The sequence below is a fragment of the Leptidea sinapis genome, chromosome 22 (assembly GCF_905404315.1).
Source record: "Leptidea sinapis chromosome 22, ilLepSina1.1, whole genome shotgun sequence".
Lineage (NCBI taxonomy): Eukaryota > Metazoa > Arthropoda > Insecta > Lepidoptera > Pieridae > Leptidea > Leptidea sinapis.
In genome coordinates this window covers 141854-250370 of record NC_066286.1, presented here as the reverse complement: position 1 = coordinate 250370, position 108517 = coordinate 141854, and the positions used below count along the sequence as shown (strand labels likewise).

Sequence of the window (108517 nt, the reverse complement as noted above, 5' to 3'; positions counted from 1 at the left end):
AGGTGCTTTCTTCCTCGTACTACAAAGCTGTGGAATGAGCTTCCATGTGCGGTCTTTCCGGGACGATACGACATGGGTACCTTCAAAAAAAGCGCGTACACCTTCCTTAAAGGCCGACAACGCTCTTGTGATTCCTCTGGTGTTGCAAGAGAATGTGGGTGGTGGTGATCACTTAACACCAGGTGACCCGTACGCTCGTTTGTCCTCCTATTCCATAAAAAAAACACTACCTACGAATGGGACGAAGAAATTCCTTATATTCTCCCCTTGTCTATTTTCATCGAAGCACAGATGTCAATCCTGTAGGCACCAATATAGATCACCATAGCACTCAGTCAATTAGCTTTGATTATGTTATTTTTATCTCTTTCTAAGATTAATAAGATAAATAATTGAGCTCCCGATCATGCCATCCACTCTACGACGATCCACGATCATAGCATTATATTGCAGCGAAAATATTGGAAGTAAATGCAAATCTTATTGCCCAAAGAAGCCCAATTAAGGGCTACAGCTGTTAGATACTACATAATACGAAACAGCCTTGCAAATAAAAGCGGGAAAAGTTATACGCCCGACTAAACCAATCCTGTACAAAATGTCTATTTGTAACTTTATAGCAAGTTTATCTATAAGGCTGATTATGTACTAATTTGTTGTGCTTGTTACTTGGCCAATTATGATGTATTGTAATTAGGAGCTGTCAAAATATGAGCATTTATCAGCCTGTGCCCACTCACCTCCATTATTTGCATAGCATTTTATAAGTTTTAGGTAAATTCGAGATCAGTATTTCAAGGCGCGTGGACACGTAAAGAATGATCAAGTTTATTTATTATTGTCACATCTATGGACAATCATATGAATACAGTTAAAAAAATATCCCAACCTGGAATACGGATTTGAGTGTTAAGTATAATTTTATTTATTTATAAAGCAATATGCATGAGTTTTAATTGTTTTTACAGGTTCAAAGCTTAGCGTCCATGATACTCATGAATCTGATGTGGATTGTCAACTTTTTCATACTTGGAATATTTCCCTTTATGATCAAAATCTTTGGCATTCATGGATCCTTTTACATATTCGCTTTGTTTGGAATAATCAATGTACTGGTTGGAATATTCCTAGTGCCAGAAACTAAAGGACTCACGAAAGGAGAAATACAAGAACTACTGTTAGGAAGGCGGAAGACCATGCGTTAACTTTGTTACACAATCGTAACTCATCGGCAATAATAAAGCCCTGAGCAGACCGGATGCGTGGCGTGTGTGTAACGTACAGTCAGCGACAAATCTATCTACGAAAATCTGTGAAAAAACCACAACTGATGTTGATCTCTATGCGTTTGAAATTAGGTTAAAATTCAGTTGCAGAAATTTGACAGATAAGGGTAGGTCGATATGGCGCTGACTGTACATGCATACTGTTGTAATAATAGGAAACTATATGAACCGTGCCCATGATCATAATCTTACTTTTTATTGTTAATGAATTAACAGGCCGTACTGGTTTTGTTCGCAACACTAGCGCCATAATAAAAATATACATTAACATCTAAGGCCTACTATAATGTGAAATTTATTTGAATGATAAAGATAGTTGGAATTTATGTTGTAAATGTTAATGAATACTGTTATACTCATTTGAATGCTATTGTGATTTCATTCATTTCATACATTCGAGTGCTATTATGAAGATTTTTTGACTTTGACTAAGAAAGTAGCTGAAATATACAAGTCTAGCCGTTTCAACATCTGTAAGCTGCCTAATTTTTTTTATCGCAAATACTGCAGAGCTAAGTCGATTACATAAGTTTTTTTATATGAGCACCCCATTGTAGCTTAAAGTCTAATGTAATGCCTAGGAATGTAGTCGTTTCTACTACATCAAGTTTGTCATTATTAATTTTTATATGTGTTGATTGGTGCTTTATATTTGGAAGTGTAAACCTTACACATTGTGTTTTCCTTTCGTTTAAAAGTAAGTTATTAACATTAAACCAATTTACTACTTAAGCAATGTGCTCGTCAACCTGACAGGATATTTTAAGCTGGCGGTTTATTTTAAATAACAAAGATTTATCGTCAGCAAACAGTATAATATCATATTTATTTTGAATAATATATGGTAAATCATTGACGTAAATCAGGAACAATAACGGACCCAAGATTGAACCCTGTGTTACACCCGTGGATATGATAGAGCCAGTTGATCTTTTTCCATTAATTTCTACTCTTTGAATCCTATTACACAAGTACGATTTTATTAAATCTAGAGAAACATCGGAACATAGTGTCATGTCTTACGGAATTATATTGTGGGGTAGGGCTGCAGATATTGACAACATATTTGTGCTGCAGAAAAGAGCATTTCGAGCAGTGTAAAAAATGCGTTTAAGGGATTCATAGGGAGAAAATTTTTGTGAAATAAATATTATGACAGTACACTGCCAGTACATATACGAGAACCTCCTATACGCTCATAAACATATTAGCCAATTTAAAAAGAATTGTGACGTACATAGTATCAGTACTCGAAACAAATATAAACTCGCAATTCCATCTACAAGGCTCCGTAAAATTGCTAAATCTTTTAAAGTGGATTGTGTTTTATTTTATAATAAACTCCCAAATGATATTAAAATATTACCTATTAAAAATTTTTAATGTATCGTAAAAAATAAATTAACATCTAAGGCCTATTATAATGTGAAAGATTGTTTGAATGATAAAGATAGTTGGAATTAATGTTCTAAATTTTGTTAATGAATATTGTTATACTCATTTGAATGCTATTGTAACTTTTGTACTTCATCCTGACTTGCACTGAATTGCTTATTAAGTTTTACAGTGAATAAAGATTTTTTGACTTTGACTCATACGTAAAGTATTTTTGGGGCTTTTTGGCGCCTCCTACCTCCTTTCTTGGCAGCCAGCGTCGTGGCGGTGACCCAACTCTACTGGTTGACGAAGACGATGTCGACCCGCCCTAATGTAAACTTTTATCATGCACGTTTTCGTCACTCTCCGACATTATCACGATTAACATGTAGGTAACAAAATCTTTTAATATTTTTGCACAACAATTACTAAGAACGAAGTTTGGTAACACTTAGTGCAATTTTATTAATAGGTACATTGCTATATAATAATATTATTTTTACTATTTATTATATATATATATATTATGTATATTATTATACATTAAGAATAGTTTTATTTTTCAAACAAAAATAATTTATTTTCAAAATATCAAGACGCCAATGAAGTCCAATGGCCGATGGCGCACACCTGGTGAACAAGGGGGCCGGAAGTTTTTTTTATGAAAATAAGGGACGAGACGAGCAGGACGTTCAGCTGATGGTAATTGATACGCCCTGCCCATTACAATGCAGTGCCGCTCAGGATTATTGAAAAACCCAAAAAATTCAGAGCGGCACCACAACTGCGCTCGTCACCTTGATATAATATAAGATGTTAAGTCTCCTTTGCCCAGTATTTTCACTAGCTACGGCGGCCTTCAAAACAAAACACACTTATGCTTACACATTACTGCTTTACGGCAGCAAAAGACGCCGTTGTGGTATCCATAATCTAGCCGGCACCCTGTGCAAAGGAGCCACCCTCTGGTAAAAGGTAAGGTTGCCGAACTTTTTTTACTCGAATAACGGCGGAAGAACATAATAGTCTATCATAAATCTAATATTATTGTTTCAACAATGACAGTTAACTTGTGAACACCACCTAGCGAAAATCAACGAAACGATCGATCGATACATGCAGACGATTTGTTATGATTTTTCCTCTTATCACTAGAGGGCACTAAAACGAAGCGACAAACGAATTAAATGAACATCAGAGTCAAACTTTTCTGAATTATATTAATAATATTCAAAATTAGTATTAAATAGTGGAATATTATTCGACGATGTCTTCCATCACCGCTAGGAAGCTAACATCTCGACAACTGAAGAGCAAATTAGGGCAAACGCTAGACGAACTAAAAAAATACAAAAGTCAATGTGAACAACTTTTAGAAGTTATCAGTAGAAGAAGAAGAAGTAGTAGAAGAAGGAGTAGTAGAAGAAGGAGTAGTAGAAAAAAGAGGAGTAGAATTAGAAAGAGAAGAGAGCAAAAAATAATTTCTCAAAATTCAGGATCAAAACAAAACTTTGAAGATAGAAATGGCAGACATATATACAAATCTCCTGAAATTGAAGAACAAAGAGATAATTTACAGAAGCTGTTGGATAAGATCGAGCAAGACAGCAATTTATCTGACAACACTTTACAACGCTGTAACTTTCTAGAGTTAGAGCTAGGCAATGCCCGTAGGCACATATTGGCATTTGAGGCTCAAAGCGAGGAGTACCAAACCTCACGAAGACTATTGTTATTAGATGAGCTAATTGATACCGCAAATACTTCAAATAAGATAAGTTAGGGCAAACCTTTGGGGCAAATATCCAACAACGACAACTGCTTATAGAGCTATTTATTGCTCGGCAAAAATAAACTCAGAAAGTACTCTAGAATAAATAGACATATAAAAAAAAATAAATAGGAAAAAGGACAGAATAAATAAAAAAAGGAAAAATCAAGTTTTCTGTAATAACAAATATTTACACAAAGAGAAAAAAATTAATTGAAAAACATGAAATACAATTACAACTGCACAAAGAGAATAGCCAACGCAATATACTACAACTTGAAGAAAAACTAAATACTATGTCGGATCACTATGAGATCCAAAAAAGTAGATATGAGCAAGGTCAAGCGGAGACCTAAGAAGATATTCTTACAATGACAAATCGTCAATCTACCACACAGCCTACGCATCCTGTTGACAGACCGTTGGTATCCAGACAGCCGGTGAATGCGTCGCCCATTACTAACGACGAATCATCTTTATGTAAACCTATTAGATGTAAGGACCAACTCAAAAAGCATAATATTGTGATTTACTGTGATGAAATTGGGTAAAATTTAACTCACAACTTCATCGAGGGAGTAGTATCTCGACTTTAAACATCTGTATGCCAGGGGCTATCTACACAGGTATATTAAATAAAATTTCTCATAATTCAATTAAACTCCATCATGCGTCGCATAGCGCTAATGTTATCTTCAGTAGTCGCTGTTAAAGGACGTCCCTCACGCGGATCATCATTGAGATTGCTACGTCCACGCTTAAATTCAAATTCATATTAAAATATTTTTAATTAAAAAGGGATGTGATATCACTTATTGAAAGTCAAAAAACTACCACCCATTCCAAATAAATGCCTCAGACCTGAGAAGAAAGGGCGCAACAACTCAGCGGGTTTTTTTTTCATCGAATAAATATGTTTACAAAGTAATATTGTACAATAAAACTTATTATTTAATAGCCTGAGGGCGGTCACTCCATTCCCAATCTGTGGTATCATTAAGAAAGTCATTTATGTTATAGTAACCTTTACCACACAAACGTTTTTTAACAATTCTTTAGAATTACGTAATACTTTTGTTTTGAACATTTTCTGGGATTTTGTTGTAAAAGCATATACATCGCCCCACAAAAGACTTACTAACTCGACTTAGCCGAGTAGTAGGCATCATAAGTTTATGTCTGTTCCTGGTGTTAACATTATGGTTATGACAGTTTCAAGAATATATTGAGAAGCAACATTCAAGATGTTAATTTCTTTGAATTTTGCTCTCAATGATTCTTTAGAACCTAGGTTATAGTTAGCGCGAATAGCCCTCTTCCGCAGCTCAAATATTGTATTAATATCGGCAGCGTTGCCCCACAGCAATATACCACAGGACATAATTCTATGGAAATAACTAAAGTAGTACTAACTAAACTAGTCGCGCGTATCTATGTCAGTTAAGTGTCTCATCTTTTTAACCGCGTATGCTGCAGAACTAAGTCTGTTCGCCAATTCATCAATATGGGGGCCCCATTGTAATTTGGAATCTAGAGTTATGCCAAGAAATATAGCAGATTCCACCGGTTCTATCACCTTTCCGTTTAACAAAAATGCAAATCATTTACATTTTTGATTTAAACTTGTTAAACTAATTGTAAATAGTAGCATGAGATGGGGCTTTATTAAGAAACGCTAATCGCAGCCTATCATAGCTTTGTTGTTGAGTAAGTCCACAACGAAAGTCACAATAAATCATTGACTGAAAATTTTCTCGCGTTAGGTTCATTTTCACGTCGTGTAACAAGAGTTTTTGATTTGCCGCCAATACACAAAAACAGATGACAAATGAATGCAATATACTACATTATGTTACCAAAGAGTTCTAAAATTGAAATTCAAAAAAAGTTTTCATTAGCAATGTTTCTAACTGGCCAGTTCTAAACATTTTCAGTGTTACCCACGTATATTCGTAATTTTTATTTAAATAAAAATTTATACAATTTACCTCGAGCTACTAACCTACGTTTAATACAATCCTTGTTCTACTATATTTGTAATTCAAGTGACATCAAAATGTCAATCAAAATGTAATCGATAAACATGATACTTATCATAAAATTAATTAGCAAGGCAAAAACTTTACTGACTGATGAACATTCAAAGGCTCTCTTCAAAACTCTGGCGTTGAAACTATTAATAAGATACCTCCCAAAACACTCTTTATTTATTAGGTTTATTTACAATCACTTACAATAACACACACAAATATAAAAAATAGAACTAGAAACTAGGAACTAAATTTAGTGATTACTTACAAATACACAGCATGCACAGAAATAATTAATTTAAGGTATTGTATAGAATAAGAATTAAACAGTTTTGTTTAAATTAATAAATGAGTTGGTTACATAGTTATATACAGTTACATTAATTTTCTAAATTATAACAGTATTAAAGATGTTGATGCAAATGCTCTTGCGGAATTTGGCTTATGAATCACCAAATATGTCAATATCAGCTACCGTGGGACTGGAGAATAGGTATCTAGGATTGTTCGACGAAGAAGAGGACAAAGTGGAGTAATAGGCTTACGTGGAATTCTTACTGGTGCTCTTAAACTAAATTTATTTAGTAATTCGGGGAAGTCGAAGACGGCACTTAAGTTATATTACCAAAATATTCAAGGATTTTCTAGTTAAGAATTACTAATAGAATTATTTCTAGAATGATATAATTACGATATTTTGTGTTTAGTTTAACATTGGTATATTACGACCTGTATAGCCAAGGGGTTAGCGATCCTTCCTACTAAGCTACAGATCCCGGGTTCGAATCCCGGTAGGTGCAAGCATTTATATGATGAATATTGATGTTTGTTTCCGTGTCATGGATGTTTATATGTATTTATGTATGTTTACCTATGTTAATATGTGTTTATGCATGTTTAAGGAAGTATATTGTATTAAATATATCGTTGTCTTGTAACCCATAACACAGGCTATATGCTTAATTTGGGGCAAGATAATTTGTGTAAAAGTGTGTCCATATTATTGTTATTCAATTATAATAATAATACAAATATTAGTTCATTCAACAGAAAATGAGCTACTCGTGGTGGATCCCTTATATTAGTCCATAATAATATAAAAGTAAAAGAGAAAAGATATGGCATTTTCGATTCAACAAACCATAGAGATCTCATGTGTGGAGCTAGAAAATTACTTAATAGTCTGTGTATACAGGCCACCATATCAAAATAATATTTGTAAATTTTAATTGGTAATGGACGATATGCTAACAAAACTCTCAAAAAATAACAAAACTTTTAATGGTTTGTGGAGATTTTATACTAATATTATGAATATTTGTAAAAGGTCAAACGACTTATTTAACTTGTTTAAATCTTTTGACTTTATTTCATGAGTGGACGAGAGCAACTTTAAGAACTGCGACAAGCATTGACAATGTGTTTACTAATTTTATTTCCCTTGATTGTACATTTAACAAAAGTTTACAGTCTGATCATAGCGGGTTTAGTGTATCTCTACCTTTGTCTCAGTTTATACAGATATTACATACATACAGTTTACATATTACATACATACACACACAGTTTATCAGAGTATTATCGTCAAAAGTAGACCAATAACTAAGAATCAGATAGTAAAGCTTAACTCAATCTTAATATAATATTTCTTTTGTGTATCTGTTGTAACTGAACTCCTCCTAAACGGCTGGACTGATTTAAATGAAACTTTCTGTGTGTCTTCTGTTGGATTCGAGAATGGTTAAGAGTCACAATTGAACTACCTCCTAAACGGCTGGACCGATTTTGATGATTTTTTTTGTGTGTTCCAGTGAATTTTAGATTGGTTTAGATTCTCCGTCCATATAATATAATTCGCCTGCTCATGTAAATGTTAGTGAACACCTACTAACGGCTTGAACTGATTTTGATGATTTTTTTGTGTGTTCCAGTGAATTTAAGATTGGTTTAGATTCTCCGTCCATATAATATAATTCGCCTGCTCATGTAAATGTTAGTGAACACCTCCTAACGGCTGGACCGATTTTTCAAATTTAATACATGTGTACAGGACAACGTCTGTCGGGTCCACTAGTATTATATAATTTGTTAAAAGAACAAAATTGTTATAACAGTAATCCGAATAACCATTATAATAACTTTTTTGATATAGTGCAGCTTGTATACGCTGAAAATATTATAAAAGGAAAGAGACAAAAACATACTCGAAAGAAAAATTTAATGATTGTCAAATTAAACAATATTCGCTTTGTTTTTTCCGTTGAGTGATTTAATATAAGATATTTTATTCGAGAGGAGGAAAATACAATTACGTATTGAAGACCCCGAAACGGGGCCCATATGTCGGACTCGAGTGTCGCGGAAGCGGACATTCCCTACCGACTAAAAACCTCCTCTATGCTGTTAGCCCTGAAGGCTTTTACAGCGACATAGGACGTGGGCCGTAGAGTCCGCAAGGAGATTTGAACCTCGGACCGGCTGTGTGCTTGTGGAAAGGAGAGAGAATGAAGATGAAGATGAAAAATGAATAAATGAGAAGAACACACTCGCCGGCGAGTGCGGTATTGTAGTGTGTAATGTATGTAAGTGTGTACACTGTACATACACAAATACATATGTGTGTATGCATGTTTGTATGTAAAATTACGAGACTGTGTACTTATAGAGGCCTGGTTTTTAATACCTTTTACCGTTAGAGTTGCATCGCGATATCCCCAGCTTATCACTCAGGTCTGAGTAAGAAACTTGGCTGTGCTACCGTTGTCAAGCAGCACTCGCGCATTGAACCTCTTGCCTCCATTCAAGACTTTCACCGACGCTGTGGAAAGTGAAACATGCATCCAAGTATGCTGTAAAGAAATGTTGCTTGATAAGGTGACATTTTCTGCGTGCAAGTAAGTAAGGAGGCACCTCCAGAGGTGTCAGTATATAGGGCAACACTACTAGGCATAGAGTCATGCAAAGAAGAACAATTATGATCTCCTACATGCAAAAGCCACGGACGAGTAAAAAAGAAGGACTCCGTGCCGTGATATTAGCAAGTGAAGCACCGTTATGCTAGTGTGTGTGCGGTTACGGGGGATACTAGTTACACAATTTTTTCTTCCTTAAATAATCATAAACGGCCACAAATACTTATATAGTATCGTTTTTACACTTTTTCACAACGCACGACGGCAAGTTTAAAATTTTTTACTAAGACGATGACAATTCTCATAATAGCCGCCTATCGGCCTGTGACTTACACTACAAGTGTATGCGTGGGGCTATGTATTTTCACGTTAATCCGCTTGTTTTGGTGCTACACTGTTATGTTAGGTGAAACGAAGTCCTTATTTTTTTACTAGTCCGTGGCAAAAGCGTATTATGTCTGCTTTGACAATACTTACAGCGTGATAATCTACATCGTTTCGTAAGATGACCTAAACGTAAACAATTAAACAGACTTTTAATTCTTTTGTCTTATTAATTATTGAAACTACAGGCTTGTGTTGCGGAATTTTCGGACTGTATGCGCTGGTTCAAAATAAGAAGTAGGTAATAAGTATATTTTTTTTTATGATAATAAGGGACGAGACGAGCAGGACGTTTATCTGATGGTAATTGATACGCCATGCCCATTACAATGCAGTGCCGCTCAGGATTCTCAAAAAACCCAAAAATTCTGAGCGGCACTACAATTGCGTTTGTCACCTTGAGACATAAGATGTTAAGCCTCATTTGCCCAGTAATTTCACTAGCTACGGCGCCCTTCAGACCGGAACACAGTAATGCTTACACATTAGTGCTTCACGGCAGAAATAGGCACCGTTGGTACCCATAATGTAGCCGGCTTCCTGTGCAAAGGAGCCTCCCACTGGTATACTTAAACAAGGATTATATATAGCGGAAATAAAGGAAACTTACCTACCTTATTTGATGAGTTCGTTCTCTCTCCATCTGATCTTCAAGTAGGTAACACTATGACTAGCACTAAATACACATACACAGGTATTCAATTATTTATAAAGTTAATTGCGCGAATCTCAATATATTACCACGGACGAGTAAAAAATAAGGACTCCGTGTCACCGGTAAACGTGTAAATACATAGCCCCACGCATACACTTACTCTAATACAAGCCGATCGGCCCCCATTATGAGATTTGCCATATTCTGTGACAGATCAGTTTGCGTCGCAATAAAATATTTTAACTGGTATACCCCGTAACCGCACACACACTAGCATAAAGGTGCTTCACTTGCTAATATCACGGCGCGGAGTCCTTCTTTTTTTACTAGTCCGTGTATGTTCGTTGCGGCGGCGCGGCGGTGTCACTCAGCGGCACTTCAAAGGCAATAATATCCGTTCTTCGATTCACCTCGCGTAATTTGCGTATTTGAAGGCTTTGCGAACGTTTAGCGCCAGCTCTGTGGCCTTGTATGCTGCCATTAGGAAATGGAATAATATTAGACGTATAGAAGTGGTAAAGAGGATACTGCAGGAGGAGTAGGATAGTAAGAAATATTAATACGTAATATAAATAAATATATTCTGCGCAACCACAGGCAAGCCTTTAAATGTTTCACAAGTATACAATGAATGATCTTTACGACTTAAGGGGCATGTTATATTATTATTCTTTTTCATATATTTTATATTTTCTTTTATTTGAAGTAAACTATCGCTATTATTATTTGTAACTATATAGCTTTTTGAACTAATTTCTACTTTCAGTGACTGTGTTACCACCTGATTTTTTTTCTATGGGTTCTAATAAATCAGCTTTATGTACAAATGTGGAAAATTGTCATAAAGTTTGTGATTTACTTAGAGTGTTACGATAGTCTTTTCAACACCTACTTATTATCGTATCTAATTTATTGGATATCATAAATACAATCAGCGTGTCCCAATACTCCGTGGGCTCGTTCAATGTTTTAAGCGCTCTTATATTTTTTTTTATTCCATCTATGAGACGACGCAAAGATACACTTCATTCGTTAGGTATTTGTCCAATATTGAACAAAGCCTGGAAGTGATTTCTAACAAGACGCGAGATTGTGGAATGCCAGACATCTACGTGATGCGGATGGTACTTTGCACGTAATGTCCGATGGTGGAATTCGGCCGCTGGAATCAACCCGAACAGCTCCTCTGAGCACTCCCCGTGATAAATGCGGTAGAAGATGCAGAGAGAACCCACATCTCTACGCAATGCCAATGAATCAAGCCCATCGGAGATGATATGATCGTCGATGATTCGAACCGCTCTTCGTTGTATGCGGTCAAATGGAAGAAGCTGGTACTGGGAAGCACCCGCCCAGAGGTGAGAACAGTACTCCATGTGAGGCTGAATTTGAGCCTTAATCTTAATCGTTTATACATTATTTTCTCAAAAACTTTTGATAGAATGTATATAAGAGTTAATGGTCTATAATTAATAAGTTCCGTATGAGTACCTTTTTTGTGATGATAGATGACAAAAGAGTTGTGGGGAAAGGATTTGTTCAAATGATAAATTGGTTAAATATGTCAGTTCTGCAACTATGTTTTTATTGTTATAGCATGGGTTGTTATGTTTTTTTATTATTTGGGACACAAAACAACTACACACTAGATGATTACATTAGAGGAAGAAATAACATAATTAGTGCTAAGTAAAAATGTCCACGGGTTACTATAATATAAGTGTTACATTACAAGAAAGAAAAGAAAACTCTAATAACAAAGTAATCAAGAGATTATTACAAGCAGATGTTCCTCACAATATTATTATTAGGATAGATATTATGTATAAGTGAGAGAATGAATATGAGAATACATAATTTAATAACAATGAGATTTAAGTTTAAATTAAATTTAATAACATTAATTGAATTTATGCTGTTTCAATGTGCTATTAATTGCTGATTTGAATTGTAATTCTGATATACCTATTATGTCAATATCTGAAAAGATTTCATTAAATGTGCTAACTAGGTGCTGCAGAGGCGCGCGTTTGCCGGAATTGGTCCGAATTGGGCTAACTGCAAAAGCTTTCGTACACTGCGCTGACATACAACTCTTGGGACCAGGAAGTTTTATATTGTGTACTAAACCACTGCAGTTATATATGTTGTTATACAATCCATATAATGTTTTAGCCCCGAGAAGTTTCCTTCTGGACTTTACTTAGAGTCTGTAAGTTATATTTTTTTAGCTGATCGGGGTGTGATAATTTAGATCGGTTTGTTAACACCAAGATGTTTTCATGACCGACAGCCTTGGTGTTATTTAAAGAGTTGATTGCAATTATTACCTCGTTTTCCGCTAAGGCGCTGAGGATGCTAAGAAAAGTCTCAATCTGTATAAATTGGTATTGTATAAAATACCTAGGCAATGTATAGAATCCCAAAATGGTAATGTATGAAATATTATTTATTTTATACTTTGCCTAGGTATTCTATACAGTACCGAATTCGCAGCTGGTAATTTATGTTAAAGACACGATCAAAAGTTACATTATTAGAGTTTCATATCAGAACGTGAGGAATCATTGAATTCTGCAATCGTGTGCTGTCTTTGTTCCGGAGAGACAACAGATGCTCATTCATATAGAATGTGCAATAGACTTCTTAAGCTGTTTGTGCTTCTCCAGAAAAAAATATTGCAGAAGTTTTTAGTTCTGAAATTGCTTGCCCCTATGGACAAAGAACGCCTTAGCTATAGAAAATCGCATCAGTTCCAAAGATAATTTGATAGAGCAGGCTTAAAAAGGCTTAAAACTTCTGAAAAAAATCCCACCCTAAGCATTGGGTACTACTGTACGAATTTCTGTTTCAGAAGGCGATAGAGGTCGTGGTGATGCTTGCAATATACTAGCTATAGTATAACAAAAACGGATAATAATCTTTTTTAACTTGGCACCAAACAAGGTATCGTCAAGACATTGTATTCAAGACAACAGTTTGCAGTTTGTCATCAAGAATTACTTAAAAAGTAAGACGTACTTAGTCTAGAAACGACACGCCGTAGAGTTGCGACTTTTCAATCTCCCGTAAATTCATCATCATCATTCATTCATCGTAGACAGGTCAGGGATTTGTCAAATGTAGTTGCAAAAAATACTGCGGAAAAAAAAGTTGTGCACTTCGAAGAAAGAAAGAACAGTAGTAGCTCGAAGAAGTTACAAGTAAAAGTAAGGTACTATTAATAATAAAAACTTATAAGGAGAACACTAATTGTTCATTTTAATAAAGTTGATTTTGTTCTCCTACCCATCTCCACATTTCTGAATCGATCTCGCAGGGAAACTCCAAGCAAAGCCCTCTCCATTGCCCTCTGAGCGACCTTTCGCATAAGGCCCAAGGTTAGCGACCACGTCTGCGTACCGCAAGTCATCATTGGCAACACACACTGCGTGAAAATCTTTTTCTTCAGACAAGACAGTATTTGGCACGAAAAGATTTTACGGAGCTACCTGAACGCTGCCCATCCGAGTTGGGTTCGACGAGTGACCTCTTTCGCGAAATTGGACCTGCCTAACTGGATTGTTTGTGAGGTAGACGTTTTATTTTTTTTAAATTAAAAGAACAAAATTTTAAATTTATTTTTTATTTTATTATAACAGGAAAACTTACTTACAGCTAACTAAGAGTAGGCACTCAGAAATATAAATTTAAAGGCTTCATCATCGTGTGGTATGTGGGTGGTAGGTACTAAGTAGAGGCGACGCTTTTAGTGAAAAACACAAATAAGTATATATATGATAATATTTACTTGAAACTTTCTGATAGAATGAGTATCGCGATTGCGAGGTATGTTAAAGGGCACTATAAAAGATTAACTATTTTAAGACAACTTTTTAAAGAATTCAAAGAAAATATCTAAAGTACTACTCGTATGTTGACATGTGTGTAATACTTATAGTTGTCATTAGTTACTTAGTTACCCATCGTTGGCAAGAATTAGTACTCTTCGAATAATTAGTCGCATCAAAATAACATGCATTTCAATCGTTCACCATTCGTTCACGAATATTTTCTGTGGTTGCGAACTTCGTCGATGTGTTAATAAACAACATAAGTACACCAGAAATAACATAAAGTAGGGTCACTATCGAAACTTCGTTTAAATTTCTTTCGTTTACGAAGTTTCGTTTCGGTGAAAAGGAGTAGACCCCCTGGTACTGTGGGATTTGTACAAGAAAGCGAGTCATCGATTTCTATGCGTTTTCAGAGAACGGATAGATTATGTCCTTCGAATGTACTCGAGAATGGTTCTGTCGTTTAAAAATATAATTTAGTCTTACCCCCTTATTCATAATGGTCCGCTAACTTTAAACAGCCGCTAAGGAGTGTTTTTTCTCATTCCGACTTAGGTCAATAGAAGAAGACAGAGTGAGAATTAGCAATGCTTTAAGTTAGCAGACTATTATGAATAATGGGGTTAATGTTTTTATAATATTTGTAACTATTTTTTCTCCAATAAATAAATAAACCAACCTTTTTATTTACTTATATTAAATTTGACACTATAAACCTCATAATCATCCTAATTTAATTGAAAATTAACATTTATAGAATACCTTTTGATTAGATTGTACGCATTCAGCAAGTTTTGAAACTGGTTAAAATCGGATATTTAAATTTGACCAGTTGTGAACGAGTTTTTTTACATTTAAGACTCAGGCTTTGATCTATCAATTTGGATGAAGTGACGACTGGAGGACTCAAGAAGGTTTTGGGGGCGAAAAACCGATTTATAACTGAGTCCTAAATCAAATATTTTGTAAAAAATACAAAGCTAATTTCTAAATAATTTAAGTAAACAATCTTAGCATATAATTAATCATTGTATTTGAAATATATGTTAATTGATTCACCAACGTATAAATTGGATTGAAATTATATAAATACTTGATTGTCTCATTTTAGAGACAGTATGGTTAAAGTGGCTGTGTGATACAAGACGCAATAATGACGAAGATCAGGCAATTTCAAGTCACTCTGGCGTGTAAGTATCATTATTTATTTATTTACTTTATTAGGACCAATAAACAGTAACACAACAATAATATTTAACTATAACTTATACATATAAACCTTAATTAATTGTGAAACCAACTACATTAGCCACAGATAAAATATATGAGAGAGAGATAAACACGTACATCTATATAAACAAAAAATAAAATTTATGTGCTTAGTAACAATTAAAATAGAAAAGACAAAAAAAAAAGATCATCATAATAAATATTATTGTTTATAACATAGGTATCGGTTAGAAGCTTTCATTTACTATATCTATTTAAATTAAATTATACTCTAACATAAAGTTGAATAACTAATTTAAACTTTTCAATCTTACTAAGTGGTTATCTTTTAATCATACTACTTATTTATTTTTAAAACATCAATAACTTCTACTCTAAAAGAGGAAGCACGTTTACTGAAAATATCTATGTGTGTAAAGTACTCATTATAATTTTTAAGGAGTATAAATAACGGTGCACGGAAACCAGCGTTTGTGGAGCATGTATTATTTGCAAATAAGTATTTCTTTCTTATAGCACGCACATGTGTGCGAACCGGCACTAAATAGCGTATTTTATTAATAAGATCAATACAATCGTAGCGATTGTGACAAATGTCATATAATAGCATCACTTCAAGATAAATTCTTCTAGATTTTAGATCCAAAATGCAATACTTTTTTAACAGTTCATCATAAGAGACGTGACTGTTATGTTCTGTATACGTTCTATACTATGAATATACTATACTTGTCATTTTACAGTCCAGATGCACACCCAGGTCTCAAACGATGTCTACTTTTTTCAGAACAGAAGCATTAAGTTTGTAGCAATAGTTTGACTTACTGATTTTCCTGGTAAAGACAATATGATGACATTTGTTTATACTGAGTTCAAGTTTATTCAATTCACAATAGATAGAGAGACGACCAAGATCTTCTTATAAACGTTGGTGATCTTCAAAACTGTCAATAATTTGGTATATTTTGAGGTCCTCCGCGTACAAAAGAAATTTAGTGAACTTAAAACACGTGTGAATGTCATTAATAAACAGGATAAACAGAAGCGGGCCTAGAATTGAGCCCTGGGGTACACCAGATGTAACATTAATAGAATTAGACTCGAAGCCATGTAAAACTACCTTTTGTGTTCTGTTAGAAATTAACGTACTTGAACCATCGCCAAAGATTACCACGGATTCCATTAAATGCAAGTTTTTCTAACAGTTTTTTATGGTGCACTCTGTCAAAAATCTTTTCTAAAGTCCGTGTATATACTATGTGTTTCTTTGTTAGCATCCATATTTTCAAAAAGATCAGTCACATATAAAATTAAATTACTTACTGTAGAGCGTCTGTTGACAAAACCATGCTGCTGGGGTATGATGATTGGGTGCAAAAATTGGTAAATTGAGTTATATACTAGTCTCTCAAAAAGCTTAGACAAAGTGGAAAGAATTGAAATAGGACGATAATTTTCAACGTCTTTTTTAGAGCCCCCTTTGTGTACAGGAACTATGCGTGCATTTTTCCAGATATCGGGGAAATCAGATTCCCTCAAACATTTATTATAAACAATATACAAAGGTTGACAGATTGCATTAGCTGTGGACTTCAAAAATATGGGGGGTTTTTTATCATTACCAGAGCCTTTAGAAGTATCCAGCCTCCGTAACTCATTTAGTATGTTGTCTTTAGTTACTATAACGTCGCATAGATTTACTTCGGAATAATTAATGCCCTCCGTATTAATCATGTCTATTTTAAAGTCAGGTGTTAGAGTTGATGGTTCAAAAACTGATTGAAAGAATTGCGAAAATAAGAAACATACATGAATTTGAAATACCAGCTGATTTTTTTTTAATTCGAAACGTAGATCCAGAAGTGCTTAACATTAGTTTTGATACTGTCTTTTACAGCGCTTATATATTTGTTATATGCCTTATCAGTTTCAATCTTTAGAATTTCTCTAAACGATGAAAATCTATTGTAATCTGCTTTTTTTGCAAACTTTTTCCATTTAATCCACGCTTTAGTTTTAAGTTTATATATTCGTCTTAGGTATGAGTTGAACCATACAGGGAATTGTGAAGATTTGATTATTTTTAATGGAATAAATTCACGTATAATTCCATACAGAGTATCATACAACAGTTGAACAGACGTTTCGGCTGAAGCATCTTTAAGTAAATTATCCCAATCAATATTTAACAATTTTTGATTAATCATAGTATAATCAGCATTTCTAAAGCAGTATTTTGATGTTATTAATTTCGGTAAGAACACAAGGTACAAGAGGAAAGAAGCAGGAATTAAGACCGATTCTGTTATAGAAGTCATAAATAAATCTAAGAATCTATTTTTAATATTTTTAATGAAGTTAAATTGCATAAGTCCCATTAAATGCATATAGTTGACTAGTATTTTCGAGTGTTCAGGTGAGCTGTCTGAGATAATTGGTTTCATTCGAGTATTATCTATAGATTATAGTGGAGATCACGGCGGTTGAAGTCTCCTACTATTATTGTGTCTAATTCATTAACTGGTTCCAAGATAGCATGTAAAAATTCAAACAATGATAAATAGATATATTGATCGAGGTCGGGGGGAATATACACGGCGCAAATGATGTATTTATTATTACTTACGCTTAAGTTAAGTAAAACAAAATCAACGATGGGAGGAGGGCGAGGCGGGAGGTGCGAACGCATTGCGGCGGGGGGCGACAGCTGTGCTGCAGTGTACTCACGCGCCACGGCAATCAACACTCCGCCGCCATCTCCTCGCCCGCATGCCGTACGGTCCCTGTCCGAGCGAAATATCTTATATCTCGAATCGATAATTTCGTTGTCAAAGATGTCTGGATGCAACCAAGTCTCTGTTAACACGATAACGTCATAGTCATGTAGGATAATGTTCATAAATAACGTATGTAATTTTGTTCTGAGACCTCGGCAGTTTTGATAGTAAACAGAAAATTCATTTTTATTACTTCTAGCCATTTTTAACGTTTATAATTATATGAAATATTTATACATGAATACATTGATAATACTATTACGGAATATTGCTTGAAATCGTTGTTTAATGTTAAGTATAAGCATATGAATTTATTTTTAATGTACACTACGAGATACATATAATTTTGTAGTAATGAATAATATAATGAAAATAATATGAGTAGAGAACTCGACGAATAGATTTGAATAAAGTTATTTTTTTTTGTTTTTGTAAACAGATTTTGTATGATATTGGTTGTAAATGAATTTTCAATTATTAAATGAAGTGATGCGATTATATTATATAGGTTATTTATGTATTGTTTGATTATATGTAAACGGTCAGATAATTTGAAAAAGAGATGGTTTTTTTAGACTCCTTTACATAAAAGATATATCCTACTAATACAATATAACTAATAATTAACATAGTACTATTATTTTGTGAGTTTGTTGACGTCGCTATTATTCTTGATAACCAGGACAGGTGACACATCAGTTTTACGAACGAGAATAGTTCCGTGCTTACACCAAACATGTTTGTATTCGTACTTCTTAGCCATTTCCCTGCATATGCGAAATAATTGCTTATTTTTTAGAGTCAGATGTTCATTTATAAAGATATTTTGTCGTGTACCCATAATAGACAGATCCTCTGTGGTAATACTTTTCTTCGAGCGACACGAGTACAAAAAATTATCTCGCAAAATTTTGGTAGCAAACTTTACGATAATATTTTTGGGGCGATAATCCTTGGCGTCAGCATAGGGAACTCGATGCGCAGCCACAATGTCTTTGGTAGTTACTGACTGATTAACCATTGTTCCTAATTTGACAACTAACTGCACCAAGCTTTCGCCGCGCCGTTCTGGTATATTTGTAATTTCGACATTGCAGTCGCGCGCTTGCTGCTCCATGGAGGCAATTTTTTGTTCGAGTGTCAAAACCTATTCACTAAAATTATTGCAACTGTCGGAACGTTTTTCCAGACTTACTAATCGTTTTTCTAAATCTTTCTGACGTTCGTCACAAAAATTGATTGATTCCTCCATTTTTGAGAACCGAAGATTTATTTCATCCATAGATATTTTCAGTATATTATTGTCGGCGCGTAACCCTCTAATAGAATCGTTAATGTCAGTTAAAGTCTCGGAAATGTTTTTTAATTCTGATGACAATACCGATCGAACGGTGTTCATGATAGATGAAGTTATTAAGGTGTCAATTTTTTCATTCCAAGATTTAATATTATTTTCAATCTTTTGGTTGATAATTATCTCTATACGTTCCGAGTCAAGGTCACTTGGGCTTACGTATATAAGAATTGGCTTCACTAATTATCGAAGTTGATGGCGTATTGAGGTCCGGATTAGATGCACACTTAATTGCAGTAGGCGGTGTGCGTTGCAATGACATGTTGAATTAGTGCTATAAGGATGGCTTATAAACAAGTAGGTACTTCTCCACTACCGTACGCAACACAGCACAATGCCTAAAACTTAGAAATCACTTACGGCACTTGCACGCAAAACTACACTTTATTTACTTGCAAATAAGAATAAATGTCACACACATAATTTTTTTAATATTACGGAATTAACTTGTACGTGTCCACTCTCAACTGAATATCGGAGCTAACTGCTCACTACATATTATGCTCGGTCCTGCGCCGCGTTTATCTGTAGGCGATAAATTAAAAAAATACTGCTCTGATTTTTATGCTGTTTTCATCATTCGACAGCGTGGTGTTCGAAGAAGGTTTAAGTACATAATTTGTTAAATTTTTTTCTATATTTTTGTATATACGAACGATATTAATTGGAGATGTCGGAAAAAAATAAGCCGTCTGGGAGCTTTCAACGAAAACGCTATCTAAACCCTTTCAGATATAACAATACAATACAAAAAGTTCTTAAATTATTACAAAAAAACTCAAAAAGTAGTTATTATTGGATTTAGGTCTGAAAGTATAGATGTCACTTCTGGCGTACATCAGGGCTCCATACTTGGACCTCTCCTTTTTATCAGTGTTTTGTTAATTGTAAGTTTTTACTTTATGCTCATGATCTTAAATATTCAAGTCAACAAACCTCAATAATTGTGAGTTAATCCAACAGGACCTTAATAGATTATTTGATAATTGCAGAAAAAAATTATTAACATTGAGCCTACATAAATGTTATTCTATCAACTTTTCAAAAAAAAGGTATCGTATTGGCATCCTCTTTAAAAAAAGATACTAAATTACGAAATGATATAAAATGTCCAACGTAAATTTTTAAGATCCTTGATTTACAGATGCTTTGGCAATTACAATATGTCGTACGCAAATTTGATAGATCAGTATAAAATACTATCCCTTCAGTCAAGGCGCAAACTTCTTCAATGTATGTTTCTGCACGGCATTATACATAACAAATTTGATTGTACAGTATTGACCAACAAATTAAATTATGTTATTCCCAGAACACCCCATATCCGAGGACTGTGTAATCGTAAACTTTTTGCAACTGGTAAATTTCATACTAGTGCTGGAATAAGATCACCTCTGCATGAATTAGTTGACAATTACAACAAAGAATTTATTAGTGTTGATATTTTCCATTTATCCACAGCCAGTTCAAGTGCAAAATTAAGAAAATACTGGTTAATTTTTGATTTATATACATACATACTTTTAAATATTGTATATTTTTATGCATTAATTTTTTAATTATTTTTTTACTTCTAAGTCTTTTATAGTTGTAATATTCTGTGTGGTTTGTGTTTTTTTTAGTAAAGTTTTCATTCATTCATTCATAAATACCTCCTAAACATCATAAGTACTTTAGGTTAATATCATTGTAAGTATAGTAATTATTTAGTGTACATTTGTGTAGATAATTATTTCTTTTGTTTTCTTTTTTATGTTTATTAGTTGTTTGATTTTTATAAATTTAATTTACTCCAACTAGCCATAAAATTAAGAACATTGTTCATTTCTCTTTAGTTTCAATTAGTAATACAAATAACTTTTTTTCTATGCATCTAACATTGAATACCTCAAAATTTTACATTGTAAGAAGTGGATAGCGTATCTGACTACAATTCTATTAGACTTATGTGTTATTTCTAATATAATATTTATAATATAAATTTTTAATAAATCTTTATTTGGCAATTTATTAATACCAATACTTCTTAATCATTTTATTATGAAATTGATTAATTTTTTCAGTCTCTATAAACAAAAACTCACTCTTTCACTTACTTCAGTACCTACTCGTATATAGTGTTGTACTGTTGATTCAGGTTGAATGGTTTCATCGGGGTTTTTGGATTTGGCTTAACGTCTTAGCTCATATTTTCGATGTTTTGAATAAATAAGTGATAGTAAACGCCTAATTTAACATATCGTATCCAAGACATAATTTTTAATAAATTTATTCTTTGTTTTGAAAAGTATGATATTGTACCCACTAGACGCGAGGCCTCACTTGAGAGGATCACATCATGTACAAAAATTAAGGTTGTCCAGTTTAACTCCCAGAAAACTTAAGTTTGTGTGTTTATAACTAACAAAAACCATTTGTTGTATCACCGCTTTTCGACAACACTTCCCTCAATACATCACTTAGTATCATAATATTAGGTTTCAAAATCGATTGCCAATTCCGCGGTCATCTGGAGGGCAAAGCCGTATTGGCTTCGAAGAACCTGGGCGTCTTAAATAAATTACGGCAATACTTCATCTTCTTTAATTATGGAGTATTGTTGTCATCTCTGGTCTGGGGCACCCTGGTATCAGCTCAATCATTTGACTACGTGCGACGTAGAGCTGCTTCAACTGACAGGAAACCAGTGCTCTGTAAATGACAAGATCACCTAGCGTTGCGATTAGGCGTCAACAGGTCAAAATCGACCAGTGCCATTTGGCACTAGATCTTTAATCAAGTTTTGTTTATAAAATAGTTTATTTTGCATGGTCTTATAGCTTGTTTCAATAGCTTTCTTAAATGTCTTTTCATTACATTCTAATAATAAACAATCTATTAATGCACGTAAAATAAATGCGCTAAAATATACGCTGCGGCGCGGGGCACTTGCCGATCGTGGATGGTTAATTGTATGTTCCTCTACCGCATTCATCACCGGCAGTGTCCCAAACCTACTGACCTGATTTCTGACGCTAAATTCCACCTTCGCAGAACGCGCTACATATTAGGATATCATTCCTACCTTCTCGCGATCCCCTACAGTGCAGTTTCAAGGAATTTTACTTCCACATACAACTAAGCTATGGAATGAACTTCGTTGTGCAGTGTTTAATGGACGTAACGACATGGGTACCTTCAAAAGAAGCATGTACACCATTCTAAAAGGCCGGTAACGCTCCTATGATTCTTCTAAAGTTAAGTGTTCCAGTTAACATTAGGACCCGTAAGCACTTTTGTATTCCACTTCCTTCAAAAAATAACAAAATAAAATGATTCGAGAATCTTCTCCTGTTTTAAAGTTGGTCATAAATACATTTACATTAAACGGTTACTATAATAACTATAGCAAGGGAATTTGTGTTGTCCACGGCAAAATCATCTTTAATATGAAAATTTTCATTATTTTCAGGCACTCTAGGAAACTTCTTAATTGGTTTACTATTCGTATGGCCGTCATATACCCTTAATTTGTACACGTCAAAGAATACAACACTGCTATCAAAACCCATGACTGAAATTGAAGGTTCATTGTTAGGGTCGCTGCCGTGTTTAGGAGCATTGTTTGGAACTGTGTTAAGCGGGATTATAATCAATGGTTTTGGAAGAAAAATAGGAGGGATAGCAATTGCCATGCCATACATTGTAAGTATTAAAATCAGACATCTATTAATACATAATTATGTACCAAGAATACTGGCAGCAATTTTGCCACGGATCAGTTTATCTATCAAACTCAAAAGTTATTGTAATAAAAAAAACTACGCTTAAAAAACCGACTTCAAAAACTGAAAAGTATCAAATAACTAAAAATTAAATTTAATAGACCTTTACCTTTAATATTAATAAAATGCTATTATTTATATGTGCTACGTATTGATAGTTTGTAAGTCGGTGCCAAGCCCTAAACAAAACAAAATTTAATATTATAAACAGCTTACTTATTGTAATTATTAAGGTTGTCTGGCCAGGCGTGTCTGTCCGCTTGGGTTGTTTTGTTCTAGAATCTAGACGAAGCTATCCCGCTCAAAGTCACGCGTGGCGAGTGTAGGTACTTACTACATTTACATTTGACTTTGCACCGACTTCAAAGCTATCAATATGTAGCACATACAAGTAATAGTATTTTATTAATATTAAAGGTAAAGGTGTATTAAATTAAATGTTTAGTTATTTGATACTTTTTAGTTTTTGAAGTCGGTTTTTTTAAACGTAGTTTTTTTTTTTTTTACTTTTTAGTGTCCAACTGAATGAAATCTCCTTAAAAAAGCCGTACACAAAAAACAATTATATCGTCGAGGTAAACGAAAATTTAAAAAAAAATGTTCACAAAATTAAAATTACTGGGCCAAACTATATAAAAATAAAATTTTTATGGGACCAAATGGTAAAAAATTACATAAATCAGATCATAAATCTCAGAGTAATCGGTGTACATACATAAAAAAATACTAATCTGTTAAAAAATTAAACTTATTAATGTTTGATGACACTTTAAGTAAGTTGAAACCATTTAGTATTTTGTGTTGCATCATTTTGTAAAGATTGGATTATTTATTTGTAAAATAATGACACTGTCAGTTAATTAAGGCTGAGGACCTAGTCAATGTCCTTAAGGTATCGAGCAGAGGCTACCTCTCCTTTGCGATTGGCAATGACTTTATTAAAAAAAAAATATTGAATTAGACGTTACTTTGCGGAAATCCATAATTATACAAATTATTTAAGTTTTCTTTAGTATTTTCTTATGTGTCTCTTCCGGGGGTAATACGTCACAATAGCCGACCAATCACAGCGCGTCATTTCATGGGACGAGGGTATAAGAGAGCGGCTTCCAGCTCATTTGATTCATCCCACAAGCACACAGCCGGTCCGAGGTTCGAGTCTCCTTAGGAGACGCCCCACGACTGTTGTTGCGTAGTCTTTGTGGCCTCCACGGCCCTTGTCCTATGTCGCTGTAAAATCCTGGCTAACAGCATAGAGGAGTTTTTAGCTAGTATGGGGTGTCCGCTTACGCGGACACTCGAGTCCGACATATTACGCCCCGTTACGGGGCGTAAATACGTAACTGTATTTCCTCCTCACAAAAAAAAGATCATTTGATTCAGTCTGGTGCCAGATTTTGGCGAGACAACAAGTCCTGAGGATGCCTTGTGTAGAAGCGAAACACGTGTCGAATTGTTTTTAAAAACAAATTTTGGCGGAATTAACACTAAAGAAAACTTAAATCATTTGTATAATGACTTTATTGCCACTAGTTCTGATTAAGTTTAACTTTGCCGAAGTGCCGCAAAATTATAAAATGTATATTAATATATCCAGAATTGTAGTTTTTAGACTTAAAGGAATTAATGTGTCTAGTAAATAGTAAAAAAATTTTCTTGAAATTTCAGGCATCATGGCTAATGATAGATTTGAGCTCTTCAGCCATAGTCGTGCTGATCGCAAGGTTCCTTGCTGGAATTTCGTGCGGCGCTACTGTTGTTCATGCTCCGATATTCATATCTGAAGTTGCTGATGAATCAGTGCGTGGATTATTAGCGAGTGGTAATATAATAATTTTGGAAAGAATGGCCTTACCGTGGCGTACTGTGAGGATAAACTCATAGAAATAGTCAGAATATTAGAACATTACCTTAATTTATACTTTTATTGGCGTTTTTTCTGATACATTTTTTCATATCTAAATATTCCCTGAAAAATTTAATTTAAGTTTTTAATGTTGTGATAATACTCGTAAATCATTAAAAACCCCGAAATATCTATAGGAATAAAAAGAACAGTCTATATAACACGTGTATACTCCCATGTCTAACATAGTGATGTCAAACTTGGGCTCTAAAATTCAAAAACGCACACAAGCTCTGTCAAAAGCAAAAGTGGAAATGGACTGGACACATTCTGAGGGCAAAGAAAGAGAAATGGACAAAAACCTTTACAGAATGGTATCCAAGAGACGGAAAACGAAGGAAAGGTTAGATTAGAAGGTGGGTGGACGATTTTAAAAGGATTGCAGGACCGGACTGGATGAGAGTAGCCAGATACCGAATAAGGTGGAAGTCTTTAGAGGAGGCCTTTGTCAAGAGACAAATTACTAGTTAAGATAATTTAAGTTTTATTTATAAGAAAAATTAAGTCACTAGTAATAATAAAGGCTATTTTATTTATTTTATTTTATAATACTCGTAGCTGTTAATAAAATAACTTTTCTCTTATTAACTACTAGCAAGTGGGAGGAAATTAAGAAGTCTTTCTTGTAACTGACTTACTGCACTGTTACTATTCTTTTGGTAAATGTCATCCCTATCATATTGTATAGTAGGAGATTCATACAAGTCATTTTAAGAGTTTGATTTATCACATAATTTTTCTCTTACTGAGGGCCTACCATCAACTTTTAATAAGCAATGCAAATCCGATGCAATTTTAGGTACCTAAACTGAATCACTAAAATTCGTACCATGGCGTACCTTTTAACTGAATGGCGTTTGGATCGCTTATGAAGAATGAACGAAATAAAATTGCGTTTCGAAACCTAAAAGATATGATTTTAGCGGTTTTTTTGCGCAGAAAAATACTAAAAATACATTTTAAAATTTCGCAATTGCGTCAAATTATACACTATTAAGCCCTTTTTTATACGTATTAAATAATAGTAATATAAATAAATATAGTTTTTTGAATTACAAATTAAATATTTGCTTATGTGTTTTCGTAAAAATAACGAGTTATGAACGAACCTCCATTAATTTTTGATTTGACAGGACCACAGATTATTTGTTGTAATTCGTTCTTGCAAACAGGCTATAGCCTATACCTCATCTTTAGTATTTTCATTTTTGGTATTTATTTTCAGTATTTTGTTTTACCAAAAAGTCCAATAAAGTATTCTCATCTCATCTATAATCAATAAAAATTTTCTTTTGTATGTTTTCACTATTTTTTAAAAGTTACTAACAACACGATTCACTTTCCTCTAAGGAAGTAGCAACTTTTTTCGAATCGGTCACTTTGACAAATAAGCTATCCAGTTTAGGTTGAAATAACACCTCATGGTACGAATGAATGAACGAACTAAATCAGTTTGTGATTCAGTCGATATCATTTTTGACATTCAATTGACATCATTGCGATTTAATCATTTGATTTGACGTCAACCTAAATTAGATAGCTCTAATCACTTCGTGGTACGAAATAGCAGAGCAGTTCATTTTAGGTTGTCAATTGAATCGCAATAAGAGTTCATGGTAGGCTCGCTGTTCATTCATTCTCATTTACATCTGTCATTTCATTATGTGGACTGTGAAATAATGGTTTTTCTTAATCTATTATGTTTATATCGCTATCATCCTTAATATTCCACTATGATAATATTTCTTGTTTTATTTATACTTTTACCCTTCGAATTGTACGCAACCTTCAATTTTTAGGCTATCCAAATAGTTCGTTCGTAATCGTTCTTTAGCTATGTGATGTATCAGTTATTATATTTGAAAATAACTGATATATCATTTCCGGTCCTATTACAATATGTAAGGGGTGGAAGTATTGGACATCTCTCAAGTTTTGTTGTATTTGCTTTCCATTCTCTTCAATATCTTTCAAAGCAGAAAATAAGATATTATAATATGTTCCTATAGCAGTTCAAATAATAATTTGTTTCTTTAAAACTAATGGCTATCTTTGATTTTATACATGGCGGTGGCATCTAGATTGCAAATTCATGCTTTTCATTTAAGCAGCATTTCTTTAATAAAATTAATTATAGCCTTTTTTTGCAGCCATAGCCTTCTTCTACTGTTTTGGAGTGCTGGTATCATACATTTTCGGATGGGTACTCACATTCAGATATATTGTGTGGATGAACATTCTATTTTGTATTTTATACGTGGCCTTATTACTGTCAATCATGGAGAGTCCTGTGTTCTTGTTGAAGAAACGAGGACCAGAGGTAAAACTTGTTCAGGTCAAACATAATTTGTACAGAAATATGATATTCTCTGAATGGCCGTCTCTAAGACACACGTCCTTACTTACTGGTAAACTTCTTTGTATACCATAGTGAAAAGAGAATTTCCACGAATTCGCGCATGCAATTTTTTTTTGGGTTACTAGCATAGAAAGGAATACGTAAAAAACTAATAATGATCCATAAATTATATTAAATGTAGAAATCGGATTCTATCCTTAAATTGAACCAGACCTATAGTCATTCCAAATTAAAATTTGATTTCACACTTTTTTATACAGTCACGATCTATTAATGCATCTATTAAGTTGCAGATTGAATTTTGCTAATAGACACTTTAAAATGTGCTGTAAGTATTAAAAATTATTATAATTTGTTATGTTTTAAAGTGATAACCCTCACTTCTAGGATTAATACGCAAATAAAATGAGAGTTGAACAAAGCATCTTATGACGATATGTCACTCGAAGGGTTAGCTCAGTTGGTTAGAGCACCGGCTTGGAACGCCGGAGGTCGTTGGTTCGATTCCCGTATCGTTCATAAAATGTTTTTCAAATTTTATTAATATAATTATTCATATCATATAACATTTTTTGTGAGAAGTGAAGCACCGAATTGAAAAAATCTTGTTTTTGACTTGATACAATCCAATATCGATTGGAGATTTGTAACAGGTTTATCATACATGTATTATCTTCAATGGTGGCATGTATTGAAATTTTATTACTTTGTTATTATAATGAGTTCTTAACTATTTTAAATCAGCTTTTATATAGACAGAGTTCAGTCTACATGGGCCTGGGCTCTCAGTGGAACGATAAGAAACTTTTTCGAAAAAGAAAATAATGACAATTAATACATTTTATATGATCTTAAATACTCGTAGTTTAACTATTACTAGGAAATATTTTACAAACAGAGAATTTGCTTTACAGAAAAATATTTAAAAGAAGCTATATATTGAAAATTTACAAGAAAATCTAATATGCCTTATTTTAGGGACCTTTTAAGGGTATCATGTTGATTTTTTTTTCATGCCATAATTGTTTTTAAGAGATAACGCCGCAGAAGATAATATCTTAGTTTGTCTTCATAATTGATGCTTAGCATTTTTTCATGACAATAAGGGACAAGACGAGCAAGACGCTCAACTGATGGTAATTGACACGCCCTGTCCATTACAATGTAGTACCGCTCAGGACTCTTGAATAATCCAAAAATTCTCAGCGGCACTACAACTGTGATCGTCATCTTGAGACATAAGATGTTAAGTTTCATTTGCCCAGTGATTTGAATAAATAAAGAATAAAAATTATATATTTTGAAAACATCAATAGTCGCTCAATATTTTTTTAATTTTAAAATTTTTAATTTAGTTTGGTTAAAGAAAACTGTGGCAAAAAATTTATTGCTCTATAGTAATTTAACTTTTACAATATTCATAATTACTTTGGTTTTTGGTCTTCTTTGCCTGGTCATGCTCCCGTAGTCGACTTGAACCGACATTACCCGAACAAGCATTACATAGCCGTAGATGTTTTCACCATAAAATATTTGCCTTTTTTTTCTCCATCTCTGGATATTCATTAAGTAGTGGTTTTTTTTCATGTCATTTGTTCTCAATGCTGGATTGATACTTTAGATTTACCTAAAATCTGTGTTAGTACAGTTAACAGAACCGACGATAAAAATTACTAATGTTCTATTTGTGTGTCTTTAGGCAGCTCGTGAATCAATCGCCTATTACAAAGGCTTGTCTTCCAACTCAAAGGAAGTCACAGATGCACTGGCAAGGCTTAAACAAGAAATAATGCCTGCTGTGGAACTTATTGCAATATGTGGTAAGACTGTAACATTAGGGAATTCATTTTACACAGTATATGTTAAACTTAAGGAACAGAAAAAGATGAAGAGAGATGAACGTCGCTTAGAGAGGTTAGACGTTTTTTGAAATACCGAAGGCAACACGTGGCCAATCCAATAGACAGAGTGGCCATCCTAAATGCAAGGAACCTTCTGAAAACATTTATGATAGTGATAGATAAGAATAGATGGCAGCCGTGCATTAGGGCTGAGTTTACTATCACCAACCATGACCATAACTAATGATGGATACGACCAAGAAGACGGTGAAAGAAAATGCAGTTTTCGTGTATGCCCTGAGACTTCTTAGCAGTTTATAACTGTTGTTAGAAGTACTTTATCAACTCAACCATAGTCTACTAAATATCTTGTTTTTTCTTTTCACGATTGACATCCTAGAGCTAATAGAAAAACAAAAAATTTGCCGGCCTGTTGATGGTTTATAACTCTGACTTGAACGATATGAAAATTTCTATGATAGTCCATCTTATGGAGTATATTTTAGAATTAAATTCTCTGTTGTCTAAATTACATTGTGAGTTTAGTTTAAGGCTGCCAGTCCACCAGAGCGGAGCGAGGCAGCGGAGCCGAGAAACGGAGAAATATTAACCAATAGGATTGCACAAAATCTCCGCTCCTCTTAAGTGGACAGGGACTTGCGAGCTAGTTTAAAATTTCATATAAAACCGGTATGCGGAGCGGGGAAACGGAGCGGGGAAACGTGCGGGGATGCGGAGCGGGGAAACGGAGCGGGGAAACGTGCGGGGATGCGGAGCGGGGAAGCGAGTGCGGGCGCGGGCGCACTTTGCGCCGGCAGTGTGCCGCCGTATTCCGACCAGTGCGTATGTGACCGAAGATAATGGATGAAAAACTTATTGAAAGTGTGAAAAAGTTTCCGTGCATTTGGAACACATCTTCAGAATTTTACAAATGCAACGAAACAAAAGATGCTGCGTGGGACCAAATTATCATTGAAACAAACATATCGGATGGTAAATAATATGTATCTTTATTCTATAATACCTTCTAGTAGGTACATATTGATATCTTTTTTTTTATTTAACAAAATAGCCTATATAATGTAATAGCCTAAATAGTTAAATAATGTCCGCAGCTGGCCAAATTATCTATATCTGTCTCACATCACTGACTATTATAGATTCTTTTCAAAATTCGAGTATCTTGCCATGGTACCTTCCCCTGATTATTAAAGTATGAACAATACATTTCACGAACTTGATAACCATCGTTACTAGAATGTTGTGTTTCTATAATATCACCAACTGATAATAATGATTGCTCCATGTTATTTTCAATATTGTTTATATAATTAGGTTGTCTTTGAATTAAATAATTGTGCAAAACACATGTTGCTTTTATTACCTTGTCAACTGTTTCTATTTTGCATTCAAAATCTTTATGATACACGTACCACTTTCTCGTCAATACACCGAAAGTTGCCTCAACAATACGACGTGCTCTTGATAATCGGTAATTAAAAATTTTTTTTTCTGCGTTAAGTCCATCACGTGGGTAAGGCCTCATAAAATTTTCCATTAATGGAAAAGCTTCGTCTCCTATAAATACGAACGGCATTTTTGCTCCACCTTGATAAAATGGTACCGGCTGAGGTAAATTCAATCTCTTTTCTTTTAGACTCTTTCCGAAAATGCTGTTATCAAAAATTCCTGCATCAGAAAATCTTCCCATAGATCCCACATCAGCCATTATGATTTTCCTTTTGGCATCAGCTAAACACATCAATACTACAGAAAATCTCTTTTTGTAGTTGAAAATCGAGGACCCGGTTTTCGAGGGAGCCTTGATATATACGTGCTTGCCATCAAGAGCACCTATACAATTTTTAAATTGCCATAGTTCATCAAAATCTTTTGCGATTTCTTTCCAGTCGTTTTCTGTTGGTTGTGACATGACAAGAGGTTGCAATATATTCCATAAAGCATCACAAACCTCCTCAACAATTCTTGATACACTTTTCAATCCAATTCTAAAATTCTCTCCCATCGTTGTAAATGACTGGCCGGTTGCTAAATACCTAAAAAAAAACGTATTTAATTGTACTTCGCGTAAGTGATGTAATATTTTTGTCATAAATAGACCATGTAATACATTTTTGTGTTTGTTGATTGTTTCAGTTACAACTGCCAAGTCGCGATGGAAACAACTGAGAGATAACCATCGGGATGCCTTAAAAAGACAAAATGCAACAAGGAGTGGACAGGCTAGAAAACAACGAAAAGAATGGAAATATCAAAAAGCCATGTCATTTTTATTGCCTTACATGAGTAACAGAGACCGGTCAACAAATTTTACGCACCTGGACCACTCAGTAAGCGAAACTTCAAATCCGCCAAATACCATTGAAGAGAGTTCACGGGAATCATGCAATTTTTTGCCATCAAATTCAAATAATCTTCCTTCTGCCGATGATCCTAAGAATCCAACAGCTTCGGAATCTCTTCCATCAACATCCAAAAAAAGAAAGAACGATGAAATTCTAGATTATTTAAAAAAAAATCAAGAACGCCGCGAAGTGTTGGAACGAGAACGGATAGAACTTAAAAACATGATGTCAGCCAGTGATAAATACGATGAAATAGACTTATTTTTTTTAAATTTGGCTGCATCGACAAAAAAGCTGCCGTATTATTTTCAACTTCAAATTAAAAAAACCTGCTTTAATGCGGTAATGTCAGCTGAAGAAAGTAATCTTCAACATAGTTGGTATTCTCCGAATAATTATGGTTATTCTACAGGCTCAACACCTACATCAGATAACATCAACACTAGTATCGATACTCCTAGTGCTTCAGATAATACCAACACTAGTGTCAATATTCCTAGTGCTTCAGATAATATTAACACTAGTATCATTAATCCTAGCGCTTTACAAATTCCAACAACCCAGGATATTGAAACATCTGCAGCAGAGCCAACAGAACCCAATGAAAATGCGGTCAATTTTGAGACAGATTACGATTTTTAAATTAATATAACATGGCTTCTATAACTGTATGCAAAAATAAAAGTTACTTTGATTTAAAATGTGTACTTACTTTAAACACACCGCTAATCTTTCACGGCTACTAATTGAATTTCTGTAATTTGTGTCTTGTTTCCGAATATATGGTTCAATCAGGGAGTGAAGTTCATAAAAAGTACATCTTGAAACTCTATAAGAATTTTCGAAAGTTTCTTCATCAGCTGTTTGGAAAAAAGTAAAATATTCACTGTGTTCTGAACGATGTTTGATATGATTTCTTAACCAAAATCTATGTTTCCTCATAGAATTGTTCAAATGGTATATGGTAAGTATTTCGGCTTCTTCTGACTCCAACTCTTCTTCCTCAAGCAATGTAAGGTAATAATGTTTAACTTTTTCGATGGCATGTCTGCTATCACTGACATTTCGCGTAGAATTAAACCAATCGCCCCACGCCGGGAGCTCGAAATCACTCGTCGCGTACTTGCTGCCTAGCTCCGCATATTGAAAAACACAGCAACTCCGCTCCGCATTACTTCCTCACTCCGCTCCGCAGCCTCGCTCCGCTCCGGTGGACAGTCACAGTACGCAACTCCACTCCGCATTAGTCCGTTTCTCGGCTCCGCTGCCTCGCTCCGCTCTGGTGGACTGGCAGCCTAAGTGTTACTATTGACAGGCGTATATATGTCACAAACAACTGGCATCAAAGTTTCTAAGGAATGAAAGTAAACATATAGATTACTAATTATAAAACAATAAAATTTCAGATACTGATGAACTGGAAAAGGAAAAACTCAATGACGACAATGGAGTAGAGCAGGAGAAAATGCCGCCATACAAAATACTTTGTAAGTAGCACACTTCGCATAAAGAATAACTCTATGAACTCAAATCAACTGATTCTATATTATGAACTCATTTATTTCGGAAGTAACATATACAAAATTACATTTTATACTCACCCCTCCGAAAGGAACCGTTGCTGGTTTTGTTAGAGATATAGTAAAATAGTTAATATACAAACAGCAAGTGACAGCCGATAAATAAAACAAATAATTAACTAACTACACACAGTAACTGAGCAAATCTTCATCGTGTGTGTGCGTGTTTGTTTGCGTGTTTTATATTTATGGACTTTTGTCAAGATAGTGCCTTAAAAATAATTGTTGTTTCCGTATAGGAAGGAAGATGGAAGTCTTCTTTAAATTTATAGTCTTTTCCTGGAGCTGGTACTAGCTCTGTTCTTATAATACGCATCACGGGTTTGATGGTTCATTTATAAGACCTATGCAATTATAATATTGCGAAAATGCCAACATGCATCTAAAAATAACCGCATTTACTTCGAAATTTATTCATATTCTTGAACTCAAAATTTTGCGTGGTGGTCACTTTAAATTTCACTAATGATATCAAATTCGTTTTCTGAAATTAAGAGTAGGTTGGAAATTTAATCCATATGATTGACGTCGTATTAAGATTGCATGGTGGCCATCTTGGAAGTTAAACCTCTCCTATCGTGACATATATATATATCATCCTATATAGAGTGAATGAGGCAATTGCTAGGGTTGTCAATCGATTGGCAATAATAATAGTTGTTTTAATATTATCTCGCAGCGCAAATACAATTTCGATCCCAATACAGTCGAAATCAACTAATATTTTTTTAATTTTAGGATTCACGAAAATTAGGTGTAATCAACTAATATATTCTGGTTTTATGATTTACGAAAATTATATATTATATTTCAACAAATTTTACATAAAATTTGAAGTTTTCTTTTGGATGTAAAGTAAAGTTAGTATTTATTCATGATAAGTAACATAATGTCGCGTAGCCACGCTTCGGCGTACATGACGAGAGTTGTCAAACTTCATGTCATGCAGCGACGCACATGACGAGAGTCATCAAACTTCAAGACTGTGATAATTACAACAGCTCCGTCAGCAATACTCATAGCTCAGTGGAAAAGTGTTTACTATGCTGAAGACTCCGGTTCGATACACCTACCAGTGTATGAAATTTTTTGGGTTTCGTAAAGTTAATGGAAATTTCTACTCGAAAGTGTTTATAGAAAAGAAGGAAGAAACGAAGAAGTGGTGAAAAGTGGAAAGTGACCCAGGAGAAGAAGAAGATAGAAGACAACTAGTGTTCAGTGAAGTGGAAGGTCTCACAAGGCCGACAAGACGAACAGCGTCAGACTGGCGAAGTGCAAGTTCAGAAAGAGTGAACGCAAATGAAGACTCGGAAGATAAGCGGAGTATTATTTCCAATCCCTGACCCACTCTCGCGTCAATAATATATACGCATAATAAATTTAACAAGATAAAAATATGATGTCAGGAAAAGGACACCCACTCAGCATTATTGTCGTTGAGACTAGGATTTTTGATAGGACCCATAGACAACACGGTTCCTTTCGTAATAAAGTCTTAATGTATGATATTTTTAATACAGATTTTATTGATTTCAGTTTTGTCGCCAGCGCCGAGACGAGGTTTTATAATTGTTGCGTTGACAGTCTCAGTGCAGGTAAACGGAAGCTCTTTGATATCAGCTTAGCGATGATATTATTGAATCCATCGAGATATAATAATCCTAGATGCACAATTCCATACTAAAGTTTCTCTTCAAGCTTTCTTTTTTATTAATATTTACGATATAAACACTTACCCCCTTAACGTCAATGGACAAAGCTATTTAGAAGAGCAATAAGGAAAATTTATATTCGCGCTCTTCTTTACGAATCAATAAATATTAGACGAAACAATTTTGACTGAATTTACACTTACAAATAATGTGATGGTAAAAATAATTATGTTTCCTTTTATTTACAGATCTTGATGGGAATGGTAGCAGTGCAAGTTTACGCCAAAACCATATTCGCTCAAGCAGCACCAAACTTGTCGCCACATCTTTGTTCGGTTCTGTTCGCTCTTGTCTTATTCAGTGGGTCCCTGTTTTGTGGGTTCCTCTCCGATAGATTCGGTCGTAAAGTGAGTTTTGAGTTTTTTTTATTAATTTTTATATAATAATTTTATATAATAATAATAATAATAATAATAATAATAATAATAATAATAATAATAATAATAATAATAATAATAATAATAATAATAATAATAATAATAATAATAATAATAATAATAATAATAATAATAATAATAATAATAATAATAATAATAATAATAATAATAATAATAATAATAATAATAATAATAATAATAATAATAATAATAATAATAATAATAATAATAATAATAATAATAATAATAATAATAATAATAATAATAATAATAATAATAATAATAATAATAATAATAATAATAATAATAATAATAATAATAATAATAATAATAATAATAATAATAATAATAATAATAATAATAATAATAATAATAATAATAATAATAATAATAATAATAATAATAATAATAATAATAATAATAATAATAATAATAATAATAATAATAATAATAATAATAATAATAATAATAATAATAATAATAATAATAATAATAATAATAATAATAATAATAATAATAATAATAATAATAATAATAATAATAATAATAATAATAATAATAATAATAATAATAATAATAATAATAATAATAATAATAATAATAATAGTAATAATTATTATTATTTGCGAAAAACTGCTTCCAAATTTTTTACAATTACGTACGCCGCTCCTGTTGCATTTCATCGCAATTAAAAGCAAAATTTCACATTTCTGGGTCACAGGTCTGCTACATAGTAATCATTCTTTTTCAAGATAATCCAATAATATTTCTGAACAACACCAAAATAACGTTTACACGTTTGTCTGACGTGAGGTCCTACTACTGTGAATCGTTAAGGAGTTCAACAGTTCAATATTCGACTTCCATAATTACTTTACAGAACGACGTGATGGTAGGTGACTCAAATATCCGGATAGCATAAAAAAGATTCGACCGACTATCTTTAATTTACTCCCATGAATTGAAGAGTTCCGTTATTTTGTCAAAGATCAATATTATATTATTATCTGTTGTTTTTGAATAGTGTTTTTGAAGTCTGTTGTTTTTTTTTTTTTTATCTTCAGCCACTTCTCATCACATCTTCAGCCATTGTAGGCGTGTGTTTATTTGGTATGGGCGTTATAACTCACACAAATCTGGTCCCAGCCATACTCACAGCCGTTCTGATGCTGATATTCTGTTTCGCATTCATGATGGGAGCAGGAAGTGTGCCATATGTTCTGTTGGCTGAACTCTTCATGTCTGACGTAAGTTAATGTTATTTTAATGTTTTATATAGTACTTAAATCTGTAGGAATATTGTGGACCTTATACAAACTTACTATTATTGCTTTTAAGATGAGTGTGTATGGTATCCTATTCTCCAGCTTGCAATGGCTTAATACTCTAGTTAAATATGTTTAGATTATTTGGTGACGTCATAGTAAAACTTGCACATGCTTTGAGACTTTGATATCATTTCCGACCCTAGTCGAATAGGTCGCCGTTTCGATTTGCCAGAAAGTAAACCTGTTCAAATTCGTAGTTGTCTCCAGGCCATATTTATATGTTTAGCTTAATTATTTCGCTATCATCCTCAAGATCTACTTGAATGCTACGATGAAATTCCTTATATTCTCCCCTTGTTGTCTATTTTCTTCGTAGCACACATTCATGTCAATCCTGTAGGTACCAATATAGATCACCATCTCTTTCCACCGGGTAACTAAGACAAATTTTAATTGAGCTTCCGATCATGCCATCTACTCAATCTACGATCATAGCACTATAGCATTATATTAGCAAAATATTGGAAGTAAATGCAAAGCCATCGATCTTATAAACAAAAGACGCCCAATTAAGGCTAACAGCTGTTAGATACTACATAAGAATTTAGATCATATAAAAGATCCACAGTACCCATTCGGCCTTACAAATAAAATTTGGCAAAAAGTTATACCTATGAATAAACAAAGAATATGCAAAATGTATTCTCAGAGGGCAATGGAGAGGGCTATGCTCGGAGATATATTCCCTGCGAGATCGAATAAGAAATGAGGAGATCCGTAGGAGAACCAAAGTTAGCGACATAGTCCTAATGATTGTGAAACTGAAGTGGCAGTGGGCAGGGCACATAGTTCAACGGACAGATGGCCGTTGGGGCAGTTAAGTCCTCGAATGGCGACTACGTACCGGTAGACGCAATATTGGTAGGCATTCCACAAGATGGACCGACAATCTAGTCAAGATCGCCGAAATACGTTGGATGAGGGCAGCGCAGGACCGATCGCCGTAAATCTTTGGGGGAGGCCTTTGTCCAGCAGTGAACGTCTTCCGTCTGATAATGATGATGATGCAAAATATTGACTACATCGCTGACAACACTGTGAATGTCAAGCAGCCTTGCAAATAAAAGCACGAAACGTTATACGTCCGACTAAACCAATCCTAAACAAAATAACTTTTTGTAAGCTGTTAACATATTCAAGATTTAGTCTCAGGTATAATTTTATACCAAGTTTATTTATAAGGCCGATTAGGTACTAATTTGTTATGATTGTTACTAGACCAATTATGATATATTATTGTAATTAGAAGCTGTCTAAATAATATAAACCTGTGCCCACTTTTACCTCCCTTATTTGCATTGCATAAGTATTAGGTAATTTCGAATCCGTATTTCAAGGCGCGTGGACGCATAATCAATGATTAAGTTTATTTATTATTGTCACGTCCATCGACAATCATATGAATACTGTTAAAAAATATCCCCATACGGATTTAAGTGTAATGTATAATTTTATTGTATAATGCATGAGTTTAAAATTGTTTTTCCAGGTTCAAAGCTTAGCGTCTATGATACTCATGAATCTGATGTGGATTGTCAACTTTTTCACAGTTGGAATATTTCCCTTTATGATCAAAATCTTCGGCATGCATGGATCCTTTTATATATTCGCTTTGTTTGGGATAATCAATGTACTGGTTGGAATATTCCTAGTGCCAGAAACTAAAGGACTCACGAAGGGAGAAATACAAGAACTACTATTAGGAAGGCGGAAGACGATGCGATAACTTACTAACCCAATCGTAAGAGTTAAGAATTTTGTTTAATTAGCTTCGCTTGAGATTTTTGAGGGCCACTGGAAGCTAAGAATATTCGTGTTACTATTTCATGATAGTTTCAAGAAAAGGCCAATGAAGACAAGCTTTTAATTTGCGTTCAGCTATGTTGTGTTCAGATAAGAATATTAAACTGCCTGAATTCAATACAATTAATTAATAATAAGGTAATAATAATAGCCTCAATCAGGCTACTGGAAACCCAACGCTGGTAGCTCTTTTGGTCAACGGATCACTCAGCTATCGTACGCAAAAATGCTGCTAGTATTATTGGTACGTTTCACCGTAGTAATAGTTTTAATTTTATGTAATGATAGTATTGTAAATATAGTTATAAGATTTGTTCTGTTTGAATAAATGATATTTTAGAGTCTTAGCAACTTAATTAATCGTCTTTATAGCAACATATAGTCATTAGATACATAATAGCTTTAAGGATAAATGTATACACTTCTATAATAAAGTCCCAGCCACTGTTTAGGCATTATCTATAAATAAATTTAAATGTTTTATAAAAAATGGCTCTGTCGTAAATCCTATTACTCCACTGCTAAATATCTAAATGATCGGACAGCCTGGGACTAGATTGTGATTATTTTATAGCTATAGAAATGACTGTACAATATTGTATATTTTTATTGAAAAGAGCGCAAAAAAAGAATGATGGGAGAGTTTCTTGCGCCGCTTCTACTCTTTCAGAGCGCCATTTCTTTCCGAAGCGGTAGTAGTATCTAGATACTACTACTAGTAGTAGAATAGTAGAAATGACATGAAAAAAAAATCTAAAGGAATCCATTTTGAGAAAATAAATGCCTTTTATACCTTTAATGCCTTTTTTAACAACCTATGCGAAAGCTATTTCTGTTAATCTTGAAAAATTTGCTCTGAAATAAATTACTCCATTTAAATGAAATACTATTTAAAGTATATAAGTACACGTGTTTTGTCGCAATATAAAAGTCATATTTTTCCATTGTTATTTATTTAATCCGACCTTCCGTGATCATTGCTGGATTATGATTTTAGGGGGAAGTATGAAATGCTTTTAAAACATGATCCCCGAAAATGATCAAAAACAAATATATTACGAAGTGCAAAAGAATTGTTAAAAGATGTTTACGTGGTAAAGGTTACTACTATAAAAATGACATCCTCAATGATACGACAGATTGTTTTCCACTCTAGCGACTTAATAACAATAGTAAAAACGATGATGGTTGCAAAAGCTGCAGCGCAGCAACAAAATACACCCGCTGAGTTTCTTGCGCCCATTCTTGTCAGATCTGTGGCATAAATTTTCAAATGTTTTGAAGTTTTTGCCTTTAAATAAGTGATTTAATATCCTATTATGAATAATAAAAATATTTGAATTTGATTTTACTTTTTGAAGTAAAACTCCTTTAGGCGCAACGCCTTTTGAGTAACTTAGAGTTTTTCCTGACGGAAGTAACGCTCAGTAAAAAAAGTCAATTGAAACAATTTTTTAAGCCGTTATAATTTTATGGTTTTAAAAAAAATATTTCAACATGCTCAGTTATATTTTTTGAAAATCTCCAAGTGTATGATTTGCTTATTTATTACTACTTATGTGATAAATAATATATATGTTATCAGAAATATATAAGTTTTTCTGACATTTGCGAGATTCGTCAATTTGTTTTTGGTTTCTTTATCCATTATTAGGATAGGCAAAGGGTTCGAGCCCGACAGCCATATTCGTCAATATTCAACAACAACGTCATATTAATATGTAAAACCTTTAATTGCTTATTATATTTTTTTTAACGAGTGAATATTTTAAAATGTGCGAATAGTATTAATAAATTATAAGTATAATATAAAATGAAAATAATAATCAGTCAAATAAAATGGCAGAATCCCAGGAACATTTTACTCTTTTATCAATAAATAAACATGAAAGAGAAAATCCAGTACCTGATAATGAAATCACCTGTAAAAAGTTTAAATGTTTATTTTCTAATGAATAATAATACCAAAATATAACATTATATCATTCTTTGTAAAATATATTATACAATCTTAATATTTGATTAAATTATATTAATTATTATAAAGGCATTCTTATAGGTAGAGAAAATGCCAACTTTACTCAAAAGATGAAGTTATATCGTTAGCGTTTCCGAGAAAAAATACGTGAGTACTTATTTGGTAGGAAGGCTTTATTTTAATGTAATATATTAATGTATCTGTTAATTATTCCTAAAGTTAATTATTATTAAGTTTTGCTTCAATAGGTAGATAGATAGTAGGTAGGAACAAAACGATTCTTCGAAGATTTTTAAAAAAATTATTTATACATCTAATAACTGTAGGGTAAATACGCAAATTTACTTTAATACTGGAGGTCAAAGCCAAATTGGCTTCGAAGAAGCTGGGCGTCATCAATAAAGCACGGCAATACTTCAAGCCGGCCCACATTCTAGCGCTCTACAAAGCGCAGGTCCGGCCACACATGGAGTATTGCTGTCATCTCTGGTCTGGTGCACCCCAGTATCTGCTCGATCCATTTGACCGCGTGAAACGTAGAGCAGCTCGAATTGTCGGGGACTCAGTGATCTGTGAACGGCTGGATCACTTGGCGTTGCGTAGAGACGTCGCTTTATTGTGTGTCTTCTACCGCATTTATCACGGGGAGTGTTCCGAAGAGCTGTTTAACCTGATTCCTGCCGCCGAATTTCACCTTCGCACGACACGTCACAAGTTAGGATACCATCCCCACCATCTGGATGTGTGGCGGTCCTCCACAGTGCGGTTTTCAAGAAGCTTTCTCCCTCGTACTACAAAGCTGTGGAATGAGCTTCCTTGTGCGGTGTTTCCGGGACGATACGACATGTGTACCTTCAAAAAAAGTGCGAACACCTTCCTTAAAGGCCGGCAACGCTCTTGTGATTCCTCTGGTGTTGAGAGAGAATGTTGGCGGCGGTGATCACTTAACACCAGGTGACCCGTACGCTCGTTTGTTTTCCTATTCCATAAAAAAAAATTGATGATTTTGCTTATGAAAGAGGAAGACAAACGAGCGTCTGGGTCACTTGATGTTAAGTGATCACCTCCGCTACCATACTTATGCACCACCAGAGGAGTCACACGTTGCTAGCCTTTGAGAAAAGTGTACGCACTTTTTTTTTGAAGGTACGAATTTCGTATCATCATTAAAACACTGCACATGGAAGCTCATTCCAAAGCAAGAGGATGACCAGATTCAGATGGTGGGGAGGATATTCTTATTTGTGATGTGGTGTATCGTGAGAAGGTGGAATTCGGTGCCAGGAATCAAGTTAGACACTTCTTTAGAACCTTCCCCGTTATAAATGCAGTATCATACAATGAAGTGACGTCTCTACGCACCGCCAAGTGAAATAGCCTCTCTAACATTTCGAACATTTCCAGATTTATATGTATTCAAAGAAAAAAAGGCCAACAGTGCTCCAGTAATTAATCTGATATATCAAGGAAGCAAGGAATTTACTGGTAGTGGACTATCTAGAGAATCTTTTCAAACAATATTGAACGAAAATTTATTGAAGTAGGGGCTTACTTTGCGGAAATCCGGAAATTTGTTACGGTGGTAATACGTCATAACAGCCGACCAATCACAGCGCGTCATTTCATGAGGCGGGCGTATAAAATAGCAGTTTCTGGCTCATTTGTTTCCCGCTCCAGTTTTCGCTCATGCGAAACCCAATATTATAGACAAATTACAAACAGTTCAATCCATTTTCTGCCGTAAGGCTGTCAATGCCCACTGGTGTGTTCGAAACGCAGACCTTCACCGGGACTTAGAGCTCCCCACCATCCAACAACACCTTAAGTGCTTGTCTGAAACTTTCTTTAAGTCCTCAGACAATCACCCAAATCCCCTGATTAATGAGGCAGCGGATTATACCGCCTCCCCTCCTTCACGTCATCAAGTCAGGAGGCCCAGACACGCCCTCTCCGATCCCCCTAACAAACTCTCGTCTGACCTGGAACGCCTCTTGGCATCCGGGGACAATCAGACGCATTCACCTCTATTTTGTGATCATCCTTCTGATGTGACTAGTCCCAATTAGATAGCACCCTCTGTGCAATATCCCAGCGGAAACTCCATAGGGAGTGCCGCTTGCGCCTCTCTCTCCCCATGAGAAGGTCGCCTTCGATGTAGGCTTAGAGGGCACCTGCCCAAAGCCAACTGCAGGTGGTGTTTAGTGGGTAGGCACCTAGGTTTTCACGTGAGTCCCACATAACCAACGCAGACTTAGGCTGCGTTGGTATGCATGAGCATTCACCACCTCCCTCCCGTCGTTATCCCGGAGGGTAGCCCATTCCCTTGCTTGGGCGCAAAAAAAAAAAAAAACTCATTTGTTTCAGTCTCGTTCCAGATTTTGGCGACTCAACATGTCCTGAGGATGTCTCGTTTAGAGGCGAAACACGTGTCGAATTGTTTAAAGACAAATATTGGCGGAATTAACACTAAAGAAAACTCAAATCATTTGAATAATATGGAACGAGTCGAGGAAGATGAAAGCTGATGGTATATACACACTAGTATATAATATAAAATAACATATTAATTAGATAAGCTATACAATAAACTCATTTGCGAAAAATACGGGAGATTTAATTTTTTTCCGTTCCTTTAGAAAATATAATATCGAAAGAGGTTTTAATCATTTGAGAATATTATCTGAAGTTAATGTGTAGGTAGGTGCATTAGAGTAAGATTTCACGAGCTCTGTCTTCAACAAATCAATTCCAACCAAATTGTGAGTATTTCTTGACCAGATCGTTGGTCCATCTCGTGGGGGCCTACCATCACTAAGTCATCCAGTATGTGGTCGCCATTCGAGGACTTTAATGCCCCAAAGGCCATCAGCCCGTCGAGCTATGTGCCCTTCCCACTGCCACTTCATTTTCGCAATCTATGTCGGCGATTTTGGTTCCCCTACGGATCTCCTCATTTCTGATTCGATCTCGCAGGGAAACTCCAAGCAAAGCCCTCTCCATTCCCCTCTGAGCGACAATGAGCTTCCTCATAAGGATAACTTATTCTTTACAAGTGGCATATTAAACCTAATTTGTTTTTAATTTTCATTTATTAATAACAAGCCCCATCATATCCCACTATCCTTTATTTTGCAAATAAGAGTTTTACAGGGATGTAGTGTTAAGATCTATATTTTATTCACCACCAATTAATAATAATCTTCATTGCTCTGTGATTCTTCATAATAGTTTTCCAACTTCATCCCTAAGGAGTTCAATGTATATTTTATCCAAACGGATGATTTTTCAATAGATCCCAGTAGTGTTGTGTTTTGCCGACAGGGTCGCCGAGCTAAGCCAGCCACCACAAAAGCCCCATTCTGAAAATAAGAAAAAACAATGCCTTCAATAATTTTTTTTTACCCATCAATAACCTACGGCATCAAATCCCTACAAATATTATAAATGTGAATAAAAGTTTGTTTGTAAACCTTATACGCTTATACTACTGAACCGATTTTGATGATATTTGGTACAGTGATACACTAGAGCTTGGGAAAAGACATAGGCACAGACTATTTGTGAAATATTTAAATTCACGTCGATGAGCTATAACTTTACCAAAAGTTGGTTTAGTTTGCCATAGAAATCTTTCTCGAAATAAGATACATACGCAATCCAAACAGGAATGAACTTGCACACAAAATGGCGAACCAAATGTTGACAGCTACGGTACTGACTGCTTTCCGGTAGCACGAAGCACGCAACAACAGCTGTCTTCGACCAACTGATGCCATTACTGCGTACGAGTGACAGGGACAAGCATATTATAATCGGTTTGCTATTGCACTGGAACTCAGTAACCATCCGTTTGTTTACATATCTCGTCTCGTTGGCTTTAGTATACATACATATTGTCATTCTTTAGATGATGAGAAAAGTGCATATTCTTCCTACCTGCAGTTATGATCTTAATAACAAAGTGACATTGTCTTATAAACACGCTTTTATTAGCTACATACGTATGTTAGTATCAATGTAATGGAAACTTTGAACACGTTCACCTGTAGTTTGATTCACCTCTAGTTTGTGATCATCCTTCTGATGTCATTAGTCCCAATTAGATAGCACCTTCTGTGCTATATGTCAGCGGATACTCCGTAGGGAGTGCCAGTTGCGCCTCTCTTTCCCCAAGAGAAGGTCGCCTTCGATGAAGGCTTAGAGGGCACCTGCCCAAAGGTTTTACGTGAGTCCCACATAACCAACGCAGCCTAAGTCTGCGTCGGCTATGAGCATTATGCATGAGCATTCACCACCTCCCTCCCGTCGTTATCCCGGAGGGTCGCCCTTTCCCTTTGTTTGGGCGCAAAAAAAAAATTGGACCATGACTTAGTAAGTAAAAAGAACACGTGAATAAGAGTGTGATGTATTTTAAGATATCTTCAAAATTACTATATTTTTTATATTTGTGAATAAAACATTTATAGCAAAGTGACATTATGTTTTATATTTTTTTTTGTTACTCAATAACGCTATTCGTAGTTTATGCTTATTAAAAAACATTTTCTGCTTTAATTTGGTTTTCCTTAAAACCTTGTTTTTTAGTTAATTCTATTAATATTATTTATGAGATGGGAGAATTTGTGAAGCAATATCACAGAATGTTATACTTTCAGTTGCAAGATACAATCCGTAGTACAAAAATACTCCGGAAAGCTCAGAGACTAGTCACTAGAACCAATCCACTAAGACAAACGCCTACTATTTCTGAAAAATTACTATGGGATAGCCCCATTTCAAGAATTAAAAGATCCTTACACAATCAGCTACTTCAACAGTCATTTTTTATCAGTTCAAGAATGTTCTGACTATAAAAATTAAAACACCTTATATTATTCTTGTCTTGAGCTTTGGTACTTATAATAATTATTAATCTAACTTTAATTTTTGTATACTTATGAAATTCATAATGGTAGGTAAAAGCTTAATATGGTATCCTTTTTATCTATTTTAAAACCAAATGGCACCCATTTAATGGCAAATAAATGTTTGAATATGATTTCTACGGTGTTACAAGAGAGTAACGCGAAACGTTTATCCCCCATTTTCATAAAAGCTGTTCTCGATCGAGACTCGCTCATTTTGTGAGAGTCTCCTAAACTATACTCGAGCTAAGCGGGCATAGCGGCAATTTCATTCAATACCCTGATCGAATTTTTATGAGTTTTGTTGAGTGCTAATTCCTCTAACATTTATCTTTTACCAATTCGACACGGTTATTTCAACATGGGACATAAAATTAAAACTATCATTACGTGGAAGCATACCAAGAACACTGGCAGATTTTCCGCGTTAGATAGCTAGGCTGATCCGTTGACCGAAATAGCTGCCAGTGCTTGGGCTTTCAGTAGCCTTATTGAGGTGCGAAGATAGTACTTTGAACATTCTCCGCGCCTTTGAGCCCCACGGGCCAAGTGTCCAAGTGTCGAGAACTCCAAACGGCATAAAGATGTATGACTCACTGAGACAAACATATTTGCGACTTTGCTGCCTTGGGCAGACGAAGCAGCAGCCCCAGCACCAACTGACGTAACTTAGACATGAGAAGGAGCCAGAGTGTTGACGCAAGAATTTTGTGAAGTAGTCATAGTATTATAGTTATATATAATATTTGTTTTGTTTGAATCCTACTATCCTACTAATATTATAAATGTGAAAGTTTGTATGTCTGGATGTATGTTTGAACTTCTTTAACGCAAAATCTACTGAATAGATTTTGATGAAACTTTACAATAATATAGCTTACACACCAGAATAACAAATAGGCTATAATTTATAAAACTATAGTGTGAATTATACAAAATATAAAAGAAGTGTGATTGTTACTAATGAATACAACTAGCGCCATCTCTTATCAACTAGCAAGCAAAAGATCAATACAACTTATATGGCAAAACAACTTTGCCGGGTCAGCTAGTAATAAATAAATAAACATGACATATTACTAGGTGATGTTTCATCGTCGAATTCTGAAACGAAACTGATTCATTCAGACACAATGAAATAATGCTCGAGAAAAAACTTGTAACAGTTTTGGATAGTTAGGGATTTCGGCAAAATAACGCCTAATTCAATAAACTTTCTTCAATACCGTCAGAATAAAGTGCTCAGGAAAGAAGTTTTCACTTCAAAAATTTACCTCTGCTGGACATATGATTGGAGCACCCGGGGTTACTAAACAATGAGAATCGCTCTCTCCAAATGACTGAAGTGTTCCACAGGCTGCATCAGAAACGGTTCCGCTACCAGAACAACTTCCATCACTAACACTTAGAATAGTCTGTAACATAAAGTAATTAACACGTTAGTAAACATTTTGGAGATTTTATAAGAACAAAATATGCCACTGGGTTAAAGTTACCAGTTACCGCTCCATTGCACAGGGTGCCGGCTAGATTATGGGTGCCACAATGACGCCTTTTTATCTTTTGTTTTATGACGAGCGCAATAATTGTAGTGTCACTCAGAATTTTTAGAATTTTCAAGAATCCTGACCGGCACTGCATTGTTATGGGAAGAGCGTATCAATTACCACCAGCTGAACGTAACTTTTTTTTATATAAGAGTGGGCAAACGGGCAAGAGGCTCACGGGATGGGAAGAGTTGAGGCAACCGCCCATGTACAACAAAACGCGCGGTTGTGGAATGCCAGACGTCTACGTGATGCGGGTGGTGCTATGCACGTAATGTCCGGTGGTGGGATTCAGCCACTGGAATCAACCCGAACACCTCTTCTGAGCACTCCCGTGATAAATGCGGTAGAAGATGCAGAGAGAACCCACATCCCTACGCAATTCCAAAGAATCAAGCCGATCGGAGATGACTTGATCGTCGATGATTCGAGCCACTCTTCATTGTATGCGGTCAAATGGAAGAAGCTGGTACTGGGGAGCACCCGCCCAGACCAGAGACGTGAGAACAGTACTCCATGTGAGGCCACGCGGGAATAACCTGCCCCCAACACCTACCCTGTAATTTATCCCTAATTGTAGATATCTGGATATGGACCCTTGTGCACGTATCCTAGCTAGTGCGTGTGTGTATGTGTGTGCATCTAGTCGAATCGTGTACCTACGGGCCCTACCTATCATGTTCCTAATGCCCTAGCCCTAACCATAAGATTCGAACAAAATATATAAATAAGTACGGAATTGTCTGTCACCAGGAGAACTGGGATAACAGACGGTGTGTGGGTAGAAGGGAGGGTGTGTGTACGTCGTGCAATGTACTCAGGATGGATTTTCTCACTGCTGGTCAAGCGGACTCTCAAGACCAATAGACTGACGGTTAAAGGTTTCCTGGCCGCAGTGAGAGGAAGCTTAAAAGCATGGAGTAGGTGCACTAGCTCTTCTAGCGGGTGCTAGGGACTTCTCGTTTCTTCCAGCTGCACTATCTCTTCTAGCGGTTGCTAGGTACTTCTTGTGTATTCCAGCTGCACTATCTCTTCTAGCGGTTGCTAGGTACTTCTTGTGTATTCCAGCTGCACTAGCTCTTCTAGCGGTTGCTAGGTACTTCTTGTGTATTCCAGCTGCACTAGCTCTTCTAGCGGTTGCTAGGTACTTCTTGTTTCTTCTTAAGAAGGAAGTGATACTCGACTCAGTTCTTGATTCCAATTATTGATTTATTTCAACATTAGTTAGTTATTTATGCATAATTTATTACAATAGTGTGCTGTCGGTGTGCAGCAGTGTTTATTGAAAAGGTTGCTTACTTATTGCTAAAAATTAATATTCATCACAAAATATAACTTGTGTCTTAAATTCAATAGTTTCACAAGAGACCTACATTTACAGTTCAACATACTGCTTGTTAAGTTAAAACTTGGTTCGTTGACATTTATTTATTACAACATTTTAATAAGTATTTCGTTCTACTAAGATATTTTTAACAATTGTAATTACGATGAATCCTTTTTTTTATCCTATTTATACATTATATAGCATAATAAGTAATAATTAATAATTAAAATACAGTTCTTAGTGTTCAATGAGTTGAACATTCCCCACAATCAAAGATTTGATGAGAGGTTTCACTTTTACCAATTCCTAAGAGGCAGTGATAGCGTTACCTTCTGATGCCTTCTGATCTGTGGTCCTCCTATTTTAAAAAAGGGTTCGATCGCATGAAAAAATGTTTAAATGTAAAGGAGAGTATTTTGAAAAGCATTATACATAATATTTTGGTTATAACATGTTGTTTGTTTAAGTTACGCAATTTTTTTTAGTGTGACCTACGTATAACATTAAATATTTTTATATACCTAGTTTACGCAATATATAAGGCACCTACTTTGGGTATTTTAAATTATTATTTATAAGGTCCTAAAAACAAGTTAAAATAAGTTAATTGAAGTGAACTTACAGAATGAATTTTTTTATTTATATACGCGAACGCGTAGCAGTCTCCTTTGAGTGGAGTTGATAGTCCAAGACATGCACCATTGTAAGCATTGTTTGGCCAAACAATATTTTCATCAAGAACCACAAAGGCAAAATCATTTTGGCGAGTACCTGAAAAAACTGTTGAATTAGCAGGATTATTTTTTAAATTCCGCTAAGCCGAGTCCCATGCGCCGTGTTTTCGTATTTGTTAACACAAAAACATTAGTGTAGGATCCCGATATAGAACGACATTCATCGAGTTGGTTATACGATGAAACATATTTTTTATGAAATTTAATATGTCATATTGCATATGCCTAGCAAATTACAGTCCAGGATACGATAATCCAGTCCAGGATAATTATTGAATTCAAAGATGGCCGCCGCTCATTGGATTTCAAAAATGATCACAAAATCGTTCTCTGCACCCTCGAGAACCTCGGACACGATATCCATATTGCTGAAATCATAATTATGAGCGGCGGCCATCTTGGATTTCAAAAATGATCACAAAATCGTTCTCTGCACACTCGAGAACCTCGGACACGATATCCATATTGCTGAAATCATAATTATGAGCGGCGGCCATCTTTGAATTCAAAAATGATCACAGAATCGTTCTCTGCACCCTCGAGAACCTCGGATACGATACCCATATTGCTGAAATCATAATTTTGTGCGGCGGCCATCTTGGATTTATCTAACTTCCCTAAAGTACATATATACAATAATCCCGCGTGGCATAATATTCAAAATAATATTACGTAAATTTTATTTTAGTACTTTCCGACTTACATTTACCTATATATTTTAACAAATATGCTGTCGCATGATCATTATTTTTTTACTATGATTCCCGCTTTGTACTTGTTTGCTAAAATCTTACGTAATGTGAGCCCGAGAGACACGAACACAGTACCTTGCTTGACAGTGGTCACGGGAGTACTACTGGCTTGAGCGAGCATGCAACCAAGGCGTCGCGTTTGGTTTATTACGAAAAAAAACAATATAAAATAATTCACAAAGCGTATTGATAAATCCCACAATGAAAACTTATAAATACTAATAAACTATCGAATAAAATAAGTTTTGTGTATATAGCTATCATAGTTTTATGATAATATAAACAATTCAAATAAAAAAGACTATTTTTCAAAAAATAAATCTATCGAGATTTTTTTTGGTAATCGTGTTTTCGAATCAGCGATAATTTAGATAAAGAAATGAAGATAAACATGTCAAAAAATTGGAACCATAGTATTTGTAGAAGTATTTTAAGTAGATTTTTAAAAATGTTACTTTTTAGGACTTAAGTCTCATTTGCCCAGTAATTTCACTAGCTACGGCGCCCTTCAGCCCGAACCACAGTAATGTTTACACATAACTGTTTCATGGCAGAAATATAATAATATGCTTCTACAACATGATCGCAGAAAATGTAAAAAGCAAATGTGTTCCGAAATTTAAAAGAATTGTAAAAACGTTTGTTTGGAAAAGGTTACTATAGCAAAAACCATTTTCTTGATGATACAACAGACTGAGAATGAAGCGAACTCCCTCAGTCTCTATCATTATAAATGTTTATTGTACGATATTACATTGTAAGCCAGTTTATAAAAAAAGCCAGCTGAGTTTCTTCTCAGGTCTGAGGCAGTCTTTTTTGAATGGGTGGTAGTTTTTGACGTTCAATAAGCTGAGGAGGTTCTCAATTCGATTGGTTTTTGAAGTATCTTTAGGATCTTTGTGATTTGAAACTCGATGAATTTATAAAGCTAATATTTTGGCTAAAATAAGATTTCAACAAATGTTTGTTACGCTTTTACGCCGGAGCTAGTGAACTAATTATCCCTGTAAAATCCATGATTCCTGCGGGATTTGTGAAAAACAGAATACACGTCGATGAGCTATAATAAACGGGAACCGGAACTGGAATTGGGCATGAGATAATCTTCAATTCCAAACTTGCCTATTATTTTTATAAACCCTTTTTCTACGCGGATGAAGTCGCAGGCATCAGCTAGTATTATTAAAATATCATAATCTTGCAGAAATACTCACCAGTATTATATCCCTCGTGTACAAATCTACTTTGGACTTTATATGACTTAAAAGGGTTTAAGGATTCAGGTACAGCGACCCGTATATCTTCTGGTGCTGCCTTGGAACAAGTTCCTAATGTCAACACAACGTTATCTCCAATTACAACTCCTGTGCAGAATAGTCCATCGCGCTCAGTAAATGGGTCAGGTTTTCTGAAAATTTGTAAAATATATTTGACATTTGATAATAATTTTTTTTTAGGGACGAGACTAGCAGGACGTTCAGCTGATGGTAATTGATATGCCCCGCCCACTACAATGCAGTGCCGCGCAGGTTTCTTGAAAAACCTCAAAAATTCTGAATGGCACTACAATTGCGCTCCGTCACTTTGAGACATAAGATGCTAAGTCTCATTTGCCCAGTAACTTCACTAGCTACGGCCCCCTTCAGACTGAAACACAATAATGTGAACAGATTCTTGCTTCACGGCCGAAATAGGCGCCGTTGTGGTACCCATAATCTAACTGGCATCCTGTACAATGAATACAAATATTAGTTTTAGCTTAAATTAAAAAAACAGTAATACCAAATGACTCTTTGGCACTGTTCTTCGAAAATTGGAGTTTACTCAGTTACAATTGTGTCCATACTTTAATAAACAATAATCAAAGAGGATGTAAAGCAAAGCGGCGGAACTGTCTAAATATAAATTAAGTATGAAACGTGCAGTGTCTTGGCATAAGTTTGAAATAGTAAGTAATTACAGTATGGCGCTTGGCGACGAAGTATAATCCGGCTAAGTTTGAAAGCGAACACTTGCTTAAAGCGTAGTGGATTTCAGCTATCTCCGTTTTTAAAAGCTTATAGTCGTCATCTGTCAATCTATCAATGACTGCACGTTTCTTACAATCGAGTGAATCGCTTTTTTCTTAGAGAGTTTCGCTGGGCTGATGAGCACAACAATGATGATGTTTGAAGTTGAACTGACATTGACACAGGAATAAAAATATAAGTTATCGTGGCACTAAAATATGAATACACTATTGAGATTTAAAATTATCGCCACTATCCAATGATATTTAAAAGTATACATAGGTTACCTAGACAACATTCGAAGTATATTAATGATCCACTAACGCACACATTAATAATTTAACATTGCAATAGCACACTACATTACGATTACACGTCAAAGAAGGATTAGTAAATGCAAGTATCGCAAGCGAAAAATCGATAAATCTGACTTGCTAATTGCCTCGTCGTTTGAATAGAAACAATATAGAATAAATTCATCAGATATTAGTTTTTAATTAATTAGTTTGACATTAGGTAAATATAGCGTCATTGGTTTTATAACATCTTTATTTAATATTGATTATAATAATATATGCCGCATTCATGATATCAAAAAACATAAAATAATAAAAAAACATACAGACATAACAAAACAAACCCGAAATGTATTTACAATAAGGGTTCCATTTTTACAATTTAACTAACGACGGATCCCAAAAAGTTTCATGTTTACAATTATTCTTTTTTGTGTCTTATATTATGCAAAATAGATAATGGTAGAAGAGGAAAATGAACCATTGATTATTCTGCAGTAAGCAAGAAATATATCGAAAGGGATAGTGTTGCTGCAAAAACTCCTACGTTAGTCAAATAGGTCTACGTTCGCTCCTAAACTAAAACTTGTTTTTGTAGATAAATAATTTAGCTACCTACATACGCACTTTTTTATTAAAATTATAACATTTCGTATTACATTCACTGTAACAACGCCTTTTTATATATCCATATCTATTATGTATTATTAATTCTATTCTTCACCGCCTATACTCTCTTGTAACATGAGGAACTACACGATCGTTTCCGGCGTCATGAGTCGGCGACTTTTGTACATAAATGAAAATTCTTTGAAAACCGCACTGTGAAGAAACATCACAAATCTAGATAATGAGGATGTTATTTTATTGTTTTGCAGTTGTGAAATTTGACGGCAGGGATCAGATGAATTAAAACTTACTTATACAGGATAGCACACCAGGGGCAGAAATCTCCATCCACGGTGACGCATTCTGCAAAATAAGAAAGTGTAACTTAGCATAGTCTCGAGTTTCTGTGTCATTTTTATGTTATTTTCTTGTCAGGTTTGTTGGTGTTATTAATCTGTGAAGAGCTTTGGCTTATTGAACACTGATCAAGGGCCGAAGACACTACAATAACTTAAATAGTCTATCCCACTTTTATGAGCTTGGTCGACCACTTCAAAATGTCAGATTAATTTGAAACTTTTAACACTTAGCAAGTACCGGTGACCAAACAATAATTTCAATAGGCTATCCCACTTTTATCAGATTGATCGACCCCTTGAAAACATCGAATTAACTTGGAACTTTTAACACTTATCGAGGCTTATGACAATAAAATAATTAAAAAGTCTATCCCACTTTTAACAGCTTGGTCGAACCCTTCATCATTGGTCATAACGCAATAAGTTAGTTTCAATCTCTTAATTCTTTTCCTTAAATCTTGAGTCATTCAAATAGGCTGCATTTGCAGCGCAAATACCGTATAATAATCTGTTTTTAACATTTATATGGTTGAGTGTTATTAACGTTAAAGTAATATAATAAAAGATGAGAATAATATTCCAATTGTGGACTGTAAGACTTTTTCAAGTGTTTGTTGGTCTACAATCTAACACAACCAGTCTATCGAAACAAATTTAGCTTTGTGTTTTAAACGACTGCGGTATTGGCAACTCAAAATATTTTGCTACAGGTTTTGACATTTGACGAGGCACAAACACAGAAGAGTGGTAATACGACAAATGTAAAAACAAAAAAAACAACCGAACAAGGTTGGTTTACCCTCATTTCGTCTAACGAGACGCATAAAAACTTACTAATTAATATGAAACTTTAATTACTTTGCTTATCGGAAGTGATTTCTTCACTTGATGTGTCGTCATTTCCTCTTCCTAGTTCTTCTGTTGTAGTCGTGTCAGGTTCAGTTTTAGGGTATTCGCAGCACCAATGATAACTTGAAGTACAGTCAGACAACTTCCTGCGATTGGATTATACTTTCAGTTAAATGTTCACATTTCTCGTATCTCATTTATAACATCCCTACTAATGTTATAAATGTGTATGTAAGTTTTTTGTAACGCTTTCACGCCTAAACCACTGAACTGATTTTAATGAAATTTAGTCCAAAGATAGACATTTGTTGGCAAAGGACATAGGATACCTTTTATAGCGAAATGAAATAGCTTGGTGAGGTTGAAATAGGGGGTGGATGTTTGTATGAAAGTTCGTCATTATCGAAGATAACACCATGAAAATTTGTATTTAGGTACTTGATAAGAAATAAATATATAGTTTTTCTAGCGTTTTTAAAATTTAAACCCGTGTGGGGATGAAAAAGGGGATAAAAGGGGGGGTTTATAGCTGGTAGCTTATTAAATGTATTAACAACCACACCCATTTGTAGGGCATTATTTGAAAAGTAAATATAATAAAAATATAAATTGCTGTCCAACGTAATTATTGCATGCGCACGAAGTCACGGGTAAAAACTAGTAGTTAAATAAACCGTTATCATAGTCTTAGAGCAAAGAGCCCGTGGACCCCAGACCTACGTTATTTTATAAAAGCTGAAAGTTGGTACTGACCAAGCATGCACTGGCATGCTCCCAACACAGGTAAGAACGATGGAGTTTGGGTTACAGTGGCTTTGGCAAATAAACGGTACTAAAGGTGTGTAAAATACCGATCTAAATACATCAAATAATAAAGTGCCACTTTTCGGTATTAACTTCAGAATATTATTAAAAATTACGTTATACATTGCCAGACAATATCGTGGCACCCCTTTGCCAGACACCCTTAATGTTCATGAAATTATAATTTTACTTACGTTAAAACGTAATAAGTACATTATTTTAATAAGTGCTTCCTCACTAACCAGACAATTTTGAGAGTTCCAACCCCTTGCCAGACAGGTATGTAGGATAGCTGTAGGAGAGCGCGAGGCATTATGAATTTGGTTGAGTGCGAGTGAGATGGCGAGTTAAGTCTACGGCGGTCCCTTACTGTGCAGTTGTTATTTCTACTGCGCATGTATTGCTTAATACTTTTTTACATCAGCTAAAATAATATTTTATACTATCTTCAAGTAATATTAATTTAATAATCATTATTAATTAAAAATATAAAATATTCCGAATATATAAAGACTTTAAAGTTAATTCAATAATTTAATTCAAAGCTCAATTTAACTACTACAATATTATATTATGCATTTAAAAAAGACTTTAACTTATTTTTTTAAATGAAAACTTCTTTAGCGGCATTGGATACTTTTTGGTGCTGTGCGCGTTAGAAACTTTTTAGATGAGTGGAATCTTGTGGGTTCGCGTCACCGAAATGCTTATAGCAGTATATCTCTAGCTATACAGCTGACGTATTATGCAACATTAGTGCTTAATTATTATTATCCGTGTTAAGAAGGCTGTCAACTGTTAATTTGATCATGTAAATAAAACCAAAATCATTTTTAAATTAAATAAAAGTACCAAAGAAGGTATAGAACGTGCAGGTATAGAAGGGTTTGGTTTTGCGGAAACAGCGATTAGGTAGTAAAGGTTATTAAGTAAGGTAATTTCTAGCTACATAATGGTACCAATTTTTAGTTTCAAATATGTTTTTTTTGTGTATCTGCGTGTGACTTACCTTAAAAAGGAGTCAGGTGCATTTCCACCGGGATATATCTTATGGTCAGAGGCACAAAAATGTTCAGGTACACAGACGCCTTCTACACCGGATGTTGTAGTGCATTTCTCGTATTCTGTTATATAAAATACCAGTTATTGGCTGAATACATTTATATTAATTTCTAAAATATTTGTGCCTCCAATATATTTATTTAGAATAGGTTGTGACAATATTATAACATGTTGATTGCAACAGCACTTTGCATACGTCATGAACGTACATCAGTTCGTAAAGGGGCTATGACATGGGGAGAAGAATTGATAAGAAACTCGCAGCATATCTTTTATTATATATTACGACTAAGCCTATTTAATATAATATGATAGAATTTTAGGTGGCCAGCGCAGAACCAGAGAAGAACCATGCATCATTATCCTCTATATAATGCATATAGTAAGTCTTCAATGTCAAAGAAGCTTTAATATATTTCTTGAATTTCGAAAAGAAGAAGGAAAGAGTTTATTATTTCTATGACTCAACTAATAAACTCATTTTGAATAGGCTTCAACAAACTTCATTATAGCGTGGGCCAAAATAAAAGAGATTCTTGCAAAATTTACAATAATACTTGTTAACGCCAATTAACTAATATTCATAATCTTCACTCATCTTCCCTCGTTACCACACGAGTGCACTTTTATATATAATCATATCGACTTAATTTGCGCCCGACATAATGTGGCGTGACTTATTAATAAGCCAGTTACCTTTCGGCCACCGATATAACCGCAAGTGCATTCGTTACAACCGAACGCACCGCAAATGAACTCATCACCGACCGTTGAGGTATGAGGGTTCTTCTCTCTCAGAGCGCCATTTGTTTCCGAAGCGGTAGGTAGGTAGGTAGCGGTAGGTTAGTGCACTTCTTTCTCAATGCTTTTGTTTACACCTTAACTCATCCCGCTACCTACAGTTCTCAATATTTGCAACAACAGCTGGTGATTCCTTGAATCAGACTCTGGATTGAGCTTCCTTGTGCGGTGTTTCCGGGACGATACGGCATGGGCACCTTCAAAAAAAGCGCGTACACCTTCCTTAGAGGCCGGAAACGCTCCTGTGATTCCTCTGTTGTTGCAAGAGAATGTGGGCGGCGGTGATCTCTTAACACCAGGTGACCCGTACGCTCGTTTGTCCTCCTTTCCATAAAAAAATCACTTCCAGCATTCTTTTTTGCGCACTTTTTAATGAAATATACAATATTGTACTGTCATTTTTATTGATATAAAATAATCATAATCTAGTCCCGGACTGGCCGATCACTTAGATATTCAGCTGTGAAGTAGTAGGATTTACGAGAGAGCCACTTTTTAATAAAACATTTAAATTTATTGATGGATAATGCCCGAACAGTGACTGGACTTTATTATAAAAGTGTATACATTTACTCATATAGCTATTATGTATCTTATATGTATAAACAGTCATTGATAACAGTGCTTTGTAATATGACGGTTCAGATTATAATGTCGGCAGTTTCTTTTCCTGTAAATACGTCTTTCAATTTGCTTCTACGAGTATGATGGACGAAGATGTTAACAAAATATGAGTATTCTATCTGGTGTAAAGCTCTTTTCAGACAACGCTGTACTATTGTGATATATACTGTAGAAAATATACTATAGAAAAATAAGAACCTAATGCATATACTATATAGTATGGCTTTCACATTACGCGATATAATCACAAATATTTATAGTATATGGCAAGCTCAGTTGACCGCGATCTTTGAAGAGTGTGCACACAATGGATTTATTGGTCTTGGTAGCTCATCGAGCGATATTGACAATGCGGAATTTGACACTATCTTGTCATTAATGCCACGAAAGAAGAAAAACGCCAGACCATGGATATCAAATGATATAAAGTTCAGAGGAGAACGTGGTGATTTGATACTTTTTGAAGATGGAAGAAGGAGGAAGAGGGCGGGTCACGATATAGCATGAACTTACCACGATCAATTTTATTACGTATAGTAAGCCTTATAATATATCATTGCGCGATATTGGTTTGCTATGAACTATATGTATATATTTTACCAGTGAGAGGCTCCTTTGCGTCGGATGCCGTCTAGATTATGGGTACCTCAACGGCACCTATTTCTGCCATAAAGCAGTAATGTGAATCGGTCTAAAGGGCGCCGTAGCTAGGGAAATTACTGGGCACATGAGACTTAACACTTATATCTCAAAGTGACGAGCGCAATTATTGTAGTGCAGCGGCACTACATTCTGAGCGCAGAACTTTCGGGTTTTTCAAGAATCCTGAGCGGCACTGTATTGTAATGGGCAGGGCGTATCCATAACCATCAGCTGAACGTTCTGCTCGTCTCGTCCCTTATTAAAAAAATGTTACGTTGAGTGATCGTAAAGTATTACGTCTGCCGGAGTGATAAGATAATTTATCTAAGAAACAAGTCACCATTGTGAATCACTTTGATGTCCAGTTTGCATTCTATTGTTGTCACACCCAATTGGACGATTAAAAGTAGGAAAACAAGCATCTGAAACAAATTATTGGAGTATATTTTAATCACCCTTGGAAATTATTGCGCTCTGCCTCCTACTTGGAAACCAGTGTTACTAAACGCATCTCGCAATAAGACCCATAGACCCATTCTGTGCACCCGTGGACACAAATAGTGGCACAGTGTCAGTGATACCATGCTCGTCATCACCGGCGCACCCCGCACTACGAGCACAAGTCCGCAGTAAGAGACGGGACGTTATCGCGAACCCACTATCCTCACCCTAATGAAAGACCTCTGTATGGTCCGAAACTAGGAAGTACCGACACCGATAAAACGTGAGTAAAGCTGTATTAAAAAAAAAAAAAATTTTAAGGCATAGTGATACTTAGGACATTTTTCTTTCTCATAAATCCATCTTCCATCTCTTAAATGCTCTCCAACATTAAATCAATTACTATTTACATAAGTTCTCTTTTCCTTTTTTTTTTGTACTTTTATCTTTTTATATTAAGTGTATTAAGTGCCTATCTTGTGAGTGTTTTTTGAAATAAATGTTTTTCTTTCTTTCTTTAAATTGTAGAAATGCCATAGTTTAATACAGAATCTCCTCATTTGACATGCCGTTTCTTCTATTTTGATTCTTGTTTGGACTTTATCTCTCTCTCTTCGCTGCGTTCCAACTAGATAGCGCAGACGCACACAGTGCCGCAACTAATACTACGTCCAAGTGTGCGTATTCGAGCCAGTCTCGAACAATGTGTGACGTTCGCGTGCCACAGTTTCTGTTAAACTGTGCTGATAATTGAAAATAAATGCTAGGTTGCGTAGAAAAACTTGTTGTAAAAATTATACTACAAGAATTAAGAAAGACTCTGGAATCACATATTATACTTATTAAGTATTTTGTATATTATTTATTTTAATGTAAATTAATACTATGCGTATACAAAATTTTTAAGATGCCATTGAGAGTCAAGTGCTCAAAAACACTATTCCAAAACAATAGATATTATAATATTATGCACAAAACAGTTTGAAAATAATTGCGTATTTTTTTTACAATATAATAAAATAATCTAATTCTAGTAAAGATTATTGTTATTTTTGGAGTCGGTGTCAGTTTTTTTTTTTAGATTTTTAGTGAATATGAACTACACTAACTAATAATTTGTCTATATTTGTGTAGATCTACAAAATATTGTAATACAGCAATGAACTGCCTGTAATCAAATTGCAAGGCGCTTACCTTGCAATTTGATTACAGGCAGTTAGAAATTCTGCCACAGATCGCCGCACCCTTACTGTAAGTCGTTAAGGAGTTCCGTTGATTATGATATTTGACTACGACAATTACTTGACCATAACGACGTGACCCAGTTGGTTCACGCAGCCCAAAGTTTTGAGGTAACAAACATAAAAAAATACGGACGAATCGAGAACCTCCTCCTTTTTTGAAGTCGGTTAATAAGTTGCTCATTTTTCACGAGGCTGTGGGTTGCAGCAGGAAGTTAATCAGCTGAACGTCTAGAGCAATTTTTCAACACGCTTGCAAGGAATAACCAAAATGTATAAACAAAACAATTATAAAAGAAAATCATTGGGAATGGCGAGCAAGTATTTTTTGCACGTTATAATATAAATAATATGTTATGTTTTTAAAGTGATAACCCTCACTTCTAGGATTAATACACAAATAAAATTTGAAAAACAAAATTTTATGAACAATGCGGGATTCGAACCCACGACCTCCGGCGTTCCGTGCCGGTGCTCTAATCAACTGAGCTAACTGTTGGAGTACCGCCTCGTTATAAAATTCTGTTTGCTTTGTTCATCTCTCAGGTTATGGCTTCATCTACAGGATCTACTTTACAGTTGATAACCTGGTCAACCCCAGTATTAGCATATCAGGAAATTGACTTGAGATGTCGCTCTTGTAAATTTAAACAATATGTTATGTTTTAGCTCAGTTGGTTAAAGCACCGGCACGAAACGCCGGAGGTCGTGGGTTCGAACTCCGCATCGTTCATTAAATTTTGTTTTTCAAATTTTATTTGTGTATTAATCCTAGAAGTGAGAATTATCACTTTAAAAACATAGTAAGAAGTAAGTAGTATAACAGTTGATTAGTGTTTGAGCTTTAACATAATCTGTTATCCCATACTAAATTCAGTGAATCACTCGCTAAACACCATTTTATCCGAGTAGACGCCTTGTCTTCAATATTGTTATATTATGTATTCTATACTGTCGAGGATATAAAGCAAAAGTTACGATAATGTGACTATGTTATCGATTCTTGAACCAAGTGCAAATTGTGTAGACGTATCGAAGCTGGTAGAAAATAAGTTGCAGGATTCCAATACAGAGATACTGGCCATCGGTATGGTATGGGAATACTGTTTTCGCAATTAAAACTACTTAATTGGGACGATTTTTGCAGTATCCAAATGTTATAAGTTTTTCTTGAGTGATTGTATTGAGTAGTCAAAGATGCTTTATTGACATAACATCAACCATGTCGACGTCAATCACCAAAAATACAATTCAAATACATGCTAATTTCACAAGAGTTTACACATTATGTATGTGTTTTAAAAATAATGCAATCCATCAAAACAACACAAGGCTTAACCATAAAATCCATAAAAAATAACCATTCAATTCCACATTGTAATATCGTTTACGAAATCTTCAATATAAGCCTTCGAGTAATTCGGCTAGTCAACATCTCCTGAAGATGCTTCGTGTAGAATGGGTGAAAGACATAGCTTAGCGGAATTAACCCAAGAAAATCTCATAACATTTTTGTAATAATAGATTTCCGAGAAATAATAATCAACTAATTTGATCAATTTTCCATTTTACAGTGACGGCAAACAGCCCAGCTCCTCCCAGAAGTTCAGAGCATTCATGGAATGTTTGCAGACTTCTCAGATTTTTGCCAGGTGGTTGTCTATTCCAGGATTTCGTGAATGACCGTTTTATATTCAAATTCCTCTGCACTAAGGGCTGTCCGCTGTGCCGATTGTGAAAACCACCCACTATGATTTGGATATCAAGTCTGTTTAAGCTCATGATTCGACTTGTGAGTTTATTTATTCTAAGTGCACCAACTCAGAATACTTACGCATATCAATTTATAAAATTAAAACACTAAGTCAAAAATTGTGAACACATCACCACAGCACATAAACATACAAACAATTAATAAAATACAAAAAAAACAAAACTCAATCAAACACAGCTCCTTGGATAGATGGAAACGTAAATCGGCTTTGCGAAAAAAAAAACAAGTTATATAAGCTTTGGATAAAGAGTAGTTATGATCCCTTAATCAGACTACAATATAATAAAACCAGAAACAAACTCCATAAATTAATGGAATCCAAACGTGACGCATATTATTTAAAAGAAATAAAGAAAAATTTTAAAGATATAAAAAAAATCTACAAAATTATTAATCAAATGCTAGGGCGGACAAATTTAACCATTGACGAAGTGATACTAAAGGCGTTCGACAGATTCCGCCTTTCCGTTAAACAGATAGCTGATAACTTTGCGAATGGATTTGAAAAATCAGTAAAAAATATAATTCCAAATTGCAAACTAAAACTTGATGATGCAAGTACGTATCGCAAGCCCTTAAATACTACAATGTTATTCCAAAAGGTCTCCAAAGACGATGTTAGTAAAGTAATTAAGAAATTACACTCAAATAAGGCACCTGGACTAGATGGTATTAAAGTAAGTGAACTTAAACTAGCTAACCAATATCTGGCCCTACCAATTGCAAATTTAATAAACTGTAGCGTCGAAACAGGCGATTTTCCTAATGACCTCAAAATAGGTTGTGTAAGACCAGTGTACAAAAAGGGTCATCACGAAAATTATACGAACTACTACTTTACTTTCTACAATTGACAAAATCATAGAAAGAATCGTGAGTGATCAGGTTCATCAATTCTATCAAAAGAAAGAGGTAATTAGTAGCAATCAATTTGGGTTTCAAGCGGGTAAAAGTGCAACAGACCTCCTATGTTCTTTCACTGACGAGGTAAATGCTCACTTAAACAACAAAAAATTTGTACTGGCCCTATTTATTGACTTTTCGCGGGCATTTGAAACATTGCAGCATGAACAACTAATCCAAAATCTAGATGATTGTGGAATCAGGGGTCCGTTACTAAAGTGGTGCAAAAATTATCTCACAAATCGTACATTTACTGTTAAAGTACAAACTACATACAGTGACCCCAAAATGGTGACTGAGGGAACGGCTCAAGGATCAGTCCTGGGTCCCCTACACTTTTTATCGTATGTGAACGATTTGGGAAACTGCCTAAAATACAGCACGTGTTACCAATTTGCAGATGACACTTGCCTTATTGTGTCAAGTAAAGATATCCATAGAGCATGTGAAGATCTTCAGTCTGACTTGGACACGAAAACTAAATGGTGTCATGATGCTGGTTTAGTACTAAACATTAGTAAAACTAAGCTCATGATTATCAAATCACTCTACATCAAGCACCCTACACCAAAATCTATAATTTCACACAATCATAACTGTCTGCATGGGCTAGGAACCTGTAGGTGTCCTGCAATTGATATAGTGGATACACATAAATACCTTGGCCTAATAATTGATTCAAAATTCAACTGGAGCTACCACATCGAACACATTAGAAATAAGTTACGCCAGTTCCTAGGAAATATAAAAAAATTAAAAAACAGAATTCCCTTTAAAGTAAAAATTATGCTTTATAATTCATTAGCGGAATCCTATATTCAATATGGCCTAACAAGCTATGGCCGTACATATTCCTCATATCTGAAGCAAATATACAATCTTCAATTAAAAATTTTAAAAAATACATTATCTGCAAATATGTTTCGAAAATTAAAACAAAACGAAAATGAAATATTTAAACATTGCAATATCTTGCCCATTTATCATAAAGTTAAGCAAATGCTATTGAGCCAATACTTTTTTAATGAAAAAATAAGATTGCAAAAGATAGAACACCCTATACAAACAAGAGCCATAACTCAGAACCGGTTGTCGATTCTCCGGGCCTGCAACGTGTACGGCGAACGAACTGCCGATTACCTAATACCTCGCTTGCTAAATGAGCTGCCCTTCAGTGAGCGGCAAAATTTAAATACTAAAAACATTTCATTAGAATAAAGGATTACCTATTACATAAATTATAGCAACTAAGAGAATTTGAACCTGCTAAGTCATATTTATAAGTTATATTTATTCGTTTTTAAGTCTTTTAAAATATTGCAAATTGCATGCAAATGATGCAAATTTGACCTAGTTTTATATCGGTATATGTAATATGATAAATAAATAAAAAAAAAAATTGTTCATAATTATATAAAAGTAAATTGAAGTCCTAAACGCTAGAATGTCAAAACAATTTGAAAAGATAAATTAATTTCACAAATCATAACAAGATACAATCACTTCAATATAATCACTAAAATACATATAACAATAAATTTTGTCAATGTCTTTTTTTTATTAAAAAAAATTAGGGCTTTACATTTTACTTATCAGTGTCAGGTTTCTCTTAAAAGGTTTGGGCGATAGTGAAGGTATTTAGAGGTTCTATTTAGATAAAGATAGACACAGGTCAAACACTAAAGCGTACAAAAATAACACTTAAATTTAAAAACAATAAATTAATTAATATTTACCTTGTTTACACGTTGTGGTAATGTCAGCTATACCAACTGTACAAAACTAATTATGTGACCAACGAGTGAATCAATACGAAAATAAAGATGGCCACTAAGGCCATCTGACTCATGGGTCTAGGGTCCCGTATAAATATAACTAACATACATTTTCGTCATAATAAAATAGAAGCAAAGTAAGAAAAGATACATTGATTAATTTTGTAAAAGAATATATTATTTCGAGGTAAGTTCTTCAAAACACTACCGAATACAAAAAGTTTTTGTAACATTTTTATTTGTTTATCTGAAGTTATATAGATATTGAATTTGACGACCCATTTAGCCCAGTGGTTTGTGACTCTTGACTACTGAGCTAGGTCCCGGGTTCAAATCCTGGTAGGAGCAAATATTTTTATGATGCATAATGTATGTTTGTTTCCGAGTCATGGATGTATATATGTATTTATGTATGTTTAAGTAAGTATATTGTATTAAATATGTCGTTTCCTTGGACGCATAGTTCAGGCTATGCCTAGTTTGGGACAAGATAATTTGTGTAAAAGTGTGTCAATTTTATTATTATTTTCTTCAAACATTGGTTGAATTTTAACAAGAGATTGGAGACAACATAAGTATAGGGTACATATTGTCACGCTAGATGCAGGCAATTAAAAAAAACTTTACACTATATCAATGACGTTCTTATGTATTAGGGTGTGACACTACGATATAATAATTGAGAATATAACTTACTACGTGACTTAAAGGAGTATAACGAATTTATAAATCACTATCTGACCTGACAGACGCTATTCTGTCAATAGACAAATAAATAGATATAGTATGTCATCTATAAGAGATAAACATATGCCAACGCGGACTTTTATATAGACCTATATAAGATACACAATTCCATCATACATTATTTTGTTATATCTCAAAGGGTTTAGACAGCGTTTTCGTTGAAAGCTCCTAGATGGCTTATTTTTCAATATCTTCAACTAATTTCGTTAATATCTACAATAATGTATACAAAAACATTATATACTAAAACCTTCCTCGAGAACCACGCTATACATTGGTGAAAATAGCATTAAAATTGGTGCAGTAGTTTTTAAGTTTATCGCGAACAGATAGACAGACGTGGCGGAGAAGTTTGTTTTATAATATTTAGTGACGTATGAAAAGGCATAAAAGGCATTTATTTTCTCAAAATTGATTCCTGTAGAATTCTTTTTGATAATATTTCTAATATGCTAGACACTTCTACCGCTTCTGAAACGAATGGCGCTCTGTGAGAGATTTGTTTATTTATTTAAAATTTTAAATAAAAATATTTCTTAAAAAATTAAGAATTTAAATTACATGTGTAGGGTATGCAAAATCATTTAAAAGTAAACACTACAGCTAATTTCGCTTATCGATACATTATTACAAATCTAAAAGTGAGTTGAAAACTAAAACCGGTGAAAAAAAACTATAAAAAATTTATAAGTCTGCAATAATCAATTGAGAATTGTTTAACGGATAGTTAGGGAAACAAATGATAAGTGTTTTAATTACCTACAACTAAGTATAACAAAAATCTAAATCTAAGCTTAGTAATTATATAATAAAATAAAATAAACTAATGTAAAATTTAAATATATTACCAGTATAATGTAATTTAAGTTAAGATAGTATATTATTTAATCAAAACAAATCTTATAACTATATTTACAATACTACGACTACATAAAATTAAAACTATCAAATATATTAATATATATTACCTATGTTATAACTAACAGAGCAAAGTAATCTATCACACTCATAACTGGCTGACTAGATTGCTGATAACTAATTTACGAATAGTATTAGGGGAATCAATATTTATATCAATTAGTGAACTGAATTTATTATATACTTTACACATGCGAGGGATAGTGTAGTTGGCGCCAAAGACTGTTCTAGTGCGTGGAGGCACGATCGGAGTAATTGCAGTACGGAGATATCTGCGTGGTACTCGGAAATTAATTTTACGTAGTAAAGTGGGGCAATCTAAATTGTTTCTTAGCAATTTATATAAAAACTTTAAGTCCGAAAATTCTCTTCTTTGTTCAAGAGTCATCATGTTAAAGTGTTCTAATATTCTTTATAGGATACCACCGTTTTGTAAATATTCGCTGAGTATGATAGATGCCACATGAACCTTTTCTGCACACGCTCCAGCCTTAAGTAGTGTGTCCAGTCTCTCTGTCTCTTCGATACACGGTGTAACGTGTATCAAACAATTCACTGAGATTGAGCTATTCAACCAGGTTTCAGTCAAAATAATAATGTCATAATTATTAACTGCTATATTACGGTAAACATCTTGGGTTTGGTTCTTAGTCCGCGAACATTCTGGTATAACATATTAATCGAAGCGCCTTTTTAAGATTATGACACCATTACTTGACCTCAACCTTACACTCTAACTTAAATTACTAAGAATGTCTATGCTTTTTATTACTTTGTAATCAGAAATATCGTCCTTGCGCATTAGTATACGACCATTTTGAAACCAAACATGTTTGTAACCTTTTTCATTGGCATTAAGTCTCGCCGCGGCATGCAAAGCTTTATTCTCAGGTGACAGATTTTCCATGACATAAATTAGTTGTTTTTCCCCACCTACCCCGATTCCAATTTGAGAGATGTTCAATTTATATATGTTATCTCTAGAGTTGGTTTTATTATGCTTTATCACTGCTGCCAAAACACTATCCCTAGTAAGCGGAGAATTGAATTGCACTATGACAGATCTCGGTGGAGTACTTTGACGATTTACCTTAGCAACTCTCATTACCTTCATAATGTTGTCAGTAGCTATATCTAACCCTATTATACTGCCCAACTGCTCCACGATTTTGATCAAATTTTCATTTTTTCTATCAGGAACACATTGCAATTCCAGGTTGTTGTATCTAGATCGCTGTTCAAGTTCGTTAACACGTGTGTTTAGGGTATTAATAGTCGCCTCTAGTTTGGCATTATGCTCTATAAGATCCTTCACAGCTATTTGATTTACACGGTGTTCTTTCAAGAAATCCTCGTACTGGTTGTTTATAAAATTTATGGAATTTTTCATGTCTATGATTTCTTCCCTTATTACTTTCAATTTACGATTTAGTACGCTTTTAATGGAAGTCCACATCTGTGTTAGCATTTCTTTCATTTCGGCCCGTACAGTTTCACCACCATCACACGTATTTCTTCCAGCTGAGATGATTTTTCTGTTTCTGGTGACTGCTACGCTTTTGGTCGATCTTTTCGTGACATTTTTGTCATAGGCTAAAAGGGTGTCTTTAGTACGCACGGGTGTGTTCTCAATGTTGCCTTTCGGCCTTCTTGACATACAAGCGGGACACGTCCATTCATTCGTGGAATCTGTATCTGTGCCCATAAATTGCCCGGTCGACTTCAACCACGCACGGTGGTATCCATTTTACATTTTTACATTTTGTGCTACACAATCTTCTTCAACATTTACTTCGTTACAATAGTTCATGTGTACCTTGGACATTTTTAAACTTCTTTAATTTAATTTAATTCAATTAATTTTGGCGTTATTTTTTAGAGTACTGTGATGAACGCAACAATCAATTTATTAATAATAAAAAAAAGCGTACTCCAACCAGGGGCTCGAACCCCTGAGACTTTATAGGGTGTATAGTCTACTACTACAGTCAAAGAGTTGCCCGCGGAGCTATCTGGCTATGATATATTACGTTAAAAATGTTGAACGTATTACCACACTAATTATATTTTTAAGTGGGTAGTCGCAAAAAATCTCTTTAGAGTTCAATGACCGTTCACAACATTCGCTATAACAGAATAATATTATAATCATAGAGTTTGCATCACAAACATATTGAATCACTGTTTACAAGTCCAATTAAATTGTTACAGGATTAGTGTTTAATTGTTATACTATCATTCGGTTTTGTTGTTTTCAACTTCTCTTTCAAAACAATAACTTAGCAAGAACACGGACACACGTCTTACTTACACGGCGTACGCACGGAAGCGAAAGAGATGAAGCGGCGCAACAAACTCTCCGAGCATTCTTTTTTTGCGCTCTTTTTAATAAAATATACAATATTGTATGTAAAATAATCATAAGGGCTGGAACCCAGGCTGTCGGATCAATTAGATATTCAGCTGTGAAGTAGTAGGATCAGTTAATAGAATGTTAGTTGAATGATTAATTTTTAGAGCTACAGACAGAACCCAATAAAAGCATGTGAATAAATAAGGTAAACATTTGACAAAATTAACGAGGAAAATACAAGTGCTCATTCCGAGCAAATTTATAATAACATAAGTCAAATTGATACCGCTGAGGATTAAATTTAATACAGAAACTGTGATAATCGTAGTATTAAATAATACTAGGAAATATTATAAACTTGTTATGCTTGCTATTGGATGAGATAGTTAGTATTTAATTTACAGAAATATAATATGCTTCTCTATGTATTTATTATTATGGAATACATAAACATAATGGACTTACCACTGGGGTATTTAATAAAATAATAATAAGCCGGTGACATGCTTTTGAACCATTGCTGATCCATGCATCAACTGGTATACGAGTGCTTTTTCTCGTGCCTGGTTGACCTGTTATGTCTAACATATAAAATTTTCGAGTCGCGGTGTTTGTACAGAAATTCCTGCGAAACGGCTGAACTGATTTGAAGTTTTGTGTGTATATCGCGTAGCTCTGACAATCGGACACTTTTTTTTTGCATTTTTTTTTATTAATTTATATTGCGATACAACGTTTGTTGGGTCAACTAGTTAATTTAAATAAATTCAGTGTCCTGATGTTTGTTTCCAGTGACCTAATAAACTAATGAACGGATTTTAATGGGGATTACTTTATGGAGTGCAGTTTAGTCCAACTTGAGAGATAGGATTATTTTTATTTACAATATTTGTTTTCTATTCATATATTTTCTACTAGCTGGCCCGGAACCTGACCGAAACGTTGTTTTGCTATATAAATTATTTTTAGAGTTATAATCTTGGACATTGCAACATTACTTTATTTATCTAAAATAAAAGAATATTTCTAAAATAAATGTAGCCTCAGTTACTCCTTATTACATCAGCTACCTGCCAGTAAAAGTCCCGTCAAAATTGGTCCAGCCATTTCAGGGATTAGCCGGAACAAACAGACAGACAGACACAGTAAAAAAAATTGTAAAAAATCTTAATTTGTTGTATGTACCGTATATTCAAATACATGTATTAAGGAACACTCCAATTTTATTTATATGTATAGATGAGAGAATTTATAGACGCACGGTTTGACAGTTCTGCTGTGTAATAATTTAGAAGCATATTTAACGAAATAATTCTTGATGCTATGAAATATTATTGATAAATACATAAAACAGTATTTTATTTATTAATAGCTGACCCGGCAAACGTTGTTTTGCCATATAAATTATTTTTAGAGTTAGACCGTTTTTTGGACATAGCAACATTACTTTATTTTTTTAAATAAAAGATTTTTCTAAAATAATCGTAGCCAAAGTTACTCTTAATTACATCAGCTGTCTGCCAATAAAATCCCGTCAGAATCGGTCCAGCCATTTCAGAGATTAGCCGGAACAAACAGACAGAATTGTAAAAAATGTTATTTTGGTGTAAGCACCGTTTATATTATTTATTTATTTAGATTCACCAGTTGTAATTACAATAATATATTTTTAATTATTATGCTAATTTACCAGGGTCTTATTACTAAATGCATTACCTTTTAACGTGAATACCGCATGCTAAATTATGTGTGAAATAGTTACATAAAATAAATATAAGTTATAAAACAACCATTCTATAAAGTAATGAAATTAAGAAATTAACAAAATCTACTAAACAAGTCAAGATAAACGTATTAAACAAATCAAGAATACTTATAAATTATTTATTTACAATACATTTTTGCGAAACCTTGGCAACGAATCACTGTATGGGTCTTAGCATTTATAATTTTGCATAATCGCGACACAGGTGAATTGATCCCCAAAATAGTTCTGCGAGAAGGTTTTTCAAATAAGTTCACAGGTTTACGTGGGCATCTAGGCACTCTAAAATTAAACATAGACACAAGGAAGGAGTTGTCATAAATGTTGTTAATACTTTTGTATAGGAAAAGTAAATCCAATATGTCCCTACGTTGTTTCAGAGTTAGTATATTAAATTATGTAAATCTTTCAGAGTATGTTGGGAGTGATCTAGATTTCCCAATTGAGACAGCCAAGTGATACAGAAAACGCTTCTGGATTCTTTCGATTCTGAGACAATGGCAAGCGTAGTGTGGTCTCCAGACGGTAGGTACTGCCGTATTCCAAAATACTCACAACCAGACTTTTATATAGGATCATCTTCGTACGCCAGTTCCTAAAAACTTTGCATTCCAAATTACAAATCCCAGCATTTTAGAGGCTCTGCTTACAATAGAGTCTATGTGCGGTATAAACGTAAGTTTGCTATCAAATATAACACCCAAATCCTTAATAGTATCTACTGTAATGAGAGGCATATTATCTAAATAGTATTTAGTTGTAATATTATTTTTGCATTTTGTGAACGTTATATGAAATCATTTATTTTTATTCAGTATCATACTATTAAGCTCGCACCATATAAATAAACTATTTAGGTCTGCCTGCAATGCGCTAACGTCATCGGGACCATTGATTATCTTAAGAATTTTTAGGTCATCAGCAAACATAAATGGTGTGCAGTATTTAAAGCAGTTTGTTTGGTCGTTGATAAATATATTAAATAGAAGAGGACCTAAATGCGACCCAATTATATTCATATACATGTAGTAAGAAACGGTTATTTCAATATTACAAACAGACACTCCAATTTTATTTATATGTATATATGTACAGAACAACGTCTATCAGGTCACCTAGTAGTTAATAAATCTTGGTATTTGGTGAGATTACTAATAATTATGACAGTATCTACGATCATGGTGTTCACGAAGAATCCTCAAACAAATAGTGGATTCAAGCTCTTAAGGTGGATACATCCAATCTATATATTATATAAAAATGAATTGCTGTTCGTTAGTCTCGCTAAAACTCGAGAACGGCTGGACCGATTTGGCAAATTTAGGTTTTGAATTATTTGTGGAAGTCCAGAGAAGGTTAAAAAGGTGAATAAATAGGAAAATGCTGATAATTAAATAAAAACAACAAATTTGTTTTTCTTTTGATGTGTCCATACATAATTTCTATGAGAGAATTTATTAACGCACGGTTTGACAGTTCTGCTGTGAAACAATTTCATTACGACAGCAGGGTGCATATTTTACGAAGAAATTTTTGATGTTATGATATATTATTGACAAATTCATATAAAAATATTATTTTATTTATTATATACAGAACAACGTCTGTCGGGTCAGCTAGTCTTTTTATATATAAAAATTAATTACTGTTCGTTAGTCTCGCTAAAACTCGAGAACGACTGGACCGATTTGGCTAATTTTGGTCTTGGATTATTTGTGAAAGTCCAGAGAAGGTTTAAAAGGTGAATAAATATGAAAATGCTCGGAATTAAATAAAAACAACTTTTTTATTTTACCTTTGATGTGTCCCCCGTCGTTGTGAAATCAAATTGAAAGCATAGTTTCAAATGAATAATTATTTAGAATTTTTAATGTCTTTCTAACTTTCTCAAGAGGCATAAAAATATAATCTTAATTTTAGCTAACTACAGTTGATAGATTAAGTACAATTGTTAACTATCTATCAGATTATGTTTATATAGATTATATATATAGAGTATAAATGTTCATTTAATATAAAGTTAATAAAGTTTTAAGAACTAAAGATTTTTATAACTACTACTACTATGCTTTATCATGTGTGTATGCGGACGAAGTCGCGGGTATCAGCTAGTAATTTATATTTATACGGTTTATTTTTAATTAATTTATATTTAGTATTTAATTTTTAAAACGAATTTTAACCTTGAACATGATTACATAATATTAGGTGCAGCACATTACAAACTACGGATGTAAAATGCTGTGTTCTTCTCACGGGCTCCTTTTTCTAATCATATGGTTGATTCAGTTAAACTTATTAATATTTATTAATGACTATTATAAAACGCATAGTTTAAGTCAATTTGAATAAAGTTTATTTAACTTTGAGTTAGACCACGTTATTATCAGGTCGTAGATATAAATTATAATTTATTGATAATTCAGTTCCACTTTTGGGTACTTTATTGTAGAATTTAATTCATCTAAAAGAATTGTTTATTTTACAGAGCCTAGTAGGGGCTCACTATCAGCTAGCTCAATGGGTTTCAGAAAATGATAAAAATATTGGAATTTCATATGAGATCTCTCGAATTCAAAGGGTGGTAGAGATTAACTGATGCACGGCAATATTTCACGATTATTTTCGCTTGAACCCTACTATGAGTATTAATCTTTATTACTACCGTCGACTATTTTTTATCGCCTTTTTCTCTGGTGAAGCAGTAATGTGCAAGCATAATTGTGTTTCGCTTTGAAGAACGCCGTAGCTAATGAAATTAATGGGCTTATAAGATTCATTCTAGGATCCTAAATGACATTGCAGTGGAATGGGCAGGGCGTAACATAAACCATTGGTGAACAACTGGCTCGACTCGGAAAAAAACTGGGGTTTCTTCAACTTCTCAGGGGTTGCAAGTGGGGTAGGTGCTCTGTTTGCAGTGTGAAAGCTGAAAGGATACTACTCTATGCTCTCAAAGCAGCAAAAGTCCTTACAACTTTCGCTACAGCAAAGCCTTTGTTTTTCTACAGAAGAGCACACGTGGAGTGTTCCGAAGAGCTTTTTCACCTGATTCCTGCCGCTGACTTCCACCTTTGCGCAATACGCCACAAATAAGAATATTATCCCCACCATCTGGATGTGTGGCGATCCTCCACAGTGCTGTTATCAAGGAACTTTCTTCCACGGAAAACCGAGCTGTGGAATGATCTTCCTTGCGAGGTGTTTCCGGGACGTTACGACATACCATCAAAAAAAGCGCGTACACCTTCCTTTAAGCCGGTAACACTCCTGTAATTCCTCTGGTGTTGCATTAGAATATAGTCGGCGGAGTTCACTTAATGGTAATTCTTCAATAAAAAGTTGTTGCTGATTTAATCGAGTCATCAGAATCGTCGTGATCTTTTTTTGTCTTGCTTGACATGAGTTTGGCAAAAACAGAGTTACGGGAGATGTTGAGCGCTCATGTAATACTGCAGCATGAGTTGGCATTACGAGCACTCTATTCAACAATCCACCCTGCCCTAGTAGTAGCTTGATAGTTCATTTGTATATAATGATTTCTAGAAGAAGACTTGTCGAAACTGTGGGAGACTTATTTGCAAAAGATGCCGACTAGAAGTACAGTAAGATAATGATGCATTGTTCTTTGTGTGGTTTTGCGCTGGCCACCTAAAATTTTATAATACTTCATTAAGTAGGCTTAGTTGTTTTATGATTTAAAAGGTGGACTGGGAGTTTCGTTTCAGTACTTCTCCCCATGTCAAATCGCCTTTACGAACTGATGTAGCTCCATGACGTTTACCAAGTGTTGTTGCAATGCAATATGTTATGTTATTGTCGCACCTTATGATATATAAATATATTTCTACTTACCATATGTTGAAAGTCTTGGTAAACTTCACTTTTTTCTTATAATTGTTATTGCGTGGAACTGAGAAATAAGGATTAGCAATTAAATTCTCTATTAGTTCGGCTTATACACATAACATTGTGACGTATCCTTGTAGACTCTTTATATTATCTTTATAAGATTCTAAATAACCACTCTCGTCGAGACGTTGAAGTTCAAAATTCCTCGTGACTCTCATTCATGTTCATAGGGGTTGACTTTTTATATTCCATAACATATCAGGTGGGTGACAATCGCGGGTGGCAATGTACTACTTATCTCACGTGGTGCGTATACGTTTTTTTTCCCACTTGGATGATAAGCTCGCTTTTAGTCCCTGGTCGAGTAGCTAAGAAGTCGTCTTGCCGGGAGAGAATCGGCCACTTTTGTCCCTCGTACCAGGGACTAAAAAAGACAGCTTTTCATTGAGGTGGAAAAAAAATACATTTCTCATGTGATGCTCACGCTCATGTGACGTTTATAATAAAAATTTAATATATTTTGACATATTGTAATAGAGGGTAGAGGCAAGGAGAATTATCTCATATGGTAGAAAAGTTGAAAAAGTATCCAGCTTATGCTGTAAATAACAGTTCAAAAACCTTCCACAGTGGCGCTGGTATATGCACAGAGTATGGTATGAATGTAGCAATTGCAGATGAACTGAAGTATGCCTAGTTAAAATTTTAATATCATTGTCCTCTTAAGTAGTGAATTAATGAAAATATCAATATACCAAATAACAAGCTTTTATCCGCGGCTTCGTCCTCGTGGAATGGTTAGTTTGGGCAGCATTGTTTATTTTCTAAGATACTTACTTTGCAAATAATAATGCCACTTTTTATATTATATAAAGTAGCCCGTGGGAAAAACAATGATCTCTGAAAATGAAGAACTTATGATAATGAAAATGATATGGAAGTTGTGTGAAAATGAATATGGAAGATGTGAAATATGGATTTCAATTTATTATTTCATTTATTGATCATTTCAATATATTTTAAATATATTTATTCACGATAAGTGGTTGCCAATGTCCTTTCCAAGTTCTAGTCTATCTGTGTAGGTAATAAATTTTATTAAAATTATTTTAGTGATTTAAAAGCGTAATCATCGTTATCGTCAATAAAAGGCTTCGCGGGGTTGAAATAGAGGGTGGAAATTTGTATGAAGATAACACCATGAAAAATTGTATTTACACATGATAGGAAATAAATGAATATTTGTCCTAGTTTTTTTAAATTTGGTGATGAAAAAGGGGGATAAAAGTTCTACATTTGGTAGCTTATAAAAATGTTATTTCCAAAAATAATAAAAAATGCTGCCCAAAGTCATTATAACACGCGCACGAAGTCGCGGTTAAAAGCTAGTAAATTATATAGTTAGATGACCCATCGCACAGTAATATTACCATTACCATGCTCACAGGCTGTCACTTGTCCTTATAAATAGAAAGAAATAATAAAAAAATCCATCAATCAATCAATCGTCTAAAAAAATTTTTGCTGCATTATTTTCAAATTTCTCCCGGGTAATTTAATTCCTTTTTAACATCTTATTCATTCAGTTTTACATCTTCATCTCATGGCGTATCATCTACTTTATCTTTTAACTCTATTGTTTCATTCTTCTTTCGAAGATCGCTGTATATATCTTGTAGACATCTTCCTTTTGTTTCTGGCACCGCTATTATAACATAAGTAGTGATGAACAGACAGACAATTGCGAAAAGATAGAACGCGACGTATATTCCCAGATAGATTGCGATTGGCTTAAAGAATAGAAGTTGGAGGAAGGCAGAGAAGGCCGCTATTGACATCGTGACCGCCATCACGGTACCGCGATACTATAAAAAAAAACATGTATTAATGGAATGGTAACATTGTATTTACAGTAATATTGTAAAGGGGGCTTGAAATATTTAAAAATATGATGATAGTTTAAAAAAAAGTATTGTGTGGTTTTATGAAACCACGGTAAAAATTTAAACTTTTTTTCACATTATAGACATTTAACTATAAATTAATGAGATAATATTCCATTAAGGGTATAAAAATCGCTTTTCCTCGTTGATCACTTTTTTGGACTCACTAGCTGTGTCGTTGTTTACTAAAAGCAAATATAAGTTTCACTTTCATAAATAACAACATTTAGATTAAACATTTACAAAAAGAAACAAAATAGGGTGGAGCACTAGCACAAATGAATAATATTCTATACACTACACGGACAGCTGCTGCGAACTATAGGCACCGCCCGACCGTCACGCGACATGCAACACACAGACGCAAAAGTTTGAGACGATGTAATAAAAGTTTCACTTTAAAAACCATTATTTAAGGCGTATTGTATCCCAAAAATAGGCTAATAACTAGCTAGTATAATTATTAGCCTATTTTAAGGGGTACAATACGCCTTAAATAATAGTTTTTTTTACACTATCATCATATTTTTACACTTCGTTACTAGCCCATTTTTAGGATAACTATAACTGTTTAATTAACTTCGTAATCTTGAACTTATCAAGTATTTCATTGAAAAAGAAGGCCACTGAGTTGCTTGCACCAGTTCTTCTTAAGTCTGAGTCATATAGAATGGGTGGTGATTTTAACGTTCAATTAGTTAATTAAAAAAAAACCAATAATATTTATTATGTGGTGAGTTGTAGTAGTATTGTCAAACAAATGTAATTTACCTTAAATGAGAAGATTTCTCCACCTAGAATCATGGAAACAGGCAGCAGTCCGGCTGCGTCGCAGAAGATACACACACAAAGGGTAACTATGGGTATCCAGGGTGTTGCATTAATTCCATATATCCTGAGTAAGAACCAAGTAGCTAATGCACCCATGCTTAGTCCAGATATTAGCGAAGTGGTAATCAGAAGGGGCTGAAAAAACGAAAATAATTTTAATTCGATTTTTTCATGAACAACTGAACCTTATAAGAAGAAAGATATCACTTTATTAATTCATATTTTTACATATTGCAAAATGTTGTACGTTGCTTATGGAGATTACTTCTTGAATGTGGGCATATATATACGTATGTTGGCCATTAGTTGGACTTACAAGATCACGAATGTGGAAGTTCTGCGCCGCGTCAATTAACAACGCGAACTCATGCAAACCATCAAGATGAGGAAAGTTGCATATTTGGGGCACGTGATTAGGCACGAGAAGTACGAACTCCTACAACTCATCATGATTGGAAAAGTTGCCGGAGGAAGAGGCGTAGGTTGCAGAAAAAAGTCTTGGCTGCGCATCATCCGTTAGTAGATAGAAATCGCGAATGTGGCAGAACTTTTTCGCCTCGCGAAGGACCAAAGTTAAAATGACAAAGCTGACTGCCAACCTTCGCTAGTCGGAGAGGCACGTGAAGAAGAAGATGTAGATTACTCCTTAAGACTTATTGGAAATTATTATTAGTTACTTAGTCATTACATCAATTGGACATCATTTTCATCGTCGAAGTTCGAGCCACGGGCAAGTACGAAGTTTTTTCGGTACTCGTTGCTCGGGTGTAATCAGCGTCCGTTGCGAGTGCAGTCAACATCGGGCGTTGGGTGAGCGCCGAGCAGGCAGTAAAGGAATAACTATCGAGTGAGGCAGTTGCGTCGCACGTGCATGCCGGGAACACCACGTTCTTTTATAATCTCTTAGCTTAAGTAATCTATAGCTGTTATGTGAAGTGTAACTAAAGTGGAAGTGTTTTACTCGCTGTCATGTCCAACGCGAACAACAATGGACAACCACAAAGATTCTGACCATGTGACCGGTCTTACCCCGCCATATATTTTATTAAATTAATATTTATGGCTTTGTATTTCAATACCTTTCTTCCTGTTTTCTCTACCACGCTAGATGCAACCGTAGATCCAATAACTTGCACAAAACCCAGCAACATTGCTTGCTGATTTGGTGTCAAAATCAATCTAGATTTTCCTGAAGCATTCGTAAATATTTCACCGGCAAAGTTCGTCACAGGTATAGCACCGCATGCTTCTCTTGCTATAACTGTAAAAAGGGCAATGCGGAACGCTCGGAAAAGGATTTTATCTTTATCTGAAACAGAAAAATGATAAGTCTTTTATTCATACATCCTTTCTTGTAAGAAATCCATATTTTTGCTGCAATGAAACAACCGGTATGAATTCTTTATGAAATGCCTTTTGTTGGACTTAAATTTTTATTTTTTTTACACCATCAGAAAGAAGACATTTCAACGAACAAAAAGCCCACAAACTTTTTGAAAAAGCTGATATTTTGACGTCAGAATTTTCGATTGAAAATTGGGGTGCTTTTTTGATATTAAGTTTGATATTAAGGCGAAAAAATAAATATTTTAATTCAGTTAAATAACAGTGTATTTGGGACATAAAAAGGTAAGTTTTCACCAAATTACGTAGAAAAAAATTTTTTTTTGAAAAAGATATAAATTAAATACCAAAAACTTGGTTTTTTGAATTTTACACCTAAATTTTGAGGTTATGTGACAAAAGTGTAATTACAAAAGTTGTAGAGCTCTTTATTACCTACAACTTTGCCAATTTACTTTTTGTCATAGGACTTGTAGTTTTGCCTGAAATCGAGTTTTATACCCAAAAACACCCCCCCCCCCTCTTTTTTCCACTTCTCAACCTCAGATCGCCCGTAATTTATTTTTCCCTAAATTTTTGTTATATTTTCTTCCTTTACTAATGGGTTTCATCCTACAGTAATTTTTTTTGGTTTCAAAAATTATCAACCCTGGCCTACTTGTATTTACGTTTAATTTGATTTGATAAAATTTTTTTAAGAATTTGAATTTTATGTATTTTGTCAAGGTTCGAATTGTAAGTACGACCGTACGATTCAGCTAACGCGTTATAGAGCATTATTTTGACTTTATATGGTATGCGATTTTTAAGAATTAAAATACTTGCAAGGAATTGTCTAAGTTTGTTGCATACATAGTCCACGTGATTATTCCATTTATAATATCCTCTATTATTAACCCAAGATATTTGTGAGATTTAACTATTTCTAAGGGTGTGTATTTACACGAGTGATAGGTTTTATGTAAGCAGACATGTTCGTGAACTATAATGTTTTTGATTGTTTTTTTTTTGTTAATAAACTGTGATTTTATCAATAAGAGCTTAGTTTTATCTGCATTAAGAACAAGGCCTACATCATGACACCACCGGGTAAGATTGAGGTCCTGTTGTATAAAATCACAAGCCTTTATTGGTTCTTTGTCCGCGATTACGAGACAAGTGTCGTCCGCAAACTGGAAACAAGTGCAGTTTTTTATACAATCTTTGATGTTATTGACATATGAAAGAAAGTGAAGCGGCCTAATACTGAACCTTGAGCAATGGCTATTCGGAAAAAATTATTCCATGATTAATGCTGCAAATCCTTTGGACTCAAACTGGAAAACTATTACAAAAAATAATTTATAACGATGCAAGATAGAAGCTCAGTTGGGATGAGCACTCGGACGAAACGCATCGTTCATAAATTTTGATTAAGAATATACTTTGTATAATTATACCCAGAATTGAGGAATATAACCACATATAAAAAATAGCAAATTGTATGGACTACTATTATATTTTTATTTTCCAATACATAATATGTACGTTCATTCGTCGCTTTATAAGGTCGGCAACGCTCTTGTGATTCCTCTGATGTTACAAGACAGAATGGGCTGAGGTGATCACTTACAAGTAGGTGACCCGTATGCTCGTTTGTAAATAAAATAAAAACAAAACCAAAACTGTCTACCACGTGTGCTGAAATACTTTGGTCACATAGCTCGCAGAGACCCTAGCAATATAGAGAGGCATAGGCCTGGGGTAGAAGCCCGTAACACCCAATAGTAGAGCGACCAGATGTCGACCGAGATGAAGATCCCACTCAGTATAGTTTTCAACAAAGTGACCAACATGGAGAAATTAAGAGATTTATTTATTTAACCAATAAATCCCCTATCCTTAGAGAGTGACCTATTGCGATCGAGGCTTGACTTAAATTTAAGTATTTAAATTAATATAAACATAAATCTTAGAGCTACTACTAACAATCTATACCTACTGTACTAGACTATAATATAACTATTACTAGAACATACAACAACTATTCTAATTTTAAACTCGTTCAGTGAGCAAGCAAACAAGTCAATCCTACGCGAAAGTTTATTTAAATTTCGTAAAGCGACTGTAAGATAAAGAGACATTAGCAAACGGAGTCAAGATCTAAACTCCCCCACTTCTGGGACTAGAATAGAATTAAAATTTAATGATAACAAACCACCACCACAAAATTATTAAATAACAAACCAGAATGAGTAATAAATTTTTACAACTAACTAATGGAACCAAACAAATAAAACAATTTATTATAAAAACGAAAAAGTAGGTAGTGTGCGGCAGTGACTGTGACCAAATGGAGCTAACTCATTAGTAAGGCCTAGCACGCATTGCGAATAAAAATCCGCGCGGATTTTTTTTGCGGATTTAAATCCAAGTAGTAAGGTTTAACTAGCACACACTGCGGAAAAAATTCCGCGATTTGTGTCAGTTTGTACTCAGGTCTCAGCCGAGACACATGTAAATGGACAACAGCGCTTATTTTTTTGGGCTTGTATTATGTATTATATGTCTATTAAGACGTATCAAAAGATACTGGAGGAGGTAAAAATGATTACTATTATTTTTTTACTACAAATATATAATATAATATAATAAAGCCTTTATTAATGATTTTCCATTTGATATCTACTCTATCTCTTATTTTAGTGTTAGTATGTTAGTACGGTTAGTCGACAAACATGATTATTTTATTATTGTACGGTGGTTTGGTTCCGTACAGAGTAAAACACAAGTTAGGCTCAAATGGTATATTGAAACCTTAACTTATGCTATATGGTAAAATGGTAAAATGTTGGTATGGTAATGAGCACGCGAATCGATCGGCGGCTTGTCGCGAACTGGTTACAATATTACTTAGGAAATAACGCGAGGCGACGTAAACGCTGATACGCGAAACGTGATGTACAGTCGACATGCTGTTGACCGTACATGCTGCCACCGCGAGAGAAGAAAGAGTGGTGGTGAAGATGGTACAAAAAAGAAATGGTTATGGTTAGCGAGTGACGTGAGACAAGGTGATAAACAAATTTGCATTATCTAATGGTAACCTTAATGTCTCTAGCCACAGTAATCACTAAAATTATGCCTATGCACTACAGGAGAAGTGGATTGGTCTTTCACTTCATCACTACACTTATCACTATTTTTACTAGCACTAGATTGCCCGTGGTTAACTACACTTACACACTGGTCACTAACACTATACACAAACGCTGCGTTCGTCAGACCCCGCGGCTCAGGGCGCGGCGGGTGCGACGCGGCTGGCCCTGCGCCAGCGGCTGCCGGCGCGGGCGGCGCGCTGGAGTCCTGGCGTCGGCTGCGGCGCGGGCACCACCGCCGCACGGCGTACGCGGCGGCCCCGGCCACCAGCACACCCGCCACCACGTATATCGCGACGTAGTGGTGAACGTCGTGATAAGATATACCACCCTTTAGACCACTCTCTGAATTCATTTGTTTTATTTTTGCGCCTATATCATCTAGCTCCTGATCGTAACCACCCATCACTGATGCTGGCTCCGAAATCAGCGACACGAACGTCTTATTCTGGTTAAAGATGTGGTTGATGGGGTGAATGTCTATAGCTGGTATATCCGTCTGTATGGTTAATGTATTGTTCTGAAGCCTCCGAGCATAAATGGTAATGTCTTGTCCTTTCAGAACACAATCTGGACCCAACCTAATAATGCCGCTATTATTAAGATGATTGGAAAACATTTGCTCTCCACAGATGATACGTACTGGATACGAGTCGCAGCAAAAGAAAAAGTATGTATTGACCTCGCTTAGCTGAGACCACCAATCTAGACATTTGGCAGTTTTGGTTCTGCACTGCTTCGTCTCCTGGTCTTTGGAGCACATGACGTCATCATGACTCCTATGAGAAATTGGTTTTTCCAAAGGACAAAGTTGTGTCTCAGTATCTAAATGAAGACAATTATTTAATTCTAAGTGTGATATGGTCATAAATGAGTCTCTTCGTAAGTTGATCGCAATGTAATCCGAAACTGGAACTAGGGTGACCATGGTTTTGCCGTTCCGTCTTGGTACAGGATAAATTTTATATACTTGGTAATGGTCTCTACTCACTAATGGTATTCTAATTTCAAAAATAAAATAGTCATTTAGCATTTTCGCTCTGACCTTGAGTAAATGGTACATTTTGGTTAATTCTGTATGCGTGTTCTCTATTGGTAAACTTAAATCGTTGGACAATCTTCCGGAAATAATATTTAATTCTTCTAGAAGCTGGTCGGGTTTCAAAAGATGTATGTTGAACTTCCCAAAGTACACCTCCGAAACAGTATCTAAAAGAACATCCTGCACATTCTTCAAATTCGACTCCAAGCTGTTAGCTGCCATAGCGCATAATAAAAATTCATTATTGTTTTCCACGTCTTTCAATTGACTCTTGACATCATTGGTAGCGTTCCTTAACTGGTTAAGGTAATGAGTAAATATTTTATATTGTTTGTCAATTGAGCCTTGCATCCTCTTCAATACATTATATTCTGCTTCTATTACGGAAGTCTGGTTTTTCCATAGAGCAGCAAGATGGTTTTGGTTTTCCCTAATTAAATCGATGTCCTGAATATACTGCTTAGCGAATTGGTCATCGAGTACACCGAACAGCGCGTGTGCAACATTACCCACAGCGTTGATAAGGCCGCGCCTGCGCCGCGCGTGCCCGCGTGGGAACTGCTGCGTCGACAGAATGTTATTGTAATGCGATAACTCTGTATAACTGTGCTGTAATTGTATTAAAATAGATTCACAATGGTTTCTGACTGACGATTCCTTGCAAATATATTCCATATGATCAATATATTTGGATAACAATTTACTGCCTTGCCAATATGGTTTTAAATCGTAGTATACAACTAGTTTCCATTCGTCCTGAACTAGTCGCATGGTTGATATTTTATCTAAATATAAACTTTGACTGTCGTTGAAGTTTATAGCGTTGTATGCACACGTGGCTGGTGAAAATAAAAAGGTAAACAACATAAGTGCCATGGTAAATAAATTAACAATTCCTCTTCTAGCTCGTCGCTTTGGTTTTGGTAAATCGTCGTTCGACTGGTGTTTCGGCTGGTTATGGTCAGTGGTTTCATGAATTTGGTTACTGTCTTCGTCGTTGGAGTGGTTAATAGGTAAAAGAGATAGTTTGACTACTGGTCGCTTCATAATGCCATTTTTGGTTTTAACAGAGACTACTCGAACTAGCCCATCTTGCCCCGGATGTAGCTGCACGATTCGACCGAGAGCCCATTTACCCGGTGGCAGGTTAGCATCGTGTATAATTACAATGCCGCCAACATTTAAATTTGGTTGTGAACGTCGCCACTTGGACCTAGCGTTCAACTGTGTGAGGTACTCCGCTCTCCATCTCTTCCACACATCTTGGTAAATCTTCTGCACTAACTGCCATCTGGTTCGTAAGTCGTGTTCTGACTCAACAATGGTCAATGTTGGTCCACTGGACAGAAAATGAGAAGGGGTCAAACAATCTAAGTCTTCGACGTCTTCACTCAGCGGGCACAGAGGTCTGGAGTTAAGGCATCCTTCTAGCTGAGCTAGAAGAGTAGAGAACTCCTCGTAGGTGAGTTTTTGTTCTCCTATTACTCGCTTCAGGTGGTATTTCAAGCTCTTCACTGCAGCCTCCCAGAGACCGCCTGCGCTTGGCCAAGATGGTGCGTTGAAGTGCCATTCTATCGACATTTCAGCTATTTCTGCATAAAACTGGGCATTCAATATGGTTTTCAAGTTAACAATCTCCTCTTGCAAAACTCTATTTGCTTTTATAAAGTTCGTCCCGTTGTCACTGTAAATGTGACCGGGCGATCCTCTCCTGGCCGCAAGTCTTCTGAGGGCTGCCAAAAATGCTGAGGCGGTGAGATCAGAGACCAACTCCAAATGTACAGCCTTGGTCGCCATACACACGAAGACGGCGACATATCCTTTGGTACATCTCACTGATCTACCCTTCGCAGACTTGACGTCAACAAAACCAGTAAAATCAACCCCCAAATGGTAAAAGGGGCGGGTCCTGTTGATTCTTGCAGGTGGTAAGTCTCCCATCAACTGGTCGTGTTTCAGGGGGTCGTGCCTTCTACATAGCACACATCTCCGTAGCCTCTTCTTTACAGCATTGTTTCCTCCCAGGATCCAATATTCTTGACGCAGCCAAGCAAGGGTTAACCGGGGACCCCCATGAAAGGTCATCTTATGCGCGTGGTCAATAATCATGTCAGTAAGCAAATGGTTATGTGGTAAAATACACGGATGTTTCATACTATCTTCTATTTTGGCGTTGGTCAATCGCCCCCCAACCCTCAAGAGCCCCTGGTTATCAATAAATGGTTTCAATTTTAATAATTTACTCTTAGGGTTAGGTTGGTTATGGTTTTTAATATATTGTATATCTTCTAAAAATTCTACTTGTTGTATATGCCTTATAATTAAGTTTTTAGCTTTTCTTATTTCTAATATAGTTAAGTAGTTTGTTTTATTAGTATTAAATGACTTAGGTGTAAAACGTAACACCCACGCAAGCACTCTTGAAGCTCGCGTAAAATCGCTGTATCTGCTAATTATACTATCTATAACCTTGTTTTGATATTTAATTGTGTTTACATTTATATTTAATAATGGTTTTTTAAGCTCTTCGCAGGTTGTATATAATTTATTGGTTAATTTGGACTCTTCAAACGATCTTAGCCAGTGGGGACCTATCCACCACATGGAATGGTTAATCAGCTGTTCTGTGGTAATGCCTCTACTTGCGCAGTCAGCTGGGTTGTCCTTTGTTGACACATAATGCCAGCTACTCGATGGTATAATGTCAATGACCTGCTTCACCCTATTCGCGACGAATGGTTTCCATTTACATGGGTCGCCGTTGAGCCAGCCTAACACAGCTGTCGAATCAGACCAACCGTAGATTTTGATGTTGTAATCTGATAGGCATTTACAGGTGATCTTCATGACCTTGGTAAGTAGAACCGCTGCACATAACTCTAATCTAGGTAACGATACATTTTTCTTTACAGGTACGAGACGAGACTTCGAAGCTACTAATACTACAGAAGACTGGTTGCTGGTAATATTGTTGACTCTGCAGTATACAACACAAGCGTAGGCATTTTGTGATGAATCACAAAACCCATGTAATTCAATGGTGTCGTTCTTAGAAGACTGCAACCACCTTGGTATGGTAATATGGCTAATTTTCGTGATGTCAGCCTCTATGGTTTTCCATTTTGTGTTGATGTCAGCTGGTAATTCGTCGTCCCACAGAAGATTTAAGAGCCATACTTCCTGGAAGAGTAGTTTCAACTTGGTGGTAACTGGTGAAAGCCATCCAAGCGGATCAAATATCTTCGATATATTCGAGAGTAAACTTCTTTTGGTGAGTTTACTGACTGGTTCGGAATTCAATTGAAAAGTGAAATAATCTTCGTCGGGATGCCACTTAAGTCCTAATGCCTTGGTTGATTCCTGGTATTTAAAAACATATGCTTGGTCTTCGCATGGTAACTGGTTATCTGGTAGTACATCTGGTTGATTTGACGACCACTTCCTTAGATTGAATCCACCTAACTTAAGGAGATTTATGAGGTCGGAAATCAGCCTCCTTGCAGACTGGAGGTCATGATGTCCATGGAGGAGGTCATCCATGTAGAGCCTGGTAGCCAGAACTTCTGCTGCTTCTGGGTAACGGTGACCTTCATCCTTAGCCAGACGTTTCAATGTCATCATGGCTAGGAATGGTGCGGCCTTGGTGCCGTATGTGACAGTGGTAAGTTGGTATTCTTCTAATGGTTGCTTTTCAGGGTCCCTCCACACGATCTTCTGGAGCGGCTGGTCATCATCATGGACATCTATAAATCTGAACATCTTCTCTATATCGGCTGTGAAGGCTATTTGGTACTGCCTCCACTTTAATATGAGAGTAAACAAATCCTCTTGTAAATTTGGTCCAGAGTACATAAGGTCATTCAACGAAAGTCCAGTCGAAGTTTTCGCTGAGGCATTAAAAACAACTCGCGTGGCAGTCGTCGTGGAATCCGTTCTGATTACACAATGGTGAGGTAAATAGCACTGAAGTATCGGATTACTATTACATTTCTTCATATGGTTTAAATTAATATATTCATGGATAAATTGTTTGTAGTTCTGTTCGATAATTTTATTTTTACAAAATCTGCGTTCTAATTGCCGAAATTGGGCTACGGCTTTGGTTTTAGACTCACCCAATTTTTCGGTAATCTCTGGTTTTAATGGTAACCGTACAACATAACGTCCGTCTGGTTTGCGCGTAGTATGCTGTTGATAATGATGAAGGCAATGGTTATCTTCATCCGTAATATTTACAGAGTTGTCTGAGATATCTTCAATCTCCCAGAACCGCTGTATATCCTGCAAGTCGACCATGACGACGTTGCAATATGTTTGGTTTGGTTTTATGGTACCACTAAGAATCCAACCGAGCTTGGTATTTTGCGCGATTGGTAGTGATGTGCCATTACGAATTAAACCTGGTAAAATAATTAATTCGTAAACTTCAACGCTTAAAATTAAATCTATTGGTCTACTTTTATAAAACTCTGGATCTGCGAGTGGTAACTTTTGTAAATACGGCCAAGCTGGTTTTTCTAATGTTTCGTGTGGTAAATTCCCGACGACATGCTTCATCACATAGGCTTCCGTTTTAAATGTGAAATTATTATGAAGAGATGACACTGAAAGCTGTGCGACTCCCTTACTATTGTTGGCTTTTGCGCCTACTCCGACCACCACACAGTGGCGCTTAATCCTGGGTAGGCCTAAAAGTTGAGCGGCATTCTCTGTAATGAGAGATGACTCCGCGCACGGGTCTATGAGGGCTCGCATGGTATGGTGACAGCCATCCATAGACATAATATTAACTTTAGCTGTTGCTAATAATTTGGGCATGGTTTCTTGTGGGGCATTGGTAACGCATATATTGGATCTTCTAGGAGAATTTTCGATCTCGGTATTTCTAGAAGTAGATGGTGCAAAAGTGACAAGAGCATTATGCAGAAGAGTATTATGCTGCTGGTTACAAAAACGGCAAGTTTTTTCCGAAGAACATTCCTTGTCATAATGGTTAATTAAACAGTTTTTACATAATTTGTTGGATTCAATGACCTTAAGTCGATTCAGCGGTGCGGATTCTAGAAATTGTTTGCATTTAAACAATTCATGGCAACACGTTTTACAGAGTATGCATTTCCGTTGTGGCGCAATATGTACTGGTTTCGTATTGACGTGGTTTATTACAGCTGGTCTTGGTTTAAAATTTCTGTTCATAAAATTATGTAAATGGTTATTGGTATGCTTTTCAGCCCATGGTTTTTGGTATTGGTTTTGGTGTACCTGGGATGAATTTGATTTGTTGAAGTCCTGCTTACGACGAGAGCTTTCTAACGAAGTAAATTTAATTTCTAAAAATTTCAAAAAATCTAACAAAGTAGGCAATTCTTTTGGATTCTTAAGCGACACAATGTAATCATTATGGGTTTCAGTATCTAACTTTTGGCACAAAATATAGACGATCAATGGGTCCCAGTTGGAAATGTCGATGCCCATTGCTTTTATAGAGTTAAGACACTCGTTGGTGGTGTCATGTAACCTTTTGATGACCGCTGCAGATTGATGTTGAATCGTAGGCATGGTTAGTAACAATTGTATGTGAGAATTAAATATTAACCTAGTATTATGGTAACGTTGGTTTAATATGTCCCAGCATACTTCGTAGTTTTCAGAATTGATGCGTAAATGGTGAACTAATTTTTCAGCCTCGCCACGGAGCTTACTTTTCAAGAATTGCATTTTCTGCGCATTTGGTAAAGATTTATTATGGTGAATTGTTTCGGAGAATAAATCTTTAAAACATATCCAATCTTGGTAGTTTCCGCTGAAGGTGGGAATGTCCATTTGTGGGGTTGAACGTTCCCTGTAAGATGACGACCACATCTGTCTGTTCACTGCCTTCTTCATGGTGTTGTATTTCTTCTCCATCTCAGCGAATGCTGTCTCATACTCTTCGTTGTCGAGCAGCCCTTCGCTGTCGATGTCCCAGTGAAGAGAATCGATGACCGACCATCTTGATTGGATAGTTCGTAAAATATCTTCGAACTCCCAGCGGTCGGAGCAGCTTTCAAGGTCGACAGCCTCTATGGTACGGGATAGCGCCTTGAAGTTGCTCTTCTGCTTTCGCAGCATTTCTTCGACCCTACTGGAGTTGCCCTGGTTCGATAGCTTTGGTGCAGGGAAGCTAAAAGAGGGACCCTCCTGAGCGGGAGAGAAAATATCGCGCCTATCTGAGCCCTGCGATAATGGTGTAGCAGGTCTCAGTAATGGTTTGCTGGGATCGCTGGTTACGTAATTAGAAATCATATTCCTAACTTCCTGGTAAAAATCTTTCGTCCGCTGGTAATGGTTTTCCGCGAAGTAGCGATGGTTAGGGTCTTCAAACTCAGCACAAAGCCTAGTATGGTTGGTCTGGAATTCACTCCAGTACGAGTCTAAAGCGTTGAGACGTTTTTCAATATAGGCGGGTGTCTTTCGTTCTGGCCCGTCCTTCTTGAAATTAACACACTGCGTGTTAATCGCGGACATAATCTGGTTTTGGGTGGTTAATAGAGCCTCCATGGTTACGGGTCAAAAGAGAGTGGTAAAGAGTGGTGAGTGATAAAAAGGAAAGATCTTACTTGAAGACTGGTACGTGGTGACCTGGTGTGTCCTCAGCAGTCTCCCCGTTGGTAGTCGCTGGTAGTATCGCCGATCTGGTGAACTGGTTACACTCCACACACAAGCACTTTGGTCAACACTAATTTGGTTCACTACACACGCGACGAATTTTGGTTAAAATGGTTAACTAATGGTACTGGTTAATAGAACGATGGATCACAATGTTTTTGTGTCCTCGAAATGGTTAAAAAAATTCTGGTCACTGGTTAACAAAAGGCCGAAGGACCACAATGTCCTTGGAATGGTTAAAAAAATTCTGGTCACTGGTTAACAAAAGGCCGAAGGACCACAATGTCCTTGGAATGGTTAAAAAAAAAAATTTGTCACTGGTTAACAAAAGGCCGAAGGACCACAATGTCCTTGGAATGGTTAAAAAAAAAAAAAATTTGTCACTGGTTAACAAAAGGCCGAAGGACCACAATGTACGGTGGTTTGGTTCCGTACAGAGTAAAACACAAGTTAGGCTCAAATGGTATATTGAAACCTTAACTTATGCTATATGGTAAAATGGTAAAATGTTGGTATGGTAATGAGCACGCGAATCGATCGGCGGCTTGTCGCGAACTGGTTACAATATTACTTAGGAAATAACGCGAGGCGACGTAAACGCTGATACGCGAAACGTGATGTACAGTCGACATGCTGTTGACCGTACAATTATTAACTTTTATGTTAGTAAGTTATAATGCATGCACTATGTTAGTTTTCTTGATTATTTTCAAATGGATCCCAGTTGGGTAAAGGCCTCCTCCATTCCTTTCTATTTTTTCCTTTTTCGAGCCATTTAGTTCCGCCAATCTCTCTAATCTCATCGGTCCACCTTTTATGTGGTCTGCCCACATTTCTCTTTCCTACAGGTCCCTTCCATGTTGTGGTCTGAATGGTCCATCTAGCGTCTGTTAGTCTGGAAATGTGTCCGGCCCATTGCCACTTTAATTTTAATGCTTGATTTAAGGCATCAGTTAGTTTTGTTTTCTTCCTTATCTTCTGGCTATGTATCTTATTAAGTTTTCTTAATTTAAGCATGCTTCTTTCCATTCCGCGCTGACATGTCCTAATTGAGTGTTGTATTTTATTTTACTACAAATAGTGAACGGAAATTAAGCCACTTTATTTTTTTCCTCACATATACCATGCCCATCATACAACTTGTGTCAACAACAAAATAACAATGCAATAAAATTAGCAGATTAATAGGCATTATATATTATGTATAATTCTATCTAAAAATATATTCATATTATAATTATATATATGTCTATAAGCTCTGTCTGTACATATTTTTTTTTTATTTTATGATAACTATAAGTTTTACTACTCACCGATGCGAATCTACAGTTCTTATTAATTAGTATTAATTTTTGCCTGTGACTTTTATAACTCAATTAAGGCTTGATCGCAAATAATAGGCAATGTATTATGATGCTAGTACGTCTCGTGGTATAATTTTACATACACTGGCCTTCAAAAGTAAGTATCACACTTTTAAAAGTGGGATATCGTTTTAAGTTCGCAAGATATACTTTCGAAATAAAAAGGACTCCAAAGAGAATTTAATTTTGTACATAAAAACTTTATAGTCGGTAACCTTCTTTTAAGAATTGGCTGAAAAAAAACTTCAAAAACAAAACCATTCCTTTTTCAAAGTGGACGTTTCTGAATTACAATTATACCATTCACATTTTTCTTTCTGTTTTAAATTTTTTTCAACATCGATGGGTCTTGTTTTAAAAATTTATGCTAAAAAGCACATAACATTTATTTATCATGCCTCTTTCAGTTGAATAATGTGCTAGGATCATGGCTTTTCTGGAACTAGGCATCAGTATGCGTCGCACTGCAAGAATGGTGGGTGTGACGGTACGAACGGTCCAGAAGGTAAAGCGAAGGTACGAAGAGACTGGACACCATCTAAGGAGACCTTGTAATGGCAGACCCAGGTGTACCAGTGCCCGAGAAAATCGTTATATTATTTCCACTGTGTTAAGAAATCGCCACCAAAATGCAGTTGAAGTCCAGCAACAGCTACTTCAGACCCAGAGGGACTACATTAGTGACAGTACAGTGAGAAGAAGACTTGCTGAAGCAAATTTGAAGCCCCGAAGACCAGCGAGTGGCCCAAAACTCGAGAGACAGCATCGAGTAGCGAGACTGCGATACGCCCGTGAACACATGCAGTGTGATGAAGAGGAATGGTCAAGAATTTTGTTTGCAGATGAGTCTCGATTCTCCCTTTACACTTCTGATGGAAGGCGAAGTGTTTACAGGCGACCTGGTGAGCCTTTCAAGCCTGCATCTCAGAAAGAGTCCAATACGGTGGAGGCAGTGTACATGTATGGGCTGGCATATCTTCAAAGGTCGCACAGAGATAGTAGCCATAGAAAATGGCACCCTCACTAGGCAAAGATATGCTCAAGAGATTCTCAATTAGTATGCAGGGCCGTATTTAGCAAATATGGGTGATGGATCGATGCTGATGCATGATAATGCCCGGCCACACACGGCTCATATCGTACAAGAGTATATTCAGGAGGTCGGTATCAGCGTGATGGCTTGGCCATCAAGAAGTCCTGATCTCAACCCGATTGAACACGCCTGGGATGAGCTTGGGAGGCTAGTAAGAAATCGCAGACCACCACCTACTACCCTCAGGGCACTAAAGCAGGCCCTGGTAGAAGAATGGGAGAATATTCCCCAACATCGGCTCCGAAACCTAGTGTTCAGTATGCCAAACCGGCTCGAAGCTGTAATCAGAGCTCGAGGAGGCAATACCAGTTATTAAAAATTAAATAACATGTAATACATTTTAGTTAAATTTTTTTACACTAAACTAAAAATGACTATTTTCATTGTTTTATCTTTTTTAAGTTAAAAATGTTACTAATGTATAATTTTAGTTTCTAAGAATTAAAGCCTATAAAAATTGCAACAAAACATTTTTAATCTTAAATCTCTACCTTCTATAGTTAAGAAAAAAAAATTATTTGAAAAGTGTGATACTTACTTTTGCAGGCCAGTGTATTTAATATATTTTTTGCCGTTTTGCAACATTTGGTAAAAGTAGAGCCCAAGGAGAAGTGGCAATTAAAATATGGTTTCTTACTCTTTTCATATTTGCAGCTTAACAATTTTAAATTACAATATTTATATGTAGCTAGTGTAAATGAAATGAAATTTATTTATTTGCATAGATTGTGGTGACTTAGTTTGTACTTAAGTCGTAGTTTCACAGCACAATTACTTATAACTTGCCAAATTTTTAAGTGTATAATATTAAAATTGAACAAAATACTCAAACGACTTTTGTAATCTAGCCTCAAAAGAGTGGCTATTATTTAGTAACTGCATCAATCCACATACTCAGAATATTGTATAAGTGAAGGACTTTAATAAAAATATCTAAAATTAAAATCTATGGACGATATGCGATTCGAACCTGCGCGTCTAGGGCTATGCCCCAGTGCTCTTCCAACTGAGCCAACCGTCCGTGTCCGCCTTTGTCCCATATTGTATATATAGCTATAATGAAATGTAATAAATTTTGGAATGGTTTCTTTCAAAATTCAATATGCTAACAAAAATTCATGGACGATGTAGGGCCCACTTATATGAAGAAGTTTTGCTGCAATTATTTAATTGTAATATAATACGCTGGTGTGGGACGCGACTTTCGTCGACACGCTGGCTCTTTCTCATGTCCAAGTTACGTCAGTTGGTGCTGGGGCTGCTGCTTTGACTGCCGAAGACAGCAAGCGTCGCAAATATGTTGGTCTCAGTAAGTCTTATCGGTATCTTTATGCCCTTTGGTATCGAGACACTTGGCCCGTGGAGCCCAGAGGCGCGAAGAATTTTCAAAATACTATCTTCGCGCCTCAATAAGGCTACTGAAAACCCAAACACTGGCAGCTATCTCGGTCAACGGATCAACCTAGCTATCCAACGCGGAAATGCAGCCAGTATTCTTGGTACCCTTCCACGTAATGATAGTTTTAATTTTATGTAGTCATAGTATTGTAAATATAGTTATAAGTTTTGTTTTGTTTGAATAATATAATTCAATACACGTGCCCAATATTGTGATAGACAATCTATCAATATTAGGCATGTATATACGCGCAATGTTAGATAGCAAGCACAGCTGATATCAGTAGAATTAGTTCATTGTTATTTACAGGCATGCTGCGTAAATAGCAAAAAACAAATTTAATAAGATAGCAAATTTATTACTCTACATCTTGATTGTGACTTTGATGATTTGAACAGAAATATAACGGAATATATTGCAGTGAGCTATAAATTTTCTTAGAAACTTAGAAATTATACGATTCGGTCGAATAATGCGAGTATCAAACATTTAAATAAATTAAAAACATATTTTATAAAAAGGACTTTGAAACTGCAATCCCCTGTTTTAGTCTGAAGAAATAGTGAGGATGTGCTAAAATGTCAAAGTTAACATTTTACCTTTAACTGAAAATAAAAACATAACACCTAATTATGTGAGGAATTTCACACGACAACGATAATAATTTGACATTGTTTGTTACGCATCCTCAAGAAGTTTTTATAAGCTCTGACGTTTTAAATTTAATGTCAATATAATATATTAATTTATGAAAAGGATTCTTCGATCCTCCTACTTTCTGAAACTGGGCTGAATTGGCGAAATCAGAAGAGGGTCTCATAACAAAACGAGTATAGGATCGAAGCGACCCTATTTCAAAAAGATAAATTTCGTATTCTTCTAACACAAATTGACGGTTCAGGAGGTCTATTACCAAAATCGAAAGCCGAAGTTTCGGTCTGAAACAAAAAAACGAAGATCTTCGAATTAAATACTATAGCCAAAGTACTTCGGATCCGAATAGTGTGGACGGATTTAGTTTCGGAAATATAGACTTAACCACAAAAAGTGATGCTGTAGCTACGATCATAATAATTTCAAACAACGAAACAGCAAAATGTCAAGTGACTTTGGGAATAAGGTAAATTAAAGGCAAAATGTCTTATCGCGAACTTCGTATCGATCCTCGGATCCGAAACACTTTCATAATATGAAAATTGTAAGATCCGTTAACCGATACTTCGTATTTTGATTTTGGTAATAGGGCCCCACTTCGGATCCTTTAATGCGTATTATCGTAACAAGATCGAACGTCAATTGGATGACGAAGGTGGATGGAAGATGAACGTCAAAGATGGAAATCTTGCAAAATTTTGAAGTCTGCTTGAGTTGACAACTTAAAGCATCATAATATAATAGAGCATACATAGCCCATTAAATAGTTGTATAAATAGTATTTTTGATTTGTAAGAATAATTTTGATAAATTGGTGCGAGAATGTCGAATACTGTAATCACTATCGTAATTAGTCATTTAGTGGTCCCACTGGAAGATCAGCGCTGGTTGCGACAGTAATCAGCATTATGCTGAAGTGTGACCATTTTGTGACAAACACTCCAAATTGTAATTTGTTTTTTTTTTTATAAATCTTTTTTCTATTATAATATTGTTTTTGTTACAAATAAATATATTTCTTTCTTTCTATTGTCCACATAGCCTAATGGTGCACTATTTACTACTGAAACATGGATTTTACTAACTTTGGAACGTGTTTTAGATATTTTTACTCACATATACTCTTTAGGAGGAACTTATTTGACGTCGCATCATTCTCCTGTTCTTTTTTGATGTGACCCAACTCTTTTACGACGTCAGAATTATCCACGCTTTTGCAACGGAGCCAAGCTAATATTTTAAGCGCTTTCTGCAATTTGAAAAAAATAATAAATTTTGAATCAATGCACATCAGAAAATTTATTATACGTAAAGGCAGAGATAGATGCAGCTTTCCGACTGATTTTATTTAAACATTATATGAAACATGCATTTAATTTTTAAAAAAATTAAAATAATAAAATTAAAAAATAATAATTTATAATAATAAAAATTAAATTATCATAATTTAAATTCAATACTTAAGGAAAGGAACGTTGAAACTTTAGCAAAGGTGTTTATGTGATGCATAAGCATTGTGACAAAAATACAGCTACCGAAGAACTTATTGTTATGTTAATGAAGTAAAGTAATAACGCCAGCTGAAATAAAAACTACAGTTTTATTACAAATTCAAACATTAGGTCTGTCTCACTCCCCGTGTAGGTATCAAAATCGTAAGTAACCTACGCGTGGCGGCCACAGCTACGGGGCTATCCAATATGCTAAATGAGCTGCCCTTCATTGAGCGGCAAAATTTAAATACTAAAAACATTAATTATAGAATAAAGGATTACCTATTACATAAATTATAGCAGCTAAGAGCATTTGAACCTGCTAAGTCATATTCATAAGTTATATTTATTCGTTTTTAAGTCTTTTAAAATATTTTCACTGTGTTCATTTAATTTATAGCATAAGTTGTGAGTTGTGACGTATTATTAAGTGTTATTAGCATTAGTTGTTAACCTTTGTGGTTTTTTAGATGCTAATTTGATCTAGTTTTATATCGGTATATGTAATATGATAAAAAAAAATAGAAACTCACAGCGAGCAGTGACACACGCGCGAACTAAGTTGGTCACCTACTTTTAAAAAATGCTTGCACCTACTGGGATTCGAATCCCGGTAGGTGCAAGCATTTATATGATGAATATGGATGTTTGTTTCCGAGTCATGGATGTTTAAATGTATGTATGTTTATATGAATTTATGTATGTTTAAGTAAGTATATTGTATTAAGTATATCATTATCTTGTAACCCATAACACAGGCTATATATGCTTAACTTGGGGCAATATAATTTGTGTAAAAAGTATGTCAATATTATAAGGTCATTGCGAACCACATTAATACTTTTTAAGCTTACAAATTAAACAGTCTAATTTAGAGTTATTATTATTATTATGTAATTATTATTAATGATAGCCACGTATTTATCAACTATACCAAGTAGGTTCAATGCTTATATTGCGTTTATCGTACTTAGACCAAGAGCTGACCGCAAAGAAGTTGTTTGTTATTGTAATTTTATAGAAGACGTGTGCAAGTCTAGCTCACGTCATGGATCTGTTCAAGGACGTATTTACCTACCTAGCTATATGAACTATGTTGTCGTGATCTTCCAACGCACATTACTATCTGCGACTAATGTAGGTTTGACAACGAAATAATGTTTATTTCAAACCTATTTATATTATAGAAAAAACTGAGCTATTTTTATAATATGACCTTATACTAGATAGGTACAGTTTTAGGTAAAGAAATCATGTGTCTACCCTGATGTCGTCAGAAGAGGTAAGAGTTACGTGATAGAAAGAGAGGCAACTTCTAGGTGAATAAAAATGTAGGTTAGTAGCGCTGTGCGACCTTAGACCTTATTGTATGACCGCAGGAGTCCCTATTTCTTTAATTGATTTTGCTGAGAGAGAATTCATTGCTTTTAGTAAAAAACATTTAGTATAAAGCTTAATCATCATATTGATTGTTAACCTAGATTTATGACATGTAGCAGTTGGTTTTTTTTTCCAATAAATAAATAAAAACATATTAGAAATAGCTTACTCAACAAAGCTTTTAAAAATATAATATATTTAGCTTCTGTTTATTATACGTACTTCTTCCTTTCCTATCTTAACCAGATACGAAGGTGTGTCAGGCATCATGGTGAAGAGCAGAAGATGAGCCAGAGGTACTGAGAGGCATATCCATGTTATAGTCCTGAATGGCAGAGTATCTCCAATTATGTACAGGAACAAGTTGCCAGTAGTATGTGATATCACAATCTAAAATATCACAAAACGTTACTAATGAATATTATTACGTATTTTTTTTATTATAATAAGGGACGAGACGAGCAGGATGGTAATTGATACGTCCTACCCATTACAATGCAGTGCCGCTCAGGATTCTTGAAAAACCAAAAAATTTTGAGCGGCACTACAATTGCGCTCGTCACCTTGAGGCATCTTCAGTCTTATTTGCCTAGTAATTTCACTAGCTACTGCATCCTTCAGACCGATACATAGTAATGTTTACACATTACTGCTTCACGGAGTTCAGAGGCGCCGTTGTAGTACCCATAATCCAGCCGGCTTCGAGCCCCCCTCTGGTGGGATGTAGTCGTAGCTATTAGCATAATCTTACCTAAAATTGGCTATTTGAGATTGCAATACTGATAGTATAATATAATTGGTGTGTTGTCTTAACTATTCTATAGTCGAAGTAAAATGAACATTATTCAATAAGGCTTAAACTAAACGGTTGTGAATTCTCACTACAAATATTTCTTTTAAATTACTGAATTTACCATATGTATGTAAGAAGTTGAGCTCGTGACAAGAACATAAAAGAACTTGTAAGAAGACGGCCACTGTTTTCAATCAAATAGGCATATTTTATAATGCACTTACCAGTGGGAGGCTCCTTTAAGATAACAACTTAAACATAATAATAATATACATGACTGTTTTTAACGTTAAAATACCAGTGGCTCCTTTGCATGGGATGACGGCTAGGTCATGGGTAACACAACGGCACCTATTTCAGCCGAGAAGCAATAATGCGTAACTGTGTTTCGGTCTGATGGGCGCCGTAGCTAGTGAAATTACTGGACAAATGAGTCTTGACATCTTATGTCTCAAGGTGACGAGCACTAGAATTTTTGGGTTTTTCAATCATCCTTAGCGGCAATGCATTGTAATGGGCAGGTCGTATCAATTATCATGAACATCCTGCTCGTCTCGTCCCTGATTTTCATTAAAAAAATCATTTTATATATATGTTGTATTTAGACTTCTGATATTTGATAATTTCTATATTGACTAATATAATAAGATAATTTAATTATTTTATTTTACTTTTATAAGTCTCACTTAACTTACCCAGCATCCTAAGCTCCCACGAATATTACCATCAGCGATTTCTTTTATGTAAATAGGACATATGACATAGCTTCCCGCCATAATGACACCAACTAAGGCTCTCGCTGTCACAAGAGCCCAAGTCTCTACGGAAAACAGAAGGAGGATCCAACTAATCTGAAAAATATTCATTAAAAATGTAATTTTAATTCAAACAAAACCAGTGACGTAGCTTGCCTTGGCGGGGCTCCGAATAAATCCCTTATGTATTATTGAATTAAACAAATCTTTACCCTTAATAATCTATAAAGGATATAAAGATTTCACAATAAAGAAAAAAAATGTTTACATGCAATTCAAATTAAATATGCTCCTTGCCTTTTTTTCTGCAAGCAACAAAAGTTTTTATTATTTTTTCATATAATAATATTAATTTTTAATATAATATGGCCCGGGAACCCCGAATAATTGATACGGTAGAGACGGCGGTAGCCAATAATCAATAAGGTAACAGATGTGTGTCATGTCCAAGTTACTTGTTGTTTGAGTTGGAGTCAGTTGGTGCTGGGGCTGCTGCTTCGACTGTCGAAGACAGGAAACGTTGTCAATAATATTTATGTATAATAATAATTTTTATGTATATTTGTAATACTGAGATAAAAAGTTCACCTCCTCCTTTAAATTAGTTTTATTCATTAATGTAGAACGCATTTTCTTAGGGACGAGACCCCGCATAGTAATTATCATTCAAATCGTTAGACCTGAATGCATGAATAAGTAATTAAATATACATTTCTATGGTCGAAAAGTCTCTTCGAGATCGAATCAGAAATGAGGAGACCCGTAATACAACCAAAGTCACCGACTTGTGCACAGTTGACAAGGCACATAGCTCGACGGACAGATAGGTTTGGGACGTTGGGGCAGCAAAGTACTCGAGTGACGACCACCAGCTACTGGAAGACGAAGTGGACCCCCACAAGATGGACCGACGATCTGATCAAGGTTGGATGAGGGCAGCGCATTACCGATCGTTGTGTAGATCTTTCGGGGAAGACTTTGTCAAGCAGTGGACTTCTTTCGGCTGAAATTATGATAATAATAAGTAATTTATTGCTTGTCTTAAATATAGGATTTAGACGAGCTTTGTTGAAAAACTTACCACCATTGATAATGACATCATCAGTAGTGTGTACTTCCGCCCAATTTTATCAGCCACGACTGCCAAAAGCCATGCAACTGGAATGCTGACTAAGTAGGACACAGCTGCAATCCATGATATCTAAAGAGTTTATCATGGTAAGGAATCATAAAGTAGTTTTCTACTATCGTGCGCAAAGTTCGATTTTGCGTATGCATTTGCGTTCGCAAAGTACCACTTTCCCACACGTTGACAAGAGCGTGCGGGAATGTATGAAAATAATTATAGTGGTCGAACGTTGCGCAACTTTATAGGAAAAATAGTATACGATATTCGTGCGCTCGTAGGTCATCCTGCACTCACTTCGCTCGTGCGGGAACGACCTACTTTGCGCACTTGTATCCTAATGCACTATTGTATCGTAATGTTATTAATATTATTTGTGACTAAGCAGTAATTGCCTGACATGATATTATGTACATTATTTAGAAGAAAAATTTAAAAAAAAAGGAATACCTCAATGTCTGTTAGTGGCACGGATCTCGTTGAGTTTTCGGACTGTAGCAAAAGTGTCATTGGTGACATCCATCCTACGGCAGACCCGTACGCAAACACTGGGAGGTTAACTAGAAAAAGGACATATGTGAGACCAAACCGACATAGCCCAAATTATTGCGAAACTGAAGTGCCATTGGGCAGGACACATAGTGCGACGGATAGATGGCCGCTGGGGCAGAAAAGTCCTCGAATGGCCACCACGTACCAGAAGACGCAGTGGTGGTATGCCTCCCACAAGATGGACCAACAATCTGGTTAAGATCGTTGGAATACGTTGAATGAGGGCGGCGCAGGAACGATCGTCGTGGAGATCTTTGTCCAGCAGTGGACGTCTTCCGTCTGATGATGATATTGGCAGATAAACTGTTTTATAATGTAGCCTTTTAAATAACATCTTGACTGTTGCTTCTCAATATATTCTTGATAATGTAATGTATGTTCATACTTCATAGGCACATAAGTGAATTTGCCAGAAACTGTCATAACCATAATGTTAACACCAGGAACAGACATAAACTGATGATGCCTACTACTCGGCTAAGTCGAGTTAGTAAGTCTTTTGTGGGGCGATGTATATGCTTTTACATCAAGATCCCAGAAAATGTTCAAAACAAACATTATTACGTTATTCAAAAGAATTGTTAAAAACCGTTTGTGTGTTTAAGGTTACTATAACATAAATGACTTTCTTAATGATACCACAGATTGGGAATGGAGCGACCGCCCTCAGGCTATTAAATAATAAGTTTAATTCTACAATATTACTTTGTAAATGTTACTTTAATTGTAAAACATATTTTTGATGAAAAAAAAAAGCCCGCTGAGTTTGTTGCGCCCATTCTTCTCAGGCCTGAGGCATTCATTTTGGAATGGGTGGTAGTTTTTTTGACTTTCAATAAGTGATTTCACATCCTATTTTGAATAAAAATATTTGAATTTGAATTTGAAATTTGAATCGTACGGGCAGCTCACTGCGTGGCTTTCTAACTGAGCTTAGCGTCAGAGTGAGACTTTTTAAAGGATTAATACGCGTGTAATCAGTAAACTTGAAAACGTGATCTGAAAAGGTTACGTAATGTTGGGTTACCTAAAATAATAATAATAAAAATAACTTAACGCAAAAGTAATGTAAAAACCCAGTTACAATTACATGCGTCTTAATCCTTCAAAACGTATTTTATTTAAACTAGATGTTGTCATATTGTATTTATAGATTAAAACATATGATGTAAAACTGAAATAATTTTCCGGTTATTACAATATATCGCGTTCTAATATTGTTAGTGTAAATTATAAAATAGTCTCTTATTTATAACATTAATGTAAATGGTACAATACATAACGTTTAGTATTCAAGTGAAGGTTCTTGGACCTAAATGAATAAAGGGATTTTGGATTTGATTTATTGATAGCAAGGGGGATCATGGGTTGTGGTAATAAATAATAATAAATGTAAATCAAATTTAAATCAAATCACCATCGAATTCAAATAGACAATATGTTCTTGTTATATTACCTCCAGTTTATTAAATCTAATTATTTAAATAATTAAAAAGCATCCTAAAATGTACTTTATTCGAAAATAAACTATTTTAACTTAGTGTATAAATCAATATTATATTATCATTCTTATATCAAATTAGATGCTTTAAATGTATGTATGATACGGTATGATCACTGCGGTTGTGCGGGTAAATGTTTTTTTTTTTTCGAAAATTTTCTATTTTTTATAATTATTATCCTTAAATAGAAGTTTGGTCTCCGCTACGCTCCAACTAGATACCGCAGGAGTAGTCGCAAAGTGCGGCAAATAATCCTACGCCCAAATGGGCGAACTCCAGCAAATCTCGAACAATGTTTGAATAGAATGAACAGTTGTGATAATCTATGAGCTGGAGATATTATTTTTACCAGTGGGAGGCTCCTTTGCACAGGATGCCGGCTAGATTATGTGTACCACAACGGCGCCTATTTCTACTGTGAAGCAGTAATGTGTAAGCATTACTGTGTTTCGGTCTGAAGGGTGCCATAGCTAGTGAAATTACTGGGCAAATGAGACTCAACATCTTACGATTCAAGGAGACGAGCACAATTGCAGTGCCACTCAGAATTTTTGGGGTTTTCAAGAATCCTGAGCGGCACTGCATTGTAATGGGCAGGGCGTATAAATTACCTTCAGCTGAACGGCCTGCTCGTCTCGTCCCTTATTATCATAAAAAAAGAGATATATAATTGTAATATAAACTGACTACTCACAATTTATATAAAAAGTATGTGACAACCAAAATCTCAAACCCTCTAGGTATGTACATTCTATTCCATGTGTGTAAATTAAAACTTGCAATTTATTTACCTGCTAGAACATCAATAATTTATTTTTTATTTTCGTCGTTAATAAAACACTTGTCAAATTATTTCATTTATGTATAATTAATTATAAATAGATACATTGTTCTTCATGCCTAATATAAATTTACAGTCTCAGTCTCAAAAACAGAAACAAAGAGGCACCTTCAATGTATTAAATTCCTCTGGATGGAAACTGGAAACCCTGTGCAGAGCCAACCAGTGATTACCGTCTGCTATGTAATTTTATTTAATGTTAATAATGAATGCAATAGATCTACGACTGACATCTAAACAATGTTATAATATCTGACTTTAAAGCATACCTATCTGTTAATAAGAACTTTATAAAATTAAATAGTACTCGTAATAGATAAAGCTAATAGTTATAAATAAATATTCATAATTAAATATATTATAACAAACAATAACTGTCAAACGTATACACGGTTACATTTGCTGCAACTATTTAATGTGATAAAAATTTAAAATCCGTGTCTTTTACACTATAAAAAGTGTTAATTTACTAAAACTAAGTGTGTAGAGCATAGTCAAGAATTAAAATCAGTGCTTTATCTCCGTTATAGCTGAAGAAACACAGAATTTCTTCCTCCAGTTCTGATAATTTAGAAATTAAGTTGGAGGTAAGTGATATAAAATTGAAGTCAATGACAAATGACATATTCTGAATAGTTTCACAGCTGCCATCGTGATTTACGCATCGGAATGTTTGACGTCAATGACAAATGACATATTCTGAATAGTTTGACGGCTTCCATCTTGACTTCGACATCGGAAGTATTGCCATATTAAATAATAAAATTTACCCAATTTATTTTAAGGAGATTTATTCAATTTTTTTTTTGAGATTATATTACCAAAGCAAAATTAATACAACATGGGTTTACAGTGTGAGGCGTGCAGCAATAGTATAAATGTTACTCAAAAACGTATAAAATGCACTACATGCGCACATTTTTGCCATTATGTATGTGTTAACTTTGATGACACTTCCTCGTTGTCACGTAACCAGTGGAAATGCCCATCATGCCTGATAAAACAGCGAAAAGTGGGAGATAATAGCAATATGCCAGTCCGTAGCCCCAAACCTCAGGGGTCTATTACTCAGCCATCTACCAACGTGTGTAATCCATCTCAAATATCTAATTAATTGCCTCATTTGGAAGAGTTGTTAGACAAAAAATTAAAAACTATTAAGGAAGAGATAGTGGCGGAAATAAAGAGTTCTCTTTTGAAACACATAAAGGATGAAGTAAAAGCTATCTCATCACAGTTTAATTTAATTCAAGAATCATATCAGGTCCTTCAAAATGAACACCATGACTGATGTTGTGAAATTGCAAGCTGATATTGATGGAAACGACAATCAGATATCGGAACTACGTCATTCAATTAATAAGCAGCAGCAATGGTGCCGGCAATTAAATATTAAAATTGTTGGTTTACCGGAAGCGGCAAATGAAAACCCCAAGACTCTTATGGTTATATATCCACCAGGAAATCGCCAAACATGCTGGTTTACAACTGTCTTTTGATGAAATAGAATTTGCACACCGAGTTCAGCCTTTTAAATGTACGCCCAAACACCCAAAAGCACTTGTAACTACTAAAATATATTATTTAACTATAATTTTGAAATAGTTTCAAAATTATAGTTAAATATATTTTAGTTAGTTTATAACAGTAAGTACCGGTAACAAATGATTAATGCGCTAATATTATTTTATCAGAATGTTCGTGGGCTACGTACAAAAACAACCGATCTTAAACTTAACATTTTGTGTAATGACTATAACATTATCATTGCTACGGAAACCTGGCTTACAGGTGGTTTTCATAATGGAGAATTATGTGATGGCCGTTATGACGTTTTTAAGTGCGATCTTGATTTTAGTGCAACTGCAAAGAAAACTGGCAGTGGTGTCATGATTTGTTGTAAAAGAAATCTACTTGCTCAACAGAAATCGGAATGGTCATATATTGGCCTAGAATCACTTTGGATTACCATACCGAGTAGTACACTAGGATCCCGGAATCACCGTCAGTTTCATGTCGGTGTTATTTATATGCCACCTGATAAAAATTAGGCCACAAATCTTATGAAATTCATAGCAGCACTCTCTAATTATTTAGTTAACAATCAAAACGATAATGTACTTTTATGTGGGGACTTCAATCTACCTCACGTGAAATGGTCTCAACAGGAGGTAAGTCAATTAAAAAAAGGTTCAATAGGTCTTCAAAATGCAGCCATAGAATTTTTGGATGTATACAGCATAGCAGGGCTGGAGCAATACAACTTTCTGGCTAATACAGCACATAATACTCTTGACGTAATATTTTGCAATTTCCAAATTGATATACTGAGAGCTAAGCAGTCACTCGTTCCAGAAGATAATTATCAACCGTCCTTAGAAATTGACACAACTGATTTTAATATTAAATTTTTGAAAAATAAATCTTTCTCTCGCTTTAATTGTCATAGATCAAACTTTATTGAAATAAATGAAGGCTTTTCCAAAATAAACTGGTATAACACTCTATTAGGCGACAACATCAACGACATACTTGATATATTCTTAAGCAGATCATTCAGCTCTCTTTACACCTAGAATTACAAATAAGTCATAAAAAAAATTTCCATGCTGGTATAGTAGTTAGCACTTATACACGTAGTAAAAGATAAACTAAAACTTTACAAAAAATGGGAAAAATATAAAAATCCGCTAGATTTAGATGAATTTTGCGTAGTTCGTTCAAGACAAAAACTTACAAAAAAAATATTATGAATTGTATATCGATCGTATGCAATAATATATTATCAATAAAGATCTTACCCGTTTATGGTCATACGGTAAATCCCTAAGAACGGGTAATATAGGTCATCCTAACACTATGTCATACAACGGAATTTTAGAGAATCCCGCAGATTCCTATGATGATAATGAACTTCCATCGGGTTGCCTAAACAACGAACTTATAAAATATCAGTAAATGTACATGAAATAAAACGCATTTTGTAATCACTCAACGTAAATAAGGGCGCTGTCAGTGATGGGATACCTCCAGTGTTTCTTAAAATTTGTGCCGATACTTTAGCTTTACCCTTTCAATTATATTGACCGTGTCTGTTAATCGTTACGCAGAGTTCCCTGCAAAATAGAAAGAGGCCCTCATTGTGCCAATATATAAAACTGGACAACGAAACCAGATCGTTAACTACAGGCCTATATCAATTCTTAACTCGATGGCAAAAATTTTCGAGATTGTAATACAGAAACGTATTACACCTCTCGTACATAAATTTATACCACCAGAACAACATGGTTTCATGAAGAGGCACTCAACTGTTACAAACTTGTCTGTGCTTGTTAATTACACTGTCGATAAAATGAATAAAGGAAAACAGGTGGATATTATCTATACGGATTTTGAAAAGGCTTCTGACCGCGTGGATTACATTATTCTGCAAAAAAAAATATATGCGCTTGGTATAAGAGGTGATTTACATAAATGGATTTGCTCCTACATAATAAATAGAAGACAGGCTGTAGTTCTGGGCGGTGCCAAAAGTGATTTTATATATGCTTTATTTGGAGTTCCACAGGGATCTATTTTAGGACCACTGCTGTATAACGCATACTTATTTGACATATTTACCTGTTTTAAACACGCACGTTTCTTGATATGCAGATGATTAAAAAAAATTACTATGCCATTGATTCAACTGCAGACTGTCATCTCATACAAAAAGATTTGAATAATCTGGCGGTATATTACACCAAGAATCGCATATGTATAAATGGCAGCATATGGCAAAAAATAACATTCACGAGACAAAAATGTCCGGTTAAATTTACGTACAAGACAGGTGACTCCTTAATAAAATAAGTAAAGTCAGTTCGCGATCTGGGTGTTACACGGGACTCAAAATTAACTAGGACTGAACACATTGAAATTATAACTTATGGAGCTCTAACGACTAAACGACTCGGATTTATCAAACGTACATGTAGACCTTTTACAAATATAACATGCATGAAAACTCTGTACTCAACATACGTAAAGAGTATCCATGATTATGCATCATGTATTTGGTCAACTCACTATGCAGTACATAATATAAACAAAATTGAGTCTATACAGAAGAAGTTTGTTAGATTCTTGTGCTTCAAGGATTACTCTCATTTCGACGCCTATGACGATGTCTGTGTACGCTTTAGAAAGGAGCCTCTGTTTATACGGCGGAAAAAAAGCGATACTGTTACTCAATATGTTATGGAATAACCTTATAGACTGTTCGGAATTATTATATCCAAGCGTACCGGACTACAGAACCCGTCGCATTGCCTTGTTTCACTTCCCCCAAGTATCTACAAATTATGCTGAGAACAGTATTTTAAAACGTATAACATACTTATTTAATACCGAGTAAGCAGGTACTGACATTTATGCGACGTCTAAGAAACGCTTTTTACACGAAATCTCAATACTTAAAACACACGAAAATAATATTGTATAACATAAACACGAAAACACTCAATCACCCACACCCTCACTCACCTACACTATATATTATATACACACACACACCTTATATAATATTATTATTAACGTATGTAATAATACTATCATAAAATAACAGATGTATACCTATTAAAGTTTTGTAACTATTATTCTTAATCCTAAATTGGCATATTTGTAAGGCTATTGTAATTGTATATAAAGTAAAATATTGTATAAGTAAATAAATAAATAAAGTTATATTAATTTTGAGTTGATAATTTTCTCGGTTTCATCATAGCTTAATTGTAAAAGCCACTCTCGTACTATAGATTTTAGTTTGTAAGAAGAGAGGTCCGCAATTTTTATTTTATTATTTACTTGCTTATATATTGAAGGTCCTAGATAGCTAGCATGATCTCAACACATGACAAGATTGAACTTCGGAACACATTAAATATTTTTGAATCTACGAGAGGGTGGTATAGCCAAAATTTTCTTTAAGGCAACCGGGCTTTTTGTGCTGTTTGATTATTAAGCAGTGTAAAAATAATTGTCGAACGGTAAGGATTTTAGTTTCTTTGTTTAGCATATGAGAAGGGTACATGAATGGATTATATGCTATTATAGCATGCGTTGAGCTCTTTCTTATCTTATTAAGTGGTCCTCTTCTTTCTTTTCTTATTAAGTGGGTTTTATTTGCTCCTCCCCAGGATATTACACAATACCTCAAAAGAGAACCGACCAAGGCATTGTAAATACCGTTTTGTAACTGTTGAAATAAATATTGAAACGCGTGTCATTGTAACTTTATTTTTATATAAGATGTTTGCGTTAAAGTTACATTTTAATTATTATTTTAGTTAACCCGACCGCGGCATTTCAAGCCCTTTCCTGATGTCGTTTTCAGAGGGACTGCAGATGAAATGAGTCAAGATAGTCTTTTTAATCCTTTAAAAAGTGTTTAATTTTAATGTGTAATACTCGCGTAAATCAAACAAAATTATATTTTAATTGTTTAATGTTCGTTAGTGCATGCGCACTTCGGTTGTGCCACGAATTTATTTGTGCCCTTAGTTCTCTTGCCGTTTTTAAATCCATTTTATTAAAAATAGTAAGTGCATATTTGAATGAATGAATGATTTATTTATTAAAAAAAATGCAGGTACATTTTACCAGTGTAACTGTTGTTTGAATATGACATTAAATTTAATTAAATAAAGAAAAAGGATATGATTAACAAATTAAGTTATACTACGGACTAGTAAAAAAAATAAGGACTCCGTGTCATCACAGCGTAGCACCAAGACAAGCCGATTAACGTGTAAATACATAGCCCCACGCACACACTTACACTACTACAGGCCTATAGGCGGCCATTATGAGAATTGTCATCGTCTGTGACAGATCAGTTTGCGTCTCAATAAAATATTTTAAAAATGCCGTCGTGCGTTGTGAAGAAGCGTAAAAACGGCACTATATAAGTATTTGTGGCGATATATGATTATTTAAGGGAGAAAAAATTGTGTAACTAGTATCCCCCGTAACCGGACACACACTAGCATAACGGTTCTTCACTTGCTTTCACTTCACGGCGCGGAGTCCTTCTTTTTTTACTCATCCGTGAGTGAGTTAGACATAACTTTACACAAACAAAGCATTAAATAAAATAAAAATATTTAAAGTGCAAAACCAATGATTGTCAATAACTTAAAATAACCTTAACCTTTAGGTGGTCCTTAATTTAAGATAAGATTATCACAAAAAAAAACAGAAATATTATAATACCATTGATTGATGATTATAATAATAAATAATAAACAAAAAACTTACTTAGAAAACAACATATTATTTGAGTTATTTTGCTTCCTTCTTCAAACACCAAGAAATACTTGTCTTTAATCATCCTATCATCAGAAGGTATATATACTCTATACTATACAGCTGGCTCAACTTACAAAATAACTGAAGATGTTATCTTATTTTAAATTATTTATAGTAACATCAATGTAAACAAGCTTGTAAAGAAAAGCTTCTTGTCAATAGAGCATCGCATTGGTATTAAAGTATTAGTTATATAGATATCTTAGATAATTTTTATAGAGTATATTATCTAGATAGAGTCTCTTGCTGTTAGACAATCGATAAAAATAGGCCAGGAATATAAGTTTAGTGTGCGTGACAAGCTACGTCTTACACACGCGACTTGTTTCGTTAGTGTGTGTGAATTGCTCAAAATGGAAGTTAGTTCTAAACATTTTTTTTTCGATTTTAGACGTATAAATGACCTAGGAAATATCATGAAACACAGTCACCTAAACGCTTATCTAACACGAACTAACAATAATGTGCTACCAGATGATAAAATTTATCTGAGAAACTCCTTAATGACTTGCAAACAATAACATGCATTCATATTTAATCAGTTGATTTAACACA

The 108517-nt window shown here is 34.9% G+C and overlaps 4 protein-coding genes across 13 annotated transcripts; 2 read left to right on the top strand and 2 right to left on the bottom strand.

Moving 5' to 3' along the window:
• Window positions 1–15217: 15217 nt before the first annotated feature.
• LOC126970928 (facilitated trehalose transporter Tret1-like) lies at window positions 15218–43231 on the top strand. Of its 9 annotated transcripts, XR_007730740.1 has the most exons (12): window positions 15232–15441; window positions 23064–23296; window positions 25045–25198; window positions 27433–27602; window positions 29341–29461; window positions 33255–33335; window positions 34965–35023; window positions 35329–35487; window positions 36582–36764; window positions 38335–38586; window positions 38810–38892; window positions 43002–43129. XR_007730740.1 is itself a non-coding variant. In XM_050817062.1 (11 exons), the coding sequence occupies exons 1-10, from the start codon at window positions 15405–15407 to the stop codon at window positions 38569–38571; spliced, it is 1434 nt and encodes a 477-aa protein (XP_050673019.1). In that variant the 5' UTR covers window positions 15232–15404; the 3' UTR covers window positions 38572–38586; window positions 38810–39587. The 9 variants fall into 9 exon arrangements, 6 of the variants coding, with proteins under 6 accessions (XP_050673021.1, XP_050673019.1, XP_050673017.1 ...); XM_050817062.1 differs by lacking the exon at window positions 43002–43129 and having other exon boundaries at window positions 38810–39587; XM_050817060.1 differs by lacking the exon at window positions 38810–38892 and having other exon boundaries at window positions 15233–15441; window positions 43002–43231.
• On the top strand, window positions 30025–32549 carry LOC126970934 (uncharacterized). Its single transcript, XM_050817072.1, has 2 exons — window positions 30025–30475; window positions 31640–32549. Exons 1-2 carry the CDS (start codon window positions 30343–30345, stop codon window positions 32488–32490), a joined length of 984 nt encoding a protein of 327 aa, XP_050673029.1. The 5' UTR covers window positions 30025–30342; the 3' UTR covers window positions 32491–32549.
• A 502-nt stretch (window positions 43232–43733) lies between the features above and the next one.
• LOC126970933 (uncharacterized) lies at window positions 43734–64128 on the bottom strand. Of its 2 annotated transcripts, XM_050817070.1 has the most exons (9): window positions 64041–64128; window positions 58286–58367; window positions 55826–55940; window positions 54022–54158; window positions 53116–53167; window positions 51105–51298; window positions 49027–49175; window positions 46805–46945; window positions 43734–43985 (listed from the first exon to the last, which is right to left on the bottom strand). In XM_050817070.1, exons 2-9 carry the CDS (start codon window positions 58365–58367, stop codon window positions 43815–43817), a joined length of 1041 nt encoding a protein of 346 aa, XP_050673027.1. In that variant the 5' UTR covers window positions 64041–64128; the 3' UTR covers window positions 43734–43814. The 2 variants fall into 2 exon arrangements, with proteins under 2 accessions (XP_050673027.1, XP_050673028.1); XM_050817071.1 differs by lacking the exon at window positions 46805–46945.
• Window positions 64129–75009: 10881 nt separating this feature from the next.
• Window positions 75010–108033, bottom strand: LOC126970927 (facilitated trehalose transporter Tret1-like). The gene is made up of 9 exons (XM_050817059.1): window positions 107912–108033; window positions 99167–99276; window positions 98672–98791; window positions 97531–97686; window positions 96265–96432; window positions 94286–94418; window positions 77568–77797; window positions 76429–76623; window positions 75010–75579 (listed from the first exon to the last, which is right to left on the bottom strand). Exons 1-9 carry the CDS (start codon window positions 107982–107984, stop codon window positions 75316–75318), a joined length of 1449 nt encoding a protein of 482 aa, XP_050673016.1. The 5' UTR covers window positions 107985–108033; the 3' UTR covers window positions 75010–75315.
• Between the last annotated feature and the right edge of the window lie 484 nt (window positions 108034–108517).

Coding starts and splice junctions, on each gene's coding strand:
- LOC126970928 (XM_050817060.1), top strand. CDS start 15,405: ATGACGAAGATCAGGCAATTTCAAGTCACTCTGGCGT. Junction 15,442..23,063: donor ATTTCAAGTCACTCTGGCGT/GTAAGTATCATT, acceptor CATTATTTTCAG/GCACTCTAGGAAACTTCTTA. Junction 35,024..35,328: donor CGTTGACAGTCTCAGTGCAG/GTAAACGGAAGC, acceptor TTTTATTTACAG/ATCTTGATGGGAATGGTAGC.
- LOC126970934 (XM_050817072.1), top strand. CDS start 30,343: ATGGATGAAAAACTTATTGAAAGTGTGAAAAAGTTTCCGTGCATTTGG. Junction 30,476..31,639: donor TGAAACAAACATATCGGATG/GTAAATAATATG, acceptor TGATTGTTTCAG/TTACAACTGCCAAGTCGCGA.
- LOC126970933 (XM_050817070.1), bottom strand. CDS start 58,367: ATGCTTGTTTTCCTACTTTTAATCGTCCAATTGGGTGTGACAACAATA. Junction 54,159..55,825: donor GCACCTGACTCCTTTTTAAG/GTAAGTCACACG, acceptor ATCCAATCGCAG/GAAGTTGTCTGACTGTACTT. Junction 51,299..53,115: donor TGGTGTGCTATCCTGTATAA/GTAAGTTTTAAT, acceptor ACAAATTTTCAG/AAAACCTGACCCATTTACTG.
- LOC126970927 (XM_050817059.1), bottom strand. CDS start 107,984: ATGATTAAAGACAAGTATTTCTTGGTGTTTGAAGAAGGAAGCAAAATA. Junction 96,433..97,530: donor GTGGGAGCTTAGGATGCTGG/GTAAGTTAAGTG, acceptor GTGATATTTTAG/ATTGTGATATCACATACTAC. Junction 76,624..77,567: donor TAGAGAAAACAGGAAGAAAG/GTATTGAAATAC, acceptor TCGTTTTTTCAG/CCCCTTCTGATTACCACTTC.